This window comes from Parasteatoda tepidariorum, chromosome 11 (genome assembly GCF_982258835.1).
Source record: "Parasteatoda tepidariorum strain Cologne lab strain chromosome 11, Ptep-v5.0, whole genome shotgun sequence".
Lineage (NCBI taxonomy): Eukaryota > Metazoa > Arthropoda > Arachnida > Araneae > Theridiidae > Parasteatoda > Parasteatoda tepidariorum.
In genome coordinates, this window is record NC_141765.1 from 100,817,751 (window position 1) to 100,951,420 (window position 133,670).

A 133,670-nucleotide genomic window follows, 5' to 3' on the forward strand; every position below is an offset into this window, starting at 1 on the left:
TCGTTAATGTAAAAAAAATAATAAAAAACTTACAATGACTCCACATTCTCGGTATGCGATGCAATCGAAATGATATAAAAAATGGTTCTAAATCAGAGGAGGGGAGGAAACCTGTCTAATTGGTTTTTATGATCTAAAACATTTGGGGAAAAACGCAATTTATTACGATATAACAAATAAATTGACTTTTGAGTTTATAATTGAGGAGAGTTATCCATATGCATCTGATTTTATTCTCATTTAATGTTTTATTAAAATAAGTTCAGCAAACTTGTTTTTTTACTCAAATATTAAAATGTTTTTCTTTTCGACTTGCCAGAGAATAAAAATTTATTTAAATTAATAAAATTTGCGGTGAGAGTATATATTTTAAAGGCGAGCAATAAGTCCTTTAGAAAGTGTAATCGGAAATGGAAATGTTTTTAAATATCATGTTTGATATGTGTTCTGAAAAAGAAATGTGAATTTTTGTTACCAAAACGAAAAAAGTGGAATTTTGAATGTTGATAGACTGTAATCAATATCCGTTAAAGGTTATATACTTTTGAATTTACTCGTATTTTCAAAATAAAGTAAGTTATTTGCATTATTATAATATTAAATAATAAGAAAATGAATATGTTTTGAATATAAGTGAATTTAAAACGGCAAAAATTCGCATTGCATGTTTCTTAAATTTAAAACAATTTATTTGAAATTTTAAGTAAATATAATGCATAATTGATAATATAAATATGTCGTTACTCATTTTCTAATAGAAAATAAAATTAAAGTTATTAATGTATTTATTTTAATAAAAATATGATTGAATAAACACCGTAGATATATTGATATATATATATATATTAGTTTTTAATTAGATAATAATTTGTTTCATAAATGATTTATAGAAAACTGATAAAATTTATATTTCTTAAATATCTATATTAATATGTGTTGGAGTTCTTGCAAAACTAAAAATTAAGTGAAATCAAAGGCATCTGTTCAGTTTTCAACTAACAACCATTCATTGCTAATATCATATTCATTTTTTTATCATTAGTGTGATTGCGTAATATAACTACTATTTATGTTATTATTTTTTTCAAAATGATGAAGCATTCAACGAAGCCAAGTCCCGTACTTGTCGTCATACTAAGTGTAGAAGGTTTTCGTGATTGTCCTCCTCATATAACATGGGTACTCACAAAGTCCTTTTCAGAAAATATTTTTATTTTTCTAAAAAATTTTTTAACATTTCAGAAAATATTTCTTATTTTTATGAAAATTTTCTAACTTTTAGTTAAATATTTTTGTTTTTTGTAAAAAATATCCTAGTTTTTAAAAATATTTCAAACTTTTTATTAACATTTTTCAATTTTCAAAAAAATATTTTTATTTCAGTAGAATAATTTCTAACATTTCAGAAAATATTTCTTATTTTTATGAAAATTTTCTATTTTTTAGTGAAATATTTTTGCTTTTTGTAAAAAATATCCCAGTTTTGTAAAAAATATTTCAAACTTTTTATTAACATTTTCCAATTTTCAGAAAATATTTTTACTATTGAGGGTAACTTTCTTATATTTTTATTTTTGTAAAAATAATATCTATCTTTTAAGAAAATAAATTTTATTTTTGTAAAAAATTTCTAGTTTTTTAAAGTAAAACCTTAATATTTTCTTCTGATCTCTGTACATTCACAGGATACTGGTTAACAAAGCCAAGCCCACTACTTGTCGTCGGACTAAGCGTAGGAGGTTTTCGTGGTTTTCCTATTCATATAACATGGGTACTCACAAAGTCCACTTCGAAGACATGTATTGTCTCAAGATCTAGGGGGATATCTTGTCTTCTGTGTTCAATTATGACAAAGACTATATTGATAGCCGTATATCCGAACGACGGTTATAAAATAAAATCTGCAATTGTATATTTAATTGATAAATATCTAATCTTATAAAAATAATATTCATTGATTTAAAAACGTCCTTAACCTTAACACGTGTATGGTCAGTACCGTTGCCATCCAGAGAAAGTTATAATAACATTAAGAGGGGCAGAAATAATTTTTTAATAACTGTCAAAAGTTAAGTGAAAAATATATCAATGAAACTGTAGGATGATATCGATATCAAATCCTTTTTTCATTTATACACGTGTTCAGAATACAAAAGTTTAACTTATTAACGCATATCTAACCAAGCATTCGTGGGTCAGTGGTTATGATATCCAACTACTGACCCACGAAGGCTTTTTGATTGGCCTGAGTTCGATCCTCAGCCTTAATTATATTTAATAAATAATATTAAAACAGATTTAAATATTAAAATATATTTAAAGTTATTTTATTCCCACATAGATGGCGCCACTAGAGCAAAAGTATGACATAATTTATTTATTATGTAATAAAAGATGACGTCATAACTTCATAATATACAATATCTCCCCAAATAACAAAGTTTATAAGTGTTGCCACCCTCAAAAAACTAATAAATTATATAATATTTAAAAAACGAAACTAAATTAAAAACAGAAACCGAAACTAAAAATATGTTAGGCTTAAGAAAAAAAAAGAAATAAGCTCCCCATGACGTTGCAGACGAAGTTTCGATTTTCAGGCGGGCAGAAATAAGTAACTTCCGGTTTATAGGTGGGCAGAAATAAACAACTTCCGGTTGTAGGCGGGCAGAAATAAGCAACTTCCGGTTGGGGCAGAAATAAGCACCCCTTGACTTTCCGTGATGACGTCAGGTATAGGGACCCCCCGCTGTACGCTGTAGCGCTGCCTATACTACTCAGATGCATTAAGTAGATTGTTTACTTCATAAACAATGTGTTTAATTTTGGATTATTTCTTCTTTTTTTTTCTTGTCTGCTTGAAGGTAAATATTTTATTCATTAACCTATAATAGATTATATAAGAAGTGCTTAAAAAACTCAGTTATAGGTAATTAAGCATTTTATGAGATTACTTAATTTTCAAACTTCTATTTTACGTAATAATAATTTTTAACCTTTCAAATGTTTGTTGTTATGTAATTTCAGCTAATTGAGTTATATAAATTAAACTATATTTTGAGAATAAGTGTATAATAATTGATGATATATTTCTTTTGTTTATTATCAAGCTAATTGTTTCATAGAAGTTTTTTAGTAATGTTTATGTTATATTAATGCTGATTATTTGAGATGATGATTGTTTGATAAAAATATTTTTTTTTTGATATTTGAAACCTTCATTGAATTGTGTGTATTATGTTATTTTCTTAGTACGAACATACCCATTTTTGTGAATAATTTCGGTTGAAAATTAATTTTGAATTTTAATTCTTTGGTATTTCTTGGCTTGATTTTAGAATCTAATAATTTAGATCAAGTAATTACATTTTGAAGCATTTGTTAAGTATTTCCAGCAAATGTGTTTAGGGCAGTTCATGTTTTCATATGGTTAAACGTTTCACATGTTTATATTTTTATTATTTCTGTTTATTATGCTAAATTCTAATTTTCAGTGTCAGTTTTGTATTTGAATTTTATTTAAAAACCCAAACCCATAACTTGGGGGAAAGGTGTAATACCAGAATTTATCATTTTGACTATTATTTGTTTTAATTCAGAGATGGCGCTGCCATCGCATTGCTTTTGGTAGTTTTCTCCTTCCTAAAAGGAGTAATTAATATTCTAACCGGCAACGAGCAAGGTTGTCCGGCTTAAGCTCACTTGTTTATGTTTTGTTTTCCTAATTTTTCAATAAATGTTATTAAGTTTAATCTTGGTATTTATTCAATAAGTTCATACTCACGAACCGCTGATACTACACTGTCCTTCCGCCTATTTGAGAGCTACCTAGGCGTCACTCTTACTACCCTTATGAAAATTTAAGGTATATTTAAGGTTGATTTGAGGTATTTTTAAGGTATTAAGGTTGTTTTGAGGTATATTTGAGGTATATTTAAGGTTGCAGAGAAAACAGCAATAAAAATTATACCTCGTAAAGGTTGTAATTTAGGTGTACGAGGTTGATTTATATATACTTCAGCTTGTTTTGAGGTTGTTTAAAATTCACTTCAAATCAACCAGACTGATAAGGAGATTTTTAAGGTATACCAGGTTTATTTTCTGACACTTGTAACAAAAGAGGTATTTTTGAGGTATAAAAATTTTTACCTTATTTCAACTAACGATAAAAAGGTATTTATTGAGGTATATGAAGTCATTTTATTTATACCTAAGCTTATTTTGAGGTTGTCTTATATTCACTTCAAATCATCCAGACTGATAAGATGATTTTTAAGGTATACGAGGTTGTTTCTCTTACACTTGTAACAAAAGAGGTAATTACGAGGTATAAAAAATATACCTTTTTTCTACTAACGATATTGAGGTATTTATGAGGTATAAAAAATATACCTTATTTCAACTAAAGAGAGTGAGATATTTATTGAGGTGTTGAAGTCATTTTATTTATGCCTAAGCTTGTTTTAAGGTTGCTTAAAGTACACTTCATATTAACTAACTCACTTCCCAGAGTTCCATGTGAGCCGGCAAATGGCGTGTGTGTTGACAATCGAAAGTCTATTCGAAATTCGGTAAGTGTGCTTGACATTTATTAATTTAGTTTTATCACTTTTAATCAAATATGCTTCAATTTTGAAACTTAAATTTTATTATTTTTGCTTTAACGACGCGTCCTGATCTTAAATAATTTAAGTTGGAGGATATTCTTAGAGGCTATCGTTGTAGGCTTAGCAATAAGAGAGAATAACCGAAATATTTCTCGTCACTGTTTTGGGTAACATTACTGGTGAATCGTTACAGCAGGTTATGCACAGTATATTTTATTGTTTGCAGTTCAGTCAAATAGAACTATTCTTTTTATTTTGCTTAAATGTATATGTTTTAACGTAGCAGTATGCACGCTGATTAATTGAGAAAAATGTTCACAATTTCTCTTATAAATAAATCATTGAAAATTGAGAGATTTTTAAAATAGCAATTTTGCTTTGAAATTCTACTATAGCTGTATGCTTATCGTTTGGATATTTGTTGCAAAGTTTATATTATTATTTATATATATACAAAGTTTATATATATATATATATATATATATATATATATATATATATATATATATATATATATATATATATATATATATATATATATATATATATATGTTTATATATATATATATATATATATATATATATATATATATATATATATATATATATATATATATATATTTACAGAACTTATCCACAGTTCCCTGATATTACTGAGATGGCCTAGGCTGTAAATAGCACATGCGCGGCGGCGCAGAAGAAGAGACAAGCAAGCTACGGCTCAGCCTTCCCCTAGGATATAGTTCTGAATTTATACCTAAAAGAAAAAGTAATCTCTCCTAATAAACTACAGAATTTATGTAGTTGTTGATAACAATAGTTTGCTAGATATTTGATAATTGAAAACTAGTAACTGTACTAGCTCACTTCTTCATGTTTGATCACAAAACTGCTATTTTCACTACATGTTATTTTCTCGCATTTTACTCACGTTAATTATTTACTAAGCAGATTGTTATTGCTTATTAGAATATTGGGCAGAATGAAATTAAATCCGATTTCAAGTTTATATGACAATTTGTTTCAAGGTTATGAGCTTTTTCATGCAGCTGTTTATGGTTCACTACTTCAAAAATGTGCGAATTTCGGAAATCTTAAATATTTTAGAAATAAGTCAGTATAGTATGCAATTTTAATCCTGAATTGAATAAAATCAATTGCAAATAAAAACATTTATTGTTGAAAGTAACATGCATTATTTTGAGTTTCGTCCTATGGGATGTGTATTTATATTTAAACAAGTGTTTGTAACAACTAACTTTTAGTTTTATTCTGTTCGGTATCATAAGTTATATAGGAGATATTATACTCAACTTATTTTAAAAGTATTATTTCAAATCATTCTCTCTTAGACATTTTCCTCACATAAAATTACTCACAACTTTAAAATAAATGCTCCTTATCAGCTTGTAATTTGTTCTATTCGATTGAGTGTAAAAAAAGAATAAAAATTGGTACATAACTTTAAAATTTTAATTTATTAAACGATTGTAGATTCTTGATTACATTGATTAAAAATTATTAAAATAACTATTTTTTAAGAAACTCTGATGTGATTGACAATAACATAAGTCCTTTTCAGAATCAGCGTCAAAAATTTAAAAAAAAGCTGCTAGTTTCATGAAGTCTGACAAAAAGTTGAAAAATATAGACTAGGTTTATTGAGTTTAAAGATTTTTAAAAAAGAAAGGGAAGGAAATCTAATTATTAAACTTAGAAGTACCATAATGTTACAGATGTATAGAAAAATAAAAAGTGTTAAAATTGCATAATAAGATTGGAATTATACAGGGTGTTTATAAAGTCCCGGACCCATTTTGATGTTTAATAACTCATAAAATAATAAAGATAGATTAAAATTAATAACATTAATGGTTAGATAGACTCAAAAAGTTTCATGACCCTTGTCAATGAACTTCCACGTGTGCCCCCTTCGTCGCACGGAGAATATCAAGTCGATAGTCAATTTCACGAGAGGTAGCTTTCTTTTTTACAGAAAAGACAATCTCATCAGTCGTATACTTAGACATGTTGGAAAACTTCGTATTTCCACAACTAGAAGAGCTTCAGCCACATGTCTTTTTGCAACAAGATGGTGCACCACCTCATTGGGGTATCATCGTTCGTAGTTCTTTGAATGACCATTTTACAGGAAGATGGATTAGGCGAGGAGGTCCAATTCCTTGGCCACCCAGATCACCTGATATAACGCCGCTGGACTTTTTTCTTTGGTTATTTATAAAGGACAATGTTTACAGGAGGATCGTGTCGAACATTGATGGCCTAAAAGCCAGAATTACAACCGCAATAGCCTCTGTGGATGCCGACATGCTTGCCGCTACCTGGCGTGAAATTGACTATCGACTTGATATTCTCCGTGCGACGAAGGGGGCACACGTGGAAGTTCATTGACAAGGTTCATGAAAGTTTTTGAGTCTATCTAACCATTTATGTTATTAATTTTAATCTATCTTTGTAATTTTATGAGTTATTAAACATCAAAATGGGTCCGAGACTTTATAAACACCCTGTATATTTGAATTTCTGTAAATGTTGTTAATGGTAATACTGTCTTCAGTGTATTTTATTTTGTGGCTGTGATACATGTCATGTTTTTTAGCTACGAGGATTGAATAGAAATGGCAGAAGATATTTATCTGAAAAGGAAAATTAATTTCATCCAGTTAATTTAAATGATAAAAAAATACTTTCTAATATTTTAAGACCTGCCACTATTATTGTAAATATGACTTTCTTACTAATTTATACCTTTTTTCTTTTTAGGTTCCAATAATTACAAGTTTCAACATGTAGACGGAAACAGTATTTAAAATAATTTTGTTGGTTTGTAAAAAAAGTGAAATTTTAGTTTTAAATAAAAGTACTTTGAATTTCAGCTGACTAATTATTTAAATTTGTAGTTTTATAGCTTCAAAAATTCAAGCACCTTAGACAACTATCTTCTAAAAATACGAGTATGAGTTCCCATAAATAATTTTTACTAACTGTAGAATTTGGATAAGTGTTATTTTAAGATGATTTAAATCAATCTATTAAAATTATAGAAGAATTATGCATTTGAAACTTTCTTTTATAGCTTAACAAAAGAAGCAATTACTGTCGAAGGTTTAATATTAAAAATTTCAGGTTGATAAATGATCTCTACTAGTGAAAAAAATGTAATGTACATTATTCTTCATATAATATATATAATATCTTTATATATATATTATATTTTTTATATAGTGAGTCTAAAAATTAATAAACTAGGTGGTCCGTATAACACCTCACCTTCGTAAGTGCTAAAAAAAAACATCTTTGGTTGATAAATTAATACTTTTAAAAATACAAAAGTATATACTTGAGGTTACGAAATAATAACTTAAGGTAGAACATGGAACACATGGCGCTAATTAAAAATTACCTTTCCAATTGTTGAAAATACACTTCAGGTTGATTTATAACAACCAGAAGTGCAAAATGGCCCACCTTAGGTTGAAAAATATATACTTCTACAAGCATAAAATTATATACCTGAGGTTGAAGAATAATTACCTGATGTCGAACAAAATACACCTGAGGTAGATTTATAATAAGCTGAAGTGTAAAATGACACACCATAGGTTGAAAAATATCTACCTCTACAAGCATAAAATTAGATACCTGAGGTTGAAAAATAATTACCTGAAGTCGAACAAAATACACCTGAGGTTGATTTATAATAACCTGAAGTGTAAAATGACACACCTTAGGTTGTTGAATAAATACTTCCACAAGTGTAAAAATATATACTTCAGGCTGAAACATATATACCTCTGGAGGTATATTTAAGGTATATTTGAGGTTGATTTTGAGGTATTCATTTGCACCCTTTTCAACCTTTACGACGTATTTAAACAACAACCTCCTTTATACCTTTAAAATATACCTCGTTTATACCTCATTTATACCTCGATTTTTTCATAAGGGTAGTACTTTAAACTGGAATTCCCATATTGATAATATTCTTAGCAAAGCGCAAGGAGCCTATAGAGCTCCGAAACTGATATTAAACTATAACTCAAAACTTACACTCAAAACAAAACGAACGCTATACCTCCAATGCATTCGAGTACCGCAGTGGACTGATCGTTAAGACACGGTTCCCAGCAGATCACCGAAGTCAAGCATCACTGGCTGCGGTCAGTGTGCGGGTGGATGACCACTTGGATCAGTCTGCGTAGGGACCGAAGGTGTGCGGTATTGGTCCTCGTTAAACTATGCTACCGTAAAGTGCTCGACTTCGCGCGCAGGTCGTCGAGCTACCGAAGCGGGGGTGCCATCCCCTCCGCAGAGGATCAAAATTGTGATGGCATGTCTTCGGATCATCTCCTGGGATGTTTCCCAGACCGTCGCCAATAGCCCATTGTGCAGCTCTAGTGCGACGTAAATTAACAACAACTACAACATCCAATGCATTCGACCGATCATCAGCTACGCATGGAGCACAACCACTGCTACTCAAAAGAAGAAACTGAAGAGTACTCAAAATAAATTTCTCAGACACATCACTGGAGCCCCCCAGATCCATGAAAATGAAAGATCTAAGAAGAGATTTAGAAATCAACAAAATAGATGAACACATAGCTGAACTATGTCCAAGTTTCTTCAGAGATGCACCCTCTTGTCATACTTGCAACTACTTTAAAAACTTTGATTTTGTGCCCATCAAAGACAACATAAAATATAGCTCGGCAACCGCCTTTTTCCTATCCGAAGGAGTTTTGTCCCGTAAATTTTGTAAATAGTTGTAAATACCTGTATATATTTTTGCGCATTTATTATCATGTATTTTTCCTATTTCTCTGAGGCTATGTGGCTACTGTGTACCTGAGAAGCTCGCATCCGGCTTGCACCGACCACAGTGCTGACGTGAAATATCCTCAGTGGTAGACGGATCACGGGTTTGAGTCTCTTTGCAGTCAGGCTAACAGTGGGAGATTCTCGTGGTCTTCCTCTTCATGTAACGCAAATGCGGGTTAGTTTCATCGAAAAGTCCTCCACGAAGTTAAATTTCGCCCAATACTTGATCCAGGAGTTACCTTGTCTTCTGGATTGGGTTCAAAATTACAAGACTACGGAGTTGAACATTAGTAGTCGTAAACTCAAAAAATTAGGTCGGCTGTTCAACGATGGACATAAAATAAAATGAAATTTGTAATCGGATATAAAACATCCATTAAGGGCAATCATCAGATTCAAAAATAGTTGTAAGAATTGAAGTTTTGACTTTATGTAATTACAAAAAAATAAAAATAATTTAAAAAAAATCTTTATACATATATGCCAACACAGAAAGAACGAAATCCTGATGATATAAATTGAAATGATATAAATTGAAATGATATAAATTTCATGATAATTGTTGAAAAATATACTAAATATTTTGTACATAGCGAATTTAGGGATTTTTATAGACATCTAAATAGAAAAACTGCCATATTTTCCAGTTGTGATTTCACATTAAATGATCTTGAAATGGTTTAGGTTTATTCATCTTTTTGAATAGTAATTTAATTCAAAGATAGTTAACTGAATTTCGTTAATGAGGCTCACTTTACTATATATTAGTGACACTTATTTAAATATTCAAGCAAGCAATAATCTCAATAGGGATTTTTTTCAAGGAAACTTACTCAATGTTAGGAATTTTCTAAAATATACGAAAACCAGGAGAATTTTTTTATTAAACCAGTAGACCAGGAGAACTGGCAAAATCCAGAAGATATGTTTAGATTATTTAATTGTATTATTATATTGGTTGGTAGCTATGCTTATATTATTTAAATTTTTAAAGAAATTTTCAGCTGCATTCTAATACATATTCAAAATTTTTAATCTTGCCTCACGTACCGAAATCGAATCGTCAGTCAACTTCCTTAAAACTTTCAAATATGAAATGACTTTTTATATCGTTACATTTTCTTCTTTAGAAATGTAAAATCAAAGTCACATTAGTATAAAACAGAAATACATATTGTGTGTTGCTAGATCTGTGCCCCCCCCCCCTCATTATTTCAGATTAGTTAAACAGCTAAATTTGCTCAAGTTGAGTTTGTTAATTTTAAAATCAAGTAATTAAACTTAAAAACAAATAAGGTTTTCAAAATTTGGTAAAATATTTAGTTTCTTTCAATCTATACGCTATAATAAAAAATGATTTTTAATCAATACTAATTTAGTTTGTGAGCATTATAAAAAAAAAAAAAATTTAAAAAATAAGAATTTTTTTGTGCAAAAATTATTTTAAACTTTTTTATTAAATGGCACTTTTCTTTTTATCATAGGCCATGACTGCAACTATTTTTGTAATGTCTGCTTTAAAATCATCGAACTAAACTTTCAATTATTAACTTTGAAAAATAATGATAAACTTTACTTTTAGCTTCTATTTCTTTGTCACGGCAGATGAAACTATACTTTGTGTTTTACTGTTTCAGTAATCAACCAATCAGGTAGCATTAAAGACAGCTGAAACTCCCATTTGTTTAATTTCACGCCTTCAAATCCTTTTACGTTTTGTATGGTTATAAAAAATTAATGAGTAATTGCAATTTTTGTCGCCAAATGGTCGCCAATATTATTTCGATTTGTTTTCATTATTTTAGAAATCAGTTGGATTGTGAGTTATCTTAACGTTTGATCCAAAGGAATAATATTTACTATTTTTGACTTCTCGGAGTTAATTTTGACTAGTTTAAAAAGAAATTTTCTTGATTAAGGTAAGTAAATCACTACAGTTATACTAATTTTAATTTTATTAGGAAATTTTTTAATTTAAGATTTGTGAAAAATGATTTTTTCATTGTCGCGTCGATTGTCGTATTACAAAAAATGTATGATTTTCGCAATTTTCTCTGCAATATTTTTCAGAAACTACTGTATCATAATTATGTAAAGTTTTCGAATTTTATTGATTTTATGTTTATAAATTGAGAACTTTAAGGGATAGAAAAAATAATTTTTATTACTGCACAGATCGTAATTAAGATTTTTTTTCTTTTGGAAAGTGATTAAAAATATTTTTTGAGTGCTTTATATATTTATATATATGTATCTATATCTATAATGTTTGAAACAAAATTCACTTAAAAATTTAGTTATTCAAAAACCTGAATTTTATCATAAGTTACGAATTTTTCAACGCATTTTCTATACAGTCCAATCTCAATTATCGTTTGGAGTTAACTCTTTACTTATTCTAATTCTGAAGCAGCGATATAGTTAATGTTATAGTTAATGTTAAGGTATGTTAAGTGATTACTGTACAGTTAGTAATTATTTTGCTACTCCAAGCAGCAAATCTGTATCATTAAAACTCATAAACCTGTGCTAGATATGGAATCTCCAAATTACTACAAGTAATTTGACTAAATAGCTCATTACTAAAAATCACCATCCTAACATCTTTGCATTTTTACGCGCTATTGGAATTTTAAGTTGTATATAATTGTTTTATACTATTTAGTGTTTTAGTAAATTTACCATGCAGTTTTATTGATTTTAATGTATGTAACTTTACAACATTGTTTTAGAATTTTCACTCTCTTCTCTGATTTTATACGTGTGCTTTACTTAACCTTTTAATCTGTTTTTAAAACCGTGTGTTTGGCGCAGTATGTCCTTTTTTGGACCTTGTGCCACTAAACCCCAAATTCAATTCAATTCAATTCAAATAGCTGATTACCTCCTCGAAAATAGCTACTTGCGAGAATAAAATGTTTATATTAGTTTTAAAATAAGCTGAAAATTCTTGAGACAAGTTCGCATTTCGTTGGCAATTTCTGTTATTAAATTTTACTTTCATCTGCATTTACTATAAAAACAAAATCACATGCAAAAATTGTTTAGAAGTACTTATTTCAGAAACCTTTCTATCAACTCATTTTCAGACTAGTATGTAGAGTAGTTAAAATGTTTCATTTTGTAATTAAGTTTGAAAGCAAAAATTGTGTTTAGAGTTTTACAAAAAAAAAAAAAGAAGAGAAAAAAAAAATTATTACCAGATTTATTATTTAAAAGATCATTAAAATGTCCATTTCTTTTTCATAACAAAAAAATCAGGTTTAACGTGAAAGTATATGAATTTTATGTTTTATCAGTGCCCTCAAACTGTTTTATAACAAATTCGTTCTGCATTCTCAAGTTTCTGATATTCTCAAAATCTGATACTTATGAATTATTAGGTATAACTTTAACGGTACTTATTCTTCATCTGTTTTGTTCATCTATACAGAAATCAATATTTACAATTAAAACAAAAAACTTAGAAATTTGTTTGAACTTAAAATGCAAGATATTCAGATCTGACTTTTCATTTGTTATTAAGATTCTCTACAATATTAAGAAACATCGATTTTCCGCGTAATTTTGTTCAGCAGTGCAAAACTATTTGAAATGCTTGCGCAACTTTTAAATTTTAATACTTTTCAAAAAATTATTAAAAATTGCTCCAAAATTAATTTTTTTATTGAATATTTTATTTCATAACAGTCGTTGAACAGCAGACCCAATTTTGGGTTTACGGCTACTAATGTTAAACTCCGTAGCCTTGTAATTTTGAACTAATCCAGAAAACTCCTAGATTACTACCCCCAGAGGTATGATTTGTTATGGGAACATGGGGGACTTCGTGACTCGACTGATTTAACGTGCATCAGTCACCATTTACTATACGGGGAGTCTTCAGCGGGGATCGAACTCACGACCTCTTGGACATGGGCTCAGTGCCCTACCAACCAGCCTAGTTGGAATATTTTTTAAGTTTTGCAAAAACGTAGGACAAAAATGAGCTTATAAAAATGGAACCAGGCAAAAATTTAGAAATTCGTATTTTCCAAATCGCATCTTTTTTATCTTTAAGTTGAAGTTCGTGAAAAACACGCTAATAAAGAATTACAATGAAAATGTTCAATATAAAAACATTGAATTTAAAAAAAAAAAAACACTTTTTCACGATAAAAATACTAGTTGATTCTAATTATTGTGTCAACAATCTAAATTTGGATAAGTTTGGCAAAATTAACAGTTAATTCATCAATTCTGAAGACTAAGTGACGTTTTCAATTCTACTAGCCTGAAGGAATTTTTGTTCCATATACGAACTCGTGGGTGCCGGTATACGTTGGTCGTTGATTGAGTCCTCAAGTTTCGTCCTTCAAAAAAAGATCCTTCGTTTCATTGAATTCTATCACACACAAAGAATAAAATCATCTTAAAAACTTCTTTTTTCATTTTTGAAAGAAAAATAGCATTTTTCTTTATGCAAGTGAAATATTTTAAGATTACACAAAATTTCTTTTATTTAAATTGTATCAATCGCATTCATTTCTAGTAATAAAACATGATTTTATTTTACAAATTTATAGTTACTTTTTTTAACAATTCAATTTTACCGGTGTATTTCTTATTTTTATCTGACATAACTTATTAGATGTTTCGTATTCGGAAGTTGAATCAAAAGAATAATTGCAAAAGGAGTAACCCTGCAGATGTTAGGGAAGAAACATAAAACCTTCCCGTTTAATGTAATAAATATCCCCATACGATAATAATTTATTTATATTAAACTCTTAAAAGTTAAACCTTCGATGAGAGAAACTCATTATAATACAATAATTGATACTCAAGGGAGAAATAAAAGGGTATCATTAACTGTAAGTACTCATAATTAAATTCTTTTTTCGTATCATGATAAAAATTTTATTCAAGGAAAGTTAATATTTTTTACTCTTTAGTAAAAATATTAATTAATAATTAAAATAGATTTATGAAAATATCTTAATGGTATATTTATTTCAAATTCGTGGCTATTTTTTCTTAAATCTTTAGTTTTAAATAAATATCGAAACAGTGTAAACCAAAAAACCTTCATTTTTTCTAATAAAACCAGTTTTTTCTCCAACCTTAGTTTATTGCGTGAATTTTATTTTTGTTTTCCTTAAATTTTGTATTTTTAATATTATGTCGTAAAAGTTTTTGAAGTTGGAATTAATAAAATATAGACGCAACACACAAATAGTAAAATATAAGCAGTAGTTATTAGAACTAGAAATATTTTTGAAACTATTTTTTAAAAACGTACTGATTTAATGTTTTAAATTTTCTTAATTTTGTTTTGTTGTACAGTTGTTAACATGCAAAGAAAATACGCATTAAGCACTCATAAACATTTTTGCAAAAAAAAAAATTATAATTTTAAAATTTTGCTGTTAATTTTGAAAAACTGAAATTTTTTGTTTATTATGAAAAGGTCCATTTTAAAAGTTATATTCTACTTTTTAGTTACTACGTCTTTTTAAACATATTGAGTATTTCTAAAATTAAATTGCAGATTTTTTTTTTTGTATTTACTTCTTAAAATAATCATTAAACTATATGCAAAGTTGATTTACAAAATTCTTATAAAAATTTTAAAATAAGAAAACTAATGTACATATCTCAAATTTTATTCATGTTTTCAATTTCTAGCGACGCTAAAACATTCATGTTTTCAATTAGGTTTGGAAATTATTGCTTTGAAATTTAAAAATTATTGAGAAATGATCATCTGGGAAAAGATTTGAAAGTTACAGGATCATTTTTCAAAAGTGAAATAATTAACAATATTTTACGCAAATTCATTCAAAAGTTTTATTTCTGGTGTCTCTTTTTTTATTTAAAAGAAATAATTACATTGTTTGTTTAAATTTTTTTCTTCCACATTTGAACATTGCGTGAGCTCAAGTTGAAACATATTACCACAAGAAGTTTATATTTGGTAACATAGAAATTTTTTTTGTCTAATGTAATTATAGTTTAAATACATAATAACTACATTGATATTTAGTGATAAAATAAGCAGAATTTTTACCTATTTAATTTTTGAGCATTGAAATAAATAACAAAAAAAAAGAAGAAATTGCCATTTCAAGATACAAACTCGAACATCATTTACTGCTCTGTGGCGGAATTTTTTGGTGTTATCTGTGATAAAACTCTCTAATATCTTTCTGCAAGGTACATTTAATAATAACATGTATGTTACTAATTTAAAATAACAAAAATGCATTTTAATTTTTGCCAATTCATAAAATCATTAGTTTTATTGTGCTGGAATGTTTTCTTTTTTTCAGTGTCAACTTTTAAATGTTAAAGTGCACATTTACGGATACAGAATAGGCAGTTTACTTATTTACATTTTGCAGTATGAATTGATTCTGATTTTTCTTAATTTGCCACATTCTTATTTCTTTTTCTATTTCGCTCATTATTATCGATTCAGTATGATCAATACATAGAATCTTGTATATGATTTTTTAATTAAACACTCATACTTAATGTTGTATATTTTTGTAAAAATTTAGATATAAATTTTTTTATAATTCCATAATATAATTATTAATTTAAAAAACAGAATGAGCAACTCTATATAAATCATATTTAAAATTGCACGTAATTTCTTTTTTTTGGGGGGAGGGGGGGAGGGGAGGGGTATATGTTTTTATCATTATTTTAAAGTTTGTAAGTTTTTTCTTACTGTGCATATAATTATGACTTTATTTTTTCATTTTAAATTGCTTAAAAATATTTTTGAAATATTTTTTGCTGGAAAATTTAGCTGCACAGCCTGTCTAATATTGCCTTATTTTCTTAGCTATCCTCCTTTACCCTCCTTCACAGTTACGAAATAATTTTTAATTCATCTTATTTTATTATAAGTTATCACTAAAGATTCATACCTTAACCAGTGCTCCCCTAAGCACTTTAAAAAATCGGCCCACCCTGCTTGCCCATTGATCCCTATAAATGATCCCTCATTGTCCTTTTTGAAAAAAATAGGGTGTTTAAGCGAAATTAATAGTTTGAAGAATAAACACATTAAATAATTACTATTTACATTTATTTAACACATTTACGTTTATTTACATTTAGGTAAAATGCAGCATCAAATATTTAAGAAGCAATTACGCAAAGATAAAATAAAAGAACAACATTATAAGGTAATTCCAAAATGTAAGGTTTAAATTTGAAGTAAAAACAAATTTAGAGTTCATAAATAATAACAAAAATGCAGAATATGATGAGTGACGTCACGTCGCTTCAGTGTCATCCCATAAAAACCCTTTTCTTTTTATTCACATTCCATTTTTAAGAATCCTCCTGTGGCGTAAGAATAAAATAGATAATAAGACCGTAAGAATAAAAATTACACAGAAAAATTATTTGTGTTTAAAGGTTTAATTCTGATTGCTATTACAAATATTTAGAATGTTAGGATTATTCTCAAATTGTTAAATTGTTATAGCAATCTTCTTTTTTCTTATAGCAGTACATTAATAAATTTTTTTAAGTGATTTTAACATTTGTTAAAATAATTACCTGTTTAATTTTTTTTTTTTTAAAAATCACCTTCAAATGTTCATTTTCCAATAATTTTCATAATGAAATGTAGAAAAATTTCTTTTAAGCTATATATATCCAGGGATGTGATTCTTCCGCAGATTCACGGATTTCCGCTTTTTTTTCCAGATTTTTCCATTTTTCCGCTGAAATTTTTTTTTTGCACAAGTTAAAATATTCAATGAGGAATTAAATTTTCCACGAAGCGAAAGTATTGAAGTCATCATTCCTCCCTCAAACATTGATTTTCGGATTTACCTGATTTAAAAGTTGAACGCTGCGATTCTTAATCAGGCGATTTAAATGTCGTTCATTGCGATTCTTATTTACGAGATTTAAAAATCCAATATCGCGATTTGTAATTACGCGCTTTTAAAACCCTATGTAGCGATTCGTATTCACGCGAGCTTAAAATCCAATTCGTTTTTACGGTGGTAATATCAAACGTCGATTTTCCTATTTATGCGTGCTTTAAAAATAGACAGTGGGATTCGTATTCGCACTATTTAAAAATTACGCATCGTGATTCATATTTACGTAATCTAGAAATTACGCATCATGATTTGTATTTTCGCATTTTTTAAATTCCATATAGAGTTTCATATTCACGTGATTTAAAAAGCCTCATTTCAGGATTCATATTCTCTTAATTTAAAATCATGCATGTGATTCATATTTATATATTCATGCAATTTTAAAATTAATCATCGGGATTTATAATCAGATGGTTTACAAGTTTAAAAATTGCACTTTTTTGTCAAATTTTTGTGTATATATATATATTCTTAAATTTCCTCCTTTTTACTTTCCAACTACTCTCATCCCTGTTATATCAAAAAATAATTTTTTTAGTTTACTTTCTAAATAAATGTATGCACTGAAATTGTCTCATCATGATTTTAATTAATATTTATGAACAACAAATTTTTCCCTCATTTAGATAAGAGTGAAAATTACTTTTTGAAATATAGACATAAAATAATGACGATAATTTAAAAATTGTTGTTAAAAACCATGCATAGATTTAATTACATATATATTATATAAATTATATCTAATTATATTATTACATACATAATATTTAATATCTATATATAATATTATAATAGATATGATCCATATAATATTATTACATACTTATAATTATCCTCATAATATGAATCCTGACGCAAACCTATATGAGGTATAGTATGATATTTTAAATAAAGTTAAATTAGATTTCTAAAAACTCTTAACTACTACTGAAATCTCATATAACTGTGAAAGTGTTCATTACTATTATGGCTCTACCTCAGTAAAATATCTAGCCCCGCCTATGGATATTAGGATTAAAAAACTTTCTACTCTAGCTAGTCAGAAAGCGGAGTTTCGTTTTCGATTTTATCGTCGAAGACTGTAAAACGAGTTATTAAAAATGGACCTAATTTCTTTTTATTTATTATAACGCAAAAAATCACTATATAAAATTTAAAACTGTGAAGCCATTTTTAAAACGAAATCATTTATGAGCTTCCTGATTACTTAAACTATAAAAAGATGTTATGTGAATAAAATTTAAATTGAATGTTTTTTTCTAACTCATTTTATTCTAAACTACATGTATATTTTCTTGCCATGAAATTGATTAAATTTACGTTTATATAATAAAAATACATATATAGTTTTATCCTTCTAGGAAAGTTGGAGTTACTGGAAATTTTTTAGAGTTTTCATAACCTCTCCTTAAGTTCCAAAGTTTTATACATAAAATCTATAAAAAAATATTATTAGTTCTAAACTTCACACTTACAGTTGCGCCAGTGCTTATAATACTCATGTATCTGTAAACATGTTTAATATGCAGACAAGAAAGAATATCATTAGAAGTAATTGTAAGATAAGAATGATTCATTTACTATTATTTCAAGTTAGAATTTATAATAGAAGATAGATTTGGGTTTAGTTTCGTTCATTCCTCTCTTAGAGCTATGATTTCTCTTCTCGTGACATCACGCAGGGCCGCCTCGAAAGAAGGAGGAGTTACTATAACTCCTCCTTCTTTTGGGGCTGTCCTGCTTCGTCATTATTTAATAACAATGGATTTTACTCCGCACTCTTTCTGGAGGCTTTCGTGCTCTCATCCAATGGAATCCTCGAATGATTTTTTCACATAACCAATCACACATTGTCTCCTTATAGTCGCTTGCAGCAATGTTTATAAACAAATCTTTGCATTGATGCTAATTTTCTCCATTTTATTTTAATCCTTTGAAAAATTTTTTTAAAATTAATTTAAGAGCTCTTTCAAAAGCCAACTATATGTTTATAAAATGTTAATTTTACCGCTCTGTTGGTCTGTATTTGATTTTCGTTTCGAAATTCGAATTGTGCAGGCAATCACATTTTTATGCTTCTCTGACTTATCTTAGTCTCCGATTATAAAATATAGAAACTAAGTGAGAATTGTTTGCCCTATTTTAGCTGAGATACAACTTTAATGGGAATATATCTGTATACATCACGTTTGTATTTTTTTTTTTAAATTTCTGTATTTTTGTCTTTTTAAATATTTGTCCTTGCCATTGAAAATAGAAATATTTTTGTTTCACTAACAATGATCTAAAAGTAAGTTTTGTTTTTAAAACTGGTCGTTTTAATGGTTTATTTAACTAAACCCTATGATATTAGATAAAATGAAGTTAAAAGAAAATAACATTCAATACACTTTATCCTTTTGTAAGAAAATTATTTTAAAAGGAATGAAACTTAACGAATCGATAAGCTTTCAACACTCTTAATTTCTTCTAGACAAATATAAAATAAAGTGTACTTACTGAGAATACTTATTGCACATCAACGTAAGTAAAATAAAGCGTTGAACTCAGATCATTTTTGTAGACTACAGTGCACATTTTATATTGTTGGCATTTTAATTTTACAAAACAATTACCTCTTTTGCACGCAATAAACGGTGTATAAATTTAGAAAATAATTTTTTTTTTATTAATATGTGCTTATTCGGAAGAAAGAAAAAACTCTCTCTCTTGCTTAATAAAAATATATTCATCTTTTAAATTTTAGGGTTACTCTGTATTTGCCTTTTAATACATTTTATGAAATAACATAACTTTTACAACTTGAAATAACCTATAAAAATTTTTAACTTTTTCGAAACAAATTCTATAATTTAAGTAAGTTTTTTTCCAAATCTATCGCAATTTTTTAAAAATAATGTTGTATGAAATCATAAAAAATTTAAATAATACAATGCAATTTTTAAAAATAATTATGTAAAAAAATAGTATATTCAGTTTGTGAAAAATACACTGTTTCATATAATTTTCATATATCTTTATAGTACTTTCTGTTTAGCACTGTTTTATATAGCTTTTTTTAAAGCTTTAGTAAATGAAGATTTGAGAGAAACTGTACCAAAAAAAAAAAATCTTTATTTGAATCTTATACAAATGGAATTTTTCATTTTTCATGTCAAACTTAATTTCGAAGTAGTCATTTGCATAAAATGGTTATTTTGCTTACTAAAAAAATAAAAGTGATATCTATAATTAAAAGAAAATATCGTTTTAATTAATAAGGAAGAAATATCTCTATTATTTTTTTTTAAAGAAAATCAGATTATTTTCTGCAGATTAGCAAACAAATCTTAAAAAGTTTATAAAAATTTATAATTTTTCAGACAGGAGGAAAAATTTTTATTTTCTATAGAATTCAAAGTTTAAGTAGTTTTACAAAAAATGTAAGAAAAAGAATTCAAAAATTATTGTAGAATCATTGTAGAAGTCCTCTCACAATAAAACTATAGTTGTCAGTCTGAGATAGTTCTAGCCTTTAAGGGACCTTTTACCTTTTCATATTGAATTATCAAATTATGTGATATGGTCATCATGATTAAGGGTGAAAAAAAAAAAAAGATTTCGAAATCTTGAAGTAACTATGATTTCAAAAATGTTGAAGTACTTATAATAAAATTGTGAAGCGTTTTATCTCGAAATATCTCAGGAACAGGAACGTTATCGTAATAAGCACACAACTGCTTTTGTTCTGATTGATCCATTCATTTTTAAGTGACGACAAAGTATGCCTCTATTCTGGAGCAAAAATTCCAAATTTGTGAAAACAACCTCATTGTTTTCATAACAATGGATAGTCAGATTTTGGAAATTTTTTTAAATTTATGTTTCTCAGTCAAGATTGTAATCTATTTTGGTAAAATAAAATTTCCTTTGTAAAAATAACTTTACTAATAAAATGTATGAATGCTTCAAGTCCTTTACTTTTTCCACAAAATTTCATTTAATATAAAACTGCTGAAGGATCAAGTGTAAATTTTATTTATATACAGTATGCATTACGTTTTTAAGTAATTTAGATTCTTAATTACAACAGAAAAGATATCAAATTATTGTATATTTTATTCATAATATTCATAGCAGTGCAAACCGTGTCTTGAACAAAATTTTCTCATATCAAAGACTTTTTGGAAAAGTAACTTAATACATTATTTTTATCAAAATAATTCTCAAATAAATTTTTTATTTACATTAAAAAAGAAAAAATTTCTACCACAGACATTCTTAAAAATGTCATCGACATGGCTTCGGATTTTCATAACTCAAAAACTATTTCATGAACATTAAAAAATTTTGCATGTTTTTACAGTAACGTTTGGAAAACATTCTGATATCAAAATTTGATTGCTGCGGTCATTTTACGTCAAAGATCAGTTCTTTCCGACGTGTAATTCAGTTTCGGGAAAACTACTAAAGGGTGCGACTGTTTTTGTTTGCTATCTATGTACAAGAATTTGACATCACATCCTTGTACAGGGTGGACCCATTCATTCAACCACAGATCGCAATTTTGACATGAACCAGGGAACGATCAGTCTCAGTACCCCCAGAGGTATAATTTTTTATGGGAACATCGAGGACATTCTGACCTAACAGATTTAACGTGCACCAGTCACCATTTACTATACGGCGAGTGATTGAGAGGCGAACATGAGCCCAGCTACCCGCCAACCAGGCTATCCCGGCCTCAACAGGAGAATTGTGGTTATTATTTTCTTGAGGTCAAGTACTCTTTTGTCTACAAATGTTTCACTTTAAATTTCGAAACACTTTTGGAATAATAAAATAGTTTATATTTACGGTTTCTTAGATTTTTCAATGTAAAATAAAAACTAATCTTTGTAAACTGATAATCTTTTGCTGCCACGTAGTCTGAATATATATATATATATATATATATATATATATATATATATATATATATATATATATATATATATATATTTTAATGGCGGGTACTTTGGGGTTGTCCCATTGGATACAGGAATGCCAGAACTGCTACTCTCTTCTCGCTACCCAGTGGGCACCTGTGGCGAAGCCACGGCGGTGGAGCAGTGCGCCCACGTCCCACAAAACGTTTATAGGGCGGGTCACATTCACACAATCACACACAAAGGAGAAAGAACATGGAACACAGAGAGAAAAAAATATCCATGCCCTGAGCAGGATTCGAACCCGCGACCAGCGGCTCCGCAGTCAGGCACGCTAACCACACGGCCTCCGGTATATATATTTAAAAAAAAGCTTTTTCTCTTTTGATTTTTTAATCTTTCGGGAGGTTACTCAATTGTGAAAAGATTTAAATAAACTCGAAATGTTAAAAAGAAAATTCGCAAAAGTTTAATATATTATAACCAAATATTCTCTGCTCATTAAAGAAAAGTATCTTAAATAGTTGTTGGATGTTAATCTCTACATATAAGAACCAAGAGATTTCTTCATTTTATCCTTTGTCTTCCACTATCGCACATTCTTTTCCTGTCTCGCTCATTTCAAACTATCATTCTCTCTCTTCCGATGTTATTATTTATTTATTAAATGTAGAGATTTAATTTTTAATGTAGAGATCGATTTTGTAAACATACATACGTTACTTAAAATTAAATTTTATTTCAGGTAATTTTATTTCAGGTTCGATAATTTTAACCTTTTCTTACCGGATAAAAGATTAAGAAGAATTTTCGAATTTAGTTTCCATGCTTTCCGATTTTACTTTTCATTCTGAACTTTTAATTTTCTTTTCTTTCACGTAGCTTTTAGAAATTTTCACTTTATTAGTGCCTAAGAGAAAGTAAGAGAGAAAATTAATGAAATAGAAATAATGCTCTTTTTAGGTGAATTTCAATTTTTAGTTTCTTGCATTTAATAATTTTATTTTAAATTACTTCACAGAAATTGCGCAAGCAGTTGATTAGTGACAACGAGTAAGGAACGTTACATTTATTATACTTTAAACAAGAGAAAATGACTTATTTTACGCCATAACTGATTTTTTTAACCAAAATTTTTATTAATATTTTTTTTGTACCGTGTATTTTAATTAGTGAAAACTACAAGAAATTTTTAAAATCAGATGAAGGAGACGATAATTGCGAAAGTTACGCAATTTCACCCTGCAGGATTAATTGCTCGATTGGCTGAAAATAATTAATAAGTAAACAAACCCTGAATTCATCACTATAAAAACTAGATAGTCTATAATTGTCAATGGAGCTAATTGAATTTTTATTATCAATTCAAATAGAAAAATGCTGATTAAAAATCCACATTTTAAAAATCCTTGTTTACTTTTGAAAATAGAGATTGTACTCGTTTTGATTTATTTACTTTTAATTTGATTTATTTTTTCACTTTTAGTTTGATTTATTTTTAAGTCATTGAAGAATGTCGAGTCATTGAATTTTTTTTAATTTTATAAATTTTTTTATTTTCATTTCGTTTATTTATTATTTTTTTTAAACGTCTGGTAGGAGGCCGTAGGAAGTATCTTGGTAATGTTCAGTAACTTCTTGCTCCACAACCGTTTTCTTTATGAATACAAGAGGCTTTATTGCTTTTTGAGAGCGAAGAATTTATAATGAAATTGGCAGTAAAATTGGCAATGTTTTTTTTATTACTATCATTGTTCAATTTCATATAGCCATGCAAGTTTGAACCCAACCTAGAAGACAAGGGAGCTCCTTGATCAAACTCAGGGACAATCCAGTCTTCGTAGAGAACTTTTCGATGAAAATAATCACCATTTGCGTTACATGGAGAGGAAAACCATGAAATCCGATTGTAAGGGAATTCTAATCCATGATCCGTCTATCGCTGAGCATATTTTACGTCTACACTGTAGTCGGTGCTTGTTAAGCTATTATTGACGCTACGTAATTATAACTAATACGTATTAATTATAACTAATAAGTAAATATTAACTAATTGCGGTAAAAGAGAAATATTACACTTATGTGGGAGTTCTAAAGCAAACAGGTTTTTATTTAAAGCCCACCGAAAATTATATGAATCAAAAGTTTCACAGGATGCTTCATATTTATATTCTACTTAGGAAGCATGTTAAGTGATTACTGTACAGTTAGTAATTATTTTGCTAATAAAGCAGCAAATAAGTATGTGCATTAAGACTTATAAACAAGGAATCTTCAAATTACTTGCGGCGAGAACAACAATGTGTAATTTTGACAAATTTAAAACTATAAATAATGTATTAAAAGGAGCTCTCAATTCATTCATTGTCTTTAACATTTGGAAGATGAAAATCTTTTTTTAAAATAAATAGACTAAAGAGTAAGGAGTTTGTTTACATAATTTTATTGTTTTTGGTGCCATGTTTCGGTTCTATATTTTTCATAATTCTTCAAGTTTCGCATACAAAATAATAAAAGAAATATTTTCAAATTAATTTCTTCAAAAATAACTGCAGAATCGTTAGTTATACTCTTCAAAGAGAAATCTATTCAATAAATAAAATTTTTGATTTTTTCTTAATTATTGAAATTATTGTATTTAGTGGTTCCATTTATGTTTAATATACGTAATATTTACAGTTTTTCTGAGTATGAAAACTTAACGGTTGATGCTTATAAATGTTCAGTGTCAATATTTTAAAACTGTTTGAATTTGGGTTTGAGGTACTGTTGGCAATTGCAATTGATTTATTTAATTGATCAGAAGATTCATAGTCGTTTAAAATATCAGGTAAAGTAGGTGATTTGCTCTGATTACCAATAATACTATTTACAAGATCCCATTTTTGTTTATTTGAATCAGAATTTAAAAATTTGTTTTTATTGTTAATTTGTTGGGAGCACGCTTAGTTTTATACGCCATATCCGTATTACTCCTAAAACCGTATAATGAGTATTTTTTTATGGAACCTACGAGCATTTGTGATACAAGGAGAGGAAAACCATGAAAACCTCCGACGGTTTGCCTGACGGCAAGAGGATTCTAACGCATGATCCCTCTCCCGCTGAGGATATCCTACTTAAGCACTGTGGGCGGTTCAAACCGGCTGTGAAATTCGTATCGACCAGTTATTGCTAGAACGCAAACCCGGTTCCCCGAGATTGGAAGGCGAATGCTCTGTCACGTCATCACGGCTCTCGAGCATATTATGCAATCAATTGAAAAGAAAGATTTTATTTTCCAACAAGATTTAGCTTCATTTAATACATCAAAATTAGCTAACAACTGACAAAGCCAAATTAGAGGCTAACTCATCAGATCTTAAAATTTATGAGGACCTTCTATAAACAAGTTGAAAACATTTTGCAGCATATGGAATCACAGGGAAGTCAGTTCAATTTCGATATTATGAGTGCTACTTAAAATTTCGAGTCAATCTTCTTTTCTCTTATTTTACCACGTTTATATCAACTTGCCTTGGTGTATGTCTGTCCGGGTGGAATTTTGTAAACGATTTTAAACTAACTTCCCGACTAGCTACAGACTTCAAATTTGGCACATAGTTCAGAATTGGATGACAATGCATGAAAATAAAGAGAAAAAAGACATACAAAGTAAATTTAAATTAAAGAAAAATTAATATTTTCGCGATTGTTTTTTGTTGTCGATTCGATTATTTCAAATTAGAACTACTTGTTAGTAGAAAAGTTCTGTATAAAGTGAGTGAAAAAAATTGAGATTTTGGAAGTGAGTACAAAAAAAAAAATCAAAATAAAAATAATATTTTTAAAAACCACGTTTTTGTAGTGGAAAATAATAATTAAAAAACAAAAATTTGAAAAACGAAAAACTTGGGGAGCATGAAATACATAACAGTACATATACACATGCATATACACATTTTCCTACTCATACACCTGCACAACCACATGCACATCCACATTCAGATACAATTTCAGATATACATACACATATTCTCATGAGCGCACATACTGTTACTGTTATGTATTTCATGCTACCTACGTTTTTCGTTTTCCAAATTTTTGTTTTTTAATTATTATTTTCCACTACAAAAGCGTGGTTTTTAAAAATATTATTTTTATTTTTATTTTTTTAATAGTCAAATTCTTTCAGTAAGTGGTATTTTTTTCAAGCGATACAATTTTTCAGAAATGTAAACACCGAAAAAAAAAACAATTAAAATTTCAGCATTGAAAGAAAATTTTTTTTCTTCAATGCCGAAAATTGGATTGAGTATTTGCATGATTTTTAAATTGCACTTCACAATTTATATTCATGCACTTTAAATGCTAAACATCGTGAATCACCTTCACCGAAGTTTGTAAGCCATAAGAAATCATTCGCATTCATGCAATTTTAAAAATCAAACATCGTGTTTCCCGCAATTTAAAAGCTATTTCCGCTATTTATTAATTTTTTTCATCGAAATTCATATTCACACATTTTATTTTCAATACGTATTTATATATGAGTTTGGCAACTCTCATTCACTGGTAAGTTTTGTATTTAGTTTATTTATAATTTAAAACAGTCTTGTATCAATTAGTTTTTCATGGTCACACAAATAATACACAAGATATTTTCAAAAAATGGTAAATTTGTATAATTTTTCTGCAGCTGTCTTCATTTTTTTTCAATTACTCACCGATAGTGATAGTTCAAATCTCAAGAATAGAAATCGGCATTAATAAGAACTTCACTTCAGAATTGTTAATAATAATTGATCAACTGGAAATGTTGACCAGATATTATCTTTATTCATCATTCTATAACGCGAAAAATCTATTTTATTATCTATTAAATGATAAGTTTTTATTACTTTCGTGTATACTAATATTATTTTTGATAATTTTAGAATTGAAAATGAAGCGAGCATCCCCCTCACCTAGTGATGCAACAGGACCGTCCGGTTCTGCAGGAGCTTCTGCGGCCGCAGGAGCTTCTGGATCTGCAGCAGGGAGTGCCGGCCCTTCTGGTTCTTCCCAGGAGGGTCCCCGAAAAAAAATGTAAGTACAGTATAAGCTTTTCATTTTTAATTTAATAACCGTCGTTGAACAGCCGTCCCTTTACTTATTGTTACAAATGCCCCCAAGACGCCATTTCAGCTTCATTTGTTAAAAACAATGCTAGTTAATTAACAAAACTAATTTTTTTATAGAAATGTTAATTAAAGTGTCCACTTACATACTCGGTTAATAATTTTTATTTGTTTAGACAAAATTACTTTGTTACAATATAATATTCTAATACCAAAAAAAGCACTTACGTAGCGTGAAAATATCTTTTGTGATTGTCACAGTGTTGGGTGACGATTTTTTTAATGCCACTAATTTAATTTAATTTAATCTTTCATCACAGATAGTATATTTGTACTTTTCCAATTTTATTCCTCTTTTCAATTTTACCCCGTTTCTGTTCAAAGAATACGGGGTAAAATTGAAAAGAGGAATAAAATTGGAAAAGTACAAATATACTATCTGTGATGAAAGATTAAATTAAATTAGTGACATTAAAATTTTTTTTTACGTACTCACCATCTAATTTCCCCACAAAAGCCTATGTTTTATCGTAGGTACATACCAGTACTAACTATGGTACAGTGATGTAACTCTTTCAAAAGTACATAAAAATGCTTGCCAGCAGGGGTGTACATGTAGATTTATTAAATACACCTTGTGCGCCACCTTGAAGCCAAATCTAGAACCCGACACTCGAAATTTTTGCTCTGTTACAATTGACCCCACTCTCCCCTATATATGCTTGGCCAAATATTTTATTATGAAAAAATTTAATAAAAGTTATCTGATGTTGTGTTTTTTGTTACACATTATTCGAATTAGGCTTTACACATATTTATTAAACTCTAAAACTTATAAATAAATGCTCTGAAGGACAATGCGAAAATTAAAGAAATAGAAACTGCATTACTTTATACTAAACCCCGAGTTTGGTAGTGCTTTTTTTTTCCTTAAAGATTATTTTTAAGCATTCAATGTCAACATCTTTTCAACACTTTTGTTGAATTGAAAATGTTAGCTTCGTTTTTGCTGCTTTTATTGTAGAATAGAATTTTAACTGAGCATTTCTAATAGACTTTATTCCTTTATTATCACTTTTTTTTCTGATCGGTTAGACATATAACGATAATTTTCAAAATTTAATCTATGTTTTAAGAACTAAGGATAATCATTTTCTGTTTCCCTTTTGTATTTTTTTATTATTTAATTTTCTTCTTATCAGCGTATTTATTATAACGAAATATTTTTTAAAGAGAGTTTCTAATGAACGATATTTGTTTTGAAGTTATACTTCTTATGCGCCTTCCAACAAGGTTGCGTTAAACGTTTAACGCTACATTTTTATTGGCCGGGAAATCACTTGGTAGGATCCAGTTTTCCCTCATTCATTTCCATATTGTTTTGGTTCTCACTAGCATAAAAATAATAAAAGTTATAAAAGTATTGTTCTTCTATAAATATTTTTTTAGTTTGTTTTGATACACATATAATTTAATAGGGTAGTATATTTTATTTTCAAATTTAGTGGATAACAATTGTAAAAAATGAGTGAAAACAATCCCACGGACAATGCGACGGATTTAAGGTTATAGGTTATGTCAAGGTACGTCTCTTGTGAATATCAATTGATTGTTAGGTTTTCTTTTTTGAAATTACATTATGACGCATTCACATACATTATTAATACAAATACATTTTCCGAGACGATGAGGCAACCACAAGCACTTCCACTGGTTCAAGAGGTCCACGAGGGAAAAATGCACAATATTACAGTGTTTACAGAGCACGGAAGTGAGCGGAGCAGGAAAAAGAGTCGTTGAATAGAACTAGTGATCCTTCTACGACTGCTGATTCTTCTACAATTAACGTCGCAGGTTGCGAAGTTTAACTTTCTCCGCGCGGGGGGACTCCACGCACTATTTTTTTTTTTTTTTTATTTAGCATTTTCTTTTAAAAAAAAACTTTTGCTTTTATGGAAGTTTTCATTATGACGGGGTAATAAAGAGTTTCTATCAGACTTTATTCTTTTTTTTCAATTTTTCTTAAAAGAACTACAGTAAGTGGAAAACTGAGATTTCCAGCTTTAAGATTTACTTTCAAAATTAAGATTGATTTTTATTTTTTCTGTTTTGATTTTGTATATAATTTTTTTTCCTTTTCTGTGGAGTTTTTATGATTGCGCGGCATTTTTAAAAAGAATTTCTGATAGACTATGTCACTTTTAACGTTTTATGGATATTTTACAGATTTTCTTTAAGAAATAGCCTTTAGTTCTTTATAAATCTTAAATATTTGTAATAGATACCTACACTTCTTTTTACTTTTACCCCATGCTAATAATATGGAAGTCTTTAAGAATGACTCAACTTTTTCATGTATAAAGAATAATATTTATTAATTTTTTTTTAAAAAATAATGTTGCTATTCACTCACTGAACTTCTTTACTTACAAGATCAAAAATCTTGAAAAAAAAAAAAATTTGTGCGTGGAGTCCCTCCGCGCGGAAGAAGTTAAACTTCGTAACCTGCGACGTTAATTGTAGAAGAATCAGCTGTCGTAGAAGGATCATTAGTTCTATTCAACGACTCTTTTTTCTGCTCAATTTTTGTAGTGATAGACACACTGCAATAAAATTATACGAAATCCTTGTTATTAAATATAATATGATAGAAATTATAATGTGCATTGTTTGACTCTAAGAATTTTCTTCTAGGAGGACGCAAGGGGTGGAAACACCAGAGGACGTGAGTATATAATTTTCATTAAACAGTACTTTTAAATAGGTGCACGTTAAATTAAATAAGTAAAAATGAACATCCAGAAATTAATTAAGATGTAAGAAAACTTTTTTAAAATTAAACGAAAAGTCTTTATTTAATTGTTCTATCAAACCTAGGATTTTGTTTAAGCAGAGCTCGCAATAACCAAGTATGTTCAACAAATCCGAAAGTAATATTTATCAAAGTATTATGAACATACCAGTTAAAAAAAATAATAATTAATTTAAAACAAAAATTAAAAGAATCTTATTAAAATTGTACTGCTAAAATAGATGCAGATAGTAATAAAATAAGGTTCAACAGCTCCACAAATAGTATGGTTTACCCTGTGAATGAGCTTATATATTGCTCTTTCGTAATTTTTTTAAATAGTGCCTACGATTAGCTACATTTTCTGATTCTTCTTTTTTTTTTCTTATTTTCTTATATTTCATCAGCATATTTAATCTTTTTAAATTTCTTTTGATTTCCAGAATAAAATTAAAACATGTGCCCGCGTATTAGAAAAAAATACCTAATAAAGTTTAGTCGCATTCCAAAAATTGTAAATAAAACTTTAAAAAAGAGTGATTAGTGGTATTAAAAAGAAATTTCGAGGGAAAAAATATAATGATAATAAGAGATTCCGCTGAAAGTGAAGAAAATCAGATAAGTTTAATGCTTATTTAGAACAAAAAATTTAAGTTAGCCAATGGCTATCATTTTTTACTTTAAAGCAAAACTCAAAAAATAATAATAATAATAAAAAAAGAAAACTTTAAAGTAGTTTAAAATTAAAACTGTAAATTTGAAAAAAAAAGAAGAATCAATTTGTTGTTACCTCGGTAAGTCATTTCACAAATAAAGCTTCAAATTATTTCTTTCCTTTGCTCTAAATCCACTTGGATAATATGACGAAGGGCTTGAATGACTTTGCTTATTTTTGAATGCTGTTGAATCTAAATATGATTGATTTTTATGTGTAATCATAATATTGGAATACATTTTAGGTCCGAAAGCAACGGCAGGAGAAGGAGATAGCTGAAAGGAGAAGGAGGACTACGGTGGAATTTGCAAAAGAGGAAAGAAGGCGTGCCCACCAATTCCAAAAGCAAAAGGAGGAAGAAGACAGGCGAAGGAGAAACGAGCAGAGAAATCGAATGATAGACGAAGCAAGCTTACTTGCGGCATCCATGGCCAATGAGACAATGGTGATGCTGGCATCTAGATTCATCGACAGGGTGTCGCAAGGTCTATCATTCGAAGAAGCCCGGAGAGGATTAGATGCAGATATAGAAGAGAGCAGCTCCGGGCTCAGAAGATCCATCCGTGACAGCTTAAATAACACCTTTCCCATTGAAGCTGAGGAAGTAACAACATCTACTTCTGGAACCGTGGATCTAACGCCTGTCAAAATGCCTTCACCACCGACTGTCCTCCAGCCTTCCCCACCCTCACCATCTCCCGTTGGACCCCCAACACCTATTTCTCCTCCGTTGGCATCTGTAAGTCCTCCCCCACCCCCACTAGCATCTACACCCCCACCTGCATCTACAGCCCGACCAGCATCTACACCCCCACCTGCATCTACAGCCCGACCAGCATCTACACCCCCACCTGCATCTACACCCCCACCTGCATCTACACCCCGACCAGCATCTACACCCCGACCAGCATCACCACCAGTGCAAGTTCCAGTGCAAGCTCCCCCAGTGCAAATACCACCTGTTCCTCAGCAGCCTCAAGCTCAGAGGAAAAGAGGAAACCCGGGGAGGCGAAGCACGAGGCTTGCACTCTTGATCGAATCAAGCAAAGCGTTTTTGAAGATTGATCCTCCCTTCAGTCTCTCAAAAAGACCGCGGTACGCACAAAAGTACCCGGCCTAAATTTTAAACCTTTTTTCAAGATCCTTCTGCAAACCCAAAGAGACCAAGATTTTCATTATAAGTAAGTTATTATTTTGGAATCTAGAACATTATTCATCCTTAAGTGTCAGCGTTCAATTATTTGCCGTTAAAACTTATTACACTTTCCCTTTAACTGGAAATCCAACGAAGTATAGTTACGTAGACTTAAATATTTGAAAAGAACTGAATAAAATATTATGATAATAATATTTATTTTTCTGAATTCTGCAAAACTTATTCGTTCATAGTTTTTTCTTAACATATTAGAATACTTGCATCTATAGGTACATGTTTTCTATTAAATTTATCTGATTGAGACTGATTTATAAAATAAAATTTATTTAGCACATTACTTAAAATTGCGAAGCGTGAAAGGTTATTTCTACTTAGAAGAGAAAACAAAATATTTTTTTTCCAGTCGTATGTTATGTTGTAAGTCAATATTTTTTCCTTATTTTTGGTGCAATAACTCTAATAGTTAATTTTTATATACTTAAATATATAAAATCTTACATAAAATGTTGAAAAAGTTCGAAAAGTTTGAATATTTAAAAAATATTTCTTGCATTTAATATGCTCATGTGAAAATAAAATTGATTTCTCCCCCCCAAAAAAAAATAATATTGCCTAATAACTAATATCTATATAAATAAATAACTTTCAAAAATTGAAAGTTCAAGTCCTATTCGTGAATGAATGCTAAGATAAGCGTCGCAAAAGGAAAAATGCTTAGATATGAGACCAATAAAGTATCAGATTTTTTAAGAGAAATATTTTGTAATTTATTTTTTAGCTTTGCACAGCTTAGAAAATTTGTTTGTGAGTTAGAGCAGGAAATCTGTTGACATTCATTTTGTCCAAGAAATAAAACGTTGTTTTACCTACTTGTATTAACAGAAAGAAAATAAAACTGTTTATTTATTGTTCCAATGAATTTTCTAGGTTCATTTGAATTAACTGATGAAATGAAAAATGCCATGTTTAGTTCGCATTGACAAGTGTTTCAAAATAAATAAAAATAATTTTTCTTCATCAATTTTGATATAATATTAAGTCATAACTAGGGGGCTTAGCTCCCTGTTCGCTGCCGCTCTGCAACTCCTATGATTGCTTTGTAATAATTGTTCCTTTGCAGAAATTTTTTTTCTAAAGTTAAAATTATTAACTTAACATCTTTGTACTAAGGTAAAGATTTGCCTCGATCCGCCCTATTTAAGGGAGGAGTAATATCAACCTATAAAAGGTTATTCGTAGATTAGTTTTTCATTTTTGTTAACTATTATGATTTCAACATACTTTATATGAAATGTTAATTGCTATTATTTTTTTCTTTGTTAGTCATGCTCTCTTCTATTTGGAGAAAAGTCCTGGAAAAACGTTATTCATTGGATCTTCATATGTTGTTTTGGAATGTGCTGAATTTACAGCAGGAATTGGGTTGGATGTCACGGTTCATTCTATCTTGCTTCGAGGTTTCGATCAAGGCATGGCTGAAAGAATTGGCAACTACATGCAGGGGAAAGGCATAAAATTTCTCAGACCTTGTGTTCCTACAAAGGTATCTATACATTTAGATTTTAAAATGGCTTTTAAGCTTCAACTCGCCCTATTAAAGGGAGGAGTAATATCAACCTACAAAAGGTTATTCGTAGATTAGTTTTTCCTTTTTGTTAACGACTAGGGTTGAAAATTGTGATCTCAACATATTTTATATGAAATGTTAATTGCTATTATTTTTTTTCTTTGTTAGTCATGTTCTCTTCTATTTGGAGAAAAGTCCTGGAAAAACGTTATTCATTGGATCTTCATATGTTGTTTTGGAATGTACTGAATTTACAGCAGGAATTGGGTTGGATGTCACTGTTCATTCTATCTTGCTTCGAGGTTTCGATCAAGGCATGGCTGAAAGAATTGGCAACTACATGCAGGGGAAAGGCATAAAATTTCTCAGACCTTGTGTTCCTACAAAGGTATCTATACATTTAGATTTTAAAATGGCTTTTAAGCTTCAACTCGCCCTATTAAAGGGAGGAGTAATATCAACCTACAAAAGGTTATTCGTAGATTAGTTTTTCCTTTTTGTTAACTACTAGGGATGAAAATTATGATCTCAACATATTTTATATGAAATGTTAATTGCTATTATTTTTTTTCTTTGTTAGTGATGTTCTCTTCTCTTTGGAAAAAAGTCCTGGAAAAACGTTATTCATTGGATCTTCATATGTTAATTTGGAATGTACTGAATTTACAGCAGGAATTGGGTTGGATGTCACGGTTCATTCTATCTTGCTTCGAGGTTTCGATCAAGGCATGGCTGAAAGAATTGGCAACTACATGCAGGGGAAAGGCATAAAATTTCTCAGACCTTGTGTTCCTACAAAGGTATCTATATATTTAGATTTTAAAATGGCTTTTAAGCTTCAACTCGCCCTATTAAAGGGATGAGTAATATCAACCTACAAAAGGTTATTCGTAGATTAGTTTTTCCTTTTTGTTAACTACTAGGGATGAAAATTATGATCTCAACATATTTTATATGAAATGTTAATTGCTATTATTTTTTTTCTTTGTTAGTGATGTTCTCTTCTCTTTGGAAAAAAGTCCTGGAAAAACGTTATTCATTGGATCTTCATATGTTGTTTTGGAATGTACTGAATTTACAGCAGGAATTGGGTTGGATGTCACGGTTCATTCTATCTTGCTTCGAGGTTTCGATCAAGGCATGGCTGAAAGAATTGGCAACTACATGCAGGGGAAAGGCATAAAATTTCTCAGACCTTGTGTTCCTACAAAGGTATCTATACATTTAGATTTTAAAATGGCTTTTAAGCTTCAACTCGCCCTATTAAAGGGAGGAGTAATATCAACCTACAAAAGGTTATTCGTAGATTAGTTTTTCCTTTTTGTTAACTACTAGGGATGAAAATTATGATCTCAACATATTTTATATGAAATGTTAATTGCTATTACTTTTTTTCTTTGTTAGTGATGTTCTCTTCTCTTTGGAGAAAAGTCCTGGAAAAACGTTATTCATTGGATCTTCATATGTTGTTTTGGAATGTACTGAATTTACAGCAGGAATTGGGTTGGATATCACGGTTCATTCTATCTTGCTTCGAGGTTTCGATCAAGGCATGGCTGAAAGAATTGGCAACTACATGCAGGGGAAAGGCATAAAATTTCTCAGACCTTGTGTTCCTACAAAGGTATCTATACATTTAGATTTTAAAATGGCTTTTAAGCTTCAACTCGCCCTATTAAAGGGAGGAGTAATATCAACCTACAAAAGGTTATTCGTAGATTAGTTTTTCCTTTTTGTTAACTACTAGGGATGAAAATTATGATCTCAACATATTTTATATGAAATGTTAATTGCTATTATTTTTTTTCTTTGTTAGTGATGTTCTCTTCTCTTTGGAAAAAAGTCCTGGAAAAACGTTATTCATTGGATCTTCATATGTTGTTTTGGAATGTACTGAATTTACAGCAGGAATTGGGTTGGATGTCACGGTTCATTCTATCTTGCTTCGAGGCTTCGATCAAGACATGGCTGAAAGAATTGGCAACTACATGCAGGGGGAAGGCATAAAATTTCTCAGACCTTGTGTTCCTACAAAGGTATATATACATTTAGATTTTAAAATGGCTTTTAAGCTGCAACAGTATTTAAAATTATATAAAATTGTTCTGATACATTTACTCTCTTTGTTATTGAAATTATGATTTAAATTATAATTGAAGAATAAAATATTCGAGTTTGAAATAATAATAAAAATTGATCTTTCTTGATATTTTTGCAAACATCATATTAAAATGGTATACAAAGCAACCATTTATTTTATTTAAAATGTTTTTTAAAATATTGTCCTAAATTTGATTGAAGCTGTAATTTTGTTAACTATAAGGATAAGGATCTGTTTCATTATCTGAACAAAATTCCATGTTCAAAGCTAGGTCTGCCAAATTCATAACTTTAGGAAATACTAAGCAAATCAAAATAAAAGCCTGATTTCAATGTTATTGATTAAACAACTAAATCCTAATTTGATTGAGGCTCACCTAGAATTGTCAATGTTTCTCAATCCAATTTTCCAATGTTGCTTAGTAGGTGTACTATGCAACATGAAATAAATATTTTTATTGACAATGTACATACATGGCGAAGTAATATAAGTAATTTTGAATGGTGATCAATAAATGGCACTAAATAGTCCATTCATCTTTAAACAATTATGTGACAACAAAAGGGGCTGAAAAACAACTATTTATAACATGTTAATACAGGGGTCGATTGGTTATGTATCTACCACAAACAATTCACTCATGCATAAGCAGCTATGCTCTCCAGATTTCACTCTATGTAATTTTTTCCTGTGAGGGTTAGTAAAGAATCTCCAAGTAGTTAAATCATAATTGATTTGTAAGCCCGTATCAGCTGCAATTTCCAGCATCGATACAGACGTGGTGCCTAAAGTTTGGTAAGAAGGTCATTTCAGCCTTGATGTATAGTGCATAACAAAATTATTGCGTATTGAACATTTATGAGGAATGAATTCATAACTTGATTATACTTTTGAAATAAATAAATATTTTTTGTACACTTTGTATTGTTTTCCTATGAAATAGTTTTTTTTAAATTTACTCTACATTATATGGAAATATATTGTTATTCTTATGTTATGTTAAAATATATTGTTATGTATTATAAATTGTTTTTAAATTCTTTTTTTATTAGTTCAATGTACTTGCTCTTAAAAATAAGGACCATTTGTATGTGTACAAAATATGTTGTTTCTTACAATGTTTGTAATTGTTTTATTTTATAGATTGAGAAAAATGAATCTACAGAACACATGTTAAGAGTAATTGGAATAATGGAATCAGGTGAAGAAATTGCTGATGAATATAATATAGTAAGTAATCGTGCTTGATGTCTTGATACAATTATGCTTCATTTTGTTATGCTATTTTGTAAAAATGTTTACCAACAAATTTTTCAGGTATTTTTTGCTATTGGTGGTGATTTCTGTTCTACTGGCAATGGATTAGAAACTGTTGGTGTAAAAGTTATACCCAAGTATGTAATTTTTATTTATTTATTTTCTTTTTCATGACTGCATTTTTTTTAAGTCATAACAATTTTTTTTAAAGTTCTTACATCATGTAAAATATTGCTTTTTATTGAAGACTATACTATTTTCGCAAATGTTTTGCAATCTGAAAAATTTGTAAGCATTATAAAATTTTTAGAATTTAATCTCAAAATTTATAGAGTTCATTAAACTGCCAAATATTAACATGATTATTCTAACTGAAGCTTTTTAATAACAAAAAATTTTAAAACTTTGAAAATTTTAGAATTTAAATTGATTAAAATTTAAATCATTTATTTATATCAGTATGTAGATTTTTCAATTATTTTTCTAAATAAACTGATTTAAATCATGATTTCAATTATGAATTAAATTAGAATGCTACATTAAGCAATGCTTTAAATAAAATACTAAAAATGAATTTTAGTTCCAATGCTGTAAAAATCAATAAAAAATAAAATACTTTTTTCATTTGTTTCAATATAATGGGGCTTAGCATTTTACAGTATGCTTATTAACATAATGCTGCATTAACTAAAATAGTGTATAATGAAAATGCCCAAAAGGAGTATAAAGTACTAGTATAAAAGTATTCGGTATAGTACTTCATTCCTATTTATGCTTTTGATTGTGTCAGTCATAATGCATCTTTATCTCGATAAAAAAGTGAAGAAAAAAAATTTCTTTCACTCTTTGTCTTAACCCATTCAATAACTACATTATTTAGATTATTTTTTAAAACTATCCGAACATAAGTTTGGTGACACTCTATTTTTTTAAAGAAGTTTTAGACATCTTCCGTTCATACTAAGATTATTTTAATTAAATAAATAATGAAAAATTAAGTTTTTGAAAATGTTTTTTAAAAAAATCAAACTTTGTTTCTTAAAAAATTAAAACTTATTTGGTTTAAATCAGCCAACCTTGAAAGATTATAATGATTTGTATGAATTTTTTCAGAAATTGTTTACATTTATAACTTTCTATTTTAGAAATGGTAAAATTCCCGTTGTGAATGAACAAACTAATGTTCCATAGATCTATGCAATTGGGGATATTTTGGTGGGAAAGCTAGAATTGACAGCTGTTGCAATAGAGGCAGGGTTGCTACTTGCTCGTCGATTCTATGGAAATAGTTCTACCCAGGTATATTAATTTTCTCAATTGTCATTATTTTATCAAGAAATTGTGAGGTAATGTCTATGCGATATGTTTAGCTAAACATTATTTTATTAAATTGTGACTATCCAATTTGTATACTTATTCAACAGATTGGTACTGGTAGTAAATAGAGTGCATGTCCTGTATTAAACTGAACAAGTGTCCCCTGCAATTTCCATCAATACCAAATGAGTGCTCCTTTCCCATTACCCTCTCTTATAAGAATATATTTTCTTATCATATGTAGCAAATATGGTCTTTTTTTTTTATTCCCAGTTAGTAATGTACGCAAACCAGGAAGATGATGGGATTAATAAGAGTATAGACATTATTTTTCATAATGATTCTGTTTTTCTTTCGATAATTTAAAGATTGAGAAAATTTTTGTATTTTTGCCTGTTTCGTAAGAAAATTTTCTCATTTTTATTCCATTCTTTTTTCATTTTGTTTGTCTACTGTTTATTGATTGCATATGTTGCTATAGTGCTGACATTTTTCATAAAAACAAACACATAACAAATGCAGGCATTATAAGTTATCTAATGTATATTTATTTCTTATAATTCAGAAATTTATTTCTTATAATTATATTTCTAAAATCTATTTAATTAAATTATTTGGTTTCATACATTGTTTCTATAAATATGATTATTAATAACTTTAACAAATATCATGGCAAACATGCTGATTTTGTAACTTTACAGATTGTAACCTCTATACTGTTTAACCGCTCCTTACTAAGACGCAAATCTTTCTTTAAAATTTCAGGGGTGACTTATAAGTATTTTGCAGCATTTGATTTTTGTTGAGAATGATTAAATCCATGATTAAAAAAGTACCAATTAATATAGGAGAAAATGAATATTACAGTAAAATTTTTATTTATAAATAAGTTAATATGCTTCTTATACTGTCCTTACAACACACTAATGAAATTTTAATTATAAAGAGAAACAATTGCCTGATTTTCAAAAACAAGAAGAAAAAAAATCACTTATTTGGCAACCTTGATATAGCTTTACTTTTATTTCTGGTCTGTTGTATTATTGTGTACATAGCATAGCTAGTTAATTTTTATTTCTAACATGTTTTTTTAGCAAGCAAATGCTTGCGTGTATAAGCCTTTTGCTGTCTCAAACAATTATTAACAGTCAACAAGAAAATACATGCTAGCCAAATGGCAAGAGAATGGACCAGATACAACAACTCGTAACTTATGCTGATTGAAAGAGTACTCAGTTTCTGCTATAGTAATCGCAATCCATATATGCAAAATTATATTTGATTATTTTTGGACTAGGAACTTAAGATATAAGTTTTATCTATTTATTTTTTGAACAAAAAACTGTTACGTTTCTAAGTAACAGAGATATAAAAATTTAGTATTTTTCGGACTGTTTAGCATTTTTAAAAGGTGCATCTTTATCAATTCGGTATGATCAATAATAATTAAATATTTTTGTTGAGTATATATATTTTTAAATACCTTTCACTTATTTCATTTATAATGATAATTTTCACAATTTTAAATTAAAATTAATTTTTGCTAAAGTGATTAAAGTAATTATTAATTAAAAATTAGAATTAGCAACACAATATTGAATTCATTTAAAATTGTGCATAAAATGTTTCATGATGGCTAATATAATCAAAAATAGAGTTGTTTGAAACTTTTTGTTATTTATCTCTTATTGTTACGTATATATCATTTTTTAAATTTTTTTTCAGTACTTAAAAATATTTTTAGCTATTAAAAGATATTTTTTGATGAAAAAATTGGCCATGTACCCTGTTTTAATAATGAAAACGGGATGAACTCAAAACAGTGCACATCCTCCTGCTGGAAAATTATGAAAAGAAAAACGTAAATTTAGGCACGATGAAATATTAAATCAAGAATGGATGAGGGGTCTGTGCTTTTGCTAGTGATAACTTTTGATTCTTACCAAGGCTCTCTCTCAGTTTAAAAATTTTTACTTTAAAGTTTCAGATGTGTAGGTGGTAGTAATTTAATAATGACTATTTTATAAAATAGAGTTGTTTGTACACAGCTGCAAATCTTTTATCCTTAAATTTCAATGTTTAAATTTTTATGTAAATCTATAAAGCAGTTGTAGAAAGAGAATATATTTAAACTGAGAAAAATTTCATGGGTTGTTGAGAAGATGGTTAAATGTAATATTAATTAAATGTATAATTATTGAATGACAATCGTGCATGACTTATGACTATGTTAAAATATTTTCTTTACAGATGGTTTTTCAATTTATTTTGGTTTCTTGAAATTATATAGAAATAGTTATAGCTGGCCAAATATTACTCAGGCCAATATTGGTAGACTACCAATAGAATGAGAAATTAATCATTATTTACCACACAGTCAAATTATAATGGTTTAAAATAGCAATGATATTCATAATGTTCCCTTCCAAATTTTATTTAATTTATAGTGGTCAACATAGAAGATAGATCTTAACAGCCACGCAAAGAATTTCTTTGTCTGTCTTTTTTTCTACCTAGATAATAAAACTCAATTTAGACAGATGTATGTTATTTTCTACATAAACATAATTTTTTTGTAATTTTTCTTTGAATTTTGATAGATTTTACTTTCAATTCAAAATCAAAGTGTAACAGCCGTGTGTCCATAATGTTTTAAATTTATTAAAGTATGATCTTCTTGTATAAGTATTATTTATTACAAAATTTTTATGATCTGTTCTACATATATTTGATCGGGATCCTATCTAATGTATTATTTGGCAAAAGGTTAAGGTAACATTTAAAAATTTATTATTTTTGTTTAATTTTAATATAAAATTTATTAAAACAGTATTAAAATTAATGTGATCATCTCAATTCAATGATAAAATTTTAACATTATCTCTCAATCTCATCTTTAAAAAAAAAGCATTAATTTTTTTGTATGGTTTAGATGTTTTTCTTCCTAATTATAGTTTCTTAACTTTTTGCATTTATATTTTAGTGTGATTACAATAATATAGCGACTCCTTTAGAGTGTGGATGTATTGGATAGACACTTATGGAAAAGAAAATATTGAGGTACATGCTTTGCCATTAGCTATTTTTTAAACCAGCATTTGCAGGGATACTTTTTTATTCTATGTTTTATTCTCTACAACTTTATTTATTTATTATTTATTGGCAGGGTTGCTCCTTTTCTGTCCATAAGATAGAGTTTTCTGTTATAGTTCCAACTTCACGATTATCAAATATTTATTTATTTTACACAGGTCTACCATTCTAACCTCTCGAGTGGACTGTAGAGAAGGAAGTGTTTGTTATGCAAAACTATGCTTTAAAACTGATAATGTAAGTCTTTATTTCATTTTTTTAAAATTTTTATTATTATTAGAGTTGCTAACTCCACTAACATTGCCTTTTTATATCAATTTTCTATAAAAAGTACTCACAGCCTTTATTTTAGAAGAAAATTCTTGAAATTTAAAAAGTTTCTAAGAAAATCATTTTAAAAACATGCACTTTTTTTTACTAGTTTTATTGCTTCTACAGAACTGCCAACTCTCTAGGCTTTTGCAATTTATTTTAATGCAAATTTCTTATAGTGGTAGCTAAGCTTAAGTTCTAATGTATTATTTTTTATTCACTTGAACTTATTTTACACACCACTACTTATAAATAATTTAAAAGTTCATCTGCTATGCCACTTTAATGTTTAAACTTAAAATGTTGGCAAAATTACTAAAAATTCTGAAAGCTTTGGATTTAAATGTCTACTACTCCATAAAATAGTTTAAAAATTAAGAATAAGAAAAGTTAAGATAATTTATTCAAGACTATTCCGAAATATACTACACAATGAAAACTTTTAAAGCATACTATACAGCTATTAATTTAAAGTCTCTAGACTGTATCAGATTCAATAGCGTTATACCTCTTTATTTGAAGGCAAATGTAACAGAACAATGAGAAATTTTTTTGACTGGAATAATTCCTTTTAATAATTTTTTAAGTGCTTAATAATATAATAATCGATTATTTATATGCATATTTTTCTTAATTTAAAAATATACATATTTGGTTTATTCAGCTTACCTTAAGCTAATGTACCAGAAATTTTCTATCTCGTAATAAAAAAATAGGATGTTTGCTTATACACCAAACTATCAAGCTCTCACTGGCACAAACATTTTATTTCAAGTTTTTTGTGTGAGTGTTCATGTTATTTCGTGAATATTCATTAACTATTATCAATAATGCCAAAATCACAGCAGTTGGCAGTCTTCTTCAATTTATTGTTGCATAAAGATAACTATAATTATCAGTTTTCTTCTTAATTTATTTTGATCTATCTTCACATTGAATTGGATTTACAAGATTCAAAATAGAGTTTACAAGAAAGATCTGAGATTTGTTACCATATGTTAGCATTCGTGATATCGCACCATTTTTTAAAGTCATTTTTGATAAACCTTTTCTTATTTTAATTTTTTATTTGAAGGTGTTGACTGTTATTTCCCCCCCTTTTTTTATGTTGTTAGGAATTAAAGAAATATGCCTCATAAGCAAACTTTCAAATCGGGGGATTACACTACTTTTTTCCGCCCTCCATTTCCCCTTAAAAAAATTTAGTATGTATTGCATCAGAAACTGTCCTGAGTTTTCTAAAAATGTTGTTTTGACTTTTATTTTGAATCGCGATGAAACCTGAAATCTTCTAGCTTTTTAAATAACAAAAAATTCAGACGGATAGTTAATAAGATACTTTTAAACTTATTATAATTAGTTTGAAACCTTTCTATAATTTTAGACCATTTTTATTTTAAAATTAATTCAAGAATATTTACATCTTGTTCTGTGGGTTTTTAACCTATTTATTATTCAAGAATATGTTTAACAAGTATCAAAATTGAGTTCAATGTATTCTACAACTTGAAATTGTGAATGCAAGAATGCAGTAAACATGGCGTGAAACTTCTACTTACTGGGTACAATGTTGCATATAAGGCAATAATACTGCGTGTTGTCATATTTACAGTTAAAATTATTGCATTATTATTATAATTATACCTGGTGGGAAGTAAACCTGAAACACTTCCAGACCCTAAAGCATTAAATTTCTAGTAGTTAGTGTAATACAATTTTGTATTTTATTTTCTCTATTAGTCATTAGAAATTTTTGTTAATGAAATGTTTGATAAATTGTGCATTAATTGTCGTAAAATTTCCATATCATAAAAAGTATTGTCTTTTTTTTTGTTTATGTTAGCAGCTATGTATATTCTACATTGTTATATATGCAATTGTATTTTTAGGAAAAAGTAATAGGATTTCATTACTTGGGACCAAATGATGGAGAAGTCACTCAGGGATTTGCGCTAGGCATGAAGTTAGGTGCTACAAAAGCTGACTTTGATGCAACAATAGGAATCCATCCAACATGTGCAGAAGTAAGACTTGATTATTTATTGCTGTATTCTCTTTGTAAACTTTGTACAAATGAGTTCAGGTTTCTGTTGCACCGAACCTGAAGATTTGTATTTTGAGCAAACCAGAAAATTTGCCAGTTTTTTTAAAAAATTTAGTTTGATCGAGTGAGAATTTACTTCGTATATTTATTACTTTTGGATTAATTATTTTTTATAGTTTATTAAACTCTATTACAATTTTTGATTATTTTTAAAAATAGGATATCAAAAAATCATTGAACATTTCTGATAGTAGTTTCATCTAAAAATTCATTTTAAAGTGAGTTTGAAGACATCCGAAAATTGCCCTTTGGTACAAAAACAGACAAATAATTTAAAATTTGTCACAAAATATTAATATTTATTTTTAAACTTCCGAATCATATGTTATTTATATGATGTAAGTATATTAGGCTTTTCCCCTGTTAAACATAATTATGCATTTTCACCTTTTAGTTTCTGTGTTCTTTTCAAAAGTTTTATCTGATATACATATATTTTGACAGTATGCAGAATATTTTGAAACTCACTTTCAAATATTTTAAAGGCAAACTCACTGGCAAATGCGATAGAAAACATCTAAATAAGCATTTTTCACCATCCAATACATTGACAAAAAGCAAGCAGTGGACCACTAGGTTACTGTCACATAAAATGAAGAAACACCAAATAAATAAAAGAGGTTCTAAATTAATTTTCTTGCCAACATTTGTTCAAACATTACAGAAACTGCAGAGTAGTAATTGTTGGTGGCGCACATCATTTAATTTTCGTCCAATTAATTATCTCCTCTATTCATTTGGTTTTTCTGTAACAGTAATGGATACCTCTTAGTGTTTCACTGCTTTCTTTCCACCTTTTCATTACATGATAAAAATTACTTGTTTAGATGTTTTTTATTCCCTAAATTTTTGCCCAGAAGTTGTGAAACACCCTGTATATATTTATATTTGTTCTTACAAATATATATATTGTCAAAAAGTTCAACAGCTAATAGTAACAAGCATGCTATTAGCTGTTCAGTTAATTTCCATCCATCTTTAATCAGCACCAACTGTTAATTAAAATGCTGCAAGATTTCCAAATAAAAAAAAATCTACATATTTTACAAAAGAAAGGCATGTGAAATCTATTATTAACATATGAAAAGTCTCTTCATCACTACCTAATTAAGGCTGATAAAAACGTGTTGAGGATTATTTATTGATGTTATTGATTTTTCTTCCAAGTGATAAAAATCCTGCCATATTGGTAGTTTTTTTTAAACGTTTAAAAATTGTGGGTTCTTTGGAAGAAATATAAAATTAATGATCAGGGTTCCCACGGTCCTTAAAAACTGCTTAACTTTTATTTTGGAAAATAAGGGCCCTTAATAGTACTTAATTTTGGTCAAAGGTTTTTAAAGGTGCTTAATTTTTCAGCATCACTATAGTTGATAAGAACATTTCTTCAGCTCATTGTTTTAAAACAGTCATTCTTTTATCACCTAGAATTAGACCATGCACCGAGAGTAAAGCATTTTAGAGAGACAAGAAGGGAGCGGGGTGAGAGAGGGCTACGGGCAAGGAGAAAAAAGTATGTCCTTTTATTAATGCATTGGTTCTTTCATTAATATATACTGCCTTTTGCCTAGAATGATACTCTATAAGAAGAGTGACATTCTAAAAGAAAAGAATAGAGTGTGGACAAGGGGAATACTGCACATGGAAGAGATAGTGCTTTTGGGGGGGGGGGAGGAGTTCTAAGGTACTGAAGTGGAAAACTCAAACTGACCTTCAAAATTGACTGAATTCAAAAAATTCAGTTCTACTGGTAATGTTTTTGCTCATAGGAACAAAGTAAACCCTAAGAATCGAAGTATCAGAAAAAATTTTGAACTAGTATCCATAACGAAAACTATTTCCAAAATTCTTGGAAGAATTAAATAAATTTGCATAATATTTCAATGTGTAATTAGTAACTGTAAATTAATAAGAAGCAGTAAAATTTTTTTAAACTCATGATTGTACTAAAAATTAAACATATCTGTAATAAACAGGGTTTGAAAAATCCCATCCCATCTAGATTTTACATCAAAAATCTGAGATTTATTGGGGTTTTGGTGAAAACCTCAAGTTTTTTCACAAATATTTTACATTTTTATTCCTGAGTACTAAATAAGAATGCATGATTTGATCCTAACGAGATACTTAAATATTTGGTAACTATTTATAACTTGTGCTGCAATGTAAATATTTTTTAAAATTGTAGATTGTTACGTTAATGTTTTTATTTCTTAAGGATAAGCAGATTGTTACATAGAAATTCAAATCTATTCAATTAAAAGATCCCAAACTTTTTGAAATTAATGTCGATTAGAATAAAATTCAAACTTAGATTTTAATAATCATTTCGAATCCGCATGTGGGTTCGGTAAGATTATTGCCTTCTCATCTGCAACTCTACTGCATTTTGCAAGACATTCTCAATTTCAGATTTTCACCCTCCGAACCGAAAAATCTCTTGTCCATATTATAATGCTAATAATAATCAAGAAAAAGAGTTCTTTGTCAGAAACTAGTTATTTTCTCATGATTATCTAAAGTCTTAAAGAATTATTTTGCATTTTGTTAATGTATATAGTGCTTAAAAATATTTTTTGGGTGCTTAAAAGGTGCTTATTTTTTGTTGAAAGATTTGGCTATGCACTCTGTATAACCGATTGAATATCTATGAATCCTTGTTGGTATTAGAAATTACTTCCATTAGAGAATCAGCATTCATAAATTTCCCATAATTTTTATATTTTGGACTTCCAGACCTGTAAATAATAAATCCTAAATAATCATGTTGTAATTTGTTTACATTTTGATGCTTTGAAATTTTTTTCTCCAGCTTTTGAAATTTCATGCTTTATTCTAAGTTCACATGAACACTATTTTTCTATACAAAATTTTAAATAATTTCAGTAAGTGAAAAAGAGTTACTTATGAAGGATTTCTCCCGAAGTACTATGTTCTATAAAATTTAATTGTATCTGATTGCAAACAGGTAAAACTACTGCTCACTGTACAATAACCAAATGTAAACTTATTATTTCCGTAATTGTAATTTTTCGCTGGAGTTTTAACAACTCCTTTCTTAAAATTTTTTTTAGTTAGTAAATATAGCTAATTTCATTTGTATTTTAACAGAAACTGTTTATGATGGATTCAAATGTAATACCTATTACATAAAATTAGCATTAAGTGCTGATGATCAATACTTAGCTTGTGGTTCCAGCAGCAATAAAGCTTATGTTTGGAAAGTAAGTTTTATTTCATTTTAACTTATCTGCCACATTTCTTTAAGTTTAAGCAAAACGTCAAGACAGGTGGAAAAAAATAACTTAGTGCTGGGTGTTCAAAGGGAAAACTTAGAGTTTTCAGGGAAATTCGCAATCAGCTATGAATGTCCATGGAGTTTTTGCAATTAATAATGATCACTCATTTTAAAGCAAATCTTTTTCAATCCATTATATGGCATTACGAAAACTTAATTCATTGATGCGATTATTTTTTTTCCTTATCAGCAATGTAATTATATGAAATAGTTCTTATTAATAAGCATTATTTCCACTTTTTTTTATTCATTTATTTATTTAAATTTAAGATATGTTTCTTAAAACATTAGATTGATAACTACGAACTCTACTGGTTTTTCCGGTTGACTACTGGATTTTGTCAGTTTCTCCTGGTCAACTGGTTTCATAAAAATCCTGATTTTTGTATATTTTAGAAAATTCCCTAAAATTGGGTAAATTTCCTTAAAAAATCTCACCTGAAATAAAAATTTTATGCAGATTATTGCTTGCTTGAATATTTAAATAAGTGTTACTAATACATAATGAAGCGAGCCTCATTTATAAATATTAGTTTAAAATTTTTCCAAAATGTTAAGTTTATTTTCATTCCGAATTTGCTTTTTAAATTAATTAAATAATCTTTTAACTATCTTTGATGAATTAAATGCCTCTTTACTGTTCAAAATTATGAGTTAACATTATACATTTAATTTCAAGTTCATTTAATTTTAATCATAACTGGAAAATATGGCAGTTTTTCTATTTTGATGACTATAAAATTCCTAAAATTTCCTATGAGTAAAATATTTAGTACACTTTGCGACAATAATCATGAAATTTATATTATTTCGTGAAATCTACTGGAGTTTTTCCTATCCATGTTGGCAGCTATGTAAATTATTTAAATACTTTTTAAAATTAGTTTTTTTTTGTTGACTTAATGATAATGTATTTAATCAACAAAAAATAAAGTCTTCATTTATTTATTTTATTTTTATATAATGAAACTCTTTAGTTACATAATATTGAATAAATTTATGTAGAATATATTAAAATGTTTACTTTTAAAAATATGCTGCATTTATTTTTAATTTTTTATACATTTAAAAGTTAACTCCAATAAAATTAACTCCGCAAAATATATAAACAATAATTTGATAAAATTAATTTTTATTCAAAGACTAAAAATGCTTCGCTTTCAGAGGTGTTAGATTTTATTATTAGAGATAATTTGTTTTTAATACATGCAGTTGGATTTCAATCATGTGCTTAAAAATTGAAATTTCATCTAAACGTTCAGAATGTGATGTTAAGTAATTTGGAAAGTCAAGTTTTCATTTATTTTTATTTCTATTACGTATTACTGATTAGCCGCATTATGTTAGTGTATGTATGTGAATAATATGTTCTTAAATACTTGACGTAAAGCATTATTACCCTTATTTTATTGTCTTGAGATGCTTATGTGCAAACATGTGTATACATGACTTAGCTCTTTCTTAATAATTGTTTTGCACTCTATTAACACTTGATATTTGTTTAAATATACTTTAAATGTTATGTTGTAAAATAGAATATGTAATTATTTTAATACTATGGGGAGATTTAACTGGAGTTATAAGTTCAGAAAAGTCAAACTTAGTGCTCGACACAAATCTTATCGGTTGCTTCTTCCAGGACTGTAAGTAACTGGATGAAATGAAAAAAAAACTAATAGAATTGTTCTGTAATAAGTATCATAGATATATTTCAATCTTAAAATTAATATTTCAGGAATTAACTGTAGTAGAACAGAATTAATTAAATAGTAATATAATTTATTTAATACAATAGAATTTAAATATAATATAGTATCAAAAAACAAACAATTTTTTCATAAATACTTAAATAAGAAACAATTTATTTATTTCTGTTTTATATAGAGATTTAAAATCAACATATATTAAAGAGTAGTTTTTGAGTATTCATACTTAGTATTTGATTATTAAAAATTAGCGTGTTATTTGTAGTTTTAATTTTTTAAGTAATTGGTTAGGTTTAATTTTAATAAGTTTAATTCAGTTTAAATTTTCACTTATTTTAAAAAAAGATCTATTAAATAGAATGGAAATTACTAGTATTATTTAAGCTAAATTGCAATTAAAAACTGACTAGGAATTTCTTAAAATTTTTTTTTCTTCCATTTATTCTATTTGAGTTAGAAGATACCTGTTTCTTATGGCGCAGTTTTTTTTCCACTGGAAGAAACTTGTCCCCCCCCCCTGGTTGTAGGCCTAATGTTTGTAACTCTAGTTGAACCAAGGTATTGATTTCAATTTTTCTCTATTTGTGTTTATCAATAGTAGAGCTATAAGTTAAAAATTATTACTGATGTTATTATTAAAATATGCGGTAAACGGAATTGCTTATTGTAAAATTTAAAACAATGATTAACGCTTTACCCATCAGAAATATCCATTTCGTTTTTTGCTCATCCCTATTTAATGAATGAATTAATATTTGAAAAAAAAAACTGTATTAACATCAGCTGTCAAGTTTAAAATTAACGTATTTGAGTGGATAAATAAAATGTATTTTAATTAAAGATTGAAATTTTGAAGAAAATAATAATGAACTAATAAGTAGGAATCGAATAAAATCTTCTCCTAATATAATTGTTTTAAAAAAGGCTATAAAGTAAAAAAAGTTATATTTAAGAAAAATTGCAATTTGTGTTTTCAATTTTAGCAGAATTCTTACTTTTTAATTTATTTTCATATTCATGCATCATTTTCTCTTAATCATATTTTCTTAATCATATTTTCTTAATCATATATGATCAATAATAGAAGTATTTATTGTTATTTAATAGGTTAATCTACCTGGTTATCCAAAATGCCGGGACATTCTTCTGAAGTTACTACAGTACCTTGGGGATGGCATGATGTTACAAAAGTATGTTATTTTCTATGTGTATTAATATATATCTTTCTTTCTCATGTTCCAGAAAATTACCTTTCTTTACGTTGAGGGTGGTAACTGCTGAGTAAACCGGTGTATTATTTTTTTCAAATATTTTTTAAAGAGATGTAAGCAATGAGCAAATTTTATGTGCTTAACCCTTTCCACCCGATTTTTGCTGCATTGAAATTTAAGTATTAGAATCAGTTTATGTTAATGCTGACATATTAAAATAAGTGTACTGTGAGTCTAAAGTTTTCTCGGAAATCTCCTGCGACAATATATCTCAATTGTCTTGAATATTGTAAAAATACCTATATTGTATGGGAATGAAAAATGAAAATAATGTAACTGCATCAAATTATTTATTCTTACCAGAAGTTAGAATAGTTACCAGTCTTACCAGATGTTGTAGAAATGAGAAGTTGCTGTTTTGAAATAATCAAAACAAAACCTAAAATTTTGTCTTATAATGTTTGTATCACTAATGGTATGTATTGTCCCAATGGTAATTATGATTGGCACAATATTTCCCACAAAACAAAATGTGTCAAAGTTTCTCCATCTGATACTAAATAGGTACAATTGTTGCAGTTTGTCTACGATTAGAACTTCCCCCGCCACAAAGTCTGAGGCTGTCTGCTGCTATGGAAGCAAGAATAGCACATTTCAGGATGGGTAGCTTCTCTTCACTCAAGGGCTAACACAGTTGACCAAAAAAAAAAAGATTACCTTTCTCCCCCCCCCTCTCTCTTTCTATATCCCTTTCAAAATCTGTCCTAAACCAGGGGTCTGTCCAGGCCAAATTTAGTACCCTTTTAGCGGTACCTTCACAAATTCAACTTTAGGAAAAATTTCACAAAATACTTTTTCTTAAAATTTTATTTTTGTATCCCGTAAGAAACGATAAATCTATACTTTTGTGTTGATTTTTTAATATAATTTTTCATTTTTTACGAATTATGTCTAAATTTTCACAAAATAAGTACCTCTCAGAAAAACCCAGACAGACCCCTGTAAACAATGACCCCATACCCCTACATGAAATAGTTATACCTCGTTACCATAGTCACCCTCGTGGGTTCAGATAAATGGCTAGGGGGTTTCTTACTTTAGACAAACTATACTTAATACGAAGAAACAATTTTTTTCTCCAAAATATAGTTGTATTCAAAAAAGTTGTTACCTCAAAATTCAGAAAATACACATATTAAAACAAAATTGACTGACATGCTCACAAACAGAAGTTAGCCATTATGAAAATTAGAGTGTTACCAAATTCCTTTAGTCATATTTTTATTCGCTAATGTCTAAAGAAACCTGAAAACATAAAAACCCATGCAAAATTGGGATCTGTTTATCCATTAGAGAATAAATTTTGATCTTTGAGACGTTTATATTCCTTTTGGGTCGAAAGGGTTAAAAACTTGATTGAAATTTTAGAGGTAAAATATTTCTTAAATATTCAGCATTGCTAAGTTACAAATCTTCACTGCAAACTTAGGTGATGGAAACATTGCAGTCATTGATCAACTCAGTATTTGCAAGGACTAGTTTTACATTCTTATTTTTTCCTTTCAAAAAACCAGTTTTTCCCAATTAAAAAATTTTGTTAAGCAAAAATTTCTAAACATCATCATCAATGTCTGGACAGCCCTGGGTGGGCCTTAGCCTTCTCAAGAAGTTTTTTGCAGGCTAACCTTTTTCTTGCTGGTGTTTTCAAGTTTTAGTTTTTAAGACCAAAGTGTCTTTTTCTAGGCCAACTATCCAAATCAAATTCGGCCTGTCTCTTTTTCGTGTGTCAACTGGTCTTGCATTGAAAACTCGTTTTGTGGTATGATCTTCATTCATTCTGATAACCTGGCCTGCCCATTTAATTCTTTGTCGTTTAATAAAGTTAATAATGTCAGGTTCATTATATGAGTGATAAAGCTCTAAATTTGTTCTTCTAAACCGCACACCATTTTTTAAAAATTCTTCTAAAAATACTCCAGATCTGTCTCTCGAAGGTACCCAACATAACCTCATCCGTACAAGATATGGTTTTTCTAAATACGTGTAGTTTCTAAATATTTATGAATTATCTCTAAATATGGATAATTTCGAAACATACTTTCCCAAAATCGTAATGCTGGGTTGGGGTCAAAATAAGGGTTGCTAACTTTTTACGCTATTTGAGAAAATTTCTTCTAGTGGTAGCTAAGTCAATCTTTTGATTTATCATTCTTAGTTTTGCAAAATTGAATTTAAAGTTTCTTTTTTCCTCACCGACTGCATGTAAATGATTCAAAAGTTTACAAAAATCCTTGCTTTGTTGTGGCTTCCTCGTGGTGAGGCTTTTTTAAAATGTTGGCAAAATTACCAAAAGCTTTAGTTTTTAATTGTGTACTACCCTATAAGTATGGCTTAGAAGATCAAATTTAGAGCTTTATCACTCATATAAGGAACCTGACATTATTAACTTTATTAAACGAGAAAGAATAAAGTTGAAAGGTCACTCTATCAGAATGGACGAAGACCGTGCCACAAAAAGAATTTTCAATGCCAGACCAGTTGGCAGACAAAAAAGAGGCAGGCTGAATTTAAGACGGATAGATGGTCATGAAAACTAAAAACTGGAAAACACTAGCAGGAAAAAGTTTAGCCTGGAAAATACTTCTTGAAGGCCAAGGCCTACCCTGGGCTGTAGAACCATTGATGATGATGATGACTACCCTATAAAAGCTTTTACAAAAACTGTAGTAGTTGGTAGTCCTGCATATGTAGGTTTTTAAGAACCGAACATCTTTGTACTAAGGTAAAGATTTGCCTATTAAGGGGCATGAAGGAGTAATATCAAGCTTCGAAAGGTTATACAAAAAAGTTACATCAAAAATTAGTTATGTTCAGTGTCTATATAGCTGTGGATATTTCAAGCCATGACAATTCTCTGAGTATATAAACATTTAAAAATAAAAAAATTTATCAATATAATAATAATGGAAATAAGATCACAGAACAACTGAAGTCAATGTCATTGCATAAATCATAAGGTCAGAGAACCCTCATGAATTTAAAATGAATAAAACCACTCGAGATATAAAAATCCAAGACTTAGTTATACAATTTAAAACTAGTTAATAAAATAACTCCGATCAAAAGGGATCGCCAAGGCCAACTGGCCCTCATGAAATTATTGAAACTACTAAAAAGTCCGAAGACCCTTATTAATTTAAAACCCAAAAATTTATAAAATGGTGCACATTAAAACCAATCGTAAAAAAATGCAAGTATGTAAACTTGCTAGGATAATTAAGATAAGAACACATGATCAAAAACCTTAAATATCTCAGATAAAAACCATGAAAAGATAAAGTTAAAAGTTAAATCTCAAAAGGGAAGCAAAAAGTATGGTAATTGTAAAAGCAGTAGCTAAAATGTTTAAAATGTGCAAGGTAAAAAGGTTGATGGCTAAAGCCAATTAAGATCAGAAAGAGAGACACCCAAGATGGAAATCGCAGGTTTCGAGATTATGATAGATATGTTGTCGGCCAGAACAACATCTTATGTACTAAAAGGAATTCTGATTGCTTACGCTTGTACCACCACTTCCCACATCCAAATATTAGTATTATAAATATTTAGATCTATTGGTAAACAGAAGTAATTTTTTCTAAGTAATCATTATTTAAAATAACATTTACAATATTATGTAAGTTCACAATTATTATGTGAGTTCACAATTCACCGCAATTAAATATTTTCTCTTACTGAACGGGCAGATATATTTAATACTATTTTTGCTTGTATCTCATTGTACACGAAGCTGATAAATTATTTAACAGATCTCTTTAATGTAATTTAAGACAGTATAATAATATCATTTGTACAAAAATAATAATTGCAAAACAGTTAATAAGATTAGACCACTTTTCTAGATAATTTTATCTTAAAATTTTAATGCAGACTTACATTAGAATAATAATAATAATAATAAAAATTCTTTTAGTTTTAAACTCTTGAGTTAAAAGCGTAATAATAATACTACTTGGAAAATAACTTTAGATAAGGGTTAAAAAATTATTTATAGAAAAACAAACCTTTATAACTTTAATTAATTTTATGCTGATGACTACCAAAACAATATGGAAATGATGAGGAAAAACTGTGTGTGGATCCTACCACGTGATTTCTCTGCCAATAAAATTACGCGGTCAATTGAAAACCATTAGATTCTTATCTATAGTAAGACAATATAGTAGATACAACATTTTTCCTTTAAGTTGATTATATATATCAGGGGTTTCTAACTGGGGGGCCGCATCCGGCCCGCAAGGCTTTTTTTTTTGTGGCCCGCGAACTAAAATATATCAGTTGTCATTTTTTTGCGGACAATTTTTGTAAAAAATATATATGGGTTGAAAATACTTTTCTCGCTAATAAAAACCTAATTTTTTCGTTTCTGTGAAATTTAACATACCAAGGGTTCAAAGAAATTTTTTTTTCAGGTTTTGCACCCAGGAAAATATTTATTCAAATACAAAAATAATCGTTTATGTTGCTCTTTTTTATTTCATTTTTTTGTATTTTTTTTGTATTTTGTGAACATAACTTAGCATGTGCGTATCAGAAATTTTCTCGAAGAAATTCTCCAATTTAACTTTTTGAAACCACTCATTTTGGACGAAAATATTTTCACACACATTTGTAAATTTTAAATTTAAAATGTAAATATCTATTCTCTGGTGGTTGCAGCAGACAAACCTCAATTTTCTCATTGAATATTTTGTGTGCTACTATGTAAGTTTAATACCTTAACATTTAGATATCTGTTGCACATTAATTGTTTAATACATCGGTGCACATTAGGTTATTGTAGTCCGAATTTTTATTATTTATTTAATGTTTTTTTAAATATTATTAATAACAATGAAATATTTTTAAAAATCTACTTCTTATTTTAATTTGTAATTCAATACTTTTGTTTTGTACAACTTGGTAAAACTCTGACAGTAATATTTAATGTTCCTTCAAACATAAAAGCGTCCTACAAAAAATTTTGATAAAGTTGCGGCCCGCCATTTGATTTGTGTTTTTAATTGTGGCCCCCGGCCTCATGCAAGTTGGAAACCCCTGATATATATGATGTAAAATTATAAAAGATTGCATAGCATTCATTTTTTATATGTAGTTAGTTTATGAAAATAGAAAACTTATGGTATAGTATTCTGCTTACAACATAAACATATTTAATCTTTTTTAGATTTAGAAGTGTAAATAGCATTTAGCTCTCGCCTTTAATTATTTATTATTATTATGTCTAGTAAGCAAGCACAAGTTGTGAACTTCTTTTGTTATAAAATAAATACCCAAACTTGAGGATATGTATAGGGTGATAATATATGTTGGCTTATTATCATGAGTTTGCATCTAATATATTTAGCACTGTGGATAAAGTAATCGATCAATTTTATTACTGAAAAAATTTATTTAAAGATTTTAAAAAAATATATAGTTGCAGTTAATATTTTAAAATTATTAATGGATACTAAAATTTATTTGAATTTCATATTAACTCACAAAAATCAAGGATTGCACATGGAAAATGAAAATGTTTGCTAAAAATCTGTAAGAAGAAGTTAATAGCCTAAAAATATTGAAATTTTTAGGACTTTTTGAATGTCGTATTCTTTTTTATTAATTTTTTTCGTACAAAATTGTTCATATTTCTTCCCTATATTGAAGTTTTATAAAAATTTATTAATTGTAATGTTTTAATAATTTTTAAGATGCAATTATTATTAAGATGCAACAATTATTATGAGAATTTTGAGTTATTTTGTGGATGAAAGCTTTTAAAACTAACTTTTTCAAGGCATGTGGTTGGTTTACAATAAACAGATTTTTGTTGAAAATTCTTAAAATTTTTGAATTCTTCAGTGTTGCCACAGGCGACTAAAATGCAACTATTTTCAGCATGAGGTGACTATGGCAACTTTTTGTGCCTGAAAAGGCTAAAAAAGCAACTATTTTCAGGAAAAAGGAGACTATTAGGAGATTTTTCTGTACTCCTAGCAATGTTTTTTTTAGCATAAATTGGGTTGAAAACCTGCAACCCTGCGAAATCTTCTGAACATACTGAATTTCTTTTCTTAAAAAATAAAAAATGTAAAGTAAAAGTAATAAAATTTAAAAAAATTAAATAAATAATTAAAAAATGAGAAATTTTCAATTGCAAATTTGAGTCATCACTTTTTAATGCGTTCAATTTGCACAGATTCTATCGTAAGTCTATTTCGTTTCTCGATCGCCTTTTCAACTGTTTTTGCTACAAAATTCTGCACGATTTTAAAAAACCCAATTTTTAATACGATATTACAATGCATGAGTTTTTAATTTGAGTAATCACTTTTCACAATATATATATGCTAAATCAATTATGGTAAAAGGGAAAACTTCTTAGAATAAGTGTTTTTTTTATGTAAAAATTTAGTGCTAGAACACTAACGTTTATAAAAAAACTGATCTTATTTACCACCAACTTGACAAAATGGATCATGGTGTATGACAATTATGTCATTTAATGAAATTTTAGTCTTATTTTGGTTCTTATTTAGGCAACTATTCTCATAGTTTTTGGCAACGATTTTCATGCTCTAGGCTTCTAAAAGCAACTATTTTGTTCATTTTTTTTCTGTGGCAACCCTGGAATTGGGGTTCTTTACTTTGAGGGATTCCATAGCTTTCTTCAAAGTTGACTTATTGCATAAGAAAACTTGCATACTGGTTTAAATTTCAGTGATTAGTGATTAGATTTCCGTATTGTAATCTATCGGAGAATAATCAATCGCTAAGTCTTGGCAGTTTCCGGTGAGCTACCCGCGAGATACTAAATGAGAACATGATAGAAAGGGACCAACTCGAAAGGTATAACTCTATAACTCTAAGCCACCCCCAAGCAAACAACGTTGTTTTTTTTTTTAATTTGCAAGTTTAAAATCTATTTGGCACCTTGGCCATTGCAGTTGGCGCTCCAGATCCTGATATGGAAATATTCCCAGTATTTCATCATTCAAGTTGTTGGTTAGTTTAAAATTTATAAGAATTAAATATTTAAGGATCCTAATTGTTTATCAATATAAAAACTAGATGGTAATATTAAATTATAAATGCTTGGTTAAATTCATCATCTGGTGCATTCCTAATTTTCAATAATATCGTGGTTCTTTTCAACCACTTTCTGTTTTTTTTTTAATTTAAAGTCCTATCAGCGTTTAAAAATACCTAAGTACAGGTAAACATAACATCTATAGAGATCTCACTGATTTTTATAAGCATAGTACTTTATGATAGGTTTCTATTGCTGCAATTAATATTTTATTTGTGGGGTTGCAGGTTTGATATAAGTTGAATCTTTTAAATTTATTATGTTAACCATGTATGAAAAAGTTTAAATAAATTTTAAGTATTTTGTCGTTTTTTTTTTTTTTAGTTTTTCAATTTTAAGAAATAAAAATTCTTATCCATTTATGTTTCAGGTACAAGACATCAAATGTTGTATTACTATAATGTAATGACTATATGGTTACTTTTTATTTTTCAATGGCAATTCAAGACGTTGACTTTGAAATGACTTCAGAGGATGCAGATAATGCAGCTGAGAAAGAAAAGGCTCCCAAAGTTGATCTCGAAGCTTTATCACTGGCTGGTAAAATAATTTTTTTCTTTAGTTTTTTTAAACTGTTAATTTTAATATATCAATTTGAAAACACTTGGAGTAGTTTATTGTCAAATATTTAAAAACTTATGACCTTTTGTCTATATGTAACAATATTTTTTTGTATTTCTGTTTGCATAATTTCATTATTACTGATAGTGTTTTGACTCTAACATGACTATTTTATGAGGTTTTTTTAAATTTATTTTATTAACTTCTGAGTAGGTATGAGTTTAAACAGACAACTTTTAATATTAGGCAGGAGTTATTTAATTTATAAGTGCATAATTGTAAAAATCTAAACTATCAATAATGAATTACTTGTCTATTATATATACTGTTGTTGTCATATGCCAATTTCCAATACTGACAAGCCACTTTTAAGGCGAAAGGTACATGCTTCTTGTTTTCCAGTTGTGACATCTGGGGCTAAGAATTCTGCCATGCAGATATGTCCTAACCCGTTTTACAGGGAGGACACATTCGTACACCATTCATCCGCAGGTTGTAATTTTGACCTAAACCAGAGCCTGTCACCCTTTCGTACAGGGGGGGGGGTGGAGTGGAACTCTTGACCTTTAGGGCATGGGCCCAACGCCCTTCCAACCAGGCTATCACGGCCTTATATATACTATATGGTGATGCCATCAGAGGCATTATATATTTCTTAAATTTTAAAATTTCAATTGAACCACTTATTTAAATTTCAACACATTTTATCAAAAATAGTTATAAATATTTTATTTTCTTAACAATCAATGTAGTGGCTAACTTTTTAATTCAAATACAACTGTAAAACTTATTAATTCAATGTGCAGGTTCTGCCACTGTTCCATTATCTGTGCCTTTTATGGATGTTAAACTGCATGTTTGAAAATTTATAACATCGTTATGGCAGCAAAGGTGGGATCTCCAAACTCTCAATAAGCTACAAAACCAATTTGGACCATTTGCCTGTTCTGCACCTGCGCAGTTCAGACATTAAACTCACTCGACTGCGAATCGCTCACACCCGGTTAACACATCTTCATATGCTGTTCGGAGAACCTCCTCCAGTACCTGTAACGTTCCTCTCACAATTCATCATATTTTAATAACGTGTCCATGTTTTAATCAACATCGTTTAAAGTTATTTGGTAGTTCCATTTTATGCATTCAAGATTTGTTGGATGACATTCACCATCCTAACATTTTTGCATTTTTACGTGTCGTTGGCATTTTTAACAGCATATAAAAGTCTTAACACATCTACTGTTTTATACACTCTTGTAAATATCTTACCACCTTTGTACATTTTACTCACTTCATGCTTTTTATACTGTATTCATACTTTTTATCTGGTTTTATTCATACCTTTTATCTGATTTTAATTAGATTATCTTGTCTTAATCACCCACTAGTACTATTTTATCAATTATAATTGTGATACAATTAAATTTTGTATGCACCTAGGTTTTTAAATGAATTTACCGTATTGTTTGGCGCAGCATGTCCTCATCTGGACCTTGCGCTACTAAACCCTACATTCAATTCAATTCATTAATTCAATGTCACAACTGCAATGAGTATCATATTCTATTTTTAACTCAATATTCTTTAAGCTACACTATTTCTCTTAACCACAAAAATCTTTCAGTTAAAGGGGTATATTATTTCTATCTTTTTTTGTGTGTGATTAAGATGTATGAAAATTATTTTATATTAATAATGCAGGGTTAACTTTGTATTAGTTAACTTTGTAAGGTTAACTTTGGGTTAAAATATTTAGTATGTTTTAAAACAGTTAAAATTTCTATTTTTAAAATAAACTGAATTTTTCCTTTGTCAGTTAATATTTTTATTGCACTATATTTTGATACGTAATAATCCTTCATATAATTACCACTTAATATTTTTTCTTTCAACATTTTTAACTTCTCAGTTTTCATTGTTTACTTAATTTAACAAATTTTGTTATTCAAATTTACAAAATACACAATAAAAATATTTATTGTTAGTTCATTAAATATCAAAATCAATTGAATGTTCAATGGATAAGATTAGAATCTATTCTTAATAAGTGATTAATTCAGCTGCAACATTTATTTATGATGTCTTTCTATGCAATATTTGTTTATAAAGTTAAATGTATTTCTATATAATGTCTACATGTGATTAATGTAATGTAAGTTAAAACAAGTATTTTAAAAATTTAATATTTTTTTCACAATAAACAATAATAAATTGATATAGAAGTTTAATAGACATACATATGAATACATTATTCTTATATACCTATACGATTTCAGAAATTTAGAGCAGGTCAAAAGTTTGATAATTTTTAAATAAATATCTCCTTTTGTTTTAGATATAAAGGAACACCTGGTTTTCATAGAAAAGTCTGTAAACTCAAAAGAGCCAAGATTCATTCTTAGAGTTGTAAGAGCTCTTGTGTCTATCAGGAAGCGCTTAACACCAAAGCGTAAAGTCTTTTTTATTGTTCATTCGTCTCAACAAAAAGATGTACTGCTTGGTTTCATGAATGAGGTAAGTTTTTAATTTCATTGATACTGAATTTCTTTATGTTTTAAAATTAGTTTACAATTTTATTTGAAACCAGTTAATATTTTCTTTACTTGGTCGCTTCTTTATTACATTTTTATAAAAACAAAATATTTTAAAAAAGCAATTATATTTTCTAATATTTTATTATTCTAAGTATTACATTTACTGGAATACTGGATTTACTGGAATACTTAAATACAGGAAATATTGTTTCTTATTTCGGTCTTTTAAAAAATGGTGACCACTCAAAGCGTAATCTATGGGATATTTAAGGATGATATTTCAGTTATACTAAACTATTTCATTTACTATAGCATCATTTAAATATGTTCAGCGGCTCCTTTTTTCTTTCAAACTTTTCCCTCTATTAAAATTAGTATAGTTAGCTCAATATGACTGACGCAAGAGAACAGTAGTTGTTATGTTTCCTCTTAATATATTGTGCATAATCTGCATAGCAAAAACACAAGGAATTTTTTTCTCCATATTTGAGTAATTTTTTATTATAAAGTATCAAAATTTTATATTATTAGGTATATTTATGATGAACATAAACATGATAAAATGTTAAATATTTTAACATTATGAAGCTATAACTGCTCCTATTATGAATGTCACATGTCATGCTAAATTTTTATTTCAGCTTTTGATGTTTTACTTTGAGATTTTTTTTTGTGTTAATAAACAACCACTCATTTACAAAGTTAATATATGTTCTGTTTTTCCAAAAAATTTACAAATTTACAAAAATATTTAAAACAATTCTGTAAGAAAAAAATTTTGCAGAACCATTATTGCTTCTGCAGAAAGTTTTTGTGTCTGTAGAAAATGTTTTTTTTTTTTTTTTTTTTTTTTTTTTTGGTAAAACAGTTTTTGTTTCTGCAGAATCTTTTTTGGGGACTTTTGTTTGTGGCAAACCAAAAATTTTTATTTCCCAAATAAAAAAAATCTTTCTGCAAGAACTCAGTCGCTTTCTGCGACAATGTCGCTGTGTCGCCGTGTTTCTGCCACAGGGCGAAAATGTATTAGTTTTTATAAAGGTTTCCTGTAAGTTTGATTTTTTTTAAAAACTGGAATGGTAGTTTTTAAAAGCTAAAAATAGTAATATATAGGTAAATTAAAATAGTAATAAGTTTTTATAGTAAAAAATTAAAATGTAAATAATTAAAATACAACTATACAAATAATTAAAAAGTTTAAAAGTGGTCACAGGTTGAGAATTGTTAGGAAGTGTCCGCTTGTTTCAAATTTTTTTGTTGTCATTTTACGGTCCTGTGGATTTAGTCTAGCTTGAATAATAAACAGTTATGCATTGAGGAAAAAATTTTTGTTTTGATCTCTCCTCTTCTCAAGAAATGTTTAAATAAACATAATGAAAAGTCACATACTATTATTTAAAAAGATCGTTTATAATCAATTAATTACTTTAAAATTTATATCTCGAACTTCTTTTATTATAACTAAAAATATTTTCTTTTTTCAGGGTTTTCCATTATTTGGGATGCAGCATGAACAAGTTTGTTACTTTTTGTCCATTTCTTTTGTATTATTTGATACCAATTATGTGTTTTTGAATTTTTAAAAAATGTAATTCTAGCAGGTAGTTAATTTATTGTGAAACAATTTTGTTTATGAAAACATCGGGTAGATGTTTAGTCATTAAGATAAATTTAGAACTGGCCACACGCAACAAAAAGAATTTCACAAACACATTTGATAAGGAAGACTCAGATACAAAGAAACATGGACAATCAAATTAACCTTCTGTTAGACGCGGACTTGTTTCCGACATGGGTAGTCGCGTTGCACCTATAAGGTGTTTTTGATTTTTTTAAAGTCAAGTGACATTTATTCTAGTTTAAATAGTTAATTGTTACCTAGTTAAGATTCTTTAGATAGATAAAGTATCAAAAATCTTATTTAATTAGTAAAGTATATTAAAAAACTGTATCACAAATAATTGCACAACATAAAGAAAAACAAAGAAGAGTAAAATTGTAAAAAAAAAAAAATTGAGAGTTTTGTATATCAGAGCAACTTATTTCAATATCACATGTTAGTATAAAAATATTATCTTGGAGAGGCTGTCTGATGCAGAACTACCTTCATGCGAACAAGAATTTTTGCTACAGGTCTTTACAAATTGTTGTTTCATGACTAAAACATAAGTATTTTTCTCAGGTAGCACAAGTATACTTTGTATTTTTTCATTGTTTATTTTTTTGACATGGCTCGCACATTTTTCTTTTCTTGGCTTGATTTTCAAACAGTGAATTTTCTGCGGCTTGAGAAGTTTGGTTTCTGCCGAGATTTCTTCACTCTCTGAAATCATAAAACCATCTGCCCGTTCAAGGCTAACGCCTACACACATAACTCTGAGTGAAAAATAAATCCACAAACTCCTCCATTTTGAGATGCTGGACAGTAACTCAAAATATTTATAACATGCCAAGTCTGGCACTTTTATAGATCACCCATACCGAGTTCTTTTTAGTTGAGGTGATGTTGCTGGCTGTTGTGGTACAGATGGTGAGTCAGTAGTGGACACTGGAGCCTTCTCATGAGTTGGTAAAATTTCTTCCCAAGTTTTCGCAAAAGTATCAATGACTTCGTTTAAATCCAGGCTTGATGCGGTTTTGTTTTCAATTGCTTTTAGCGATAAATGTCGGAGTCGAGTTAGGCCCATATTACTTTTTAAATAATTTTTTATTATTTCCAATTTGCTAAATGACCTTTCAGCTGCTGCAGAAGTGACAGGAATTGTAAAGAATAATAACATTGCTGTAAATACTTCCGTTAGGTCGCATTCTAGCACTCCATATTTGCTCATTATTTCTTTACATAATTGGTGAACAGTCCGTGCTTAAGTTAGTTGAGGTAAAACTAGGTGGTAAATATTAATAAATTGAAGTGAAAAACTAGGGCCTATTATATCTGAATATTTTCTTTGGAATTCGTCACACTTTTGTAATAAAGTTGCTTCATCAACATGTAATAAAAATGTTGGTGTTAGAAAATCGAATATATGACAGACTGCACTCATACCAATAAAACGTGTATCTAATTGAGATATTACTGTGTCTAGTACATTATTGAAAATTTCAATTTTAAATATTTTTTCTTGGTTTGGAAATCGGTGATCAGCAGCTAATTCATCAAAATGTTTTTTAACTTTTATTTGCCTTTTTTCTTGAAAATGGGTATCAATACCATATTTTCTTGCAGTTTTACTGGCTTTGCACTTGAATAATTCGAAATCATTTCTATAAATTTGCAACTTTGCTTTGGTCTCTGCTAAAAATTTACTCGCCTCGCTCAAATTGATGTCGCATTTTTGTAAACTTTTGGATGCATAATTGATGTCGTTCAATACACTGTGCATGAATTCGCAAAGCAACACGAACTCGAAATTTAGCATTTTTGTTTTAATACTCTCTGCTTCCCTACACTCATCTTTATTAGGACTCTTTAGAATTATTTCTGATAATGCTTTGATAATATCAAAATAACGAAGTTTTATTGCAGATATCGTATTGACCCTACTGGACCATCTAGTCGGATTTAGTTTTTTTAGCGTGGTGTCCGATTCGCCAGTGAATTTTGACAGTAGATCCCAACGTTGGATGCTGTTTCCGAAAAAGTTATACAAATCTTGCAACATTGCGAAAAAATCTGTATTTCCACACAACTGCTAACAACATCATTTATCACCAAATTTAAATTATGAGTGGCACAATGTACATACTCTGTGTTAGGCTGGATATCCTTAATATGTTTTTGTACACCATTATACACACCACTCATCACACTGGCTCCATCATAGCCTTGCCCCACACATTTTTTTAAATCAATATTTTTGTCGATAAATAATGTTGTCACTTGGTTGACTAAATCTACTGAGCCATGTTTAATAGCTGCATAAAAGCCTAGAAACACTTCTTTTACTTCTATATCAATTGGCTGTCCATTTTCCGATCTGGTTATTACTGCATACCTCACAACAATGCTTAGCTGATCTACCTTCGATATGTCCTGTGCCGTATCCATTATGATGGCAAAAAGCGGTGACGCTCTAATTTGTTCTAGTAGATGGGTTTCGAGTTTGGTCCCCAAGCTCTCAATCATTTCATTTTGAATTGTTGCACTCAGATATCTTGTAGATCCTAAAAACATAAAAAAACACAATTTCAAAAAAGTCCTGACATTAAACAGTTGGTAATTATAAACAAAATAAAACGATAAAAAAAACTTAGATATAATTATTATTACTTTTGGGCATATCCAAAACTTGCCGCAAAATGTGATCATATCGGGCGACAAGCTCTACAAAAGACAGAAAATTTCCATGGTATCCTTTCTGACTTAAGTCTTCTTGATGTCCTCTCAAAGCCAAAGAACTCTTTACTAGGGTAAGTACGATATCGAATAACCTTTGAAGAACCATTTTCCAAAATGATGCTTCTTTGCGAATTTCATTTTCAATTCCTTGTCGATAGTATTAGTATCGTTTTTTTTCTCCAAAATTCATACACAGCACATGCTTCCGAATGGCCACTCGAACAACTGTGTTGTTTAATTCTCTCTGATAAATGCTTCCAATCTCGAATTCCCGTACACCAAACATTATTCCTTTGTGAAGCAAATAACCAGCAGGGTTGACAATAGGCAGCGTCTAGTATTTTGGAATAACGCAACCAAAAACGATTAACTGGCCCATATTTATAACACGAAACGTAGTACGATTTTGAAAAACACCTATTGTTCTGGTTGATGTCTGTTGGAAAAGGTTCTGAAGGCTGTAAAGGCCCCATATCAAGAATTTGACGTTTTTCGTTATCACTTAATATCTTGTTCGGGAAGTTTCCCAAGTCATAAGAAGATTTGTCGTACACATTTTCGAAAAATGTAGAGGTCTGTGGTTCCTCCAAACCCTCCACTCTTATGTGGGTCATGCAAACATCATCCACGTTCACATGATCGGCGCCGGAGGTATCTCCAACTGCAATAATTCTCGAATCTTCTTCAGTAGGCTTCTCAACCAACACTGCAGTTACCACATTATTTGAGTCACTATCAATAAAAATATTTTGGCCAGATGTACTTGCAGAAGGCTGACTAAAAAACTTGTCAATTTTGGCAATTTTTGTTTACTATCTTCTCTTTCTTGGCGTTGTTTGCGTTTAAATGCACCACTGGGTTTCTTCTTTTTATCTATAATTTTAATTTTCTAACTTATTTAAATAATACAATATTAGATTGTGCTCGAGTAGGCTGGTACTCACTATTCACTGACGACGTTAAAAGTAAAATAAAAGGAAAGAGAAACACAATGATACGCTACAAGTGTCGTTGGGGAATCCCCGGAAAGAAATTTATCACCGTTAGTGTTAACGGTGGAGACTGTAATGGTTGGCAACTGTTTGGCGACCTTTCAAGGCGCACTTGGCGCATTTTGTTATCCCGTCGGAAGGATGCGAGAGAGAGAAAGGTAGATGTATGTTTGATATAATCGGAAGAGGGTCTCTCTTGGTATTCTAAGAGCTGGAAGCTCTTACTGGAAAACAATGCATATTTCTTTTGTTTAAAAATAAAGTTAAGTTTTATTGTTTTAAAAATCTGGTCTGATTATTTATTGGAAGGGAAAGGCATTACAGAGACCATGAACGATCTCCTGCTCGCGGACCTGAATTAATGTACCCACTGCAGGTGACTTGCATTTTTCACGATATTTCGCGTTATACAATGAGCTGTAGCCGAAATCTATAGATTTGACGCGATTTATTGACTTAACGGACATCAATATGAGTGGTAAAATCAAATAAAATTGAACCACTATATTGGCCAGTACAAAAAAGTTTATTGACATTAGCTCACTTACTCCTGATACAGCATTAATTTTTTAACCGTTCTCGAAAAAAAATCTTAACTCGAATTCACAACGCACATCGAAGAATAATAAAATGCACATATCACTATCCGTCAAATTGACAACACTGCCAACCTACAGAAAGAATTTAGGGGAATTCCTTAGGCATAACTTTTAAATTTCTCTCAACTGAGTTGTCATGAGGGCTGTCAAGTGGGGTTACAACCTATCATTTTTTTTTTGAAAATGGGAGAAATTTCCATAAGTTCAGTTCGATCGAGATTTCTGGTAAGGATTCGAGGGCCCCCTGAGTTTGAGGGCCCCGGGGCACTGCCCCGCCTAGCCCCTAGGTAGCTACGCCACTGCCTGCCAGATCAATTCCCACAATTTCTAAAATTTCTGAACATCCTATTCTATCACGAGGTAAGGCTACAGGCTCAGCACTGAATTGTTTAGCCTTAAAACGTTAATATTTTTTCCAATGCCCACCCGTGTTAACATCCGTCAATTCAGGTATTTACAGGGCTATTTTATTGGCCTCTCTTTTAGAGGCACCATATTAGGTGGGACAATGTTGCTCCCACAGTGAGGACAGATAGTACAGAGAAGAAAAGAGGATCCATGCCTGATATTGGTCCCTCTATACATATTTATTTAGGATCCTGGTTGAACTAATTTTGAGCTAGACTTAGATTATCTTCAAAAACCTTCTCTTGTTGGAATTTAGTCTATTATATTTCATAATTTTTGAAGCTATGAGCTACAAAAGTATACAAACTTGCAAAGTATACAAACTTGTTTATTCAAATAATTATCTATAGTTCCATCTTCATTATCTATCAAATAAAAACTTTTTCAAATGAGGATATACCCAATTACTGATTTTAAATAACAAAATTTAGAAGTCAAAGTTTTAATCAGAGTTTTCATTTATGTTTTTATAAATTGTAAAAAATACAATTTTCTTTTAAATGGCCTCTTACGACAGAAGTCCATTGCATGCAGCTCCCGTCGCAATGTTCTCTCACTGACAGGTTGGGATGAACCTTCATTTACTAACTGAGCCAATTCCTGTCGAGTTTGGAAGCGATTTTGATTGACAAGTCGTGAAACTCGTCTCCGGTCCCATTAATGCATGATCTTTTTCCGACCACAATTCTGACGTCTTTCGTGACCACGTGTATTACACCACTGCTTGTAGACATGTTGAACAGTCTGCATCGAAATACCAATAAATCCAGCAACTTCATTCACAGTATGACCATGAGCATGGCTAAACACAATTGCCAGTTTTTGCCACTCTATGACATCCTTACACTTATCCATATTTACACACAATTTCCTTTTCAAACAAAAATATCACACTGATAGCTACTTGCCTTTGATCACGTTGAAGCAGTGTGCGGGCAGTTGAGCACGTCACTTGACCACTGCGTCACCAAACGAAATTTAACGATTCATCGGTGCTCACGCGCTAGGTTGACTAATTTTTTGTCTGGTGAGCTTATGATTCTTCTGATGATGGTGAGCTATCTTGCACATACTTAAATTATCCCCAAGGATTTTGCTATTACCCTCATTCGAAGACTATAAAATTATAGTCAAATTAATCCTTATGTATTTAACAAACGTTTTTTTTTCATACCTCATTTGGAATTTGTAAAATGGTTGTTTGTGCTTAATTCTAATAATAAGATGAATTATGAGGGTAAAAAATTTTATCAAAAATAAGTTTGATTTTCCTAAACTGCCCAAAAAAATTTTTTCGAAATCACTTTTCTCAAAGTTTTTCCGTCACCATTAAGTCAACTTAGCCTTAAACAGTTGGTATCCGAAATGAGCAATATTTTCCGACGAAAAGAAAGTTATAAAGAACTTACAATAGAATTTTTCTATGGAATAGTTTTTGCTAAAATGAATAATAACTTGAGTAAAATACACAATAAATCCAAGTTATAGGCTTGTGCATCGTGAAAAGTAAATTAAAGAATAAGATGAAGATTAGAACTAAATCAATAACTGAAAATGCGCAAATTTGTTAAATTAATTTTATTCTGTATGAATGAATCCAACATAAAAAATGTAAATATGCAATTATATAGAATTTTGATAATCTTTAATTTCTAACAAACTTTGTAATTTTTTTTCTTTTCAAAAAGAACAGTAATTGGTATCAAATAATGCAATTGATTTTGTGACAAATTAGAATTGCATGTCAGCTAACTAATCATTTCTTTTTTGAACCAACTGGATGAAGCAATGGAGAAGCTATCACAGGGAAGAAGTAAAGCTGGAGAGAGGCTACTTCTGAGAAACACTAGAAAGATGGGAATTCCTACAAGGTGAAGAAGATGAAAATTAATTCAACTAAACGAAGAGCGTTCTCCATTTCATAAAACCTTTTTTTAAAAATAGAAACTCTTTTTAGTGAGTTTCACTGACGCATCACTAAAAAAGAGTACAGAAATAGACAAAAAAACAGCTGTACAGCAAGAAGAAAACACGGGAGTTGTAAGGCCAAAAAAGAAAACCTTCATATTACTTTAATTAAATAACAATTTTGTCTAGAAATTCAACAAGAAAGTTCTTGTAGAAAAATATGTCGTGAAGACTATTGACTTCAGATCCCAATTATTTAAAATTGTTCACGGTTTCAAATTTATAATCCCCAATTACAAGATAAGGGCTGGTATAATTGGTACAGGTCATATACTTAGTTTTGCCCTGGTTGATTACAAGATGCAGGCTGCGGCCTCAAGTGAAATAAAAGCCTCTGTTAGTGCCTCAGGAGTTCGTGCAACAATATCAATGTCGTCAGCGAATGTAAAAATTTTGACAGATTTATTTAAGATTGTTCCGCGGGTATTAATATTCGAGTCTTTCACAATCTTTTGCAAAGCAATATTGAAAAGCAGACGAGCCTCCCTTTGTCAAGTCCATTAGAAACAACAATAAGATCATTCTGAACTCTGAGTTTTGTTTCAGTTAGGGTAATGGCTGTCAGATTGACGAGTTTCTCTGGTATTGCAAACTCTCTCATTGCTTCGATGAGTAGATTTCTGTTAATGGAGTCATAGGCAGTCTTGAAGTCAATAAAAAGATGGCGTGTTGCTATGCCAAATTCATTGGTTTTTTTTTCTCCAAGATTTGCCTTATGTTGAACTATATAAGTCATGGTACGTTAAAAGTCATGGTAAAAATATCTAATTCTGCTTGATTAGCACTGAAATCTCAAAATCTGCGTTCAAACTCAAAATGGAGTTTTTTCAAGTCATCTTTATAATTCTGAAGCTTAATAATATTACCTAATTTACTGAGGGTATTGAATTTAACTTCGAGCTTCCCAGCTAACAGATTAAGCTTCTGTTTAAAAGCTTTGAGATGTGCCCAGATATCATCCATCAATTGATTTTTTTCTTGCATTTTAATATTCAAGTTGCTCATATCATAAAGATCTACAAAATATGCAAAGTCTGAAAGCCATTCTATATCTTCTAATATTTAGTACTCTGCTGAACACTGTTTCTCATGGAGGAACCACACAATGTCGTCTTTCAGCTGCCAAACTCGCTGAGTAGACTGTGTTGCCTGTGAGTAAGCCAACGAGATATAATATTAACAAGCTTTACTACTGCATCAAGCATGGGTTTCATATTCATTTCATAGATTCACTCAGAGTATATTGATGTATAAGACAATATAGAAAAATAACATTCCGTTCTGATTAAAGAGTCCAAAGAATCCAGATTTGTTGCATTTGATGCACCATCAGTGCACCACTTTAATTATACATAAGTAGAACAAATTATACTTTTCGTAGTTTGTTGCTAGCCCTTTTAAAAAAAAGTCTGGCATGCGTTTACTGCTTCAAAAAATTTCCTGGTTTTTTTCTCAGGAACGACCAGTATTTTAAACGTATTACTTTTCACTTTGTAATTTTTTTTAAGCAAAATAATTTTGTTGTTTACCGTAATGCATTTAAAATTTTTTTAACTAATTATCAGACAGAACTGGTTAATTATGACCTAAATAATTCCTCAGGGGGTTTACTTGTGAGTAAACACGGGTGTCACAATCCCGAGGTACCCCAGTGATTGTTTTATTTAGATTAAGTTTTGTTTACTATGAATGAAAGAGAGGACACAAATCGACACAATCGACAATATTACTAGCCACAACTGTGAAAACGTTCTATACATTGATCTCAAAATATTGAGTTGCTTAGTGCTCAGTAGATAAAATTATAATGGAAACTTACAACCTAGTATTTGCATTCTCAATTTTTTTCTTCTGAAAAGTCAGCTCATTAATTTATATTCTCTTTGTGGGGATGCTTCTCCAGGATCTGTGATTAGTTATAAAGGCTAAAGATTTTTTAAAAAAAGATTAAACTTTGATTAAAGCTGTTCCGTAAAATTGTATTCAGTTTCACTTACATATAATACTAATAGCTTTAAGAGTTCATTTCATTATGAAATTAACTAATTCAATTCTGATTTCACGAGAATTTTTTTTTCCATGAGATTATTTAGGTTTTGTTTATATGAATTCATATGCGAGTTAAAATTAGAAATGTTTTAAAATTTTGGTGTTTTAAAGCTTATTGAAAACTTTTATGCACCTTTTAAGTAAAAAGAAAATGTTTCAGTAAGCATCATTGCCTTCAGAGAAATTTTATTGATAATATTCTGAAGATTTTAATAGTTACTGCAGTCATACAAAGTTTCGCAACACATTTTCCATTCTGAAAAACGACTTAGCAATCTTTTTCTTCTTTCCTTTTTTTGTGTGTCATTTTTCTTTAAAAAATAGAATGAAAACAATGTAAGCATTACTTGGGATTTAAAAAAGCTGTTCTTGGAGACATAGAAGTTATTCTGACATTGCTGATTCCCCCCCCCCCAAAAAAAAATATTTTGTCGCTGTTTTTCTTTATTTTCCTTTTTCGTCCTGAATCTTGTCTGTCCCATTTTCTGGGGATTAAAATGTGTGATACGGATAAATGAATTATTTATATTTTTAACAATTCGTAATGTTATTTTTTGAATCGCAAAATATTTGCTATTTCTACTAGTAATACTTGGTTCAATACTTGGCTTAGTAATACTTGAACTACTATACTACTATACTTGAACTACTACTATACTAGTATACTATAGTAGTAATACTTGAGACAATACTTGGTTCAGGCATATAATCTTACCAACAGAATTCATGGTCTTATACTTGGAAATAGATTATGACCAAAATAATTCCTCAGGGGGTTTACTTTTAAGTAAACACGGGTGTCACAATCCCGAGGTCCCCCAGTGATTGTTTTATTTAGATTAAGTTTAGTTTTCTGTGAAGAAGCATGTGCTGTCTCTGGAAAAAAAAATAAGCATAGCAGAATGCAAACGTATCTCCTTTCCTTGAACTTAGGATACAAGGAAAATCATCAGAATATTTTTTGTTAAAAGCTGTCTGATATATTTTTCTTTACGTTAGTCCGACATTACTGCTTGCAACCCTCCCTCTTCCACTCTACGTCACACGATGCCATGGTATCATGATAATCACGAATCATGATTACATACAACGTGAAGAGGCAAAGGAAAAACGGGGATACAAAAGAATAAAACACATCTTAACACTGTGTTCTAATTTAAAAATTAAGAAACGTCGTTTGTTTAATAATGATTTCTTTTTCCTTATTTTCTTTACTCGGTGCAACTTCGCATCGAAACCTTATTGACATTCTTAAAGATAAAGGATACTTCCCTTTACTTTAAAACATGCTTATATATTGACTAAGTGCTCGGTGCAATGTATCCTGATTTGGCTCTTACGCAAGAAACTAACCATATCCTTGATTATGAATCAGACAATATATTGGACCACCTATAAACAAATCGTACAATTACATAAATAATCGATTTTCATATCATGATGTGTTGATATTCGGGAAAAGTTCGGGCAAGGAATATTATTTTACATATAATTATAATTCAGTTATCACTTCCTTACTACTTAAAAAATACCTTCAGGGAGGGTGAGGCAGAAAACAATGACCATCTAACTTACCACCTCTGCATATAAACAAATATCGCTAATATATAAACGCTTCATTATTATATGAAGATGCATTTAAATTCCGGCAAAATATAAAACGAAAAATATTTCAGCATGCAATAATAATTTGGTTTTCACTTCCATACCAACGTGAAAATTCTTCCTAGGAAACAGTAAAAATGGGCAAATATGATACAGGATTTCTTTTCTCCAACTACCTCAATACTCAAGTACTGATGTATTACTAGTTTTTTCAGTTAATAAATGTTTGGGGATTTGAAACAAATTTTTCTTAAATAGCGAAATAGATGCTATCGTTATAAGATTTTTTTAAATATCGGTTGCAAGTCAAATAACCTATATCTTCCTTCAGTACAAAATTGAATCTCAGCATATCCAGTATCTATTGGTTTTGTAAGTAGGCATTCCTTTTTTCTCTAAAAAAGGAAACATAAATCACAATTTCATAATAGATCCCAGCTGTATTATAAATCCATACTTAACACGTTGACCTCTGTTTTACCAACATTGAAATTACGTCCATTAGAATGGTAGTCAAAAGGCTCATACCATGCTATGTGTTGTACCAGCATAGGAGTGAATATCTTGACATTTGCTACTGCATTATAGACAATCAAGAACGTGTGTAATCTGTAAGTTTGTAATTAATAGAGATCTATGGAAATGTGACCCTACTTTCTTATCGGCAACTAATTCAATGTTTTGGAGCTGGACCATTGCAAGCTTTTTAATGTAGTCAATAATTGTTAGAAAATTCGCATTAAATATTTTTTAAATGGTTTAATAAGTTGGTATAATAAGATTTCTATTACCAAGTAAACATGGATGCTAATTTGAGAATAGACCCTGGCTCAACACTACCCTAGTTACCCATAGCAGCAGAGTTATGAGGTTTATTATATATATTTTCCAGAATTTGTGCTAGATATATTATAAATTGCTCTAAGGTATTTAGTAGAAACTTTCATTTCAATACTGAAGTCATTATACTGATTTCTTTCTATCAAGAACGGCTAAGAAACTGCTTTTCACAACTTATCTTTCTTTCATAAGTCCATTAAGTTCATCTTGATTAGAAATCTGCCATTAAAGCTCATTTGTCTTTTAAGTAATGCATCCTGTATGCACTATTAAATAGCTTCCTTTTTTATCACTGCAATTCACTTCTTGTATTACGGATAATTATATTTATAAAAATAAGATAATGCTCAACTAAGGAAGGTGATAAAATTTTTTTTAATTTTAATTATTATTATTAATCAGCCATATTATCAAAAGCTTCCGTATAAAAAGCATTGAAGTAGCACTGTCATAGGCTTGAGAATTACATCTGAAAGTTACACTAGATCCAAATGTTTGTTGTGCATTTTTAATCCAGATGCGCCATATGTTTCTTTCATAAAACTGCTAGTACTAAACATAGAAAAAAGAAAAAATTGGTTTAGCACATAATAAATAATTATTTTTTTAGAATTATTATTGGATTTACGTATATAATAGAGGGTGGAATATTTACTTCCATTAATGCAATTGGTTACCCTTTTAGCCGCTTTTAATTGTTTGCTGTTAAACATATAAGTGGACGATATATACATATATATGGCCTTTTTTTGGCCAAAACTATAGACTGGTGGCGATGGTATCTTCCGTAAAAAAATTTTCATCCACTCCAATACTTTGATTCATCTATAAGCATTTTCTTTCATTTCTAAATATGCATTTACTGTAGATTCACCTGTATCTGTACAGGCAGTAGAGAAGCTTAAAGAAATTTAATAGTCCTTTTTATCTTGTACTAAATTCATTTGAATATCAAATTATAGTTATAATAGTTTTGGCAAAGTGAACTCTTAGCCTCTCAATATTGATTATAATGGTAATTGTTTCTTACTCGTCATCTTGAAAGAATATCGGGAACACATAAGCATTCAATTAAAGAGTAGAAATATTCAAGCCCAATTTATTTCATTCTAGAAATAGACGCATCCTGACTCTTACTTGCTCCAAAGACATCTTAAAGTGTTTGATGTAGAAATGTGCAGCCCATTCACGCTTTCTCTATCTTGCACCTATCCTTAAGAAATTTTTGCATTTTTTTTTTAGCTCGAATTAAAGGAATCGCCTCATAAACATATACTGAAGTAACACGTTTTGTAAATGTAAGAACAGAATACGATCAATCGAAGCTAAGAAAAAATTACTATGCTCAAATAACAAGATATATATACTTTTTCGTAATATTATCACTGTAATAGTGTACAAATATCACAAGACTTGTAACGCGTTTCATACTTTGCTCGGCATTCTACCAAACTGATGACTGCTTTCACAACCAGTCCTTTATAAATAGAAATGTTCTATTTTTCTTTTCAGTCTGGGAAAGAAGGCTCAAAAGCATCAATATATTGGGTAGCATAACTATTTATCAATGCATGTGTTGGAAAATATCTTGAATAAAAGTTACTGTCTTATTAACATACACTTCAATTTTCTTTTAAGGGGTAGTTCTTTCAAGTTTTCTGTTTCATCATTCGTGTGATATGTTGATAGTTCTATCAATTAACTGTTTCGAATTAAAACATAATGGGCAATAGATGAGTTACATCATCGGCTTAAATAGTTTTGAGAAGGGCTGCACATGATTGATATTATGGTTAATATTAATACAAGACTGTTGCCTGTCGGTGGATGTGGCGGTTGCCTGTCACAAACCTGGGCGGGTGCCTGTCACAAACCTGTGGCGGGTGTCTGTCACAAACCTGTGGCGGGTGTCTGTCACAAACCTGTGGCGGTTTCGAATCAAAAATTAATAGATAAGTTACTTCATCGGCTTAAATAGTATTGAAAGTAGAATAATAGTATTTAAAAGCTCAAATAAAAGTACGGAATGTGTCGATCTTCTAAACAAGAATCTTACTCAGTGTCTAAACGTAAAATGACTGTAGAAAAGTAAATACATTAACAACAGGAACAGAAGAACAACAAAATAAAAAAGATTGATAAAAAAACCGAAGTGAAGCTGTCTCGATGGAAACCCTAGAGTACAAAAGATTAAATTAGAGTAGATTTCCAAAATTTAAGAAAAGGTGTTAAATTTAAGAAAGTTACAGATTCTCTAAAAGAACGAACGGGAAAGTGCCTAGTTTTTATTGAAAACTAATATATAAAAATAAATGTATATACAATGTGTGTATTAATTTTTGATATATTTGAAGTGCTCTGAAATATAGTTTAAAATAAACTATCTTTAAACACATTACAAATGAGTCTTGTACTGCCATCTAGTATAAAGACAGATAATTAAACATGATTTTGCCATAAGAAATAAATCGTTTAATCTTTTAAACACCTCATCCCGGAAATATCACAGAGAAATATATAGAGGGTGGCATTTTGACGCGAGCCAGAAGCTTTATTGAAATTATAAGAATTTTTCAAAATGGAAAATGATTTATAAAACTAAAGGTCAGTAGATGAAGTTGAATGCTTATAGCAGCAGAACTTAGGATTGGAACTCCAATTATAGAGCAATGGAGGATCGTTTAGTATCCTAATTTTTACATATATTTCATGTTCTTTAAGTTTAAATGTAAGGGTAAGTTTAATTTGCCCAATGTATGCAGGTACCTAGTATTTGCATTCTGAATTTTTTTCTTCTGAAAAGTCAGCTCATTAATTTATATTCTCTTTGTGGGGATGCTTCTCCAGGATCTGTGATTAGTTATAAAGGATAAAGATTTTTTGAAAAAAGATTAAACTTTGATTAAAGCTGTTCCGTAAAATTGTATTCAGTTTCACTTACATATAATACTAATAGCTTTAAAAGTTCATTTCATTATGAAATTGACTAATTCAATTCTGATTTCACGAGAATTTTTTTTCCCATAAGATTATTTAGGCTTTGTTTATATGAATTCATATGCGAGTTAAAATTAGAAATGTTTTAAAATTTCGGTGTTTTAAAGCTTATTGAAAACTTTTATGCACCTTTTAAGTAAAAAGAAAATAATGTTTCAGTAAGCATCTTTGCCTTCAGAGAAATTTTATTGATAATATTCTGAAGATTTTAATAGTTACTGCAGTCATACAAAGTTTCGCAACACATTTTCCATTCTGAAAAACGACTTAGCAATCTTTTTCTTCTTTCCTTTTTTTGTGTGTCATTTTTCTTTAAAAAATAGAATGAAAACAATGTAAGCATTACTTGGGATTTAAAAAAGCTGTTCTTGGAGACATAGAAGTTATTCTGACATTGCTGATTCCCCCCCCCCCAAAAAAAAAATATTTTGTCGCTGTTTTTCTTTATTTTCCTTTTTCGTCCTGAATCTTGTCTGTCCCATTTTCTGGGGATTAAAATGTTTGATACGGATAAATGAATTATTTATATTTTTAACAATTCGTAATGTTATTTTTTGAATCGCAAAATATTTGCTATTTCTACTAGTTGTATACTTGGTTCAGGCATATAACCTTACCAACAGGATTCATGGTCTTATACTTGGAAATAGATTATGACCAAAATAATTCCTCAGGGGGTTTACTTTTAAGTAAACACGGGTGTCACAATCCCGAGGTCCCCCAGTGATTGTTTTATTTAGATTAAGTTCAATTTTCTGTGAAGAAGCATGTGCTGTCTCTGGAAAAAAAATTTGACGATAATGTAAATGAAAAAATTGTTTCAGCACATTTATATAAATTCAACATTACTCCTTCAAAGGAAATCTGTGCGAAACATTGGACAATATCTGGAAATTATTACACGTCCTCTGTTGAGAATATAATAACCAATTGCAAGTGTAGAACTGAAAACTAGCTCTGAATTGTCCGTTACAGCCATGTGATTGAATGTAAATTATTTTATCAGCCTAACTGAACTAAAAACCACTATTAAGCACTGCAAACTAACATCACCAGGCAATACACAGAAATAATATATTCATACACCTTCCAAAGATTCAACTTTTCACAGTTGTAAAATTGACAGAATGAGAGCTCAACGGAACTTTCCTTTCAGTTTGCATAGTACTCACGAGTAATAGAGACCAGACTACCTTATGTACTTAAAAGTGGTCAAGTTTTATCGATTAAAGAGATTTTAAAAAGTTCCATGACACAATAGACAGGATTTTATTTATAGAATCAAATTGGGCCTTTTTTATATTAGCAGTATTGTTGAATTTTGATTAGGAAAACTTTTCTAACCAAAATTGCCGCTCTGTAACTTTAAAAGCCTAATGATGCACAATATCAGAGTTGCTGCATTTGGCCGTGGTTGTAAATGTAGAAAATTTATTCTTGGCTTCTATATAGAAAATATTTTGGGTCACTTTAATGTTTAGAATTTGTTTCTCCTGTTTCCATTTTTCGCTTTGTCGGGCATTAGCAGAATAATGTTCGAGATAATTTGTAAATTATTCTGGTGATGTACAGGTTTTTAAATTATGCCCAGATTGACAAAATCGATAACAGGTCTCCTTCCCTCTGCAGACCTGCTAACCTTACAAAATAAAAAAGCAGGAGACTCTTTCTGTATCACGACATAGCGCAATATTGAAAATTAAACCTGATTCACATTTCTTACAAGAAGTTTATTTCAAAATATATTATTTACATTACATAAAATAGATCACAATAAGATTCTGACACTGACTAATAAAGATATGTGTTCTTACTATAAAATATAGGGTTCTATAGAATTATATTAAAACACATCTTGATTTTTTAAAATTTAGGAAGAGGTTCAAAATTAACAAAATATGTCAATAATGAATACAATACTTTATAAATGTATTTCTTCTTATTTTTTTTAAACTGCTACTGTTTTAAAACTGCAGATGTTGCTGATGTAGCATTATTTAAAAAACTGCCATCTATAGAAAGTGAAAAAACATTTTGCCTAATGGTATCCAAGATATATTTCCTCTCCAATTTTGCCATTTCATTGGTCATTGCTGTTGTTTTGGTTCGCGCACATCCATAATTTTTAGCGATGTTGCTATAGGGGAACATTAGCATTTTTCTAAATAAATGTCTAGCATGATCTGAAACACAGTTGGGAGGTTATGCTCTATGATAAAAGCAGTAAAAAATGATTCGGCACGAATAACAGAAAAATCATCGTTTCTTTTATTTTTCTTGAAAAATTATTTTTCGATTTGCTTTGAGAAATCTAGAAGCAGTTTGATGCTTTTCACGATTGATGTGGGCAACAACTCACTTGCAATAGAAAAATCTGTTTGACACGCATAGCAGAATGCAAACGTATCTCCTTTCCTTGACCTTGCTTTCATTTCCTTGAAAATTTGTTTTCATTTGTACTTAATGGAAATTTAGTTTTTGTTAATCTAAGTGATGATAGGTTTCGATTGTGAGAAATACTTGTTGTCTCCATAACGTATGAAGATGTTCCGCTGGACACTACCATTCCCACCATCGATCCCAATAAGGGGAACAGAAATACCAGCTCTGAATACTTCAGCATCGGTACTTTGTTCAGGGTGGATTCAGCTAGAGCACTACCCCAGGAGAGTGTGGATCCGCCATTACTATATAGCTTAGGGGCAATCCCATGACGCAGCACGTAGTCTCAAGCTGGGTGCAAAGCATGCCCTACCAGCCGGTTGAAAGAGAGGGGGACCTAACTCCTCTCGTCTAAAGTGTAGCACTGGACAAAGAGCACGTAACCTGTAAACTCCGAGATAAAATTAGCCCCTCGATTGAGAATGCAGATAGGTAACTCCAGGATCCCCTTTTCTACTTTACGAGAGGCGGAGAACATGATGGTCAGCAATAGCCAACATTGTTAGTCTGTATGTTTTTTTGGGGGGGAAACTGTTATTTAAAATAAGTGAAACATAATCCTAAAAAAAGCAGCAGTTTTGGATCTAAAGGAATGACCAAGTAAACGGTATTTAGATCTTTTATTTCCATAATGAAGTTGAGGTATTTTGTTCTAAGGGTGAACAATTGTATTACATGGTCTTATCAAAAATTTACTTTCGTATTTTTTTTTTTCTTTTGTCAAGGTGAAATTCAAAGCACTCCATAACTCGTCATCAGCAAACAATAAGATGCTTATAACTGGGGCATATTTGAGATTAGTATCGATTAATTCATCATATTAAAACAAGAAAAAACTCTGACTCAGTCCCGTGTCTTGAGTTAAACCCTGTTTGTTTAGACACAACACACAGTCTGGCCATATTTAACATTTATGAAACGTTGCTTAAAAAGACTTTTAATCTACTTGTATGTAAGTTATCAGAAATGCCTGCCTTTTTAGCAAGCCATTTGCCTAAACTCCTGCATTTTTTAAGCCCACAAATACTATCTTTGCTTTCTCTGAAGGCAGTCTTTTGTCTTTCGTTGTGAGCGGACCAATTTGTTCAGCATATCTACCAAACCCTGCTATTTCATCAAACAACACTACACCTGGCTCAACACTCCCCTAGTTACCCATAGCAGCAAAGTTATGAGGTTTATGATATATATTTTCCAGAATTTGTGCTAGATATATTATAAATTGCTCTAAGGTATTTAGTAGAAACTTTCATTTCAATACTGAAGTCATTATACTGATTTCTTTCTATCGAGAACGGCTAAGAAACTGCTTTTCACAACTTATCTTTCTTTGGTTTATAAACGCCAACAAAGTCTATTTCTCAGAATCACCCAGAATTGCAAAGAACTCTGGTCACGTTTACCCTTTACTAAAGCTCTAAAACCCTTTTTACCAAAGCTCTAAACCCTGGGTGGCGGGTGCCTGTCACAAATCTGTGGCGGGTGCCTGTCACAAACCTGGGCAGGTGTATTTTAAATCTTGCAATCCAATTCTCTTTTTAACTAAAAAATCTTTTTTTCCTTTTTATAAACTTAAAAATATTTTTTTTTACTAGCCTGAACAGATGTCTGTATCAAGAACAACTATTTTTAAGGGATAAAATGCGTCTTCCTTTCTAAAAAAGGCTCATCCCACGCCTACTGCCGATCTGATTTAAAAAGAAACTGAAAAAAACCATACTATGTGTCTCAAACAAAGTCTTCTTAAACCATGGTGGAACAATGAATGTGGACAAACACATTAAACCCTCAAAGTAATGCATAGAATACAACTACAACTACTGACAACTCAATAGATTTTAAGAAAAGCGTGAGCTTGAAAAGTGCGATGACAGATCCAAAGAAACTTCTGGATTCAACGTGTTAACAAAATACATTAAAAAAAAACCATTTACAGAAATTAGGAGAAAAAGCCGAACATTATATGGCCATTATAAAACTTATTCTTTTTCAAATCTTAAAACCAAACTTAATAATTTTTATATGATGTTGAAGAAATAGTTCACAGCTTAGGTGAGAATTTTTCAAAGGTAAAAAATCAATTAAAATAATACCCTTCCTTCGAACAGTATAAATCTAATATTGAAAGAAAAAACCCATTAAAATGTCCATTAGAGCCGATTAATGGGTATAAATCTATTATTACACAAGCTGGGCTAAAGACTGCCGTAAAATTACCACGCCTGGTCCTGATGATGGCATACTAAAAACTTTCTCAATCCCATTTTTTGAATATTTAAAACTTAACAGCAAATTTGGGTGTGAGGTGAATTTTTCCTCAAATAAGAGGAAATCGAATGTAATTGCTGACCTGAAAATTACTAGAACTCCAAAACTAAAAAAGGCCCAAAGTATTCATCTAACGAAAAATCAAAATACATCCTATCTTCTAAACAGAATTGTTTCCGAAAATGCCTTTTCATAATTGTGCTTTGTTCATAATTGTTTCATTACAAAATCTATAGATCAGGTTCACTCGCTTTTCACTCTGACGTAATTACGAAAGTGACAGACACTTCAACAATTAGCAGATGGAATGGAACACAAAGATCTACAACGAATTTGAAGTCGGACCGTAGGTCACCCCTTTCAAAAGAAATAGTTCCAGGAAGGTTGTTAGTATTTCAAACAGATTACGAATTGGCCTTACATGATTGATAATCATTCATATGTAACAATCATAGACACCTTTTACTAAACGAACTAGCTGCTGTTTGCCCTAATTGCAGAAAACCTTTAAGAATAAAACACATCTTAACACTGTGTTCTAATTTAAAAATTAAGAAACGTCGTTTGTTTAATAATGATTTCTTTTTCCTTATTTTCTTTACTCGGTACAACTTCGCATCGAAACCTTATTGACATTCTTAAAGATAAAGGATACTTCCCTTTACTTTAAAACATACTTATATATTGACTAAGTGCACGGTGCAATGTATCCTGATTTGGCTCTTACGCAAGAAACTAACCATATCCTTGATTATGAATCAGACAATATATTGGACCACCTATAGATATAAACATATCGTACAATTATATAAATAACCGATTTTCATATCATGATGTGTTGATATTCGGGAAAAGTTCGGGCAAAGAATATTATTTTACATATAATTATAATTCAGTTATCACTTCCTTACTACTTAAAAAATACCTTCAGGGAGGGTGAGGTAGAAAACAATGACTATCTAACTTACCACCTCTGCATATAAACAAATATCGCTAATATATAAACGCTTCATTATTATATGAAGATGCATTTAAATTCCGGCAAAATATAAAACGAAAAATATTTCAGCATGCAATAATAATTTGGTTTTCACTTCCATACCACCGTGAAAATTCCTCCTAGGAAACAGTAAAAATGGGCAAATATGATACAGGATTTCTTTTCTCCAACTACCTCAATACCCAAGGACTGATGCATTACTAGTTTTTTCAGTTAATAAATGTTTGGGGATTTGAAGCAAATTTTTCTTAAATAGCGAAATAGATGCTATCGTTATAAGATTTTTTTAAATATCGGTTGCAAGTCAAATAACCTATATCTTCCTTTAGTACAAAATTGAATCTCAGCATATCCAGTATCTATTGGTTTTGTAAGTAGGCATTCCTTTTTTCTCTAAAAAAGCAAACATAAATCACAATTTCATAATAGATCCCAGCTGTATTATAAATCCATACTTAACACGTTGACCTCTGTTTTACCAACATTGAAATTAAGTCCATTAGAATGGTAGTCAAAAGGCTCATACCATGCTATGTGTTGTACCAGCATAGGAGTGAATATCTTGACATTTGCCACTGCATTATAGACAATCAAGAAGGTGTGTAATCTGTAAGTTTGTAATTAATAGAGATCTATGGAAGTGTGACCCTACTTTCTTATCGGCAACTAATTCAATATTTTGGAGCTGGACCATTGCAAGCTTTTTAATGTAGTCAATAATTGTTAGAAAATTCGCATTAAATATTTCTTAAATGGTTTAATAAGTTGGTATAATAAGATTTCTATTACCAAGTAAACATGGATGCTAATTTGAGAATAGACCCTGGCTCAACACTACCCTAGTTACACATAGCAGCAGAGTTATGAGGTTTATGATATATATTTTCCAGAATTCGTGCTAGATATATTATAAATTGCTCTAAGGTATTTAGTAGAAACTTTCATTTCAATACTGAAGTTATTATACTGATTTCTTTCTATCGAGAACGGCTAAGAAACTGCTTTTCACAACTTATCTTTCTTTCATAAGTCCTTTAAGTTCATCTTGATTAGAAATCTGCCATTAAAGCTCATTTGTCTTTTAAGTAATGCATCCTGTATGCACTATTAAATAGCTTCCTTTTTTATCACTGCAATTCTTTTCTTGTATTACGGATTATTATATTTATAAAAATAAGATAATGCTCAACTAAGGAAGGTGATAAAATTTTATTTTATTTTAATTATTATTATTAATCAGCCATATTATCAAAAGCTTCCGTATAAAAAGCATTGAAGTAGCACTGTCATAGGCTTGAGAATTACATCTGAAAGTTACACTAGATCCAAATGTTTGTTGTGCATTTTTAATCCAGATGCGCCATATGTTTCTTTCATAAAACTGCTAGTACTAAACATAGAAAAAGGAAAAAATTGGTTTAGCACATAATAAATAATTATTTTCTTAGAATTATTATTGGATTTGAGTATTTAATAGAGGGTGGAATATTTACTTCCATTAATGGCAATTGGTTACCCTTTTAGCCGCTTTTAATTGTTTGCTGTTAAACATATAAGTGGACGATATATACATATATATGGCCTTTTTTTGGCCAAAACTATAGACTGGTGGCGATGGTATCTTCCGTAAAAAATTTTTCCTCCACTCCAATACTTTGATCCATCCATAAGCATTTTCTTTCATTTCTAAATATGCATTTACTGATTCACCTGTATGTGTACAGGCAGTAGAGAAGCTTAAAGAAATTTAATATTCCTTTTTATCTTGTACTAAATTCATTTGAATATTGAATTCATTTGAATATTGAAGTTATAATAGTTTTGGCAAAGTGAACTCTTAACCTCTCAATATTGATTATAATGGTAATTGTTTCTTACTCGTCATCTTGAAAGGATATCGGGAACACATAAGCATTCAATTAAAGAGTAGAAATATTCAAGCCCAATTTATTTCATTCTAGAAATAGACGCATCCTGACTCTTACTTGCTCCAAAGACATCTTAAAGTGTTTGACGTGCAATTTACCATTAGATCTAACTCAACAAATTGTTTGGCGCAGCATATCCTCCTTTGGATCTTGTGCCATAAAACTTCTACATTCAATCAATCAATCATAAAGTGTTTGACGTAGAAATGTGCAGCCCATTCACGCTTTCTCTATCTTGCACCTATCCTTAAGAAATTTTTGCATTTTTTTTTTTAGCTCGAATTAAAGGAATCGCCTCATAAACATATACTGAAGTAACACGTTTTGTAAATGTAAGAACAGAATACGATCAATCAAAGCTAAGAAAAAATTACTATACTCAAATAACAAGATATATATACTTTTTCATAATATTATCACTGTAATAGTGTACAAATATCACAAGACTTATAACGCGTTTCATACTTTGCTCGGCATTCTACCAAACTGATGACTGCTTTCACAACCAGTCATTTATAAATAGAAATGTTCTATTTTTCTTCTCAGTCTGGGAAAGAAGGCTCAAAAGCATCAATATATTGGGTAGCATAACTATTTATCAATGTATGTGTTGGAAAATATATTGAATAAAAGTTACTGTCTTATTAACAAAGACTTCAATTTTCTTTTAAGGGGTAGTTCTTTAAAGTTTTCTGTTTCAACATTCGTGTGATATGTTGATAGTTCTATCAATTAACTGTTTCGAATTAAAAAATAATAGGCAATAGATGAGTTACTTCATCTGCTTAAATAGAAATAGAGAAGAGAATCTGCTTAAATAGAGAAGTGCTGCACATGATTGATATTGTGGTTAATATTAATACAAGACTGTTGCCTGTCGGTGGATGATGGTCTGTAGGTGAATGTGGCAGTTGCCTGTCACAAACCTGGGCGGGTGCCTGTCACAAACCTGTGGCGGGTGCCTGTCACAAACCTGTGGCGGGTGTCTGTCACAAACCTGTGGCGGTTTCGAATCAAAAATTAATAGATAAGTTACTTCATCGGCTTAAATAGTATTGAAAGTAGAATAATAGTATTTAAAAGCTCAAATAAAAGTACGGAATGTGTCGATCTTCTAAACAAGAATCTTACTCAGTGTCTACACGTAAAATGACAGTAGAAAAGTAAATAGATTAACAACAGGAACAGAAGGACAACAAAATAAAAAAGGGTGATAAAAAAACCGAAGTGAAGCTGTCTCGATGGAAACCCTAGAGTACAAAAGATTAAATTAGAGTAGATTTCCAAAATTTAAGAAAAGGTGTTTGTTATATCGTTATGATTTTTAAATATATATATTGAATGAAATAAATAAAAACATAAAAGAGTGATCGTAATAGTGAAATGTTGTTCAAATCAATTACCTGATCCTTCGTTCCAGAAGGATCTCCAGGATCGTGTGGTCTAATGGTGCTACTTGGATTTGAAACATTTAAGAGTTCTTTTAGGAAATTTTAAGGAACTTTATTTCTTCTTCTCATGACTGATTCTTAGATGCTGGTGGCTCCGGACAGGTGGTGTTAACACATACGGGATCTCGTGGGGAAAAACTCACTTCTTAGACAAAAAGGATAATTTTCATTTTGAATGAAGATGGATTCCAGTTCATCAACAAATTATTTGAGTCGTGCCGCATGCACACTTGGACCGTAGAACATCAGGAACACGTGTCAAACTTCATTGTTTTATCTTAATGGAACGTGATAGGGTCTTGAAGTTATTTTTGTTAAAATTTTGACTTAATAAATCTCCATAGTTATTTCTTGTGAAAAGGGACAAATGTTGAGCAGAAAGGCAAGAGCCTTGAAGCTATCATAAAAATGAGAGCGATGCTTCTCTCTCACGGTGGCTTCCTCGACTGCCGCCAAGAAGGCACGCGGAAAAGCGATAAAAACGATATACGGTTAAAGTTAGGGTAGGGTTAATCGATACGAAAAAAAGAGTCAAACAAGTTAAATGAAGTAAAAGGCTATTGCGGTTAAAAGAACGAAAACTGAAAAAACTATTGAGGAGTAGAAAAACAACGCACGTGTGATGTAGCAACATCACACTATCCCCCTTAGGAAGAGAGAAAAAAACTTACATGGCATGATAAAAATGATAAAAACAATTACTTAAAGTGGGTGAGGACCGCAAGGAGCCAACAACATCTCTTGAACCTGCCAAAACAAAAAATACAAAAGACAGTATTGTTGATAAAACAGAACATAGTAACAAAATATCAAACACAAATGAATATGTAGTTCTTGGATATACATAAAACCTGAGTTCCATATCACATGCAAATTATCTCATTAAAATATAAAATTACCAAAATTAATTTTCAAAAATTAATTGTCAAATCCATATTTACGAATATCTGTTACTTAACCTACCTAAAATAAGCATGTACATCTCAGCTTTTTTTTTTTTTTTTTTTTTTTTTGTGTGTGTGGTGTTACATAAAACTGTAGAAAGCTGCATAAAACTACTTGATCATTTCATTCATTCAACCAATAGCAAAAACACTATCCTAATATGCTTATTCTACCTTTTTTTTAAAATTTAAGTAACAGAATGCTGTGCGTCAAATAACATATTTACATATATACAAAAGGAAAAAGAAAATGTGCATGCATATCAACACATCATGCTTATCACATTTTATAACATATATCATGTTAGAGAAAATTTAGTTATAATAGTAACATATTGTACATTTGAAATGTTGGGTGGTGGACAGTTTGCCTACTCGAATCAAACATGTATATATTAAATTTTTAAACAGTTTGTAAGTATATATATAAATACAATTTAAAAGATATTATCACAAGTTCAACATACCAAACTGAATTGAAATGAGAAAAAAACTCAAAAATATGATACTATTCTGATACATTTAGAAAACTCTAAGGTATAAATATTTAAAATCTAAATTGAACAATAATTTAAAGGAAAGTACAATTACTTAAAATTTACATTACATAATAATCTAAAGATTAGGTCTAGTGAACATTAACTTAACCATAAAATAAACACTACAAAAGCCCTTCAGCTGGAGAAACCGATCGTATTTTCTCCAACAAAAAACTACTCAATCAAAAGAAAGTATGCCAGCATAGTCTCCTTAGAATGAGGCAGTAAAAATTTTGACAGGTAAAGCTAAGTCAAGAGAACCAATTACTTTTGTCTAGATCTTAAAGAATAATGATAAGGAGCAGTGCTTATAGCAGGTTTTTGATCTGATACAACTAAATGAGGAAGTCTTGGTAAACAAGTCCTCAAACGGCTAATATTAACTTTAAAAGCATCTTGCAATGGGGAATTAAATCTTTTAATTGAGACATTGATGTCATTATGAATTTCAGTTATAATAAATGGGCCTAAAAATTTTGGCTTAAAAGTACTTCCAGAATGTAAGTACACAATATCTTTAACATTAAATATCCTATGTTTTGCTTTCTTAAGTTGAATCTCATTTTGCTTTTGTTGTTGTTTTTCTAAATTATCATAAGTTTCTTTATATACAATATTCAAATCATCTAAAAGATTTTTGACATATTGGGTCTTATCTAATTGCTGTGGTTGAATTTTAGGGTCAAAGGTATCAAAAATTAAGCTTAATTCTCGTCCAAAATGCAAAAGATTAGGAGTAAAATTGCTGGATGGATGCACAATACCATTATACAAATTTTGATGAATTAATATCGAATTTTTAAATGACACACCTGCTTCGTTTAAGGTAATTAAATATGTTTTAATAGACTGATTAATTCTTTCAGTCGCTCCATTACATTTTGGATTTTTGGGAGTAGTATGGGCTAAATGAATACCAAGTGCCTTATTTACACAATGAAAAACTTCACAGTTGAACTGTGTTCCTAAATCTGATAACACCATAGCAGGTCTACCATTGTTGGCAATATAATCAATCAAATGTTGAGAGACACTCTCAGCTGTTAAACTGTTCAATGGATATAATTTTACAAATTTAGAGAAATGGTCCAAAATAGTGAATACATATCCACAGTTTTTAATGGGGCCAACTATATCAATTGATATGAATTCATTGGGTACCCTAGGAATAGGTAAAGATTTAAAAGGCGGTTGGGGTATACTATAATTTTTGGTACGTAAACATACATCACATGAAAGAACAAAATTTTTAGTGTCTCTATAGATATTTTTCCAGAAATATTTATTAGTTAAAAGTTCATATGTCTTTTTCAGACCAAGATGAGTAATGTGAGAAATTTTTAGTACCTTGGCTTGTAAACATTGAGGCACTACTATACATTGAGATAAATTTTTATCATTATGAACATGCATCAATAACTTAGTATCTGAATCAATAATAAAATCTTTAGTTTTTTTAGCATTAGTTAATGAAGGTGAGCTAATCATATCAACAATTTCTAAAATATTTGGATCCTTTTGTTGTTCACTATAAAAGGTGGTTAAAGAAATTTCATTATCAGGGTCAGAATTTTGAATAGAATTTACAATTTGATCATCAACATTAGTATCAACAAAAGGTAAAATTAACTCATTTTCTGAGACTGGATTAAGAGCAGGGGTGTAATGGTCAGGGTCTTGACTTCTACTAAAGTAATCGGCTAATTGATTCTTTGGACCAGCTATATATTTTACTTCATATGTGAATTCTGACAACTGTAGAAGCCAACGAGTTATAATGTCAGCAGGGGATGTTACCTTTTTATAGTGAATTAATGGTTTGGAATCAGTGAGGATAGTAAACTTTTTATATGCCAAATAGTGTTTAAATGCCATTACTGATCTATAAATAGCATATAGCTCAAGTTTTATGGGGGGATAATTACGTTCTGATTGGGATAAACCTTTACTAAAGTAAGATATGGGTTTAAGTTGACCACCAAATTCTTGCATTAAAACACCTGAAATAGCAGTACCACTGGCATCAGTATTAAGGATGAACTGCTTATCCCATTGGGGAAGATGTACAAAAGGCTCAGAGAAAAAGATATTTTGTAATTGATTAAAGGCATTTTGATGCTCTTCTCTCCACTGAAATTTTGAGTTTTTAAGAGTTAATTGAATTAGCACACTAGTGAGTTGAGCATAATTGGGAATCAGGTGACGGTAAAAACCACAAACACCAAGAAACTTTTTGACATGTTGAGAAGTTTTAGGGGGCTTAAATTGAGTTATTTTTGCTATATTAGTATTGATAGGTTTAATGACATTTTGACTTAAATTAAAACCCAAATAATTGACCTCAGTTTTGACAAAGTTACATTTTTGAGGAGAAAAGGTCATATTATACTTAATAAAAATTTTTAAGACAGCAGTAATTTTATCTAACATCTCATCAAATGAGTTAGCACCTATTATTACATCATCCTGATAAGAATATATTCCCTCAATACCTATGTTTTTCAATTCATCTATAATTAAGTCCATTAAAGCTTGAAAAATACTAGCTGCTGTTTTCAGACCAAACACCAGGCGTTTGTAGGCAAACGTACCAAATGGTGTTGTGAATGTTAGTATGTCTTGTAGGTTTTCAGGTAGTGAAATTTGATGATAGGCTAGAGGCATGTCAAGAACACTATACATCTGATATTGTGAAATTTCATTAATTAAAACAGGTATTCGAGGTAAAGGATAAGTTGATGCCTCAACGATTGAATTAAGTAAGCGAAGGTCCATGGCAAGTCTAAATTTTATTGGGGCATCTGGATTTTTAGGGTCTGGGCGCTTCTTTACTAAAATTAGAGGACAACTCCAATCGCTTATATTTCTTTTTATTATGCCAGCCTCTTGTAATTCCAACAATTCCTGTTTAACCTGGCCCTGTATGGCATAAGGGATTTGAAATGGTTGTGTTTTTATTGGATTATTAGATCTGAAAGAAATTTTAGGGATGACATGGTCAGTATGACCCAAGGTTTTAACCGATTTAGAAAAAGCAGTAGAGTGGGACATTAAAACAGTAAGTAATTTTTGTTTGTTATTAGGATTCAAATGAGAGAGATCAAAATCATTTTCAATAAGTTGTTCTTTTCTTAATGTTAAAATATCAGATGAAGGAGTAATTAAATTTACATAATCAATTAAATTTTCCTCAGTAAGTTCCTGAACATTTTGTTCAGAAAGTTCCTCTAATTCAGGGTTAAACTGAATATTTCCTATACAAGTATTTTTGTTTATATGCAAAGTGACATCAGAATTATTTTTAATTACTGTGGTAAAATTAGCACTATCAAAAGTGTGCAAAGAAGCAAAAATTTCAATTTCAGGTTTCTTAATTAGGGGTTCAAACAGAAAAATATCACCTTGTTTACAATTATCATTCTTAATAATAAGATTAATTTGAGTAGACTCATTGGGTTCCAATAGTACTTTCTGTCTAAGAAAACAATTACTTTCACAATGCATAATATTATTACAATTAACAACATCTTTAGAAATTAAAGGTACTTTAAAATTTTGAAATTCAGCAACATTATCTGACGGACAAATTTTTACATTATTTTTACTCAAAAAATCATAACCAATTATTGCTTGAAAAGCATCGTGTTGAAAGTGTGATATATAAAATGGAGATTTGAAATTATTTTTCTCAATTTTAAATGAGATTTCTGAACAAAATAAAAAATTTAAATTGGAATTAATAGTCTTAATCTGCACATTAGAAGACAGAAGTCTAGTTTTAGTATTACATTTTATGATATCATAAGTTGTTTTTGACATTAAGCAAATACTGGAACCACTATCGAGCAAGCATTTTACAACATTGTTACCAAATTTAACATGAATCAATGGAATATTATTATTATTAAAGGCATTATTTGAGTAAGCAATATTTAAATTATGTTCATCATTAGAAACATATGAAAACAGTCCATTTTTATGCATAACAGTATCATTGCTATTGATATGCACTGATTTGTTTACATTTGAATAAACAGTCTGACTATCAGACTTACTCAACATATTATCACATATATTATCATCATTACATTTGTTATTTGGTAGAGAAATACATTGTTGAGAGGAAACATGTCCACCACCATATTCCCTCACATTTAGTTTAACGATTTTGGTGTTGTTTCACCATTATTAAAATTTGGGGCATATTGATTAAATTGTGGAGGTCCAAAAGGATTTAAATTAGGTTGATAATTATCATGATTCTGAGGTATAAAATTTTGAGTAGGATTGAATTGACTAACATTGGGATTAAGATTAGAAAAACTAGTTTGATTGTGAAAATTTTGCCTCGGCATAAAATTTCTATCTCTGAAATTATTGTGAGAAGAAGAAAGTTGGGGCATAGATTGCATTTGGTCGTTAATAAATTTTCTACACATGTTTTGCTTATGACCAGGTTTCTTACAATAAAAACAAATTATCCTTTTGCCTTTAAATGTATTATTCATTCTGGCAAAATTTACAGTTTCAGAGCCTCCATGTTTAATTAAATCACGAAATTTTGTACACTCTGCCAGTGAGTGGGAATCATTGCAGTATGAGCAGTTTTGAAGCAAATTTATTTTATTATTAAGAGAGTCTATCTGATTTTGTATATGTACTAGATCTTTGTTAACAGGGACTGAACTTAAAATATTATGGGCCTCGGCTTGTAAAATAGTTTGCTGGGCAGTTGATATACTATGGGCTTTATCAATTAAATCTTTAAAGTTATCTGTCTTTTCAAGCATTAGTTTTTCTTTCAAATTCAGAGGCAAAGCATTTATGAGTTGTAGGGATTTTATTTGGTTTAGTGCTTTTGGATCCGTAACTGAATTATAAGTTTTAGCTACTAGGGTGTTTATTCTATGACCAAAATTTTTGATACTCTCGCCTGGCAATAACTGAATATTATTCAGAGTTAATAAATTAGTAGAGGGGCTATCATCATTTGAAAAGAAAGACTTAATTAGGATAATTGCTTCATCAAATTTTACATTTCTGAATTCGGGGGATGTTTGGAAGTATTGTCTAGCATTTCCTGTTAATTTAGATTTTAAAAACAGAAGAGCAATCTCATCTGACCAGCCATTAAGTTTTTTTAGATCACAGAGCTGTTCCAAAAACCACTCCGGTGACTCGTCTCCATTGTAATTTTGAATCGAAATATTGATCTTTTCAGCCATTTCGTAATTTTTGGCTCGTGTAATAATATTTGCAATTTCAATCATAAAACATTATAAAATGATCATCAATTAAATAAAATATAAAAAATGCATTTCCATTTCATAAACAAAAAAATCAGCACCATACGGCACCATTAATATGTTATATCGTTATGATTTTTAAATATATATATTGAATGAAATAAATAAAAACATAAAAGAGTGATCGTAATAGTGAAATGTTGTTCAAATCAATTACCTGATCCTTCGTTCCAGAAGGATCTCCAGGATCGTGTGGTCTAATGGTGCTACTTGGATTTGAAACATTTAAGAGTTCTTTTAGGAAATTTTAAGGAACTTTATTTCTTCTTCTCATGACTGATTCTTAGATGCTGGTGGCTCCGGACAGGTGGTGTTAACACATACGGGATCTCGTGGGGAAAAACTCACTTCTTAGACAAAAAGGATAATTTTCATTTTGAATGAAGATGGATTCCAGTTCATCAACAAATTATTTGAGTCGTGCCGCATGCACACTTGGACCGTAGAACATCAGGAACACGTGTCAAACTTCATTGTTTTATCTTAATGGAACGTGATAGGGTCTTGAAGTTATTTTTGTTAAAATTTTGACTTAATAAATCTCCATAGTTATTTCTTGTGAAAAGGGACAAATGTTGAGCAGAAAGGCAAGAGCCTTGAAGCTATCATAAAAATGAGAGCGATGCTTCTCTCTCACGGTGGCTTCCTCGACTGCCGCCAAGAAGGCACGCGGAAAAGCGATAAAAACGATATACGGTTAAAGTTAGGGTAGGGTTAATCGATACGAAAAAAAGAGTCAAACAAGTTAAATGAAGTAAAAGGCTATTGCGGTTAAAAGAACGAAAACTGAAAAAACTATTGAGGAGTAGAAAAACAACGCACGTGTGATGTAGCAACATCACAGTGTTAAATTTAAGAAAGTTACAGATTCTCTAAAAGAACGAACGGTAAAGTGCCTAGTTTTTATTGAAAACTAATATATAAAAATAAATGTATATACAATGTGTGTATTAATTTTTGATATATTTGAAGTGCTCTGAAATATAGTATAAAATAAACTATCTTTAAACACATTACAAATGAGTCTTGTACTGCCATCTAGTAATAAAGACAGATAATTAAGCATGATTTTGCCATAAGAAATAAATCGTTTAATCTTTTAAACACCTCATCCCGGAAATATCACAGAGAAATATATAGAGGGTAGCATTTTGACGCGAGCCGGAAGGTTTATTGAAATTATAAGAATTTTTCAAAATGGAAAATGATTTATAAAACTAAAGGTCAGTAGATGAAGTTAAATGCTTATAGCAGCAGAACTTAGGATTAGAACTCCAATTCTAAAGCAATGGAGGATCGTTTAGTATCCTAATTTTTACATATATTTCATGTTCTTTAAGTTTAAATGTAAGGGTAAGTTTAATTTGCCCAATGTATGCAGGATTACAATTAAACAATTTTATAATTATTCTTGCTAATAAAATATGAACACTACAATTTTTTTATCAACATATCAACGATATAAAAATTTTAAATTTAATTATGTGAGCTAATATTTTTATAGAGTAATTTAAAAAAAGTTATGAAAAAATCACTCAATAAATTTTTAATGCATATATATTTCAATCAAATAAGGCATAATTTTTAATCCGAACTTAAACTCTAAATAATCTAAATTTTGTGCCAAAAAGCTTGTTGTTTTTCAGATAAATAATTATTAGACTTGTTGGCAAAAAGATTAAGTTTCCTATATACTCCCATTCTGTAATTGGGTAAGGACACCCTAAGCCCATTGTTTAGTAAAAAAAAAAGGAAATATATTAAGTTTATGGAAAAAAAACAGATTTTTTTAATTCAAAAGATTTGAAATAGATAAAAAAGTAAGATGTCGAACTACAGAGTCTGTAACCTGAATAGATGTCTGTAACCAGAATAGATGTCTGTAACCTGGACGGGTGCCTGTCACAAAACCTGTGGCGGGTGCATTTTAAATTACCATAGAGAGTCGAAATAGTCTGAACAGCTATCTGAGAATAATTATAACTTTCAAGTATTTAAAAATGTATTCTTTCAAGTATTTTTTCTAAAAATAGAATGTATTCTGCTTAGTTTACAGAATTTCAAAGCACATTTCCGCCTGTTTTGAAACTTTTTCTTGAGTACGCTTTGAGCTAAGCAATTCTCTTTTGAAAACCATGTCCTCTACTACCACTGTTTAGAATATTTGCTGGAGTTGTCAACCACTCAATTTTTGCAGCACTCGAGTGTTGCCTACCTCTGATGACTGCCGCATTCTACCAAACTGATGACTACTTTCGCAACCAGTCATTTATGAATGGAAATGTTCTATTTTCTTCTCAGTCTGGGAAAGAAGGCTCAAAAGCATCAATATATTGGGTAGCATAACTATTTATCAATGTATGTGTTGGAAAATATCTTGAATAAAAGTTACTGTCTCATAAACATACACTTCAATTTTCTTTTAAGGGGTAGTTCTTAAAAGTTTTCTGTTTCAACATTCGTGTGATATGTTGATAGTTCTATCAATTAACTGTTTCGAATTAAAAAATAATAGGCAATAGATGAGTTACTTCATCTGCTTAAATCATTTGTTATTCGGGGAACCTCCTCCCCAATGCAACACCTGCAAAGTTTTACTCACTATACATCATATCTTAATTATCTGCCCATGTTTTAACCGTCATCGTCTAACCTTTTTTGGTAGTTCTATTTTAACTCTTCAGGATTTGTTAGGTGACTCTCATCATCCTAACATTTTTGCGTTTCTACGCGCAATTGGTCTTCTATACTGTATATAACTGTCTTATCCTATTCACAATTTTATCTGATTTTATTCATCTTTGAATACCTCTGTCACGTTGTATCTAGTTTTTAAATTCCGTGTGACTTTTAATGAAGAAAATTTGTAATATGCATTTACCTTATTTTAAAACCGTTCGTTTGGCACAGCATGTCCTTCTTTGGACTTTGTGCCATTAAACCCCACATTCAATCAATCAATCATCTGCTTAAATTGTTTTGAGAAGGGCTACACATGATTGATATTATGGTAAATATTAATAAAAGACTGTTGCCTGTCGGTGGATGATGGTTGGTAGGTAGATGTAGCGGTAGCCTGTCACAAACCTGGGCGGGTGCCTGTCACAAACCTGTGGCGGGTGCCTGTCACAAACCTGTGGCGGGTGCCTGTCGCATACCACTCAATTTTTGCAGCAATCGAGTGTTGCCTACCTCTCCCTTTGAGAAAATATCAATTATCAAAAGTGTTCCGAAAAATTAGTCAGCGAAAAAAATTAAGAAATTCTCGAAAGTTTTTTTAAAACTTGTTTCGATATTTTCGTAGCATATTTGTAGTTTTTTACTCAAATTAACGAAAAACCAAAGGAGACAAATTAGAAAAATAAAAGTACGCAGTGTTTTGCTTTTAATTTTACATTAGTTAGAATTAGATACCTTATTGGGTCAATATTCTGTTGAAGGAATAAATAATAATCAATGGAAATCCACTGTCAACAGCAATAGAGCTTTAAGCTAAACAAGCTTTCCTTTTTGCTTATAACGATTGGAACAAATGTCAGAAGCCCGATAAATAAGAGAGCGTAAGGCAGCAATCTTTTGTTCAGGAGGTCAATGGTTACCGATTAACAGAAGTGAGAAATTCATTGCAATTACGAATAAGACTAAGTAAAGTAAGCATTTTTTTCTTGTTGAAACGTGAAACAAATGCTATTGAATTTATAATATTTAAAACATGATCCATGGCCATGAATACGAAACAATTATCTATAACAGGTGAATTAATTAATTATATAATTTCATAATAAGGCATATACAAGTTAATTGAAAAGATTGCCTATTCCAACTGAGCTCACAATCAGAAGCTAAAATTTATCATTAAAAGTGAAAGTGTATTGTTCTTAGTAAATGCGAGTAATCGTCAATTTAAACTTGGCTGAAGTGGAACTCTTTTTAGACTCTTTTCGATGCAATTAGAGAAACAATGGGAACGTTAGTGAATAATAAATTGTGCATCAAAAGTGACTAATGTGTTTTTATTTGGTTTGAACGTACAAAGCTAGTTAACATAATCATACGGGTTTTTGAGAGTAAATACATTTAAACTAGAAAGTCCGGATAAACTTGAAATGAAATACTTAGCTAATTTATAAGAGGTGGTGCCTATATTGGAAGCAATGGGTCTAAAAGGAACCTAAGCCATATGAACTTTAGGTGAAGCTTAAAACCTAGCACAGTGTGAATTATTATATGCAAGAGAAAATTCCAGATGTTTACGAATTATTACAGCAGTTTTCATGGCAGATATAATTTTCTTAAACTCTTTAAAGCTTAAATCTTTAGGCAATACTCTATATGGGCCGTCATAGATTAATTATTAGGATTTCTGTAGATATTCAACTTTGTCTAGAACTGCAATTTGTATCCTTTTTAGTAATAGTAATGTCCGAGGTAAACTAGCAATGCTACTAATTAATACTAGCAATGCTACCGAGTACTAATACTACAAATTACTTTTGAATACTAATGAATAATAACAATACTATCGAAATTTTAATTCAGAAAGAGGATTTTTTTAAGGTCGGGAATTTAAGTCAACAGTATTGACAATCAAATGTTTGATTCTTTTTTGTGGTTCTGACATCGCTAAATGCAAAAGCTCTTTAAATAGAAAAAATCAACTTTGGTCAACTTGACAACAGAATTTTGATTAAGAGGTGGTTAAGTATTAAGTTCAGGAAGATGATTAGATGTTAGGAACCTAGAGGATTACTTTACTTTGATTAGTTTGTGTAGAAAAATTAAATCCTTCACAAAGAACGTTAATCAATTGCGTCAAAATTGGAAGTAGAATTATTACTATTTATATGCAAGTCATGTAATTTGCGCTCAACAGTGGCTTACTTTTTACGAAATTTCTTGAAAGTAAAAACTTAAAATGAAGTATTTTCTCAATTTTGTTGTGAGGGCAAAATATATTTTCAAGATATGAATTCAGAATCAAATTTAATGCCCCTACAATGAATAAAGAAACTAAAGTAGTATAAGAGTTTGTTTTTTGAGCCTTAAGTTGCAAAAACATTGTGATTTCTTACAAGTTTTGAAGTTAATACGGTTCGCAAACGGTTAATTAAAAATGCTGTTGTGCTGCATAAAGTTATTTTTCCTTTATGAACATAATATGTGTTTCTTATTTAAGAAAAAGAGAGAGAGAAATCCTAAGCAAGATTTGTAAAGATGTTATGAATTATAAGTTTATAGACCTAAATGAATATTATCGTTTAATACTATAAGATCAGTATTATCATTTTCAAAAGTGAAAAAGCTTTAATGGCAGAGAGTAGGGTACACGTACTACCCAAAAACCTAATAAATACCAAAAAGCCTTTTTGAAACAATAGTTTCGAATTAATATGCATGATTTAATGATAATTGTAATTTTTTTATGATTTAAATCGGGAATTACAGCCCTTAAATTTCCTTCGCTGATTTTTCCGAATCTTTTTGCTCGCTATTGAAATAGAGGAACCTAATATTTTTTAGCAATGTAAGAATTGTCTGTGCAAAATTCTTCTGGCATTTCGTCAGTATTCAGAATGCAAAAAGTTTTGTTGTTACATAAATTAAAAGAAGTAGCATAAAATGAGATAAAAATTTATTTACATGTAATAAGTTTTTCACAAAAAGTGTGATTAGCGTAGAATACGCAAAGAAAAATTATCTATAGATAAAGGGAATTTCCCTCTTAAATTCATGCCAAGTTGTAGGTGCGATATAGCCACAACTGGCTCTTGCGCCAATAACTAAAAACTAATTAACTAACTTAAATTCATGGTAAAGAAAAGAAGGTATGTACCCTTATTAATAACCATGGCAAGCAAACTAAATACTATTTCGTAACACAGTTGCATTTAGCTAAGAAATAGAACCGTTGAAGAAGTAAAGTTCGTCATCTCCTCAACAAGCCATACTACATGAGTCTGCATGGTTAACAAAATAAATAATGAGGGAATAAAAAATACTTCCAATCTCGCAAAGGATATACAGAGACTAGGATTGAGTCAGTTTTGGCTCCACCGGCTGATAATTTAATTACTTTAAAAAAGAGGCTCACGCATTAGCAAAAAAAAAAAAAATATTCACAGACTAACTCAAAAGGTATCATGAATACAATGTGGACCCAAAAATTTTCCTAAATACAATCAAACTATGAAGAAAAATTCTGACCATTACATTGCAAAATTCCAAATATTTAAAATGTGAAATATAAATAAATGCCCATTACAACCTTTTGATGAACACAATACCTTAACCCTTTGGCTACTAACATTTGTCCCAACAAATGCTTCAAAATTACTAATGGGGTGAAAAGCACTTAGAAACTCATTGTATTATATCCCAATCGTAGAGTCAAATCAAGTATACGTGTTTCATGTGTCAAATATCCCCTGGATGGCGCTACCTAGATGGCGCTAAAGAGTTTCTTGCATGAAATAGCATTGTGATTTTGCGCTGGGACAGATATATCCCACTAGTATTCTTCATCGGGACAGATATATCCCACTCGTATTCTTCATTGGGATTGTTATGCTCATTCATATTTTATTCATATTTGTTCAACTGAACATAGAAAAAAGAACAAATATGAGTTGGCCAGCTTAGTTCCTAAGTTAAAACAAAAAGAAAACACTTCGGCACGGAAAAAATTAATAAGCAGACCCCTGTCAGTGTTATCTTTGGCGATGACTATATTTGACGTAAATGATGCTAGAAAAAATTGAAAAACAATTATGGATATGAGTTTTTTGTTACTGAATATTACCCCCATGTATTAAATAGTGACTCGGGCGAGTTAAATCTGTCGGGGTCCTCCAAGTTTCCTCAATAAATCATTACCCCTGGGGGTACCAGGAAATCCCTCGTCTTCTGGACCAGAATCAGAATTACAAGGATACGAAGTTGAACATTTGTAGTCGTAAACATAGATTTGGATCGGCTGTTCAACGGCGTTCAAAATAAAGTAAAATTAATGAAATAAGTATTTGAGTTTGAAAAATACAGAATTTAGGGATATTTTTAAGGGAAATCTCAAATTACGATGTCTTTGCTAACCCCTAAAGTAGATTAGAAAACTGAAATATTTTATACATCAACTTTTTAAGAGAAAGCTGATACTTTTTGATTTGGGACAATATACTTTATTTCTAGGGGTGTATTATGCACCATAACGTATAATTAGTATGGAAAAGACTATCTTCCATCACCTGAATAAATTTTGTATGCACTTAGGTTTTTAAATGAATTTACCGTATTGTTTGGCGCAGCATGTCCTCATCTGGACCTTGCGCCACTAAACCTTACATTCAATTCAATTCCATCACCTGAATTGACAGTTTTGTAATCCCATAGAAACCGACTGACCAAAAGGTGTAGTTCAATCTCACAGATCTCCATTCTAGTATAATATAGTGAAAATATATTCCAATAATCTATAGGAATCTAGTGGATATTCCAGCATGAAAATGATATGCATTAGACTGTTTTACATTTTTTAACTAACATGCATATCAGATAATATTATTTCAAATGAAACTTTAAAATTAATCTATATTATGTAAAACGCTAATACGTACGTATGTATGTATCAATAAAACCGATGATATTTCTTTTCTCGCGCTGGCAACAGTTTTCATTTTTAATTGATTGGATTCGGTGCGCAAGAGCACGTAGTGAGCATCATATGTCTATCTATCTCCGATTGTCACCGAGAAAAAAAACGGTTGGTTATGAGTACTGAAATAGTTCCTTTTCATTGGGAGAAATGAGAAGTGTTATGCTATTGCTATTTTATTTTGAATTGAGCGCTTTACTATTCCACGTTTTGTTATATTATTAGTTATGAGTTGAATGCAGTTTTAATATTTCATATTTATTTTAAGTTAAATTTCATGAATCTCAATAACCTACGTATGGTTTATAACAATCTCCGAAGAAGAGAGAGCCGCTCTAATGAAACTCCAGAAGAGCAATATCAACGAAGAACAATTAGAAATGCTACAGAACTAGCACGACGTTCTAATGAAACTCCAGAAGAGCAATATCAACGGAGAACAATTAGAAATGCTACAGAACTAGCACGACGTTCTAATGAAACTCGAGAAGAGCAATATCAATGGAGAACAATTAGAAATGCTACAGAACTAGCACGACGTTCTAATGAAACTCCAGAAGAGCAATATCAATGGAGAACAATTAGAAATGCTACAGAACTAGCACGACGTTCTAATGAAACTCCAGAAGAGCAATATCAACGGAGAACAATTAGAAATGCTACAGAACTAGCACGACGTTCTAATGAAACTCCAGAAGAGCAATATCAATGGAGAACAATTAGAAATGCTACAGAACGAGCACGACGTTCTAATAAAACAACTGTTGAACAACATCAACGGAGATTGGCCAGGAATGCTGCCGATAGGCTTCGGCGCTCAAGAGAACGTAGTGAGCATCATATGGCTAATCGGGTGAATTCTCAAACTGAAGTCACTGTCTTGGAACACGATTGCGGTAGTATGACGGAGGTTTGCAATTTTTGTCACGCACTTTTTTGGCGGGGTGAACTAAACTCCAGTAAAAAATATACAAAATGCTGCCATGATGGGAAAGTCCGATTGCCGAATTTGGCTGATCCTCCTGAACTTTTAAAGGATTTACTATCCAATAATTCAGTTGAAGCTAGGAACTTTCAACAGCATATTCGGGAGTATAATGCATCAATGTGCGCTGAAGTAAAATTACCTCCTGGATACGGCCCATATTGTTTTCGTATTCATGGACAGATCTACCACAGAGTTTCCCCATTGTATTCAGATGAAAAGAAAAAACCTGGATATGGACAGTTGTATATATTTGATTCTTCTGAAGCAAGCAGAAAGCGTCTATCCAACAATCCATCTTGCCTTGCCTCCGTGAGGAAAAAATTGGATGAAATGCTACGTTTACTAAATCCGTATGCTGAATCATATTTGCAAATGCATAAATTAATGCAGGCTAATCCAGCAGTAAAGGTAAAAATGGTTTTTGCTGAAAATTCAGATTCGGATATGCGGCGTTATAATGCACCTGCCTCCAGAACTGAAGTCGCTACCATATTTGTTGGAGATGAAGGCGAACCACCAGCAAATAGAGATATATGCATTTATCCAGTTGGGAAGGGTTGCATAAATATTTCTCCTTTAAATAAATGCAATGACCCTATGGTTTATCCTCTACTTTTTCCAAGAGGAGAACAGGGATGGTCAAATGAAATTGAACATGTTCAAGAGAGACGCTCGGCTAAAAGAAATAGAGTAACTCAACTACAGTTTTATGCTTATAGGCTTTCAGTTCATGGTGGTTTCAGTATTTTGCATAGCAGTGGCAAATTATTTCAACAATTTGGGGTAGATGCTTACGCTAAAACAGAAGGATCTCGACTTAACTACATCCGCTTAAATCAAAAAGATCTAAGAGTAAAATTTTACCAGGAACTTTTGGATGCTTTAACAACACAAGCCTTGAATAACAATTTACGCGTAGGAAAGCTTATCATATTGCCTTCTTCTTTTCAAGGAAGCCCAAGATTTATGCAACAAAATGATCAAGATGCTATGGCTATGGTCAGAAAATTTGAGCAACCGGACCTGTTTGTTACATTTACCTGTAATCCTGCCTGGCCTGAAATTTTAAATGCCATGAATGGTCGGGAAAAACCCGAGAATAGACCAGATATTATTGTACGAGTTTTCAAGATGAAGCTGTCAGAGCTTTTGGACGATCTCATAAAGAGAAATATATTTGGAATTGTTACTTCTTACATATATGTTATTGAATTCCAAAAGCGGGGCTTGCCTCATAGCCATATTTTACTGACATTAGACTCTTCCTCCAAAATTCGTTCAAAAGACGACATAGGTAAGAGCAGAATCACCTAATGTAAATATAAATCAACGTCTTTTTGAAATTGTTACAAGGGTCCATGGCCCCTGTGGTTATTTAAACCAAAATTCCCCATGTATGAGAGATGGTAAATGCTCGAAGCAATTTCCTAAAGATTTCAAAGAGTAGACAGAAGAAAATGGCTATCCAGTTTACAAAAGACGCTCCACTGAGCCAGTCAAAGTTGGCAAGCATCACATTGATAATCGTTGGATTGTTCCATATAATCCTTACCTTATCAAGTATAATGCACATATCAATGTTGAAGTTTGCGCATCTGTAAAAAGTGTAAAATATTTGTATAAATATGTATATAAAGGGCACGATGCAGCTTCTATCGTGCTGAAAAATGATAGCAATATAATGATAGCAATGATAGCAAACCATGATGAAGTTTTAAATTTTTTAGATGGACGATATGTTAGCGCTCCAGAGGCAATGTGGCGTCTAAGTGAGTTTAGCATGTCTGATAAATCTCACACAGTAGTTCGACTAGCAGTTCATTTGCCTGACCAACAACCGATATACTTTATAGAGGGCCAAGAAAATGAAGCAGTTGAACGAGCTTCAATTAAAGAAACAACTTGAACTGCTTGATTTAAATTGAACCAAGTTGACGTTGAAACGCATGAATTTTACTATGCGGATATTCCTGAACATTATGTCTTCGATAAAGCTTCAAATAAATGGAAAAAAAGGCAACGAGGCGGGCAAAAAGTCATTGGAAGAATGCCTATAGTTGGTGTACAAGATTCTGAGAGATTTTACCTTCGCATGTTATTGTTAAGAGAAAAAGGTGCACTCTCCTTTAATAGTTTAAAAACTATCAATGGGAAATTCTGCCAAACGTCTCAAGAGGCGTGTAAAGAACTTGGGCTGCTTGATGGAGATCAGTACTGGCATGACACTCTTTTTGAAGCTGCAAGAATGCACACGCCAAACTACCTTAGAGTTTTGTTTGCCATGATTTGTGCCTTTGGCGAGGTTGAAAATATTCCCGATCTTTGGGTTGAACATAAAGAAGCTCTTTCTGAAGATTTCATAAATAAATATTCGGAGGAAACTGGGCCACTTTATGCACTAGCAGCATTAAATGAACTGCTTAAGTCTTACGGCTTAAACTTGCAAAAAGTTAAACTTCCTTCGGTCAATTTACCGACAAATCTCTTTCCAATATTCTTCGACACTGCTGAAGAACAGTCTAAAGCTAATGCAAATATTGAAAAGCTTAATTCTGAACAGCGATTGACGAAGTACGAAATGCTGTTTACGGAAATCAGTCTGATGTTCAAAAGTGTTTTTTTCTTGATGGTCCTGCTGGGACAGGGAAAACTTTTCTATATTCAACTCTATTACATGCAGTTAAAGGAAAAGGAGATGAAGTCATCGCAGTAGCATCGACAGGAATTGCAGCTACATTATTAATTGGAGGCAGAACTGCCCACTCAATTTTTAAAATTCCTTAAACATTAAATTCTACTTCTACGTGTAATCTGAAACCCAATACTCCTGAAACTAAATTATTTGTAGATGCTAAATTGATTGTGTGGGATGAAGTTCCCATGACGCACATTCATGCCCGATAGACTACTGAAGGACTTAACTAAACTTGATGAACCGTTTGGTGGAAAAATTATTTTGCTGGGTGGAGATTTTCGACAGGTTCTTCCGGTTATTCAGAGAGGTTCCAGAGCTTTGACAGTTGCGAGCTGTATTAAAAAACACGCACTTTGGACTAAATTTTTTGTTTTCAAATTAACTGAAAATATGCGTGCTCTGGCTTCTGGAAGAGAATTTGCTGATTGGCTGTTACAAGTTGGGGAGGGTGCAAGTGGAGATCAAATTATATTGCCCCCAATTTGCTATCCTGAAATTCAAGATCCAGTAAAACAGCTTTTTCAAGATATCACTTTTAGTACAATAACACCTGCAGAATTAAAAGGTAGAGCTATACTTACTGTAACCAATGATTCACCATTACTAAATAATAACCGTGTATTAGCATGCTTACCAGGAAGTGAAGTTATTTATGAGAGTACCGATAATATAGTCAGTGATGACCCTCAAGACCAACTATCATACCCTGAAGAATTTTTAAATAATTTAACTCCAACTGGAATGCCTCCTCACAAATTAAAATTAAAAACAGGAGCTATAGTTATGTTACTTCGAAACTTAGCTCCTTCTAGAGGTCTTTTCAATGGTACAAGATTAACAGTAGTTACATTAGAGAAAAATATCATTGTAGCAAAAAAAATTTGTGATGATGGTAACAGTGAATTTCATCTTATACCTCGAATTCCACCTGATAATAATATGCCGTTTAAATTCAAACGCAAGCAGTTTCCAATTAGATTAGCTTTTTCGATGACTATAAACAAAGCCCAGGGACAAACTTTCGATAAAATTTGTTTAGATTTAACTAAACCAGTGTTTAGCCACGGTCAATTATATGTTGGACTATCAAGGGTGAAATCCTTCAATTCTATAAGTGTTGTATCGCCAAATGCCCAAATTAACAATTGTGTTTTTGAAGAAATTCTATAAAAAGTTTTAAATAAACAACTTTAATAAACTCATTTTCTTACTCTTTTCTTTGTTTTTTATACATTTTATATTTTTGTGATAAAATAAAAAACTTATAGTTGTTCTGCTTCTGAACACTGATGAAAACGCAAAATGATCTCAAATCAATCAAAAATATATACATTTATTTTACAAATTCCATATTAGGGTGGCGCTATTCAGAGAATTAAAAATACAAAATTATCTTTACATCCGGCGTTCAGTGGCAGACTACTATTTCATATTGTTTTACAACACATGGCTTTAGCCCTTTTGTGGGAAAGACTTTAAAACAAAACTTACAACAGTTACTTTTCTCAACAACTAAAATTTAGAATAGTGTGATTAAGAAAAATATGTGAACTGTTTGCAATTTCAAATTAATATTGAAATGTACAGGTTTAGAATTTTCTACAGTGAAAAGTTTTCGGAACTTCAGTGTTCAAAAAAGTATACAAAAGCTAGACGTTAAGAACGTATCCAATGAGCGAGTAAAGCGCGCACCGGATTGCTTTGCAATCTGAAATGAACTGCGAAAGCAGTTCCGAGGGTTGGCGAGTACCAGCGAGCAGGGGGCGAAGCCTCCTAGTTTTTTAATAATTAGGTTTCCTCACTGCTAAAAATTGTACTTTTGATTTTTTTTTCTGTACACGATTTAAAAAGGAGAAACATACTCTTTGGCTGGTGTTATCCTGGTTTGGAGTCTTTTATCGGTGGCACAACGTTCTTTTCAATTTTTTCAAAACAATAGAACTGGATTCATTGCTTTAAAAAAATCATTATAACGTTTTAACGTACTGACTGACCATTAGTATAGCCATTCTAGATTCCACAATAAATTTCAACCAACAAAAAATGAAACAAAATTATTTTTATTAAACGAAAACAACATGCTTGTACAGTATAAAATATTACTTGAGGCAGAAAAGAAAAAGTGAATTATTCTGATTGAAAAAATCATAATCCTGTCAATATTTTATAAATAAATTTAATACTGCTTTTTTGTATAAGTTTCAGTTCTTTTTGAATTAATGCTCTAACATTATATAATAAGTTGACTCTAATGTTCCTTTTCTTTACATTGAGTTTAACAGGAAAAAGCAGTAATTGATATGCATTATAATGACCAATATCCCTAAGCTGATAAAGTAAAACTTTGTTGTTTATTTTATGGTTTAAAAGAGTAAAAAATGGACCAACATAAAGGCTTAGATGGATCTTTGTTTGCACCAAGCTTAAATAAATTAAAATACAGATTAAGCAGAGCGTTGAACCAAAATTACGAGCTTTTGAAGTTAATATTGACGAAAGGATGCCAGTGCTTTATCTAGACTTTTATTTTATATTGGGTTTAATGTACATTAAAATATGACAGACAAAGTATGTAACTTAAGAAATGTACATTGTAATTTACAGTCAAAACTTCCTTTAGATATACAATCAATAAAAAAATTACTCGATACAATAAGTATCAGTAATATCTATATTATATAAAACGCTAATACGTACATATGCATGTATCAATAAAACCGATGATATTTCTTTTCTCGCGCTGGCAACATTTTTCATTTTTAATTGATTGGATTCGGCGCGCAAGAGCACGTAGTGAGCAACCAGATAACAATAACCAGAGTGAGCATTATCAGGTTGTTCAATTCAGATTCATGCACTAAAAACATGACAATATTTCATTTAAACTCAATTAGGAATTAATTAATTAATTGAAGTGAGAATGCTTTAAAAGGCCGCTGTTGAATTGATATTTTTCTACTGGGAGCTTCCTAAACGTCTAAAAAACGTTTAAGTGTTTGTATTGAATGCTGTTGCCACTCACATTAAGTTTGTCAATTCCGTCATGTTTTCTTTATTTTATTTTGTATTAACATTATCTTTTGCGTTTGTGAAACTGGCAATTATTTTTTATGTTCTATTTATGTTTATAATATTACGTTAAAGAACTTACGATACGTTGCGTTTAAGAGAATTCGATACGATTTTCATCTTTATGATGTAAGTTTATGTATATTGTATAATATTGTATAAATAATATATTGTAAATAGTCCTATTATTCTGAGTGTTGTATTGTAAAATAAAGTAATTAGAAGCAAAAGAAACTTGAGTCATAATAAAGTGGCGTCCGCGACAGGACATTATACTCTGCATTTCGATGTAAAATAGAAGACGGCAAAATTACGAACAAGATATTACTTTGTCAAGGATTAAATAGGTACGAATAATTTTGAATTTTGGCTGCTTCTGTTATCTTTTTTTACGAAGTCTTCTTTTATGTACAGTTTATATGTTTGATCTGAATTAAGTTTAAAAAAGAAAATTAACTCGAGATTTAGAATAAGTAGAAACTGAGGGTTTATTAAGTGAATTTAGTAAATAAACTGACTAAATATTATTTACATTAAGAATATAGATGCTCTTAAAGTGAAAAGAAAGTCATTAAGAACAACTTTTACGACCACGTCGAATAAGTTGGCGCAATATTTGGCGACACCGGAAACTGTTGCCAAGGATATTAATCAGTTGCAGGCACTAAGGTCACAATTGCAAGATAAATTTTCTCGTTTGAATGAAATTCAAAATGAAATATCCTCAGTACTTTTAGAAAAACCTGAGACCGTTGCTGAATACGAAACTGATTTTGAAGCAGCGGAAAATTACAGAGATAATTATCTTGAACTAGACGCAAAAGTCGCAAATTTTTTGAATAAGGACTCCGGTTCCATCGCCAAAAGTTCATTAGAGGATAATGCCGTGAAACTAAAACTATCGAAATTTGAATTGAAGACATTCTCTGGTGATCCTAAAGAATATCTCACATTCCGGAGTATATTTTCAAAAATCCATGAATCCGAAGATTTATCTGCGATCGACAAGTTCCAATATTTATACCAATCTATGGTACCCGAATCCAGGGCAGCAAGATTAGTTTCCCAATAACAGCAGAGAATTATCCGAAAGCCATTAAATAATTGAAATTAAGGTTTGGCCGAGAAGATCTTTTAGTACAAATATACGTTCGAGATCTCCTTTCACTTGTTATGAAAAATGCTACTGCCGGAAAGAATTCTCCTGATTTAGCAACCCTCTACGATATGCTGGAGACAAAATTAAGAGCTTTGGAAAGTTTGGGACGTACGAAAGAGAAATTTGCTGATTTTCTAGAGCATCTTGTAGAGTCATGCTTACCTGAAAATGTTATGCGAGCCTGGGAACGGAGTAGAATTTCTGAAAATACTGATGGCGTTACCAGTCAGAGATCCCTCGAAAAACTAATGTGTTTTTTGAGACATGAGGTCGAATCTGAAGAAATGATCAGTTTAGCTCGTGAAGGGTTTGGTAGAGATAAGGGAAGTGGCGAGAAACGAAAAGATTACCACAAATCGATCCAAACAGATGAACCTACTGCTACTACACTGATCGCCAACACCTCAGTAGGAAAAAACAATTGTATTTTCTGTGACCGATCACATCCAAGTCAAGACTGTCAGAAAATAGCAGAAATGAGTTATGAGGACAGAAAATCACGAGGTATACAAAAGAGATGCTGTCTTGTTTGCCTCAAATCTGGTCACATGGCAAAAAGATGTCACAGTAATGTAAGGTGCTTAGTTTGTAAACGGAGGCATTACACTATACTTTGCCCAGATCTACGGAAAGGAATTAATTCTTCGTCTAAGGACAAAATAGCAGGTGATGAACAGAAAGCAACAGAAATATTGTTCACGAATCGTCCTTCTGAACGTGAAATATATCTCAAAACAATTACGCAGACTACGAAACAGAGACAAGGAAGTCTGTGTTCGTGCACTAATGGATGATGGGTCACAGCGTTCCTATATTGAAAAGAGTTTGGCTGAAGAACTGAAACTTTCTCCCACTGGAAGCGAAGTGTTTTCTCAAGGACTGTTTGGTGGGGGAACTTCTCCTGCTTCAGAGCATAAGAGATATATGGTAACTGTTGAAAGTTTAAATCGCAAATATACGACCTCAATATCTCTTCTTGACCAAGCAAAAATTTGCTCAGAGCTACCAAGGATACAGTATAGAAGTTTACTTGCTGATCTGGCTTCTCGAGGAATAGAAATAACAGATGTTGGAAAAGATACGCCCCCTATAAGAGTTCTTCTAGGAGCTGATGTACTTGGAAGAATTCTGACTGGAAAAATAGAAGTGTTAAGATATCGGGAGTTTCAGCCATAGAAACCTTACTAGGTTGGACAATTTTAGGTCTAAGAAGAAAAAAGAAAATGGTTAACTTAGTCGCATTAAGTTTGCAAAATAAGGAGTTGCCAAAAATATGGGATTTGGACGTTTTAGGCATTGAAAATCCCATGGAAAGAAAAAATAAGATGCAACTAGAGGAAGAAACGTTGATCCATTTCAGAGAAACATTAAGAGTCTGTGAAGATCAGAGATATGAAGTATCTTTGCCATGGTTGGCTGGACATCCTGCCCTTTATGATAAATATGACATAGCAGAATCCAGACTTCGCACAGCAACTAAACGTTTGTTAAACGAAAATTATTTTGATGCTTACGACGCTGTATTTAAACAATGGGAATCAGAAGGTAGTATAGAAACTGTACCAAAAGAGCAGATTACGAAAACAGGTCATTATCTCCCCCATAGACCAGTCATCAAGCTATCCAGCAATACTACGAAGGTTCGACCAGTTTTCGACGCATCTTTCAAGAAACCTGGATTTGCTTCCTTGAATGAATGCTTAAGTGTGGGACCGAATCTTATACATAGGATACTGCCATTACTGTTGAGATTCCGTTCAGGGGCATTAGGAGTTATTGCCGACTTAAAACAAGCATTTCTTCAGATACGTTTAAGAGTCGAAGACAGAGATGTACTAAGGTTCTTGTGGTGGGAAGACGCTGAATGCACAACATTTAAGACTTATCGACACTGCAGAGTGGTGTTCGGTGTGTCTTCCAGTCCATTTCTTTTAAATGCCACAATAAATTATCATCTAGGATTGCAGAAATTCCAAACAGAGAGTCTTAAGAATACGATTGATAATTTAAGAGAAGGATTTTACGTGGAAAACCTAGTCACAAGTGTTAATAACGTCGATGAACTGGAGCATTTAAAATCTCAAGCTATCCAAATAATGAAAGAAGGTGGGTTTGAATTACGATGCTGGGCTTCCAATAACTCTAGGGAAGGACAAGAAACGGAAATGGTTCTTGGTATGAAATGGAATTTAGTTAGTGATGAACTTTCATGTAAGATGCCGTTAAATTTAGTTACCGTCAATGAAAAGGCAGTTACGAAACGTTTACTTCTTTCTATCATCAACAGTATTTACGATCCAATAAGCTTTACTGCTCCAGCGCTATTGTTTGCCCAAATTCCTTTTGCAGGAAGCGTGGAGAGAGAAACTAAGTTGGGAGGATGCATTATCAGCACAACTTGAGCAGAAGTACAGACGGTGGGAGAAAACCACTGCTCTCATACCTGAATGTACCATTCCTCGAAGAATGTTGCCTGTAAATTACGATAATGTCGAACTGCATATTTTCACAGATGCATCTTCTTTTGCATATGCTACTTGTGCTTTCTTGCGATGTGAATACCGAGGTCAAGTGACAGTCAAATTAATAGCTGCTAAAGCTCGACTTGCTCCAATGCAAAAACCAACCATCCCAAGACTTGAATTACTGGGAGCCGCCCTCGAAGCTCGTTTAGCCGCAACTCTACGTTCTGTTCTGCCCATTTCCTCTAGAACCCTTTTTTGGACTGATTCAATGACAGTTTTGAGCTGGATTACGAGAAAGGAGCCATAGAATACATTCGTTGGAAATCGAGTGAAAGAAATCAGAGAATTGACCAATATAGATGACTCGAAACATGTACCTGGAGAAGTCATCCCTGCCGACTTTGCTACTCGCTTTTGCGACTGGGCAGATCTATTGCAAAGTCAGTGGTGGGAGAGTCCCAGCTGGTTATACGAAGAAGCAAAATCTTGGCCAGTGTCTGAAATATCCGTTCCGGATGAAGCTTTTCTGGAGCGACGTAAGACAGTGATAACAAATTTAGCAGCTGAAAACGAAGAGAAATTTGGACAAAGATTTTTATACTTTTCGAGTTACATAAGGATTCTTAGAATGACTGCTTATGTTCTGAGATTTTGTAACAGCATTAAGAAAAACTCTTATAAGTTGACTGGTGCGATCTCATGTGAAGAGATTGAATGTGCAGAAAATACTCTTAAAAAATCATACCGTATGAATGGCCTTCTGACATACGTGAGAAGTACAAGGATACAATACAATTCTTCGTAGAAAAGGAAATTTTGAAAGTTCAAACAAGACTTATCCTCAGTCAAGATCCGGAGGACTTCACATATCCTATAGTTTTACCAGACCATCCTCTTCTAGAAAGACTCATTTTGCATACTCATAGATCTTTGATGCATGCTGGTGTATTAACGATACTAGCACAGTTAAGAGAAAGATTCTGGATTCCCAAAGGACGGAGAGTTGTAAGAGCCGTTTTGCGACAATGTGTACCATGAAAAAAACTGACTTCTAGAAATGTTAATACTGAGCCAGCTCCTTTACCGCCTGACAGAGTAAACCGAGTCTCAGCATTTCAGATAACTGGCGCAGATCTAGCTGGTCCTCTTTTCTTACGTGGTGGAAACAAGGCTTTTCACGTGTGCAGTATATGGAGCAGTCCACCTGGAGCTAGTTTCATCTCTCTCCACAGAATCATTTATGCAAGCCTCACGAAGATTTTGGGCAAGGAGAGGAAGATGCTCTACTCTTTATACAGATAATGGTACGAATTTCGTAGGTACAGCAAATGCGTTAAAATATTTAGATTGGGATTTCATACAAACAGAATGTTCTCTACAGAAAGTTAAGTGGTTGTTTAGCCCACCATCTCCATGGTATGGTGGTTTTTGGGAACGAATGGTTCGCTGCGTTAAGGAACTCCTTCGAAAATGTTTGAGCAGAGCTTGTGTCACCTACGAAGAAATGTTGACTTTGCTTTACGACTGTGAGGCGGCTATAAATGCGAGACCATTAACATATTTGTCAGACGACCCCAACGAATTGAAACCCCTTACGCCTGCTCACTTCATTCAAGACTCAAAAGAACGTGAAACTTTCGATCTAGATTTAATCGACTCTCAGCATTTATTGAAACGAGTTGTTCCAGTGATTAAACCGTCAGGAGAAGTACGTTTGTGCGGTGATTATAAAATCACGTTAAACAAAGCAATGAACGCACATCCTTATCCAATTCCCGCGGTAAATCATCTTCTTTCTAATCTTAAAGGAGAAGGTTATTATGCTAAGATAGATTTGGCTCAAGCATATTTACAATTACCGGTTGATGATGCTTCCGCTGAAGCTCAGACTATCATCACGCATAAGGGTGCGTATAAGGTAAAAAGACTTCAATTCGGAATTAACGTAGCCCCAGGAATATTTCAAAATTTAATCGAAGATTTGTTTCGAAATTTAGAAGGGGTTGTTCCATATTTTGATGATGTACTCGTCAGAAGAAGTTCGGAAGAAGAGTTAGCCGCTCGTTTGGAACAAGTACTAGATCGTTTGAGAAAAGCGGGACTTAAAGCAAACGGGAGCAAATGCTTATTTGGGGTAACGGAAGTAGATTTTTTGGGCTACCGTATCGATGCGAAGGGTATCCACCCCTCCAAAAGTAAAGTAGAAGCGATTCATGCTTTTCCGGTACCTAAAAATAAAGTTCAGTTACAAGCGTTTTTGGGTTTGATAAACTTTTATAATAGTTTTCTAAAGGGCAAAGCTACGAAAGCTGAAGTATTACATAGGCTTCTAGATAGGGATTCAGTGTGGAAATGGTCTAAAGTCCACGATGAAGCTTTCCAAGCCAGCGCTATTGTTGCCAGGGGTCGAATTGACAAGCCAGGGATCGAAAGAATGAAAGCTCTCGCACGTTCATACGTGTGGTGGCCAGGCATGGACCACGACATAGAAGTGCATGTTCAAAGATGCCAGGAATGTCAACAGACACGCCATGCCCCTCCTAAAGCTCCAGTGCATCCATGGGAGATTCCAGAGAAACCTTGGTCCCGTCTTCATATAGATTTTGCAGGTCCGTTCCAGGGACAAGAATTCCTCATCATAGTAGATGCCATGTCAAAGTGGATAGAAGTGAGTCAGATGACTTCTGCCTCTGCAACAGTCGACGTCCTGCGAGAAATCTTTGCTACCCATGGGATACCTGAAGTCATCGTTTCCGATAACGGAGGTCAGTTTCGAGCATCGGATTACCAGATTTTCTTAGAGAGGAATCTCGTCCGAAGGGTCATGATCGCACCAAGACGTCCGTCCGGAAATGGTCAGGCTGAAAGAACAGTCCAGACCGTCAAAGATGCCCTAAGGCGCATTGTGAAGGGAAATTGGAGGAAGAGGCTTGCCAAGTTCCTTCTTCAACAACATTGTACTCCCACCACCACAACAGGTGCTAGTCCTGCGGAACTGTTGATGGGGAGGAAGCTAAGGACCGTCTTAGATAGACTCCACCCAGATCTGACGGCTGAGAGGAAGTTGAGACAGGAGCAAGATGCGTATAGAAAAAAATGGTAGTTCTCTTCCAAGATCGTTCAGTGCCGACGATCCAGAGATTGTGAGAAACTATGGACAGGGTCCAAAGTGGCTTTCAGCAACGGTCATTAAACCCACAGGTCCAGTTTCCTACCAAGCTGTGACTACAGGAGGCGAGGTAGTTAAACGTCATGTGGATCAAATGCGGAAACGTATTCCTGATCCGTTGACTGTTCCGTCCGACCCTAGTGTATCATCTCCACCAGCAACGAGTGTTGAGACTGAAGTACCATCTCCCATTCCTTCAAGTGCTGATTCGCAGAGTGCAGTAGTTGAACCTACAATACCAAATCAAGAGTCTTCTGTTCCAGTTCCAGAACAGACTTCCAGACACTTGAGGCCCAGACATACCATCGTCAGGCCAAGCAGGTTCAAGGACTTTGTTCTATCCTAGGGAAAAGGAGTGTTGTGATGTCAACCGACGTCACCTTCCGTCATCACTACGAGTCAACGACGACAGCCTGTAGTTTCTGAATAGCGGCGCTGCCTTACCTTTCCAGAGAGTATATATGCCCATTCCTAATAGATGTTCATCGCTAACCTTGTTACGTGCTGTAAGCATTGTTATTGTTATGTTATGTTTTATTGTTTTATTAAACTTATACCTTTGTTATTATGTGTCTTATTTGGATACCACCAAGAATATCTCACAATACAATAAAAGGAATACTAGGTTCCTAATAGTAACCTAGTATTCCTTTTATTACTGTATAATGCAATCCTAGTATTTGTAATCCTAGTAACTACTAATTCATTGAGCAATTTATATAAATGTTTGTATAAGAGAAAATTATATTTTTATTTATTTAGAAGCGACGGGTTAGTTTCAAAGGAGGACGTGTACATTGTTGGACAAGCCGTCCTCGGGGACGGGTAAAATTTTTGAGTTTTTTCGAGCCCTGATTTGAGTAATTTATTAAATTTCTTCTCAGTTATTAATTTGTATTTAGAGTTGAAAAAGTCGGTTATTCGCCAAGAACGTCTATCAAATATGTCAAAATTGGAATTCAAATAACTGATATTTATATGCAAGTCATTTGAAAGTTTTACAGCGGCCTAGGCCAATAGGCCCATACGCCAAATACTATGGAATACATTAAAAAAAGGTCAACATACCCCTATATATAAAATACAAAAAATATACCTAGAAGAATCGGGATGGCAACAGGCCATTTACATAAATTAACATAGTAATAAAATGTTTAAAAATATCAGGTCAACAGATCCTTATATGGCAGGTCAACAGACCCTTATAGCCTTAAAAAATTGTCCTATTTTACATAGCATTTTGCTTTTGGCAAGGATAGTGACAGTTAGAGGAAGGTATAAAATAATACATACCCTGAGCACCAGTATAGCTGGGGTAAAAGTAACAAAGAGACATTGCTCGACAGGGTTCTATCAAGCAAAGGTGACACCAGAGTGATTAAACATTGAAAAAGTTGACGAGCTGGAGACAAAAGTACAACAAAAAAAACTTACAGTAGTACAATGTAAAAAAAACCACCACCAATGTTTAAAATTTGGAATTAAAATCAATCAACTTATCATTAGCTAAAGGGCAAGGGTAAAACCATTAGTCAGACCAGCTGACATAATATGTAAAACCAATTTTAAAAAATGGTAAAGCATTTAAAATCTGCAACAGGATAAAAGTAAACACGCTCCGAAGGCAAAAACGCCCAGGGGTGCCGAAGAACAGTATAAAATCTGAGGTACATGACTTAAAAGACATTACAATAAAACAGGAGTAAAAAAAAAGTAAAAATACAGTTTAAAACAAACAAAACCTGTAAACATGACAAAGCAGACTAAAAACAAGACAGTTATAATAAGATGGTAAAGTAGTAAAATGGTAAAGTTGGTAAAAATGGGCAAGTGGTCCAGATAAAAGGGAGTTTGGCAAGGCGACAATCAATAACAAGATTAAAAGACATTAAAAGTTGTTATTATTATTTTGGACCAACACCTCCTCGAGCGTAGTTTTAATAATTTGTTTAATGATATTACGGCAAATGATACTGGCAAAAATTTGATGCTCGTTCTTCTCGAGGAAGTGTTGTTGTCGGAGTGCTCGGAACCGAGAACAGTGATATAGAAGATGTTCTACTGTTTGGGGTTGATCGCAATTGTTACATTTATCATCCTTATTGAAAAACTTCCTTTGGTAGGTCCCGAACACTCCGTGCCCCGTCATGTATTGATTTAAGTGGAAATTTGATTGAATTCTTGTAGTTGACGGGGTCTTAATAAACTTAAAAGTCTGCCGGCCCTTATTAGAATTGTACCAATTGTACTGCCACCTTGCCATTAGAATCCGCTCTATTTCGGTCTTTGCTTGCCTAGGGATCCTCAGAACTTGGAGATCTATAATCTCGGAGCCAATGGCCTCCTTAGCTGCTTCGTCGGCCTCCTCATTGCCCTGGATCCCCACGTGGGCTTTAACCCAATTCATTGTAATACCTCTGTGCCAATATGTTTTAATATTTTCAATCAGTTTTGAAATTGGTTCTGGGTCAGCCAGGGCCTGGAGGGAGGACAACGAGTCTGAAAAAATGGTAGCGCTATTGATATTATTATCATTGATCCAGATAAAGGCGGATCTGATTGCCTCTGCGATAAAGATATTAGTATTGTCTGTGACTCTGGTGGAGGATTTAAAAATAGTAATCTTGTTTAACAATCATTGCATGTGACGCATGGAAAATTCCAGGTGTGTCTACCTCCATCCGAGAGCCATCAGTATAGATCCCCTGGTTACTAGGGGCACAATATCCCCAGGGCAAGGAGCGATAAAGAGATGGGTGCTCCCGGGGCGGCGTATCAAAATTCAAGGTGTTGTCGAAATCGGGAGGTAGTACATGCATTAGATCTTGTAATCGCCATCCCCATCTCACCCTCTTGGTATAAACATCCTCTATAACTTTAAGTGTTATTGGAACCACCCCCGCCAGTATCTGGATAGTCTCAGTACTGGTAGTAGCGTGGGTTTTTATATGCAAATCATATAATTCGCACTCAGCAGCTAACTCTTTGCGGATTTCTTGAAAGTAAACATAAAATTTTGTTGAGGGAGGAAATTTTTTTAAAGGTAATAATTAAAGATAAAGTTTCATGCTCCTACAATGAATTAAGAAATTAAAGTGATTTTTCAAGTCTTCCATTATAAAAACAATTAATGTAATTTTTCAATAATTTTGACGTCAATTTTAAATTTACCGTTAGAGATGATATAAAATTTATATTAGTTGTTGTCATAATGGACTAAAATTATTTTTTCTTCTTGGATCACATAATATGCAGAAAATGTTAAAAAATAATTAACAATTAATAATTAATAAAGAACGCTATTACACCTTAACATGATTAGATAAATGCATAATTTAATTATAATTGTAGTTATTTTATGGTATAAAAAGACATCTACCGCACTCTGCTCACTCTCCCTCAACAACCCTCAAATTGCTTTCGTATATCTCTATGCTCGTTCGCCGGGGGGTAATGCCTGCCGCCTCCACGTGGTGCCCCTTGGATACCCCTCACTGGGTAACTAAATGGCAGGCAAACATCATGATGAGCGAAAAGATAACCTTGGATACGGCATCATCCGTCGCGCCGGTTAACAAGGGATGCGTTCAGGAATTAGGCAGAGGTTCCTGTTCGAAAAGTGTAATACAGTCTCCAGTAGCATATGGTAAGCCCTCGGGTGAGCCCAGTGCTAATACCGCTGCTTTGCAGTCTGCTTCGGATGCTGGTGAGGCGTCCAAAGGTTCAGGCCCTTCCTCTGTAGAAGTCTCTGGTCCCCAGAGGCACTCGGGGGACAGTGTGTCTGGTACCATTGGACTGTCCAAGAGCCGGAAGAAGATGTTGAGAAAAATGAGGGCCATTGCGGCGAGTGGAGGAGCTAAGAGACCTAGGTCTTCTGATGCAACACCCTCTCCCAATGCGCCAACCCAAACCGGAAAGAAGCCCAGGGAGGATGTTGTTCCTGGGAGGAAAGCTCAATCCAGCGGAGTGGTTCCCCCTAGTGGGGATAGCCGAGCTGGAGAGGGGGATCCAACCGGGGGCCTCCAATCTGGGGTCTCTTTTGCCTGTGCAACTGGGTCTACCAAGATTGCTATAGTCCTGGAGGATTTTCCTCCGGACAAGCTTTCTCTGGAAAACTCAAATAACATCTTGAAGGAAATCTTGGAGCAGACTGGCGCCATTCCTGGTGGCGAAAGAATGCCCGAGATCTATAATAACCACCTCCAAAGAGGAGCGCTGGTAATTCAGTGTAATGACTTTACTGTTGGGTGGATTAAAGACCACTTTAACAACAAAGCCTTGGGTAACATTAAGCTCAAGGTCATAGGGGCAATCGAGCTTCCCAAGCCCGTGAAGGTTGCCTTTAAAACTAAGGAGCAATTCTCTGACCAGAGCACCTTTTTATGGCGTCTTCAGAGACTAAACCCAGGGTTGAAGTCGATGGGGTGGAGGGTTCTGCAAAGTGCTGTGGGACCTGGCACCTCTAGATGGATCTTTGAGGTGGAGCCTGAAGACGCTGAAGCAATTGCAAGGGCTAACTTTTGCGCACTGACTGGAGTGGATCGTGGAGTTTTTAAAATTATCCACGATCCTAACAGGAAAAAAGCAGTTGAGGCTCCAACAACATCGGACCTCCCTGTAGAACCTGATGTCCAAGAGGACATGGAACAGGAGGAGGAACCTTGGCCGGCAAATTTCCCTGATTCCAAGGTAAGTTCAATTGGGGCTCTTGATTTTTCAGAGCTTGGGTTGGACTCTGGGTCAGACGTAACATTACAACCTGACTCACCAGTTTCCATGCTTGGTATTGATGAAGCAATGGAGCTGATAAAGGAAGATCTTTCTTCCAAAAAATAAACAGGATAGGAGCCATTCTGGTTTCATTCATACTGCTAACCAATGGCTACAATCAAGGTTGGTCAAATCAATCTCCATCATAGCATTGCTGCCTCAAGCCTTATGGCCAAAAGGTTGAATGATGGAGAACTTGATATTGCTCTTATACAAGAGCCTTGGACCCGCAAGGGCAAAATAATGGGTCTCAATGTTAAAGGTTTTAATATCTTATATGATACCCATTGCGATCTTCCCAGGACCTGCATAATAGCTAGGTCTAATCTAAATGCCCTTAATCTTGTTAAATTTCTTAACAGGGATTTAGTCTCCCCAAGGAGAGTTCCTTGGTGATCTTCTGAGCTTAGTAAATTACGTAAGAAATGTAGGAAGTTATTTAACAGAGCAAAGAAATCTTATGAATGGCAGTCCTACAGAAACGCTCTAACTGCTTATAACAAGGCGATCAGAGCATCTAAACGTCGCTCATGGCAGACTTTCTGCGATGGCATTAATACTAATTCTGCCACCGCAAAGATTGCAAAAATTCTTACTAAAGACTTTAATTGCAGTTTAAATGCTATCCGTCTTGCAAACGGAAGATACAGTGAATCAGGAGAAGAGGCTCTTAGAGAATTACTAGAAGCACACTTCCCTGGATCTCATCCTGTGGAGAATGAAAATCTACATATTACTACCACAACTACTTGTAGTAGGAATGACTGGGAGGCCGCCAAAATGGTGGTCTCCTATGAGAAGGTTGTATGGGCCATAAAGTCTTTTAAACCCTACAAGTCACCAGGCATGGACAACATCATACCAATGATGCTTATCCAGGGGGTGAATACACTGGCCCCTATTCTATGTAGGATTTTTCGATCCTGCATAGCATTTGGGTATATACCTCTCTCTTGGAGGAATACCAGGGTGATTTTCATACCAAAACCAGGTAAGGAGAATTATTTTGAGGCTAAATCATTCAGACCAATCAGCCTCACTTCCTGTCTGTTGAAAGCGATAGAAAAGCTAATTGACAGACACCTCAGAGACACTGTGCTCATAGAAAGGCCACTGTCCTCCTCACAGCATGCCTATCAACCAGGCAAGTCTACAGACACCGCTCTGTATGAGCTCTCCTACTTGCTTGAGAAATCTATCACAGATAAGGAGATGGCTCTCGCGGTTTTCATTGATATTGAAGGTGCGTTTGATAAAGTCCCTGTTGAGACTATCATCAATGCACTTAGGAACAGAGGCATAAACTCAATAATTACCAGATGGATAGCGAATTTGCTTTCCTCTAGGTATGTTTGTTCCTCTCTATTGGATGCAAGCATGAAAGTGCATGCAACTGCCGGATGCCCCCAGGGAGGGGTTTTGTCCCCTATCCTATGGTGTATGGTAATGGACTCCCTGTTAGTTCGGTTAACTGCTCTTGGCATTCCCTGTATCGGGTACGCTGATGACGGTGTTATTGTTGTCAGAGGCAAACATGGAAAAACTGTCTCTGATATCATGAATAATGCACTCCTAGAAGTAGCTAGGTGGTGTTTTAAATCAGGCTTATCTGTCAATCCATTCAAGATAAGTTATGTAGCCTTTACACGGAAAAGGCAACTTGATCTAGGTAATGTATACTACCTGGACCATAAATTGGAACTCACAGAGAAAGTCAAGTTTCTCGGGGTTTATTTTGACTCCAAACTAAATTGGGGTCTTCAACTTGAATACTGCACCAACAGGGCCAGAAAAATTTTCTGGTCTTGTAGAAATGCTATTGGTAGAACATGGGGATTGTCCCCCAAAATAGTCTACTGGATATACTCAATGATTATTAGTCCTATCATCACTTATGGCGCAATCGTCTGGTGGTCAAGGACTAGATTGAGCTCTGCAAGGTCTAATCTTAACAGACTACAAAGAATGGTCTGTGTAGCCCTGTCAGGCTGTCTCAGGACCACTCCTACAGCTGCTCTAGAGAGCTTACTTGGGCTTCTTCCATTGAACTTACGCATTGAAGTTGAAGCTCAGACAGGCGTAAAGCGTCTTATGTACCTTGGCCTATGGAAAGAGAATTCCAAACACTTGTCATGGGGACATCTTGTTTCACAAGTGAAGGATTTATCCTCTTTTATTATGCCTAGTGATTTTATGTCACTAAGATATGCTTTTCACAAGCCCTTCAAGATCCATTTTCCTACTAGAGATGAATGGTTCAATTCTCCTCGGTGGCTTAAAGGCAAATGCCTGATATGGTACACTGATGGGTCAAAGATTGGTGCCAAATCAGGAGCAGGAATTTACTGCTCCAATGATGGTACCAAACTTCACTTTCCCCTGGGAAATTATGCCACCGTTTTTTAGGCTGAGGTCTATGCCATTATCTTGTGCTGCAAGTTATGCATAGACAAAGGATATCAAAATACGACTATCCGCATCTGTTCTGACAGTCAGGCTGCTCTCCTATCACTGTCAAGGTGTAAATTCACCTCTTTGTTAGTGTGGGAATGCTTCTCGGTCCTCTGTGACCTGTCCACTCATAACAAGGTATCCCTGCATTGGGTACCAGGTCATATGGGTATCGGTGGAAATGAGCTAGCTGATGAAGCAGCACGGGCTGGCTCTAATGCAATTTTCTGGGGCCCTGAACCTGCGCTGGGAATTTCTCCCTCCTCATTTAGGGCAACCATATTCAAGCTCTACGGCAAGATCGCCCATGAGCAGTGGCGCGCTGCTGACGGTCAAAGACAAGCTAAGGAGCTGAATCGAGACTGTCCTAGTGTACGTCAAAAGGAGCTCTTAAAGCTTAACAGAAACAGTATAAGGAAGATCATTGGTCTTCTTACTGGCCACTGTATCCTCAGAAGACACCTAAACATTATGGGAATAGAATCAAATTCTCTTTGTCGGGGATGTCATCTAGAAGAAGAGACATCACGACACATACTCTGTGATTGTGAGGTCTATTCTGCTCAAAGATTTGAGCATTTAGGACAGCATATTGTCAATGCCTGGGAACTGCAAGATGTTCCTGTAAGGTGCTTGCTGAATTTTATTTCAGCCATAGGGCTTTCATGCTAATCATGATTTTAGGGTTTGGGTACAATAGACCTCTGGTCGATGTGCCCTGCTCGTCAGAGCTGCCCAACCTCTAAGTCTAAGTCTAAGTCTATGCTCGTTCGCCAGTAATTGAAATAGAACAGCCTAATAAATTTTATCAATTTGTCTGAAATTCAATTCGTCAGCACTCATAAAGCAAACTTCTATGTGCTTAATTGTTGAGAGAAGTACTATACACAAATGGATAATAGGTAAATGTATTTTTCAAACAGCAAATTATGGTACTATATCAATCTCCAAAAGCAAGGAATGATTTTATAAATCTGTAAAAATACGTATTTATTTATACCTAAAACAAAAAATAATTTGAAACTGAAATATGTTCGCATCTAAAAACCTTATACTTTTTAAATTTTAGGTTTTGTAGATACATAAATAGGAAGATGGGGTATAAAATGAGATAGCCTTAAAAAATTTATTAACATGTTACAAGTGTTTAAATTTTAAGTACAAAAAAGGACGATTTTGTCAATAACACGCCAAAAAAAATTATGTAAAATGAATTTCCCACTTGAAAAATATAGACACGTTGTATAAAATAACTTATGCACCCATATTAATAGTAATCGCAAGTAAACTGGCCACTATTTCACAACACAATTGCATTTAATGAAACAATAGTACCTTTGAAGAAGTTACTTAGAAACTCCCTGCCATCCCTTCCACAAGCCACACCATATAAGTGCCTGCAAGATTAACAAAAAACCTCAAGTCATAAGGGAATAAAGATTGCAGCCAATTTTGCAAAGGAAAGGACATCGTACTCAAAAACTTGGAAATTTAATTATTTCTAAAGAAGTCTCTGGCGTCAGCAAGAACTTTTTGCAGTTAAACTTAAAAGGTCTTCTAAATACAATTTGTCGACAAAATTTACTCAAATTAAGAAGAAGAAAAAAAATTCCACAATTAAAAAAAAAATTCTTAAAGTGCCCATTGCATCCTTTTCTTGAATGCAATGCACTACTAAACATAAATTAACTAGACTTAGAGTGATGCAAAAATATTTCTCTTAAACATGACAATGCCACTAAACCATACATTCAATTGGGTATAATATAGCCTACGTCACAGGTTGTGTTATTCCTACTAAATTTAACCCATGAACGGCATTTTCTGCGAGCCTAACTTCAAGCCACAAATAAACAAACGAAGTGTTCGATTGTTTAAATAGCTGCTCGCCAGATTTTATTGCATTATAAAGAAAAGTTATTGATATTCGATTTTTGATTAATAATTGATTTTGTTGTTCCATCTTAGTAAGTTAATGTTTTTAGTAACTAAATTTAAAACTCAGTTTATTAATTAAATTAAAAGTTTTTTTCTCTTCTGACAACGTGAGAAACTGGAGTGTTTTGTAGTTATTTTTCACTATTTTAATGAAAATTATTTCATTATTTTATTAATAAAGTGCGATAGGAATTGTCACTTATCTTATAAATGTGAATTACTCATTGTTTTATTAATTAAATACCCATTCAAGCTGCTGTTCGATGAGTTGGCATGAACACAAACGACATTATCGAAATTCTTTCTCAGTAAAAGTTCTTGTATTTAGTGAATAAATTTGAAACTAATTGTCTTTATTTTATCTATTTTAAAATATACTTTTTTAAATGTAAATGAGCAGTTGTGAAAATTCAGTGTCTTATGGTCACTAATCACAATAATATGAAGTACTTACTGTTTCATAAATGTAGTGCAAATTCTTTTTTATTTTATAATCTTCCAGTTTAGAAGTGTGTTCGATGTGGTTGAATTATTTCAAAGGGATATTAAATAGATCCTTTCTGTAGCTCTATTAGTTTAAGTGATAGTATTGTTGGGTAGCTATCTTCTGTAAACTTCTCTTTTATTGTTATTTAAATGAAGAGTATTTTATTTTGATTGATTTTTATATGTTTGTTTAGCTAATCGGAGATATATTCTTGGATTGTGTTTTTAAGAATTATAATATTGATGCTCTTTCAACAAAGAATAGATGTTTACCCGTGTCTTTTAATCTAATTCTTTTATTTGTATTTTTAATATTAGGTACTTTACTTATTTACTTTTTTTTGTTTAAATTATTGAGTATATTGCATCATAAATATTTACAAAACTAGTAAACCCCTGGCATAATCAGTACTAGTGATAAATTTTGTTACAGATTTGTGTTTATTAAATGTTGCACCTTTTTACTTGTATTTGTACATTTATTCTTATATGATATATTGTTTTCATTGTTATTTCCAGCTAACTCAGTATCCAAGATGCCATGTGCTTGTGTTGCGTATGATTGCTCCAACAATTCTTATAAACTGGAGTGAAGAAGGTTTCTTTTCATAAATTTCCATTAAATGATGAGACTCTATTGTCAATGTGGCTAGCAAAAATCAAGAGGATTGGCTTTGTGCCAAATAAATACAGCAAACTCTGCTCGGAGCATTTTGAAGATGATTGTTTTGAATATCTGCAAGGAACAGGTTAAGTTATTTTTTAAAAAAACACTTTGTTAGTATTTTTCCTAATTGTTATTAATATTCCGATTAAGAAAAACGTGTAAATAATTCATTAAAAAAAGTTTTTAAAAATTTTGACTTAGTAAAAGCTGCGCTACAATATTTATTTTGCTACTCATTTCAATCTAAAGGAAAGTAATTAATGTAGATGAAAGTAATGTACAACATTTGTTTTAATCATTAATAATCGGTTCTTAATGTTATTAGTTGAAAAAATTCATTTATTTTATTGTTTATTTATAATTCATGTATTTTCTTATATCATCTACTATTCAGCATAATTGTTACATCACTTGAATAATTTTCCTATATTTATGTTTAGGAAGAAGAGTAATAAAAAAAGAGGCTGTACCTACAAAGTTCAGTTTCATTCCCCCAAAGTGTGACAAGAAACGAACCTCATATCAGTTTCAGTGAGTAAAAACACATGAATGCTTAATTAATAAAATAATTTTAGTTTAGTATCAGTGTTGCAGTAATATAGGAGTTTCCTCATCGGAAGGCGGACACTCTATCATACCTGCCAAGTCTCCTGTTTTTTAATGAAGTCTCCTGTATTTTATGACTATCTCCTGGTTACCTGTATATTCACGAATGTCTCTGTAGTTGTTGAAGAAATACAAAAAAGAAAAGTAATGTTGATAAAATATCCATTGGTGGAAAAAATACTTCTCTTATTCCTCAACAAATATTGCTATTGCCAGTATTGCAGTATGTTGAGTATTAATTGTTTAAGTTGAGGTGTGATGGCCCAGGGGATAGAGCATTCGCCTTTCGATGGGGTGAACCGAGTTCGAATCCCAGCGATGATTGGTCGATACGAATTCTGCAACCAGCTTGTACTGACCGCAGTCCTGACATGAAATGTTCCTAGTGGTAGATGAACCATAGATTATAGTCCCCTTGCTGTCAGGCTAATTGTGTAAGGTTTTCATCTTTGTGTAACTCAAATGCGGATTAGTTCCATAAAAGGAACACTCCACAAAGCAAATTTCTCCCAATACTTAATCCAGGAGTTCCATTATCTTCTGGATTTGGTTCAAAATTACAAGGCTACAGAGTTGAATCTCAGTAGTTGTAAATAGGATCGGTTAGTAAAATCTCCGTTATTTTATTTCCCCAATGTTGTCAGGTATGCTCTATTGTCGGAACCATCACAACTCTGATAGTGATGTATGCATTTAATTTTAAAATGATCATTTAATAAATTTTTTTTTTTTGGAATATAATATTCATTTGTTATAAGTATAAATATATTCATTAAAAAATTTCCCTTTAAAACTGGATTTTTTTTATTTTTTGATAAACCACATATTCAAAGCTGGATTCAATCGTGAATTCTTACTTTATCTCATTTTTTTGTTGATAGTATTAGTATATAATGGGAAATAGGTTTATTTTTGCATGCATATAATGCATATTTTTCTACCTATGCATTGTTTTTTTATGTAACAGCAAAAATCTTTTCCTTTTTCTCTCTTTCATTTTTAAAGAATTTTAGAAAGGGAACTGAGAAAATGGAAAAATATTGTGAATAATTTCTTCAAGATAAATATTGCCGAAATATTTCAAGTAGAATACAAGCATTGAAGATAAAGAATAACTGTGGCATAATAAAAATTTTTTTTTTTGTATTATGCCATACAGTCATTATTTATCTTAACAACACATTCTAGTTATAGTTACTCTGTTTTCTACAGTCAGCCTGTGGACTGATCATAAAGACACTGTTACCAGTAAAACACTGAAGTCAAGCATGACTGGCTCTGTATTATGCTTGAAGTGTTTAATTTATCTTCATCTCTAAAAAAGAATCTTATGATATTAAACAGAATCCTGCATGGGTTGAGTCAATAATTTTGTTGGTTACATAGTTTAAAATTTGTTTTTAAACTTTTTTGTTTGCCAGTCGCATCCTTGTTATCAAGATAAGTGTTAAGATTTGATATAAATGCTGTAGATAAGAGAATAGAAATTTATATTACTGTAAACAAGAGTGACCACTTTTTTTTGTTTCAACAAAATTAATGTTTTTTTTTTTTATAATTTCAATAAATTTAATCTTTGTCTCTCAATAAGGTCTCCTTCTACAAGTGTGGACATTGGTCCAGATGACGGAGCCACAAGTAGTCCTGAAGTTGATTTGCCACCAGCAAGAGAGATTGCAACTCAGGCTGAAGGTGATGTTGTGTCTGCCTTGTTGGCTGTCAATACGGCTCTGGAAGAAGAGCTAAAAAGTCTTCAGATTAAAATTTCATCAAGCCTTTTCAGAGTTGATGCCATTCCAGATGATGTTCATATGAGAGCTGTCAGCGGATTCTCTAGAAATATTTTTCACACTGTTTTTTCATTCCTTTGCCTAAATAACTGCATGAAATATGTTAATAACCTGTCTCCTATTAATCAGTTTTTTCTTTTTTATCTTCGTACTGGTGTATCCCAGAACTTTTTATCTATTCTATTTCAGATTCACCAAACAACTGTTTCTAAAATTATTAACCATCAATCTCATATTATTTTTTCTAAATTAAAATCTGTTGATATCTGGCCTTCTCGTGAATCTGTTAATAAAAGTATGCCTTTAATTTTAAAAAGATTTCCTAAATGTCGCGTAATAATTGATTGCACAGAATTTCCTATCCAACAACCATCTAGTCCTCTTCTTCAACAACAGACCTTTAGTCATTATAAAAATACTAACACCCTAAAAGCTTTAATTGGCATAACTCCTTCCGGTGCCATCTCCTTCATATCTGATCTCTGGGGTGGCTCAATTTCTGATAAGTCCTTAAATCTAAATTACTGGAAAAATTAGAGAAAGAAGACCTTATATTGGCAGATAAAGGCTTCAAGATAAGCAAAGAGTTGGAAGAAAAAGAACTTGTTACGCATTTAGTGGACAAAATTCAATTTCCTCTTGAGTAGTATCAAGAAATAAGGTAGTATCAAATCACCGAATCCATGTAGAAAGGGTCATAAGCCGAATTATTGAAGGGAAAACTTTGGCCCGTCGTTGGTACATTGTGAACGAATTCTTTTTCATTGTTGCTTTTTTTGCCAACTTTGGCAACCCATTAATAAATTTACAGAATTATTAAAAAAAAAATCAATTTTATTGTATATATTTTGTTGTATTATTCATTTATTATATTTTATTTGTATATATTTTATTTTGTTGTATTATCCTTTATTAATTTTATCTGTATATATTGCATTTTGTTGTTTTGTATATATTAAAGCATGGAGTCTAGAGTATCATATGGAGACTGTATATATTATAACTGTAAGATATATATTATTTAACTCAAAGCTTGCTCTTTGACTTAGTTTAAAATACATAATTAAGTTTATTTGAAATTACTTTAAATGTTTTTAGATCCTAGAACGTTTTTTCCTCATGAATAGTGTGTGAAGTATCATCCTTTGAGTCATCAAAAAATGAATTGCTAAATAATTGACTCCATTGTAGCTGATGTTAAGTAAAACTATGCAGCTCTTTGGGGTCAGTCATATTTGGCCAAGAGTTAATGAAGCAGAAGCAAGAGTGTTCTTTCGATGATAATTGCCACGGTATGACTTTTTTTTCTATTTATATGTATGTAACAGTTTAATAAAAAAAAAATTATTGGTGCGTATAAAGTAAAGTTACTCATGTATAAAAAATGATAGATTGAAATATTCGATATATTGTACCAGTATTTGGGTTTGGATATAGTCATGATTAATATTAGTTAAATGATTGATCTTTGTAATAATTAAATTAAGGCCGAAAATATATAGGAGGTAAATAATTAAGGGGGACGTGATCATTAAGGAAAGTGGTTGTACAATGCTATCGTGGGAAAACAATAACCCAATAGGTCCAAAGGGTCACAAAATGTGAGGTTTGAACAAATTGGATAAATTGGTATCACCAAATTTAGAATAGTGGTGAAATTGAGATAAATTAATAATTAAGGAAAAATACAATAATGACATGCCAGATACAAATATATTAAATATATATATTATACAGTAAGATGATGTTTCCAATAAGAAAATTAAAAGTTTCCTTAACAAATAAAAAAGTACTCACCACACACATACAGAAGGACATGATAAATCATGAAAATAGAGGCAAATAAATTCTCCAGCACAGGATTAAATTAACATATCATTTTATTTAGTAACATACATCTTTCAACACATCTACCAACATAAGAAAGGCATTTTATTAAAATGGGTGACGGGAGAATTAAAACACAGAAGGTGTCATAGATAAAAGTAAAATATAAAAGATCGAGTAATTTTAAGGTTAAAATAAATATGAAGAGAAAACTTAAATTTGAGAGGGCTTTTAATGTTAAAGAAAATTAAGGGTATAAAATGTTGATTTTACATTTTACAGAAAATGATTACAGCTTTGGATTTAATTTAAAGTAAAGGTTAAGAAAAAATGTAAAAAGAAATCCCTCGATACGGACCGAAGTCTGCATCTCGAAAAAAAAAGGGTAACCCGCCCGAAGGCTCGAGAAAAAGAGAATGTATTCCAAGTGACTTAAAAATTCCTTAACTGGCCAGAAAAATTAGGACCAATTAAAATTTAAAGAGGTGGAGAGTTTGAAATTTAAAGGAAAGAGATTGGCTAGTTAGCCCCCCTAAAATTAAAGGAAGAAAAAGAAAGGCGTGAATAGAGGGGTTGGTTTACTTTCCCCACAGTAAGTGCGATGACCGCAATGACCATGAGAAAGGTCAACAAGAAAGTTGAAAATAAAAAATTGCTAAATTGTAAAAAAAAGAATAACGTTTAAAGAAAAATTATAGCTTAGGTAAAATTAGATATTAAATTGTCACATTACATTAAATGTAAATGTGACAATGTAGTTATCCAGCATATTAATCCAAATTTAAAGATTGATATTTTTTTTTTTTTTTTTCAATGTTGAAAGTGTTTCATTGTTTCAGTCATGTTATCCTAAACTTTTTAGGCTTGCCTTTTTTTTTACAGAAATTTATTATTATTTTTTTGACAATGTAGTTTATTAAAAGTTGTTAAAGCTTCTAAAATTAACTATTTGAACAGAGCCAGAGTTTACTAAAAAATTGCATCAAACGACAATAAAAGCATAATTTTTATTTAAAAAGTATTAAGAGAAAAACAGTTTTAATACAGTTCTTTCAAAGTGTAACATTCAATTAATTAAAATCAATAGCTATTCAATTGAATTTATAATTGATTTTTATTTGTTTGTTTAATTTTTGAACTACTAAAATAGCATTTAACTTTGTGAATTTGTTTTAGAAAAATGTAAAAAAAGGAAATAATGTCTGAAAGATAACTTTTACCAAAGAAAGATTCTTTTACCCAAAAAATAAATTAATAAATGTTTGTTTTTGCATGATGTATATTTAGCCCTGAGAAAATTCTATAACTTCACTTTAAAACAGAGTCTCAAAAATAAAAACCAAGCAATATTTAATAATAATTTTGACTTGTCTGAAATAATAAAAATGAAATTGGCACATAATTTTATAGGTTCGTTTCAAAAAATTTCTATAAAATAATCATCAAACACTGTATCTCAAAAGAATATATTGGCCTGCTTTATCTTACATAATTTCTTTGAAATCACTGAAAAATCAATAGAATGAATGGTTTTGCTTTTACATGTACAGTTCAACTTTCAAAATAAATTTTAAAAAAAGGAAAAATTGTGAAAATTTTAAATTATAACTAAAACATCTATGCGATGAAATTTGAAATAGTTGGAAGTGCCAGGTAAAAAAAATCACATATGTACAAAACAGAAACTAAAAATATATGCAAGTATAATACAATTTAAAACAACATTATAAAATATTTAAAAGGCCAAGTTTCAGTTCAGTTGCTAATGTTTTTAAAAATAAAATGCTCATAAAAAGACAATGAATAAATTAAAAAATTTTTGAAACTATTTGAAAAAAATAGTGATATTTGAAGCACAAGGTAACAAGAAAGAGGTGAATACGATTTTCCTGAATCATTAATTCGCGTATAAGCAATACAATATAAATATAATACAAATTGCTTACAATTAAAATAATTATGAAGTATATACTAGCTCATGTTTGAATTCAGTTGCCTATGGTTTCGCTTTTACATGTACAATTCCATTTTAAAAATAATTTTTTTTTTAAAAAGGAAAAAATTGAAAATTTTCAATTATATCATAATAAATCTTTGCGATGAAACTTGAAATAGTTGGAAGTGCCTAGTAATATAAATTGCATATGTACAGAACAGAAACTCATAATATAGGTATAATACAATTTTAAACAATATGAAATATATAAAAGGCTACGTTCAGTTAAATCTCAAATTAAGTTAAATCATCATGAAAAATTTATTATTTAAAATATTCAACATAAAAAGATTTTTAGAATGAGGAAGGAATATTTTTATTTTTTGGCATAAGGCTATTGAGTAAAAGAAATGAGAATGAGTAATATTTAATGATATGCTTGATATATAATTATGTTAATTTTGAAAAATTAAGAACTTATATTCTAGCTTGAAAAAAATTATACAAAGATTTCTCCAAGCTAAAATATAGACTCTTGTATGGTTAATAAAGGCAAATAAAACTTAAAATACAAATCTTTTAATTTTAAAAACATTCCTTCCCACATGGATTTGTTGAAAATTATTCTTTCAACAAACACAGGCTCATTCTCTTTAAAATATAAAACAAAATAACATTCATTGATATTTGCTAATGCCATTTGTCCTTGAATCTGATACATGTAGGCATGATTATCACGGAGTTTAAAGCCTTTATTTTCATCAACTTCAAGACAAAAATTCTTCCTTAACATTACTAAAGAATTTAAACTTAGTTTAGTGGGATTATAAACACATTTAATTTCCACTAGAATGGGGTCTCCAGGAGCATACAAAAGGCCATCTGGAGAAGCACCCAAAAAGGGATAAAATGGATTCACAATAAGTCCCGTGTTCCTGAAAGTATAATCAGAAAACTTGTGAGCAATAATGGTTTTCACACCATTTTCACAGTCACGTCCATGAGCCACGTGGGATAAATCCTTCGAATTACCTTCATATAACTGCTGAGCCAAAACATCAATGAGCTGAAACACGGGTGCAAATCCTGTGGAAGTTCGAGGCAGTTAAACGAATTAAACGCTCCATGTATCACTCTGACTTTGTTTTACTGTTGACTTTTCAACAGCAATTGCTTCATCCAAAGTGACTATTACCTTATTGTGCATGAACAAGTTCTGTACAAGTTCAGCACAATCAGGTATAATAGTATGCATACCCCCAATGACCAATGCAGGAAGAGGTAAGCTTTTACTATATGCTAAATCATCTTTGTCACATTGTGAAGGATTCACAACGTCAAAGATAGGAGCATTTAAAGACATAGCATTTAGGGTACTAAAATTTAAATCAGTAGACACATTTGAATTGAGAAACTCATTGGCAACGAAAAAATTTTTTGGTTCTCGCTTCACTGCCTTCTTCTGGTGCCATCTCACTTCAGTAGAAGCAGCATATAGCTTTTCCGCACTGTAGCTTTGAATTGCATAGAGCAATGCAAGAGAGTGCTTGCAAACAGCCAGCTCTACCCCTCCAGCACAATCGCACTTGGCGTTTATAACCTGAAAAAAAAATTAAAGAGTAATAAATTTCAATAAGTAAATATATTATCAAATATTGGCAAAGTTTTTTTTTAGTACAGTTCTTTGATACATATTTTAATCTTCTTTACTGTTAAAGACATAAGGTTTCACAACTTTTAACTCAAGCTTTATAAAATATAAATGCAACAGTAATATAAAAGAAAAAAGTTTATTAATCATTTTGTTTTCACACACATTTATTTACCATCTTCATTAAGCATATATAAATTACCTATTATAAATTTATAATCAGTAAAAATTAAAATTTCATCTGACTTTTATATTTAAGAAAATAAAACTGAAACATTTAATGGTCTTCCATGTTTTCATAATAAGATTAATAGAAAGGGAAATTAAAATGACGTATAATTATAATGAATACCTACCAGTTACTTCTCCCATTTTTTTCAAATATTTTACCCACGAAAAAAGGCTTTATTTTTAGATAAATAATCTTAACTTCATATTTTTAATTTCACAAAACAAATTAATCTAAAAATATGAAAAAAGCATGTATAAAGTTTTAGCTTATTTTTTTTAAAACAAGAAAATAAAACTGTTTAAATTTGTTAATGTATTACTTAGTAAAAAAAAATTCTAAATTAAATTAAGAAGTTAATCATATAAAGCTCACAACTCTGACAAATTTATGCTGCACAATAAATTACATAAAATTAAATGTGCATCAATAAGTTTTAATGAAAACAGTTTCACTTTAAAAAAACTCAGTGTTGCAAGTGGGTTTTTTTTAATGTGGCCCACCCAATAAAACCCGGGGTTCGAAGTGGGCCCACTTGGCGAACACTGGAAATAGCACATGTGAAATGCAAAACGAAATTTAAAATAATACATTACAGCAAAATAATGAACCAAAGAAAATTCAAATTTAGGTTTTATAATAAATACTAAGTTAAAGTTTGACATAGACATATATCATAATTAAGGGGTGCACAACCTATGTCGTGCGGGTCACATGCGGCCCGTCGACTGTTGATGTGCTGCTAGCAGAAATTTCTGAACGCATTAAGAATTTATTTTAATTTGGTTGTTGTTTAAACATTTTAAATTTTCTTTTATTAAATAATTTCATTCAAATTTATATTACTCTATAAAATACATATTTTTTTCTTTGCACTTTCATTCTAGTAGCTTCTTTTTGATTAAAATTTATATCACACCTCCCAATATTTAGGTACATATGTATATATATTGATAAATGAATTATTGTGAAAAATGGAAAAAGTTTTTTAAATAAATGTATCAGTGTTTTTAGTTTTAAATAAATTCAAATAATTAAAAGCATTTAATTTTCTGCAAATATTTTATTAAGTTTACTGATATCTAGTGCTTAGAACACAAATATTTAGATAAAAATCATCATATTTGTTGTTAACATGACTAAATATGCATGCGGACCTTCGGTACTCCACTTGCTGTGGCCCTTCACTCAAAAAAATTTTACACCCAATCATAAATGATTAAGTATTTATGCATTAGAACAAAATCATAACAAAGATATGGGGAGTGGAAAATCCTAAAAAATATAGTTAACATCAATGAATATGAAACCTTATTCGAATCTTTGGCATTCCACTCTATAAATTTTGCTCACTTTCATCTCCGCTTTGCATTTAGCTTGAATAACGTAAAACTCCTCCACAAACTTCTATTTTAAAAATAAAATGCTCACGAAACATTTTTGCAGCTTTACTGTGAAGGGTTAAAAAGTTTAAAGAAACATCAGGAGCAATTTTACTGTTCACTAACTCGCAATATTCCATAATGTTACTCACATCGAATCCTATCAACCTTAATGGAATTCTCTCAATAGAATCCATTCCTTAAAAAATATCAATGTTTTTCTACAAAAAATAACGTAAAATAATTTGCGCATGTAAAATATCGAGCAACAATAACTAACACAACTAAATAAACAACAACAACTAAAACAAATAACAACAACTACTAATAACAACAACTAAATTCCATTCGTTTAGCATTGCGTCATGTGTTGTTCCTACTAAGTGGAAGTAGAAATTTGGCTAAATCTTTTCATGCTAGCTCTTTTGTTACAAGCGTTTGATTTTGTGATAGACATAGTTAGTAAAGTTTGTTTGTTAGTTAATTTGAGGGTAGACATAGTTAGCAAAAAAAAACATTTCGGATAGATAATATGATGAGTAACTGATAGTGGTTTGGGTTAATTCGTCCATTCTTCAGAAACACGAATAATACGGTAAATTTTTCTTGAATATTACGTAGTTTTTTGCGTTAACTAATAAGCCATAATAAGTATAATAAATGGCATGATATAAAGTTGGAAAATATTTATTTTAAATTACAGTATCCGCTAATAATAAATCTTACTTTTCTTAATATGTAATTTAAGCGAGTATTATCACTTAATCAAAACTTTTACAAATGGCTAAGGTATGCGGGTCTACGTGGAGATAAGAAGTTAGATACATCGGAAAACGAAAGTCTTAAAGTATGGTATATGAAATTGCAAGA

General features: G+C 31.2%; 10 protein-coding genes across 11 annotated transcripts; 9 read left to right on the forward strand and 1 right to left on the reverse strand.

The window, feature by feature from the left end:
* Positions 1-4,315: 4,315 nt before the first annotated feature.
* LOC147802027 (uncharacterized) lies at positions 4,316-7,555 on the forward strand. Of its 2 annotated transcripts, XR_015430446.1 has the most exons (3): positions 4,316-4,571; positions 5,235-5,376; positions 7,392-7,555. XR_015430446.1 is itself a non-coding variant. In XM_087155026.1 (2 exons), the coding sequence occupies exon 2, from the start codon at positions 6,636-6,638 to the stop codon at positions 7,017-7,019; it is 384 nt and encodes a 127-aa protein (XP_087011152.1). In that variant the 5' UTR covers positions 4,316-4,571; positions 5,235-6,635; the 3' UTR covers positions 7,020-7,041. The 2 variants fall into 2 exon arrangements, 1 of the variants encoding a protein (XP_087011152.1); XM_087155026.1 differs by lacking the exon at positions 7,392-7,555 and having other exon boundaries at positions 5,235-7,041.
* Positions 7,556-11,277: 3,722 nt separating this feature from the next.
* On the forward strand, positions 11,278-34,376 carry LOC147802028 (uncharacterized). The gene is made up of 6 exons (XM_087155239.1): positions 11,278-11,368; positions 27,165-27,315; positions 30,042-30,072; positions 31,098-32,034; positions 33,333-33,552; positions 33,745-34,376. The coding sequence occupies exons 2-4, from the start codon at positions 27,173-27,175 to the stop codon at positions 31,971-31,973; spliced, it is 1,050 nt and encodes a 349-aa protein (XP_087011365.1). The 5' UTR covers positions 11,278-11,368; positions 27,165-27,172; the 3' UTR covers positions 31,974-32,034; positions 33,333-33,552; positions 33,745-34,376.
* Positions 34,377-34,498: 122 nt separating this feature from the next.
* Positions 34,499-38,125, forward strand: LOC139424850 (thioredoxin reductase 1, cytoplasmic-like). Its single transcript, XM_087154551.1, has 4 exons — positions 34,499-35,612; positions 36,821-36,907; positions 36,995-37,071; positions 38,080-38,125. Exons 1-4 carry the CDS (start codon positions 35,541-35,543, stop codon positions 38,123-38,125), a joined length of 282 nt encoding a protein of 93 aa, XP_087010677.1. The 5' UTR covers positions 34,499-35,540.
* LOC147802029 (thioredoxin reductase 1, cytoplasmic-like) lies at positions 38,062-46,980 on the forward strand. Its single transcript, XM_087155240.1, has 5 exons — positions 38,062-38,233; positions 41,235-41,311; positions 41,503-41,581; positions 43,546-43,680; positions 46,872-46,980. The coding sequence occupies exons 2-5, from the start codon at positions 41,292-41,294 to the stop codon at positions 46,911-46,913; spliced, it is 276 nt and encodes a 91-aa protein (XP_087011366.1). The 5' UTR covers positions 38,062-38,233; positions 41,235-41,291; the 3' UTR covers positions 46,914-46,980.
* Positions 46,981-57,477: 10,497 nt separating this feature from the next.
* On the forward strand, positions 57,478-61,975 carry LOC147802030 (26S proteasome non-ATPase regulatory subunit 3-like). Its single transcript, XM_087155084.1, has 3 exons — positions 57,478-57,647; positions 60,004-60,182; positions 61,684-61,975. The coding sequence occupies exons 1-3, from the start codon at positions 57,521-57,523 to the stop codon at positions 61,780-61,782; spliced, it is 405 nt and encodes a 134-aa protein (XP_087011210.1). The 5' UTR covers positions 57,478-57,520; the 3' UTR covers positions 61,783-61,975.
* Positions 61,976-63,770: 1,795 nt separating this feature from the next.
* Positions 63,771-64,644, reverse strand: LOC147802031 (zinc finger MYM-type protein 1-like). Its single transcript, XM_087154552.1, has 2 exons — positions 64,470-64,644; positions 63,771-64,363 (listed from the first exon to the last, which is right to left on the reverse strand). Exons 1-2 carry the CDS (start codon positions 64,642-64,644, stop codon positions 63,771-63,773), a joined length of 768 nt encoding a protein of 255 aa, XP_087010678.1.
* Positions 64,645-99,820: 35,176 nt separating this feature from the next.
* LOC147802032 (uncharacterized) lies at positions 99,821-102,416 on the forward strand. Its single transcript, XM_087154553.1, has 2 exons — positions 99,821-101,804; positions 102,148-102,416. The coding sequence occupies exons 1-2, from the start codon at positions 99,821-99,823 to the stop codon at positions 102,414-102,416; spliced, it is 2,253 nt and encodes a 750-aa protein (XP_087010679.1).
* Positions 102,417-108,656: 6,240 nt separating this feature from the next.
* On the forward strand, positions 108,657-109,835 carry LOC147802033 (uncharacterized). The gene has a single exon (XM_087154554.1). It carries the CDS (start codon positions 108,657-108,659, stop codon positions 109,833-109,835), a length of 1,179 nt encoding a protein of 392 aa, XP_087010680.1.
* A 64-nt stretch (positions 109,836-109,899) lies between these two features.
* On the forward strand, positions 109,900-110,703 carry LOC147802034 (uncharacterized). The gene is made up of 2 exons (XM_087154555.1): positions 109,900-110,124; positions 110,206-110,703. Exons 1-2 carry the CDS (start codon positions 109,900-109,902, stop codon positions 110,701-110,703), a joined length of 723 nt encoding a protein of 240 aa, XP_087010681.1.
* Positions 110,704-122,811: 12,108 nt separating this feature from the next.
* LOC147802035 (uncharacterized) lies at positions 122,812-126,312 on the forward strand. Its single transcript, XM_087154556.1, has 3 exons — positions 122,812-123,461; positions 123,820-123,910; positions 125,577-126,312. Exons 1-3 carry the CDS (start codon positions 123,356-123,358, stop codon positions 126,310-126,312), a joined length of 933 nt encoding a protein of 310 aa, XP_087010682.1. The 5' UTR covers positions 122,812-123,355.
* Positions 126,313-133,670: the final 7,358 nt, after the last annotated feature.

Bases quoted from the DNA above. Each gene is read 5' to 3' on its own strand.
- LOC147802027 (XM_087155026.1), top strand. From the start codon at position 6,636: ATGTTGGAAAACTTCGTATTTCCACAACTAGAAGAGCTTCAGCCACAT.
- LOC147802028 (XM_087155239.1), top strand. From the start codon at position 27,173: ATGAAGCGAGCATCCCCCTCACCTAGTGATGCAACAGGACCGTCCGGT. The intron at 27,316-30,041 runs GTAAGTACAGTA...ATTTTCTTCTAG, and splicing joins GAGGGTCCCCGAAAAAAAAT to GAGGACGCAAGGGGTGGAAA. The intron at 30,073-31,097 runs GTGAGTATATAA...AATACATTTTAG, and splicing joins GGGTGGAAACACCAGAGGAC to GTCCGAAAGCAACGGCAGGA.
- LOC139424850 (XM_087154551.1), top strand. From the start codon at position 35,541: ATGGCTGAAAGAATTGGCAACTACATGCAGGGGGAAGGCATAAAATTT. The intron at 35,613-36,820 runs GTATATATACAT...TTTATTTTATAG, and splicing joins GACCTTGTGTTCCTACAAAG to ATTGAGAAAAATGAATCTAC. The intron at 37,072-38,079 runs GTATGTAATTTT...TTTCTATTTTAG, and splicing joins GGTGTAAAAGTTATACCCAA to AAATGGTAAAATTCCCGTTG.
- LOC147802029 (XM_087155240.1), top strand. From the start codon at position 41,292: ATGGAAAAGAAAATATTGAG. The intron at 41,312-41,502 runs GTACATGCTTTG...TATTTTACACAG, and splicing joins ATGGAAAAGAAAATATTGAG to GTCTACCATTCTAACCTCTC. The intron at 43,681-46,871 runs GTAAGACTTGAT...GTATTTTAACAG, and splicing joins TCCATCCAACATGTGCAGAA to AAACTGTTTATGATGGATTC.
- LOC147802030 (XM_087155084.1), top strand. From the start codon at position 57,521: ATGGTTACTTTTTATTTTTCAATGGCAATTCAAGACGTTGACTTTGAA. The intron at 57,648-60,003 runs GTAAAATAATTT...CTTTTGTTTTAG, and splicing joins CGAAGCTTTATCACTGGCTG to ATATAAAGGAACACCTGGTT. The intron at 60,183-61,683 runs GTAAGTTTTTAA...TTCTTTTTTCAG, and splicing joins TGCTTGGTTTCATGAATGAG to GGTTTTCCATTATTTGGGAT.
- LOC147802031 (XM_087154552.1), bottom strand. From the start codon at position 64,644: ATGGTTCTTCAAAGGTTATTCGATATCGTACTTACCCTAGTAAAGAGT. The intron at 64,364-64,469 runs GTAATAATAATT...TTATGTTTTTAG, and splicing joins AGTTTTGGATATGCCCAAAA to GATCTACAAGATATCTGAGT.
- LOC147802032 (XM_087154553.1), top strand. From the start codon at position 99,821: ATGGTTTATAACAATCTCCGAAGAAGAGAGAGCCGCTCTAATGAAACT. The intron at 101,805-102,147 runs GTAAGAGCAGAA...ATGTATATAAAG, and splicing joins TCGTTCAAAAGACGACATAG to GGCACGATGCAGCTTCTATC.
- LOC147802033 (XM_087154554.1), top strand. From the start codon at position 108,657: ATGGTTAACTTAGTCGCATTAAGTTTGCAAAATAAGGAGTTGCCAAAA.
- LOC147802034 (XM_087154555.1), top strand. From the start codon at position 109,900: ATGTTGCCTGTAAATTACGATAATGTCGAACTGCATATTTTCACAGAT. The intron at 110,125-110,205 runs GTTCTGCCCATT...AAGGAGCCATAG, and splicing joins TAGCCGCAACTCTACGTTCT to AATACATTCGTTGGAAATCG.
- LOC147802035 (XM_087154556.1), top strand. From the start codon at position 123,356: ATGTGGCTAGCAAAAATCAAGAGGATTGGCTTTGTGCCAAATAAATAC. The intron at 123,462-123,819 runs GTTAAGTTATTT...ATTTATGTTTAG, and splicing joins TGAATATCTGCAAGGAACAG to GAAGAAGAGTAATAAAAAAA. The intron at 123,911-125,576 runs GTGAGTAAAAAC...TCTCTCAATAAG, and splicing joins CGAACCTCATATCAGTTTCA to GTCTCCTTCTACAAGTGTGG.